Here is a 144,179-nt window from a genome sequence, read left to right on the forward strand (position 1 = left end):
TTTTCTACAAAGCCGCACTGTTGTAACACACAAAGAATGTGTCTTGGCATTGTCTTGCTGAAATATGCAGGGACGCCTCTAAGAAAGACATCCTCTGGATGGCAGCATATGTCGCTCCAAAACCTGTATGTACCATTCCAGCATTAATGTGGAGTTCACAGGTGTGACACTTACCCATGATGCCATGAGCACTAACACACCTCCATACCATCACAGATCCTGGTTTTTGAAGTTAGCGCTGGAAACAATCTGGATGGTTCTTCTCCTCTTAAGCCCGGAGGTCACAACGTCTGTGTTTTTTCACGTTTTCATCTGAAATGTGGACTCAACAGACTACAGCACACTTCTCAACTTCGTGTCAGTCCATCTCCACTGAGCTTTACGTGGCTTTTGCTTTGCATTGTAGAGTATGAACTTGCATTTGTAGATGTAGCAACAAACTGACAATGTTTTTCCAACATGTAGTACATTTTATACAGTCATGTGGGTTTTTAATGCAGTACTGCCCGAGGCATTAAAATCAAAATGACTGTTTTAGTTACAAAAAACAATAAAGTTTATTAGTTTGATTAAATATTTTGTCTTTATTGTATTCATTTGAATTCAAGTCAGAAAGTTTTTGCAAATCATCGCATTCTGTATTTCTTTACGTTTCTTAATGTCCCAACTGTGTATATATATATATATATATACATATATATATATAATTGCAAAACTACATAAGTGCATCCAGACTGTGTGGATTTATATTAGTGTATAAAACAGGACTGTGTCTGATGAGCACCTGTACATTTTTGCACTCACACAGATGTTCACATACACAGACACACAAACACACACACACACACACACACACACATACATACACCAAGTGAGGATTTGAAATCTTTGCAGGCTGGAAGCTGATACCCTCGCTTTGTTCTCTTAATGGTCCTGTTCCGTTTTTATTATTCTGAATACCTGACCCACCTGTACAGCCAGAGGAGACTTTATCCTGCCCATCGTCTCCCATGAAATGCCACTAGATACAGTTTCCCTTTCTCTCCCCATTCTTCCCCGTCTATCGTCTTCAGCTACAGTTTCAAATTGCTTCCTCCTCTCTCGTGTTTTTTCTTTTTTTTCACCTTCCCTTCTCAGTCTTTCACGCTTTCTTCTGTGGTCCATTTTCCTACAGCAGACAAATGATCGGCATTGATGAACACAAGGCGGCATTCAGAGGTCTCACACCCAGCAGAAAAGGGAAAAAAACACAATAAAGATGTTTCTTTTTGTAAGAATCTTTTTTAATGAAACACAAAAAGGCAATAAAATTAAGATAAATAATTTTTTCCTTTTGTACATGAGGAAATATTTAAGTCATATTTCCAAAGAATGACTGAAATTACATAATATATTTTAGTAGGCTATCTCGACCGTACAAAGCAGGTTCCAGTGGGTCTAAAAAAAACACAATGATGTCGCTTCTGTCGTGATGGTTAGAACTGAATCCAGTGTTTCTTAAAGAAAATACAGCTTTAAAAAAAAGAAAATTCAATTAAAGACCCATAAAAGTAATATTTTAAAATTGAGTTTCACATTAGATTCCTTTTAAAGCTTTTGCTTTGCAGTGTAACAGCAACATTGTTGTTAAAAGTCAGTCAATGTCCTAAAAAAAGAAAAAAGGCATTCATGTTCTGTTCTTCCCCCTGTACATCTTATCCACTGACAACATACAGTCATCACAGGCTTGCATAAACAGTAAGACAATGGTAAACGAGGAAAACAAGCAAACATAAAGACACATACACACACACACACACACACACACACACACACACACACACACACACACACACACACACAGACGTTTTTGGCAAAGCAGGAATAAAAGTGACAAGAAGGATAATTTGTGATTTGATCCTTATCTTGTTTTTTTTTTTTTCTTTTTGTCTCTCAACATCGTCCCATTGATTGGCTCTGATTGTCCTTCACAGTCACGTGATGCCGTTCTGGTTGCCATAGAGACCTCAAGTGCATCAGCTGGGCAGTGCGCAGACAATGTTGCTGCAATGTTTCTCAGAGGCTGTCATAGCAACGCTGGATGAACATGAGCAGACAACACAGAGAGGAACTCTACTTAAAATACCTCGGTGATTGCAGGGGTCCCGGATTCAGATTTGATTGAACGTCTTTTTTTGTCTTTTTCATTAAAATCGTTTTTCTTCTAATGCGGTGAAGCGTAAACTCACAGGTGCTTTGGTATGTTTCTTTTTGATGCCAGATAAATATCTACATTTTATATAGGAATACAGGCTAAAATAGATAAAGAAGATTCTTTTAGGATCAGAGAACAGCAGAAACTCAGTTTCTTTTCCAGTATTTGTTTAAAAAAAAAAAAAAAGCTCCCAGCAAGGAAATGCACGTTCTAAACCCAACATAAGGAGTAAAATAAAGAGAAAAATTTGGACACATTTATAAAGAGCCTTTTTCTGATTTTCCTTATAAAAAAACAACATTTCCCCAACACCCTTTCAACATAGTCACCCTTTGCCTAGAGCAGGGCTTGCAACCACAAAGTCTTCACATCAGTTGTACAGTTTGACCCCAAATCCAAACCTCTGATCCTGTTCAGTGCATTGAGAGAGAAGGAAACTAACCCCACCTCCTCCCTCTGTCAGAAACCCACCCACACACACCTTAAAAAAATCTAAATAAAATAATCTTCTCTGTAAAAGAAAACAACAAAAAACAAGAACAAATATAGATGTATACTATTTACAACATGTTATATTATACATAATGCTGTACAAAGCGCACACACACGCCCACACACACTCACCAACATGCACGCACCGTTCAAATCAACAATCCAACAACCTGTACATGTGTCTTCGCACCTGAATAGGAGGATGCGAGAGAGAGGTATTGACGTGTATGGCTTGACAGGAGAAGATTCGTGTTTCTGCACGTTAAGTACTGGACAAACTAATATTTAGAGTGTTAGAGACATACTGACGGCGTGTCATGACGCCATCTTTGCTTGATGAGCACAGGTGTAGACGTGCATGACCACACACACACACGCACGCTAAAGCACTATTTACTTAGAGCTCGTTAAATGCCACACAGGCTCATCATCGCGACCACTCTGCAAACACACACACACGCATTTACACACGAAGTCCGAACTACAGTGTTTTTTGGTCCTGTCGGGGATCTCCCAATCACGTTGTCGTCGTCAAATACCAGTATAAGACCATTAAAACCCTCCAAACCAGTGTGGTTTACAGTAAGTCTCTCCTTCTCATACAGTCTCTCCTGCTCTCTGAGTTAGTCTTTGTTTCAGAAGAGTTCGCCACCCTTCCTCCGTAGCATATCGAAGCTACTGTACTCCAAAGTGCTCATGTCCTTGGTTTCTGTTCTTTTGTTGCAGTAATCTTGTCGCAGTGACAAGATCCTCTGTTATTTCAGCCACAGGGAAGGCTGTCGACTCTCGCTGCAACAAGGAGCCTCAATCCACATCTGATAAAGAGGTTAAATCTGACATGGATCAGACTTTTTCCCCGAGAACAAACCAGACTCTTCTAAGTGCCAGTACTGTCGGGCTTTATCCAGTGGGCTAGCTCCTTCTCTTACAAGGGACAGATCAATACGCAGAGCCACAGCTCTTTGTCTTGGTTTCCCTCCGTCCCCTGCGCTCTGTTCTGAAGGACCATCCTGGAAGCAGTCAACTCCAGACTTCAGGTTAATATTTGAATTTCTCTCTAGCTGCTGGTGCTGCTAGGACACGATGGCCATGCCGTCCGCGCTGATCAGCTGGCCCGTAGTCGGTTCATAGGTTCCGGCCAGGTAGAAGAGATCATTCACTGTGTTGCCGGGCTTACGTTCACGCATCAAGTGATCGTACTCGGCCTTGCTGACCACCTGGCAGCGGTGGGAGATGGTCTGCACGTCATTCTCGTCCTCGTGGCTCGACTGATACAAGGCGTTCTAGGAGAGAGAAGCGGGAAGAACGGTTCATAAATAAAGATAATATATCTGACAATCAAACTGTTGCAATTACAACTGACTCTTCTTAAGCCCCACCCCTTTCGGGACCTGTGGATTTTGTCAGCTAAAATTATGATTCTCGCCAGCAGATTTAGTAAGTGTAGCTAGCTAATGTAAACTAAGGAGTCCTTCCACAGCTGACTTTTTAGTACTTCCATCTGACACATTTTTAATAAGAATCCTGTAAATCAGTATGAAGTATTACTAAGATTAGGTACTAGGATATGGTAGCATAATGTTACTGCATGTCGTAAGCTAGTTTGCTGGACATACATGCATTTGCAGCATGCATTAGAGCAGATAAAGGAAGTTTAGACCATTCCTCACACATTTGCTCTTGTGTTTTACATTTTTGAAAGACTACAAAAACGATTCCACCCTCCAAACTCGACACACTGAGTATCACCCTTCTTAGAGGCTTGTGCAGACAGTCTTTTATTGTGAGTTTTCTCATGATGGAGCTTGAGTTTCTGCAAGTGATGATCTTTTGTGTTTGCTCAGCCATGGCTGATGGTAACTACCTTGCTCTTTTTCTTTTTATTCCAAACAAACCACCGTTGTTGTTGCCAGAAATGCAAACTGCATGACTTCCTGTGCAGTAGAGATTTTTCCAGGGAAAGACCCACCTCACACTCAGTATTCAGAACTGCAAACGGTAACAGTTTCATGAACTAAATGGAGGTTCAACCATTCATATCAGATGGGAATAGGGAATAAAAGGAGGCAAAGTGGTAATATATTTATATGAAAATGTCACGGACTGTTACTTTGACCATTCCCGTTTTAGAAATTCTGCTTGCACTCCCTGGTCTTTACCTTGCCATCGCGGTGTCGCTTCCCCAGTCGAGTCTCCTCTGGGTGGTAGAACCACTTGACCCTGACCACCATGCTGGAGCTCCACGACTCCCAGAGGCTCTCCACTCTGCCCACGTAGGGCAGCTGGGGCCGGCCAGGTGACAGGAACACAGCACAGTCCCCGACACGCACCGTCTCCTTGCCCCGCACAATGGCCTTGTAGAAAAGCTTGCGGGCTTTACCCTTCAGACCTCTCCTCTGTCGGGGAAAAGAGAATAAAAATATCTTCGTCAGTTTATTCAGTGTGGAGGCTTCATTTCACCAGTAGCCTCATTTCAAAAATGAATTAGGATTTTTGTTTGTTTTGTTTAACCTAATATACCAAAGTATGGTACGATCTAATGTGGCTTTCAAAGCCAAAAAATAGCTAATAGAAAAATAAGTGTATGGAGGGCTCAGTGACGGACCCCAGTCATAAGAGTTACTGGGCCATTCTCACTCCCAGAGCATCAAAAATGGCAGCTTGGTCAGTGTAAGTTTTAATGTGCCGTCAAAGTCAGGTGACAAACTATAGAGCGAGACAATCAGAGTACGGAGGAGGTGAGGTGGATGGTTTTTCGAAGGTTCTTCTTTAATGCTTGCGGTGATTGACTGTGAGCAAAACCAAATAGTCATTTTTTCTAGATATGGGTGAATGCAGGTATCGTTTGACTGAAGAAGCTTTGATACTACTTGGTACTGGGTTATTTCAATCGATACTGTAAGGGTAGTGAGTACCAATACCCATCCCTAAATATAATGTAGTGTAGCATAACATAATGCAATGGAACATAAGTGAACTTACAGGTAACACACCTATATAAGTAACATACTTATCTTTTCCTAAACCTACTCAAGTAGTTTTGTTTTCTAAACAAATCTAAATAGTTTTGTGGCTTTAGTTTGAATCTCTAGCTGGATTTTGCATATGATTGCTAACTTGACTGCAGAGTCCTGCACATGTAAAATTGATGTTAAAGGGGTTACAGGAGATACAGGAGTATGTTTGCTGGAATCCCAATATTCAGTCTTAACCAGATAAAGGCAATGCTACTTAAACTTATTAAATTATGAGCAGAGTAACCATAACCTTGGTAACACACTGATATTTCTGATCCACCTTTTGATTTGTTGGGGCATGTACACACCAAAGGGTCAGTGTCTTTTTAAGCTGCACATCTCAGTCGACAGATGAAGTTATGTTTACAAAGCAAACAACATGGCAGAATGGAAGCTGAGAGTGGTAGCGGTTGCTCAAACTGTTTTTGTTCCCTTATCTAAGGATCATGACTTAATAATCAGGATAACAAATTCAGAGATTAGCCACACCAAATAAGCCTTACGGTGTTACCAATGTGTACAAAGTCTGAAGCAAAATAAGCAATGCCAAGAGGGGTCACATTTGATCATCACATTTACTGTATGTAATCAAGGTATGACACAGCAGAAACTGCAACCACAATCAGTAACCTACTTAAGTTGTGGGGTTAAGTAGGTGACCGATACCCAAGACAACAATTTTGCAGCCATATAACCAAGATAAGAAAGTTTGATTATGAGAAAAAGCTCTGCCGTACAGTGATGAAATGCAGAAAGGTTACAAAAACAAAGATATGCTGGAAAAACAACAAAAAAAAACAACAAACTCAAATTATTCACTTCAGCTCTCTTTAACTAGAGGTGTTCAAATACCATTTTTCCCACCCAATACTCGAACATTGCATGGTATCAAATGGGTTCACAGACCTCTATACTTGCTGATAACTGACCCAGCATTTTGTCCATATCGGAGGCATTTCCAATAGTGGTAATCGAACAACCCAATCTACTACAACAACAACAACAACAACAACAACAACAACAACAGCAACAACCCTGTCTTTCATATCCAACCCTAAGTGGCTTGAATATGAAAAAAGAATTGATAAAAATACATCCCACAGTGTCCTACCTGTGTGGGGTTGCCAGACCATTTCCAAAGATGCCTTCCAGACAGAAGAGGAGCCATGTTAGGCAGAGGCTCCGGTGATGACATCCTCTGCCTCTTAGCCGTTGCCGGGTCCTTGGAGGAAGGTTTTGGCTGCTGGCTAACAGGACTGCTTTGGCTCTGATGGTGGCTGTTAGGAATTCCCTCTTTTCTCTTCAGCTGGGTCTTAGCTGTATTACTGTTAGCCCCAATGTTTCCTTTTGACATGAACTCCTTCCTGTCCTCTGCTCTGTCTGCTCTCACCTTTGACCCCGAAATGGCCATGCTGGCTTTAGCCACAAAGCCATGAGCCGGGGCTGAGGCAGAGGGAGAGGAATTGGAGGTGGTAGGATCAGGGCTCAGGAGGTCGGAGGTCATGTTGTGCCTGTGCTTGTGTTTGTCCTGCTGGAGCAGTGCGCGGCGCAGCAGCACAGAGGACTCTTCATCAGAAGAGTAAGAGGAGTCGTTGTCTGAGGAGCAGAGGGATGAGGAGGAGATGGAGCCGGAGGAGGAAGAAGAGGAGGAAGATGAGGAGAAGCAGACAGAAAGACGAGACAGAAAACGACCACCACGGTGGGACGCAACCGCCGCACTTCTTCGACGTGCTTCAGCATCTTGACCATCATCCTCATCATCCTCATCCAGCTCAGAGTAAGAGCTGGGGCAGTCACTTGGGTAGTCCAAACTGTAATCCCCACCTTGGACTCCAAGACCTGCTGACAGAAGATCCTTTCTCAGAGGTGGAGCACCCTTAAGAATCGCCCCAGTACTGTCTCTTTCCCCTCCCCCCTTCTTGCCGTCCTTCACCAGAAGGGCAGGGTGGATGTATCGCAGCGGTGCTCCTGCAGAGACAAGATTCTTTCCTCCTCTCCCTCCACTCCCCCCAAGACGAAGCAGGGCCTTGCCGTTCTTTGTTTTCGGAGATGTCACCCCTTCATGGTCAAGCTTCACCAGGAACTGCTTCCTGTCGCGTTCATTCACCTGCTTCCTGTTTCCAGCTGCCATTGCGGTGGTGACAGCTGAGGAGCAAGCAGAGGACGAGGAGTCCCGGAGCCCCATGGAAGCTACTGTGGTAACCGGTCGTCCGGCGGCAGAACTTCCAAAGGTGGAGTAGCCATTGGCGATGCTGCTGAATGAGTCACCTTCAAAAGGGGAGCCAAAGATGCCTTTGATAGGCATCGGGGGTACAACAGGGTGGGAGGCAGGCCGATGAAAGAATCCCAAATCTCGCTCTCGTATCCTCCTCTGGGTCTTCCGGGACGTCCCATTGAAGAGGAAGAAGTCAACTGGCGGTCTCTTCCTGGGTGCGGACCAGTTCAACAAGGAAGCATTGCCTTTGGTTACAGTGTCTGTTACTGGTGTTGGCGTGCTGGCAGTCTTAGGCACTGAGTGGATTTTCTTAGGTCTGCCAACTGAAAAAGGAGATGGCGACAGAGAGGAGTAATGATCAATAAGAACTGACAGGTCTTCAGAGCAGACTGAGATTAATTGTTCAACAAGGAGCTGTGGAGAAACTTAATATCTTTATCTCTTTGATCTCCACCTGGCCAGGTAAGTTTCGACATATTCATTAATTAAACCACAACAAACCTAGTAAGCCCGTTTCTCCCTTCAGCTTTACTGTCATCCTGACTTTATGATGACTTACATGCATGTTGTATAATTACACAAAGAACACTCATGACACTTCATAAAGTTATGATTAATGTGATCATATAGAGGGTAAATGATAGGCATCAAACAAGGAATTTCAATTTATGAGTTTTTCCGTTTATGTACCTCCACTCAGTGCTCTCCTTTGACTGGGAGGCATCTGATAATTGGTTGACAGTTGGAACTGTAAATGAGGCCTTGTTTGGGGGATTTTAGTACAGCCTGAAGGGCTGTGTGTGAGTGCATTTACTAGTTAGACCAGTACTTCAAAGATGGCATATAATAAAGTTTTTGTGTCTGAGTGATGTTCAGTCCCCAAGTGGATTCCTCAGACTGCCTTATCAAATAGATAGCTGGTCTTTCTTACGCATTACAAACTAAAGACTGTGTAATAGTTGATTACAATGACCTTCCAAAAGGGCATAATAATTACAAAATGTCATGTGTTTGTTAGAGAAGTGACCAAAAAAAATGGAATAAAAGGCGTAGAGAATGCCACACCTGGTCTTTTCTCTTGGGGCCTTCCTGCTGAGTCCTCATTGGCTGGTTTCTCTGTGGGTGTGTCTTTCTTCTCCTGGGTGGAGATTCGTCTGCCGCGGCGACCAGGTGAGATCAGAAGTGCTGGAGATGGTTCCGCACCTGACAGAGAAGAGAGGTTAAATGGTGGAATATTTCTGTCTTTCTTTCTTACATTAAGCAAGTAAGTAGTAATTAACTAGGCAAGTAAGTGAGTTAGCAAATAGTAAGTAATATAATAGTATATAAGTAAGTATTAAGTAAATATATAAGTAAATAAGTATGTTAGTAAGTAGTAAGTAGGAAAATAAGTAAGTTAAGTCACTAAGTAAGTAATAAGTAAGTTAGTAGTTAAGTAGGTAAGTAAATAAGAGAGTGAGTGAGTATGTAAGTTGGCAAATAAGTAGGTAAATAAGCAAGTGAGTTAGTGAGTTAGTTAGTTTGTATCCAAGTAAAAAGTAAGTAAGTATGTAGTAGGTAAGGATAGAAGTAAGCAAGTCAGTCAGTAAGTAAGTAGCTAATTAAGTTAATAAGGAGGTCAGTAAGTTAGTATGTTATGTAAATAAGTATGTGAGTAGGTAAATCAGTCAGTCAGCAGTCTGTCTGTCTGTCTTTCTGTCTTCCTTTCTTTTCATTCTTCTTTTTAAAGCCATACTCACAGTGGATTTGGTATCCTGGAGGCAGAAGCCTGATGTTTGCGAGGGAGATCCTTCCTCTGTCTCCATCATCAAACTCTACCATCACACTGCCCTCCTTCTCTTCCTCACCTGGACCTCCTGAAACACAACACACAGGACCAAGGACATGAGACGCTGGTAATGTACAGACGTATGTGTGCCGAGCGAGTCTGTCGGTGCATTTCACTCACCTCGATGAACGTATCCAGGGTAAAGACAGCGAGAGCGCTCACTCCAGTAGGCACACACTCGCGTCCCCGCAGTCAGGATGGCCTCGGTCTGCGGCCGCACGTCTAACACCTGGAAAAATCACAAAGTTTTCTGTATAATGCATGTAGAGTTTCATGTCAAAACTCCTCAGCATCCACAAAACCGCAAACCGAAACTCACAGCTTCCTGAAGTAGTTGTTCTAATGAGTAGATCCGGGGGCGATTCCCTCGTTCCCCTTCGATTACAACACTGAATCTGAGAGAGAAAGAAAGGAAGTGGTAATAAATGACAAATACAATGCCTCAAAACCAAACTGATATTTAATTTTGACGTTATAATTTTAGTAGAATTTTCACTGTTAGATTTCAAGGTAGTCTTTTGAAAATGTGTTCATTTTTTTCACTGGCGGTGGTGTTGGCTGCCACTGCTGTGTGTCTTGGCTTTGTAGTCGTCTAGACTTCTTGTTTGTCAAGATTCTCACAGCTGCCAGGCATTTAACTAACACTAAGCTAAGTTTTCAGCTCTTTTGTAAATCAGATCTGACTCTTGTTGCAATGTCTTTTTAGTGCTTAACTCCAGGGTTTCCCCCAGGAAGGCGTTCAGCCAGGCTGGTTATCCACCCAGATTTTGATGCTTCCCGTCTTGGGATCAATAGAAGATGGGCTAAACATGGACATGTATGGCAGTTGCTGTGTGAAATAATCACTCTATTCCTTTTCTTGGAGGTTTCATATTGTATTTCATAAACGAGTGTTCAGTTTTTAGCTAACTTGTCATGTTTTGGGGGTTTTAGTTTAGTTGTTTCTTGTTTTATTTTGAAGTTCTTGCCAGTCCTCTTGTTTCTAATGAATTACTTATATATTATATTATAATATTATTTATTACTTATTAATTACTTATTGTCTCTGTCTTTTTCCTGTCTTTTTTGACTGTTGCCTTCTCCTAGTGCGTCCTAGTGTTTTTTGGATCTTTGCTGTGTTTTTTGAGTCTGTGCCTGTTTTCTGGATTTTAGACCGCACCCGTTGGACTTGTTTGCCTTCTTTAAACTCTTTATTCTGTTCTGACCTGTGCAAGCCTGGCAAATCTAGACTTTTCCTAATTGACTTTGCTGATAAATTCTCATTACTGTGACAGATCTGCCTTAAACATCATGTTTCCCCTCAAAGTACCTGGAACTCTAGTCCAAGGAACTATTTTTAATGGAACTAAAAAGTTTCTTCGGCGTATTTTTGTCTACTTTTCCCACCACAGTCCAACGATCTGCAAAGATTAAGAACATTAGGCATAGTAAAAAGCAACAGTATTTTTACATGTAATTTTTGCGTGCGACTATACAACAGTGGTGAAATAAACCAACCAACTAGGAATGTTCAGCACTGCAAGCCCCACCCCTGAAGTTCCAGTACTTTTGGAAAGAACTAGCCCTCGATCAGGGACTTTTGGGGGTAAAATAATGTCCTCTGAACTTAATTCAGATCCTGGTCCCTAAAGTGGAAACACTCCATAGGTTCCTAATCCCTGGATAAAGTTGCTGCGGTGGAAACGTGGCTATAGTAGTCTGTATTTGTGTCCGTCCTCTTGTGTTTCAGCTACAATGCTTGACAATTTATAATTTCTGTTATAAAACACTGTGTGTTTGCATTGTGTATTGTGTTTGTGTCTTTGGTGACACAGCTGTGTGACAGGGCCTTACATGTCAGGCAGGTCCAGAGTTTGGACACAGGCAGCGTACAACAGCTCGTCCTCCTTGGAGATCAGGATCTTCAGCCCGTCCACCAACATCTCTTTACTCAATACACAGTTTGGCAGGGCTGCGGCAGGAGGGCGGGGCAGGAAGATGGATAGATGGAGAAGAAAAAGGGGGAGATATACATAATTTGTGAGTGTGCTGAATAATTGCTATGTGAAGTGAAAAGGAGGGACAAAAAGGCAGCGGAGGAGGTGTGTATGCATGTGTGAAAAGGATCTGACATGCTTTTAAAACCTGCATGTGTGTGTGTAATTATAAATGATGTGTCACTGTTTATGCCTACCGGGTATTCTGCAAGGCATGTTGGGAGGGAGGTGGATCGACATTTTCTCCTTCACCTGCTCCTCCTCTTCCTCTTCCTCCTCCTCACCCTCAGAGAAGCTGCTTTCCTCATCCAGCCGAAAGCCATCATCAGCCGCAAAGCTCTGCAAGAGCCGACTTACTGCATGACCCTTGGCCTGGACAAGAAGCAGGATATGACATCAGTGGGTAGAAAGCAGGAAATGGAATGATTTCATTATACGTATGCACAAATTAATCAGCAGTAAACAGGAGCTGCAGGTGACTGAGTCACATTTTTTTCCCAGCTGATGTAACTGATGTGGTGAATTCATTAGTGAAAGCAACCACAGGCACCAACGCCTCTTGTAATGTGATACATCAATTAAAGAGATAGTTCAGCTTATTTGATGTGGAGAAGTATGACGTACTTATCAATAGTCAGTGTATTAGCCCTAGATTCCCTCAGCTGAAGAAACAAGAGAGGAGCATGGATGAAATGCAATACACTGCTGTGGACTGGGTCAGCTACAAAATGTATTTTAGCCAAAAAGCTCCACCTAAACAGGTTAATATCAGTGTAAGTCTATGCTATATTTATAATATTTTTACCTCTTTAATTTGCCATCAGACAGCCTTATCTGAGGGAAAACAACCACTATATGAGCCAAATATCGCTCTCTCCAGACCTGCCAAACTCCATAGGCAAAATCAGTCATTTTATTATGCAAAGCATGGCATTTGCTGGTCTACCGCTTCCTAGACCCATTTGTTTATGTTACAGTGTGACTTCAGTGAATCCGAACTACCAACCTTTTTAAAACGCAGATGTCACACAATAACACAAACAGATCAAGGCAAAAATAGACCAACAACTCCCATGTTCTGTGAGCCAAAATCATTGATTTCTCCTGTGGAGCTTGGTTCGTTTGGAGAGATATTTGGCTTATATAGGTTTTCCATCACAAAAGGCTGTCTAACAGCAAGGTAAAGCAGTGAAAATATTCTAAATATAGCATATATTTAAACTGATATTGATAATTTGGATGTGGACCTTTTTTAAGAAGCTATTGTGGGTTTTGTTGCTGACTCTGTCACAGCAGTACATTGCTTAGCCTCCCTGCTGGTACTCCTCTCTGCTTCCCCAAACTGGGGATGTGTCAACAATCATATATTGTAGCTAATACACTGACTATAAGTACCTCATACAACCCTATATTAAATAATCTGAACTATCACTTTTAGCCTGCAGGATTTTTTTTCCCACTTGCCACTGTTCAGTCAAAGGTCAGTTGCAGGTCACAGTCAGTGATAAGTGCAGCTCTTGAATTGGTATTACTTTAGTGTCTTGCCCAAGGATACTTCAACAGGTCGGGTGCCTGCTAATATAGGAGCTTGAACTCTAATTTGCATTCTCACCTACAGATACACACATAAGAACACACACAAACACACACACAGACACACATGTCAGATACTATCCATCTCCAGACCGGTTTAGGCTAGTCTATCCAAAGATGACTGATGATGGAAAGTCAGCTCACCCAACAGGTTTCTGCTTGCATTTAGGCTTTCCAAAGAAAAGACTATAACATTCAATGCATGAGGGATTGTGTGTGTGTGTGTGTGTGTGTGTGTGTGTGTGTGTGTGTGTGTGTGTGTGTGTGTGTGTGTGTGGACTTGCATGTGCTGTCTCTTTGAGTTTTCCACATCAGGAGACCATATATTTTAGTGACAGAAGTTTCGTCACCAGAGGGCATGGGTGATTATTTCCCTTTAGTGCTGGTGGTGTGTGTGTATGTGTGTGTGTAGGCATGCATGGGTGTGTGTAGGGTTATGGCCAATGATTATCTTTATACTTCTCTATTTGATTTGGAGTTATGTGTTTTTGGACATTCCCTCACAATGACTCAAAGACTAAAGCAACCTCGGGGCATTTCTCATTAAAATGAATGCCAGTGTCTCGTCAACGGCTGTCTGCACAAATACAATGGGGCCAGTGGTGTGGTAGCGTAGCATGCAGGCATGCAAACACACACCTATAGCAAGGCCAGATGTTATATTTAAAAAAAAAGTGACCGATTTACAGCTGATGCTAAGCACCTCCCTGCAAGAGAATCAAAGTTATTGGTAGGTAGATGTGTTTGTCGTAATCTGCAGGATTTTCAAACTTCCTGGCAGGGTGTGGCTCGCTCAACAAGGAAGAAGCGAACTTGAGGCGAGGGCTTTTCCAAATTCCTCCTTGCTTCTGTCTTTCTCAGTCTTTATTTGCATGCAGAAGAAGGCCAAAGGGAGTGACCCTTTCTGAGTCACCTTTCCTCTTTTACTCACATTCTCACTCAGCCACAGTTTGAACCTAACCCCTGTCCTGACTGCTGTTAGGTTCTTTACGTGAAAAACCAGCAAGGCCCTTTATGTTCTTTAACTCATTCACTCACTCACATTTAAAGTAATGTAATTACATTCCTCGCTACTCCGTGTGACAGGTGTAATTTATTGTAAGGCACATTATATAACCTTTCTGTCATGCCTCTAAAATTGGCAAATGCATCTCACCTTTCCCTTCTCAATTCCCTGTCCCTTGCACTCCTGTCTGAATAGTTGCAAAGCATACAGATTCTGTTTAAAAGGTTTTTAAAGGTCCAGTGTGTTAGATTTACGAGGATCTATTGGCAGAATATGGCAGAGATGGAATATAACATTCATAAGTATGTTTTATTAGCATATTATCACCTGAAAATAAGAGTTGCTTTGCTTTTGTTACCTTAGATTTAACTGTTTATATTGATGGAGAACGTGGATCTTCTTCCATGGATGCTGCCATGCTGGCAGTAGCCCAGAACAGACAAACCAAACACTGACTCTAGATACAGCCTTTTGCACATTTTGGACTTTTCATGGCCACTATACTTTCACGTTTGGAAGGGGAGGGTAAGAGGAGGTGTTTGCAATCTGCAAGCTCATCTTTAGACGCCACTAAATCCTACACACTGGTCCTTTAAATGGATGTTGAATTTTTGGAGGAACATGTAGTCGGGCAGCTTCCGGCCCATGACATTAAATCCAAATTTTGCCAGTTTCAGCAATTATATTAATTAATTATGATAAACATGATCAACAGGTATCATCCTGAAGAAGTTTTCAAAAGATCAAGATGTCCAGGGAGACAGAAACACAATTTCAACGCTCTCTAGTTTCCCTGATCATTTACACAGAAGTGCAAAGTAATGCAGCTGAGGAGTGCGATGCAAAATGCAAATGGCAGTTTTGAGGGTGTAACATAACAGTGATGGAGTAGTGCCATCAATCACTGCTGTCAGGGATTAATTTACTTGGTTGTCAGTTGCAAAAGTAAAATACTGCTCTGACACTGAAAGGTTCGAAAGTCACCACCCAACACTGTGTCCTCGCTGGACCCTATAATGTCTCACCTTTCCCAGAACACCCTGTCCGGCTGAGCTCCTCCGCATGGCTTCTTTGCTGGCCCTGTTTACTTCTGTCAGAGCTCCATGGTTCCCCCGTCCGTCCCCAAAGCTGCAGCCCACTGACGACACGCCCCAGCTGGGCAGATATGCTTTTTTAGTCCCCTGGTGGTCTGGACGTCCCCTTTCTGTGTTGGAGAGGCTTGGCCTTCTGGGCGCTTTCCTCTGATCTGTACTGGACATGCTCCCTGTGCCTGAGGGTGGAGAGGAAATCATGGAAATAAGAGCTGGCAGATAAATCACAAAAATGTCAATATCTGATATTAGATTAGATGGTCAGAGATGTTGTTGAATATGAGATAAGAAATCTAGAACTTTGTCTTTTCCTGGTCTTGGAGGCCACATGAAAGTTATCTGACATACTTTTCTGAGCTTATTTATTTGTTCTAGGTGAGATAAAATTGTTTTTGGCTATCACATCAACATCACTAACATAACCATTTTTCTTAAGGAATACAGCAGCAAGACTGTAAGAGAACACCAACAGTCATACACAAGCCACCCATAATATCCCCCAAAATAGTTATGCTATACTGTAACTAGTTGGTGACCATCTCGTTCTTGTAAGGGTAAGGGGACTTTATTTAATGTACTTAGGGAACATTCGGGACCATCTGGGAACATTTAGGGGACCATCCCAGCTAGAAATTATATGTTACCAGAACGTTCTGAGAACGTCCCCACCAGTGTAAAGTACATTGACTTGTAATGTTCCCAGAACATTCATGATGTGAAGTTCTTGCAAGGGTAGGGGGATGTTTTTTGTTGTAGTTTCAGGGAACATTCAGGACTTACTGTACATTCCCAGAATGTCCCCACTGGTCTAAAAGATGTTGACTTGCAACAGTCTCACACTGTCACAATGTAGAGTTCTTTCAAAGGCACAGAGCTGTTATTCTGCGAACGTTTGGGCAACATCTAGGATGTTCTGGGACCCCAGAATTGGGGGTAGATGAAATCAGACTTTATCTATCCAAACATTTCCAGCTGTATCCTTCTAGATTTTGAAATTTTGCTCTAAACCCCATGCACATCACGTTATCCTTCACTTTAAGTCAAAAACTGAAAATCAAAAAGTAACACAGTTTTTATTATGGCACCAGCAGCATTTTTAAAGATCTTACCGGGAGGCCCTGGTCTCTTACTCCGGGCTTTCTGGTTTGCTTGGAGCTTAGAGGCCTGTGATGAAAAAGGCATGGTCCCGGCAGGGTTTGCAAGAGCTTCTTTAGAGGATGAGCTAATCTTGGTGTCACCAGCGGCTCCATCTTCACTGTCGTAGCTGCCATCCTCCTCCTCCTCTGTGGAATCACAACATCAATATGATCAGTCAGAAAGCTTTGAGTGAGCTAAATGTAAACACTGTTAACTAAAGCCAGGGACTAACTTGATGAGATGTATTGACAGCAAGCTTTCAATATTCCTCTAGAGCCTACAGTTCTGTTTACTAGCAAGTGGGCAAACGTATGTCATCATGAGTGCAAAAGTTAGATGAGCAAACAGAAACTTGTCTTAATAGCTACACAATCACGCATGGCTTCTTCCTCAACTGCGGTGACGGGAAGCAAATGTTGACACACATGCAGACACACACGGATTGTTATTGGCAGCTGTGTGTCGCTGACTGCGGGGGTCGTGTCGGGTGTCGACACATCTCTGACACACTTGTCACTTACATGGCGTTCTCGTCAACACTTTGCCTCAGTCACACACAAACACTGTCACACTAACACACACAGTCAGCCACTACTTTTCCCTGCCATTAAGGCCACATCGGTCAGACAGATTCAAGCATTTTCCTGAAGTTTCAGTAGTTTCATCCCAGACAGTCGTCTCCTGTGAGGCATTAATTTAAAAGTGAGGATGAGTGTCATTGTTTTCTCCTCAACTCAAGCCTCTGAGGAGGGCATTTTCACGAGGTTGGGGAGGTGAAGAAGAGAGGGGAGGACCCGGGGTGTGACATTCTGAACGGGGCCAGTGGGCTCACGTTACCGTATGGCGGTGAGGGTAGGGGTGGCCGTGTTGCATGCCTGTGGCAAGTCGTTAACGGTTTTAACGGTTTGACAGACGAGCTGGGAAGTGAGAGGAGGCCCCCCGATGACGGCAGACATCTCACTCTCAGATGCTTCATGTGCACACACACACACACACACACATACACAAACACAGACACACTCTCATAGTGAAATCTCACAATGTCTGGTTGATGTTCTTTGAGCCATCAGCCAAATCAGCTTGACTCATATGTGTAAGAGCCAATGAACTCACATAGGAGCTTTGTAGCTGCATAACAAATCTGTTACCAGCACTGATGGTCCTTTTTCTCATAAAATGTTAAATAAAAGGCCATAGAATTTCATTCTTTATGGCCAAGTCATCATTTGCCGGGTCTTTGTTTGGCTGGTTGACGGGAGGACACACTGAACTGTAACTAACCATGCTCCGAGCTCTCACTGTCACTCTTCTCTTCCCGAACTTCCTGTTTCTCAGAGGCCCGGCCGTCCTTGTGCTGAGGTCTGTTTGGGTTGACGCCCATCAGCGCTTTGGGCTTTCGACCCCTCTTCCTTTTTACAGTCTGACCAGCTGCCCAGTCCTGCTGCAGGTCTGATGGATCAACAACAGGGAGGAGGGTTTAGTTTTAGTCAGCGTCTTACTTACAGTAGATGGCAGTCAGCACACCCCCAGCAGGAGGCTGCTGCAATGTACTGCTGTGGACAACGTCAGCAGCAAAATGTATTTTCGCGACCTAAGAAAGTCCCATCTAAAAAAATCTATATAATTTTAGTGTAAACTATATTTGGAATATTCACACCAGTTTACCTTACTGTTAGATGGCCTTGTCTGAGGGGAAACCACCATTATATAAGCCAAATATCAATCTCTCCAAAGCATCCAAACTCCATTGGGAGGAATTTTCCCTCACAGAACATGAGAGTTGATAGCCTAGTGCTGCATTGATTGATTAGTTTGTATTATAGTGGGTGTTTTAAAGGGTTAGTTCAGTTTTACTGAAGACACAGAGTGGCATAAACAAACTAATTGTTTGAGGTAATGGTAGAACAGCAACTGTTGTGTTCTGTAAGGTCTGGTTGGTTTAGACAGAGAGGGCGTATGAAATAGCAGTTTCCTGTCAGAAGAGGCTGTCTGACAACAAGGTAAAGCAGTAAAAACATTCTGCAACTGATATTATTTTTTTTAGGTTGCTAAAATACATTTTGCTGCTGACCCTGTCCATAACACTGCATTACGTAGCTTCCTAGATCGCTACTCCTGCTGGTTCTCCAAACTGAGGGTGTGCTGACCACTATCTGCTGTAGCTAATACACTGAATATGGAAATGTACATCATAACCCCACTTCAAAAAATTTGAACTCTCTCTTTAACGGACAACAAGTGTGTGTACATGCTCCCTCTGTACCCACCTTTTCTTCCTTGTCTGCAGTGATTCTTGGAGGCATCCTCCTCACCAGGGCTCCCTCTGCAGTGCAGCATGCCCGCTGACGGTGCACCACGCTGGGCTGCAGCCTTCTGCTTGAGCTGGGTCACCCGCCTGGCCAGCCTGGAGCTCAGGGCACTGGGTCGACCTCTGTGCTTACAGCGAGCTTTCATCTGTAGACGGGGAGCGGAACAGCTAATTATTGACTAATTTCTTTCCACTAATTGAAGTATCCAGCAAAGAAAAAACAACATTAGCAGCAGGAAGAGGCTGTCAGTGCATGTGGATGAACCAGGAGAGACCGCAGGACAGACCTGTGCAGCACTGAGGCTGTTGAAGCCATGATTGGACATTTTCTTCCTGGCTTTCTCCTCCAGTAAATTCAGGCCGGCCCTGGAAAAAATAAACACAAAAATACATAATTGAGGATTTATCATTAATCAGCAGATCACAGAATTAATCTGATCACACACTTCCTTCCTTTTAAGGTTGATTTTCTCTGTGACAACTACATCTCTGCTCTCCTTTTTCTACACTCTTAGACATAAGGGTTCCAAAAGGTTTTTTTTCTGAAGGACTGAGGTTTGCCCAGAACCAAGTGTTTCTGAAGAACCCTTCTTTGAAGACAGGGTTTGTCTTTCTAAGACTAAAGGTTCCATTAAGAACCCTTTTCATCCAAAGAACCCGTTTTAAAAGAAATAGTTCATCAAGAATTTTTGAAATCCCTCCTAACTTAACTCAAGGGTTCTTATACCATAATGTAAAAGGTTCTCAGAAAAACGCCCTTGGTGGATTTTAGATAAAACCCTTGGAACATAAACGGGTTTGGAAACTAAAAAGAGTCTTGGTAGAAGCTCATTGGTGAGTTCTTGTTAGCACCCTTAGAAGGTGTAAAAGCTCTGGATCGAACCCCCAAAAGGAGTTCTGGGTGGAACCATTAAACCATCTAGGGTTTTCTGTAGAACCTCTCATAGGGGGTTCTCAGTGGAACCTTTCACAGATGGTTTTAGGTATAACCCTTAATGTATGGTCCTTGTCAGAACTCTGAAAGGGTTCTAAATAGAACCTTTATAACAGTCTCTACCAGGAACCAAAAAGTGTTCTCCTATGGGGACAAGCTGAAGAACCTTTTACGGTTCTAGTTAGCACCTTTATTTCCGAGAGTATAGTCCCACCATTCTCTGCCAGGTTCACTCATTGTCTCACTGTCTTCCCACTCTTCATCTTCTCTGTCTCATAACTTTGATGAGGTAAGAGACGACAACTGGCCCTGACGACCGTCTGCACAGTTTGACGGCAAACACAGAAATATTCAGCGGCCGTGCGAAAATGAAGCTCACCACATGAAAGGATAAGAATTATCTGGTGGGAAGGAGAGTGGAGAAGAGACAGAGAGAGGGGGGGAGGAGAAGAGTTGAGGGGGAAGGGAAAGAGACAGAGGGAGAGATGAAGCAGTCTCGGGGGAGTCTGTCCGTTGACCGGAGCTTCAGGGCTCGATCGATAAACACTAACCTCTATTGAACACTACTCCTCCCTACCTCTCTCCCTCTCTTTCCTCCTCTCTCTCTGTCATTCCTTCATTGTATGCGTGCTCTCTCACACCACAGGCAGCCAGCACACACACTCACACACACTCATACTGCACGCACACACACACACACACACACTCTGATAGCAGCTGGTGTCTGAGGCAGGTGAATCCTATATTCCCACAGAGGGGAGGTTTGGCTCTCAGCATCTCCGCTCCCAGGAGAAGAGAAGAGGAGAGGAGAAGAGAGAAGAGGAGAGGAGCCTCGAAGTTTACCTCATGTCACGTCCTTATCAACACTACGGTGAGTGTGTGCGCACATTCTGTACATTTGAGTATACGTATATGTGTTCAAATACTTGCATACTTGTGGTCTGACAGCAGTTTGGTAAAAGCCTGTTCCTGTTTCAATATTGCAACGCCCCTATGCACAAAGTCCAGGTACATAAAGAGATAATTATGAATGGTGATGATGAATTGGAATTCCGACTGTCAGTCAGGCCTTAAAGCTGGGATAGGTCATCTATTTCTGAAGCATTTTTTTTATTATATTTGCTGAAATTCTCTGCACATTCCAACAGCAATCAATAAATCAAATGCTCTGACAAAAAAAAAGAAATCCAGTATTTGTGGCTGTCATTTGGGTGAAATGAAATGATATATCGTTCAAGCTATAGCGAGCTATTGGCACAGGAATGACAGAGAACGTGCAGCCAAAATTTCCCAATGCTTACATGTTAGTTTGACAGCTGTGAGTACTAACAATGGCCATATTTCTTGTTCACCTTTATTATGATAATGATAGATATTTTCTTTCATGTGAATGAGACATGAGGTCGTTGGAAATGTTCGGCTCGACCTCAAGCAGTCAGGCAGTGCGCATTCATGCATTTTGGGGGAGGGGCTATGGAAGGAAAATCTAGCTTACTTTTGCTGATTTCCCCAACATTACCAACCCTCGCTTTAAGGCGTCAGTATGATTGCAATGAAGCGCTTTTTGGAAAGTCATACAGCAGTTGAGACCAACTTGTCTCCATACCTTTTAGATGCTGGAATTGAAAGTGCTGCACGCAAAAAAAATTGTAATTTTCTGAAGCCAACAAATTGACAATCAGCAGAACCTACTGGTTCTGTGTTTGGTTTGTGCATTCTGGGCTACTGTGCAAAAATGGTGGACTCCATGGAAGAGGACCTATGGGTCTATGTATATAAAACTCATTCTAAAGGAACAAAACACAATTCTTTCATTTTCATATTTAACCATTAACAGCAATCGCTCAGCAGATTCGCAATAAATAATTAATGCCTGAAAAAGAGTAGAAGGAAATGTACACTCATCCCCCTTTTTTAAATGTGTTTAACATGAATATTCCAACTTTTTGCCCCATTGTTCACTACACACAACTCAATAAAAAACAATCAAATCAAGCAAAAGTGAACATTTAAAACACATCTAGAGCAAATAATCAAAATAAACCGAACGAACTTATGTCATTTTTCATACTTACATCACTTTTGTGTGTGTAACCAAGTGCATCACCACGAATGCCTTCAAGAGGAAGATTATCCCAACCTCATCTTCAAATATAGAATGGCTATATGACAGATAAAAACACAGTAGTCCCCAAACCCGGGGGTGAAGAGCCACTGCAGGGAGGGGGATGAGGATGCTCATTCCATCCTGCTAACCTTTATGTCACCAAAATTCAATGTTTGTTAACAACTCATTGAAATTGTGGGGTTGCAAACTTTTTTTTGGCTTCAGAAAAATATTAATGGCCACTGTTTGAAATGCCATCTTCAATATGCACTTAGAGATGCTCAGGTGTCCACATACTTTTGGCCATATAGTGTTCATGTGTATCAAGAGGAAATGTCTGTTGAGTTTGCTTTCTGTTTCTCTCTACCTCTCCTCCTCTCGCTGTTTCATTTCAATCCACAACTCTCACGAGAAGATGAAAGCATAAACAAACGATACAACGCTTATTAATAACAACAGAAATGCTGCTCAGGCACGTAGCGACCGGCGGTACTAATTAAACAAGTTCTGTGTGAGTGTGTGTGTGTGTGTGTGTGTGTGTGTGTGTGTGTGTGTGTGTGTGTGTGTGTGTGGTGCACCGGCATGTATGACTAAAGCCCTTTATTGTCATTTTCATTAGCGCTTTCTAATCATGGTAACCGTGACAAACCTTGAGTTTCTCTAATCATTTTATCAAGGCGAGGGGTGCACATGCTAACAGAGGTGGGGCAGCATGAGAAAACACATTTATCATTATGAGTGTTGAATACTGGCTGTGTGCATGTGTGTGAGTGTGTGTTGTGCAGGAATGTGTGTCCGTATGAAAGTGTGCTCGTCGGAGGTGTTAAAGAATGTGTGGTTGTGTGTTGCAGTGGTGGGTGGAGGTGGCGTTGAATCGTTTATCACTGTAATAACTGTACATCAGGACTTTGTCCAGCTGTATTAATATATGCTCGATGTTCGCGAGGAATCAGGACATAATCAATGCAAGTGATAAATATGATTAAAAGTGATTAATGATGATTAATGAAGGCCTCATCTCCATTACCTTCTCTCATTTAAAATCACACCCAGCTCGCAGCTCCCATCACATAACCCATTGTGTGTGTGTGTGCGTGTGTGTGCAAGTGTGCGAGCAGCTCCTTCCAGTGCCCAATCAAGCAAATCATCAGCTATAGAGCATTTGAATCAATTCAGCTGAAGAAGAACTTCTTGAAAATCAACCGTGCCTTTCACTAAAAACACAAACAGAAATCAGGATGAATGAGCGGGGCTTGCCAATCACACTGATTATACTGACGCAGTATCAGGGGACTGACCTGAGTCTCTTGGAGTTCTCCGCAGCAGCTGGGCCGGGGGTGGACTTGCGCTTGCGGGGGCGGCCGGGCCCCCGGCGGGCAGGGCTGCGGGACGTCTCCTCTTTCCTGCAGAGAGGAAGACAAGAAGGAGGAGGAGGAGGACGGAGAGATCAAAGATGGAGTCCGGACAGCAGGAGAAATCAGGGGGAAACTTGTATCGGCTGCAGGTCAAACTGCATTAGGTATGAGCAGCCAGCAAGTCCTGATAAATCAGGAGGATGCAGCATGACAGCAGAATTGTGAATGTTGGAATGCACGACTCAATCAGACAAAAAGAAGTGTGTGTGTTTGTGTGTGTGTGTGTGTGTGTGTGTTGTGTCTGCTCACTGGTGGTCGTGTTTCCTCTGTAGCTTGGCCAGTTCCCTCTGTTTCTCTTTGTAGCGGCGCTGTAGCTCAGCCAGCTGGACACGCATGGCCAGCTCCTCCCCTCCCATCGTCTCCATGGAGCCCTTCACTGGGCACACCTGACATACACACACACACACATACACGTACATGCACATGCACACACACACACACACACACAGAGAAAGCAGGGGTATTTCAATGCCGAACACAAACTGAATTCAACAGTCATGTGACGCTTGTTGTTTGGGCAGCTTGATGATTAGATGGATTTTCTTGTGATCAAAACCTCTGAAGTTTGGTCACTAGAGCGGTTTATAAACCAGCTGCATTTATGCCTCAACAGCAGGGATTTCTGGGAGCTCAACCTGGTACTGCATGTAAAATATTTGTGGTAACTGGCATTAAAATGTATGTCCAAAGCCATTTTTCAGAAAATGTAAAATACCCCGTGTTTTTAAACTAATTCAACACAGTGCTGTCACAGTTGGTAGCAATTTTTAAGGTTAATAGCAATTGGTATATAATGTATTGTAGAAATATATTTTTTAAATTAAATTTGAAAATGTAAAAATGAAATTACATCAAATTCGTAATATAATATAATCGTAATATATTTGCTGTAGCCAGTTTTATTTCTGGGACTATTCAAAGGAAGAGAAAAATGCTTATCCATCATCACCTTCACTTTTTATGGAATTAACAAAAGTATTTCTTGCTAGTTAAAATGACATTTTGTGAAAATGTTCCCCTTTTAATTTTTTTGCACAAAACTACTGATTCAAGCATGATTTCACTTAAAAGCTATTAGGGCCACATTGAAGGAAAAAAATAGAGGAGGAAGTTATTTTTGTAATTTGCATTTCGAGAATGAAGTTGAACTTTCAATGCCAAGCACCGGAAAAAATGAAACAAAGAAGGAAAGCTTTTTTCTCTTTGCAAATATGATAAAACTGAAATATTGAGATGAAATCAAAATGTTGAGAATAAATAAATATCAGGTTAAAAAAAAAAAGTCTAAATGTTGGAAATGCTGAGAAAAAGGTCAAATGAAGTCACAATGTCAACAGTAAAGTTGGATATAGTCGAAATGTAGACAGCGAAGTCAAATAACGTCTAAATGTCGAGAATAACAACATAAAGTCAGAAAGTTGAAAATGAAGTACAATATAATCACAATGTTGAGAATAAAGTCGACATGTCAATTTAGTGGCACTGTAATTATTCTTGATTTCAACTTAATTCTCAACATTTTGACTTTATTCTGAAAATGCACATTAAAAAAAACCCTTTGTTCTCTTTTCCTTTATGCCTGGCCCTGTACTTCTATACATGCCATTACCTTCGAGGAAATTATATTATATCATGTTATTATTACTCAGCACACAGTAGCTTGGATAAAAGTATCAGATAAAATCAGAAAATCTAAAAATTGACCTACTAACTGTATCTTGTTTTGGTTTTAACTGTTGTTTAAAGCTTGGTACAAACAAATGAGGTGTGTGTCAATTGTTCAACTGTTCCCCACATTTTCAGCATGAATGATTCATGTTTGCATGCATAAACACGAAACACACATCATCACATAAAGCCTCACCGGCTCATGGCGAGGTGTCCAGCTGCACTTCCTGCGCAGGTTTAGCCTCCTCCTGATTGGACACTGCTGGCCCGCTCCCGCCCCCGCGACCCCTCCCCCCATCTCCAGGGCACGGGCGGCCGCCAGGGTCGCCAGACTGTGGAGGTCGAAGGTCAGCATGTCTTCACCTGCGGGGAGACGGATTGTTTGGGTTTAGATTGGTGCGTCACACGGTAGCTGACACGCCGTTATAAAACATGTTGTGTGCGCGGAATGGATTTATTTCCGGAGCGGTGAAACCATGTCTTGAAAAGTGGTGATATTTATGATATTAGCTGTGTAGTTTATTTGATGTATACTGGTGTTCCTGCTTAATCGTACACACAAACAACACACACACACACACTCACACATAGAAGGGGGAGCGGCGGAGAACGATCTCTACATCTGTCACTGTCATTAACTCTGTCATTGTCACAGCACCAGCAGATGAAACAGAATATTCATGAGATGCTCACACACACACACACATGTAAACACACACACAAACCTATGCAAATAAAACATTCTGAATACACGCATGCACCTACAACATTTTCGCTGAGCTGCGCAGACATGCTCAAACTGCATGAGTGTGTGAGGGAGAATTGGAGAGAAGGAGAACGACGGGCAGCAGGGAGGAGGAGGAGGAGGAGGAGGAGGAGGAGGAGGAGTGCAACGCGGTGAGAAGAAGGGAGGGAGGGAGGGGATGGGGAGTAAAGGGGAGGAGAGGCAATAAGAGGCAAAGTGTTTATTGAGCTATCTATTTATTCTCCTACATCTCCTCATTATGGACATGGACAGAATCCAATTTCCCCTTCCAGGAGAGGAGAGGAGAGGAGAGGAGAGGTGAGGAGAGAAAAGGAAAGATGAAGAGGAGAGAAAGGAAAGGAAAACAAGGGAAAGGAAAGCAAAGGAAAGAGGAAGTGGAAGAGAAGAGGGAAAGGAAAGAAGAGTGAAGGAAAGAGGAAATGAAATAAAAGGAAAGGAAAGAGGAGGAGAAGAGGGAAAGGGAAGGAAAGGAAAGAGGAAGCGAGACAAGATTTGACTGGATCACTCACAGCCTGTGCACTGGAGCTGTGAGGCCTACTCACTGACATCTGACATTATTAAAACCTGTGTGTGTGAGTGGGAGATGGAGACAGAAATGTGGTAAACAGACGAGAGAGAAGAGGGCAGGAAGGATGGAGTTTTCATCTCTGAAGCGTGATTTATAAAAAAAAAAAAAAAAAAAACAGAGAACAAACAGATGTGAGAACGGCAGGTAACTCCTCGCAGAGAGCGAGGGAGCCGAGAGGAGTGCAGGAGCCGAGAGAGCGATGCAGCTTTGTCCTCCTGTCCCAGCTCGCAGAGGTCAATGCCATCTCATCTGTCAGACCTCCGAGCCAATGGCACGCTCCGATTACCCTGACAGGATGACATCACCGCTGACATCACCACGCCTAGTTTAGTATCCTGGAGGATGGCCACAATCGATAGGTGCCTTCCGCCCACAGTATACCACACACTCACACACACACACACGCACACACACACGTGCATGCATCTTTGCACAGTAATAACACCATACTGTGTCCCTAAAGGGGGTTGAGGGGTGTAATAAGAGGCGGCGCAGGGGATTTCAAGGGGAAAAACAAAAACAGTGGAGGAAAATTAAAAACCATTACAGCTGATATGGGCCTAGTCATCATTAGAGGCCATTAAGGAAGTTTATTGAGCTGAAATTTCAATTTAAAGGAAACGTGAAGGAATAAAGTAAAGCATGACACTAACAGGTCCTCTGTCTATGTGTAAATAGAAGTAATGGTGCTGGAAAAGGAAAGGAGAGGAAAGGAAAGGAAAATTAAAGACCTAGTCATCATTAGATGCCGTTAAAGAAGTTTATTGAGCTGAAATCTGAATATAAAGGAAACTTGAGAGAATAAAGCAAAGTATGACACAAACAGCTCCTCTGTCTATGTGTAAATAGAAGTAATGGTGCTAATTTATACTGGAGGGGAAAGTCTCTCTTGATTCCTTAATCTGTAATTGCGATCTCCAGGGAACGGCTGAGATATCCTTCTGCGTCAAGGAGCGGCATAAATGCATCTGTCTGGGATCGGTTTCATCTCCCAAACACATTCAGGATGACAAAAACGCCATCAGCGGTATTAATAACATTCCATGCAGCGAGGCCGGAGCGGGTTTTTAAATAAATGTGTTGCAATTTGGAGAACGTTTTCCACGCCACGACAGGACTTATTGATTTCACACCTATTACGCATGCTAACCACGTGCACGCACATGTAAACAAATGCACACTCACACACTCTGTATCGCACACACACACACATGCACAGGCAGCTGCAGAGCGACTTATGATTTTTACACTTATTAATTCCGTCAACAAGGCTTGCAGAGGCAGGATTTACACACCAGATTACATTGGTTTAATAAAAAAGGAAAAAAGAAAAAGGAGAAGCAGGTGAGGGGAAAAAAATAACAAAGAGGGAGGAGGAGGAGGAGGAGGAGGAGAGGCGGGAGGAGGCGCAGGCAGGGAGCAGGCAGCCTGGTGGAGAGACACATAGACTCTGATGGAGGAGAGCAGGGATTCATCTGGGATTACTTAACAGCTTACACACACACTCGCCACCACGCACGTGCACGTGCACGTGCACGCACACACAAACGCAGACAAGTGTACACACACAGATGCTGGCATAAATAAAAACACTTTCTCTCAGAGGGACGAGAGGAAAATAGGAGCGCTTACAGGAGAAGTGTTTTAAAGGAAAGGGTCTAATTAGCAAAGCAAGACGCCAGAGCCTGGGGGACACACTGGGCAGAATGTGTGTGTGCGTGTGCGTGTGTGTGTGTGTGTGGGTGTGTGTGTGTGCGTGTGTGTGTGTCCTGGCTTGTGTCTGTGGCTCAGCTTGTTTGTCCATCTCTGTGTCCTCCCCAAACACACACACCCCTCCCAGAGAGAAAAACTTGCTCTAAGGGCAAGAACAGAGAGTCCAACCTGAGGAAGGAAGCAGGACAGTTAGAGGTGTGTGTGTGTGTGTGTGTGTGTGTGTGTGTGTGTGTGGTTAGTGTGTGAGTTGATAGTCTCTACATCTGGGTTGCACACATTTCCCAGACCCCTTTTTTTGGTTCACTGTAAGTGTGTGTGTTTGTGTAGACAAGACTGAAGTAGGGTAGCTTGTTTTTTTCTTTTTCCTTGATTTGATTTTCATGAGCATTTTGGTCTGTTTTACTGTGACAAGGCACTGAAAATTGTCCACAGGTTGTATTTGAAAGAACAGAATACACATAATTATTGGGGGCATTTCTAAATTTTTGGTTTAATTTCACAGGCATTTTCTAAACTTTTGAAGATTTCTAAGGTTTTTATAGTGCCCAAAAATACCACACGCATACAGTAAGAAAGGATGGAAATAGACCTGCAAGAACTAGTTGACTGTAAAATTGATAAGTCAACAGAAAAATAATTGCAGACTATTTCGATAATCAATTAATCGTTAAACTAGTTTTTTGTGCAATAATGGTAGACAATGCTGTTTACAGTCTCTCCTTTTTATATCACTAAAGGAGCAATATGTAGCATTTGTGCACTCATAAATGAGACCAATTAGTGAACTGGAGCTATAGATGGTATATCAAATAATAAAATTAAATTAAATTAAAGTAAATCAAATTGAATGTACTCCTAAGCCCATTATCCCGAAAACAAAAGTCTACTGCTCTGAAAATACACACTGGAGTTACTGCCTGCCTTACTGCCTGCCAGACCCCATTAACATACTGCTCAATTTAACTGTTATAAACATCTGCTCCTTTTAAAACATTATTAATGATTTTTTATGACATTTACTCATTTGGCGAGCATTCAGCATTAATTTGAACTCTAATTAATGTGAAATGGGCAAACAACAACACAAGTTACTGACCGGAATAGAAATTTCAATGCGCGGCTGTAGCGTTGTTATCAAAGAAGTATTATTTAACATGTTTTCTTAATCTCTCATGCCATATTGTGGTAGTTTAATGATTTATTACAGGACATATATTACAGATTTCTCCTTTAAATTGAATATCATTGGGTTTTGGACTTACAAACCAGGACATTTAAAGACGTCGCCTTAGACTTTGAGAAACTGGGATGGACTTTTTTTTTTTTAACATCGACACTGACCTCATATAAACCAAACAATTTATCCAGAAAACGACCTGCATACTAATCAATAATGAAATGTATCATTAGTTGCAGCCATAGGAGAGGAAAAAACTTTTTTTAAATGAACTTACCTTCAGCGTCTTTCTCTTTGCTTTCCCTGCTCCTCTGCTCAATCTCCAGCTCGGCCAGTTCTCCCAGTATCTCCATACCATGGTGTGGTGGAGGGCTCGGGGCCCGGACAGCAGGTGCTGGTGGGTACAAGGCATCTCTGGTGGCGCACAGAGCTGCAGCGATCAGGAGCTCTAAGCTCCACATGTAGGCCCCCTGGAGCTGAGCTGCTGTGCTCGCCGTGGGAGGGAGGGCAGGGTCAGAGGACAGAGGTGAAGGAGCAGGAGAGATACTCATTGGACTCATCCCACTCCCCTCCTCTTCCTCCTCATCCTCAACCACCTCTACATTCTCTCCATCTTTGTCCCCCTCCTCTTCCACCTCCTCCTTCTCCTCCTCCTCATCTCCAGGCTCTCCAGGCACAGAGACAGTACATTCTGTTGGTTCAGGCCTCATTTTCTCTCCCTCTTCCTCCTCCGTGTCCTCTTTTCCATCTTCCCTATCATCCTCCTGCTCTTTGGATAGTTGAGGCTCCTCCAGGCTGGCCTTCTGGCCTGGGCAACCCAGAGAGAGCTCTACTTTTAGGGCTTTGCCTGCGGCTGTGGCCGGGCAGGCTGAATCTGGGACCGGCGCGGGGGAAGGGCATGGCAGCAATCCAGAAATCTTGCTCTCGGGCTCGGAGATGGAGCATCCCTTTGCTTCCACCCTCCGTTCTTCCTTCTCTTCCTCTGCAGCTCCACTCTGAGATGCCACCACTTCACAGTCTTTCTCATTCTCATCCTCCCTCCTCTCTTCTTCTTCTGTGATGTGGCATGGATGAGGGAGGGACTTGGAGTCGGGCTGTGCTGGCTCCGCCTCCACCGTGGCTTGTTCAGCTAATCGGGCTTCAGGAGGCGAGGGCCCGGCTTTATAACCCATGGTGATGGAAGGGTAGGTGTAAACAGGTGGTAGGTCTGGAGGGAAGAGGAGAAAACACAAGTTTGATGAACCTTGAAATAAAACCCTTTTCACAAACTGTACTTCAGATTTACACTCAGTATTATATAAATGCAAAAAATTTATTTTTGCTCCTATTTTTCATAAGTGGAAATGAAAAATGACTTTGTGTGCTCAGAAATTAAATATTTCTCCCAAATTTTGCTCATAAAATTTTCAAAAGTGAGCATTTCTTATATATACACATATACTACAGATACCAATTTTTTTCACAGGAGGGCAAAGTCATGACATGCTCTACTTGGCTGTAATTGGCTTGTACTCATTGCCTTTGTTGGTTGGGTTTAGCCATGAGCATGGATTTGATAGGGTAAAGGCCCAGTCACACATGTGCAAATTTACAGATGTGGCCCCAAATTTGCATCTGTTATTTGCGTGGAAAACAACTTTGGGGCACATACGGGAGGCGGAGTCACAGACTCAACCAATAGCAAAGATGTTTGCCTTGGCAATCGATGGCCACTCCAACCGTATTGCATGTGTGACCAGACCCTCGGGGTAAGACTATCAGAGGCAGAGTAGGGCGGGTCATGACTTTACCCACCAGGTTAAAAAAAAAAAAAAGTTTAATCAGCAGGTGGATGGATTATTTTTGTGAAGGAGAAATGGTCACTAACATGGGGTTTAACAAATCTGTAAACAAAATGTGAGTGATAAACCTTTTGCGTGCACAGAAGAAGTCTTAGATCTTTTACTTCAACTCATTAAAAATGGGAGGAAAAACAAAAATGTTGAGTTTAGGTTTTTGTTGAGTGTATTTACAAGCATCTACAGAAAATGTAAAAACTCCATTGTCTTTAAGTCAGGCCCTTCTCCTTTTAAATTCATTGCCACTCTGTTCAGAGAGACAGGATGAAGCACGTGATTACAGTTGGCATAATACACTGACAGCAGGGTGCACAAAAGTGTGTGTGTGTGTGTGTGTGTGTGTGTGTGTGTGTGTGTGTGTGTGTGTGTGTGTGTGTGTGTGTGTGTGTGTATACAGTAGTGTATATTATATATACAGTATGTGTTTGAGTGTGCAGCAGCATGAGTGAGTGTATAGATCTATGTGGGATATTGATGACACCCTGCCGTTTTCCTGTGATTGCAGCGCCGGTCCTGTCACCCCTGCGCTCTTATTATTGATGGTATCCCTCCGCCCCCCTGACAACACAGCCAGATGAATGCGTATCCTTCCGCCTTTACTTCTCAAGGGCCCCTGAAGGATAAGGAGAGCCTGTCTGAAGATTTCGCTGACCTTCCTCTTGTGACACACATGCGGAGCTCGGACACACACGCGCACGCTGGCAGGTCACACATACACACACTGAGTGCCCATATGCTTTCTCTGACCTTAATGGCTGACCTGCCCGCTGTCCCTCTTTAGCTCCCGCAGAAGAAAAAAAAATGCACACACACACTCAAGGACACACAGAGTAAGGGATCAGCCATGCTTCAAACAATTTCTGCAAAATCAAAAGAATAGCACGCTTCAAAGGCCACTGCTACATTTCTGCACCCTCCGTCTCCTTTTTTTTGTCACTCTCACTCTTTCCTGTTTGCTGTCTGTATTTTTGTTATCTGATTGTAAAGTTCTTCTCACCTGGTTCTAGGGATTGTGGGTAATCCTGAGGTGGCTGTCCCTCTCCTCTGTCGCTGCCCCGCTCCAGCCCCTTAGAGAGGTGTGAAGGAGCGGGGCTGAGTGCCGGGGAGCGGGGCGCCGCTGCTGCTGGGCTCGGCGCAGGGGTCAGAGGGTTTGGCGGGTGAGGTCGCCTGGATGGGGAGTGGTAGCAGGGTGATTGACGGCTGCTGGGACACACGCCCGGAGACGGCGTGGGTGTCTTGGGTGGAGGAGGGGTGTGAGAGAAGGGTTTGGCTACATGGGAGGAGGTGGTGGATGTAGAAGAGGAAGAAGAAGAAGAGGAGGGAGTTCTGGGCGCAGAAGATTCGTGAGGAGTGTCCTCGATAGTGATGGCATGCTCCTCATGTTTTCTCTGTGAAATGGGTAGAGAGCAGTATTTTAAGGAATAATACTCAAACTTGCTGTATAAATTTAAAAATTTAATAAGCTTCAGCTTAATCAAATGTAAAGTTTCTAGTATTTAGTTTCATTACTTATAAACAACTTTACTTTTACGTCTTTTGCCTTTAAAAGAGATAAATTAATGTACTGTGCAGGGTTCAATCAACTCATCAAATTATGTTTCTAAAGAATATGGAAAGAGCAGATTTAGACCTTCCATTTTTATAATTTGTGAATCTAATATGCCATAAAATAAGTAAACTAAATTAATTGTAAGTGTATTTGACCAAAAAATGTTTAATTTTTGATCAAAAACTACCTCAACTTGTTTTTTCAAATTCAGTCAATTTAAAATTTTAGGGCAGCCCAGACAATTACTGGTTAAAGTTAAAACATTCTTTTACAGCTTTAATCTAGAAATGATCAAAAAACTTGCTTTGCCTTAAACAAATAATACCAGGAGGTTATTAGTTGTAAACACACATGAGCACAATTAACAACAACAACAACAACAAAAACAAACTCTAACAGAAAGGCTATGAAAACGAAATCAGTGTCACACTGCTCGATTGCCAAACGATCTGGCAATGTGAGAGTGCAAAAGCACCACACCAACGTCTCAATGAAACTTTCTGTCAACAAAGAGGAAGTCATCGGCTCAAATAATTATTGCTGAGTGTGATTTTTCATATACTTTTCTTTTAGTGTTGAGAAATCAGGATGTCTGTGCTGAGACTAGTGGTGCTATATACCAGTCGTGACTACTCAAAGGAGGAAGATGAAGTTCACAATATTTCCACACTTCCTAATTCTCATTTGCCAACACTTTCACCATAAAATCTTAACAGAATTTGACAGGTTTAGACTAAAATATAACCTCTCTCCGACCTTTTATATTATTGTTAGTTCTACCTGTCCTAAGGATTGGCGCTGCATGTGCTCCATGGCTCGCTGCTGTTGCTGCTGGTGCTGATGCTGCAGGGCGTACAGGTCCTGTTGCCGTAGGAATGAGGATCTTGAGTAGACGGGGTGATGCTGCAGGTGAGAAGGAGGGCCTCTGCCTCCGTACACAGGAGGCCACAGACCTGACTGCTCCAGAACATCTAGAGTAGGAAACAGAGAGAAAGAGACAAAGAAAAATAATAGACTTTCAGTATTTTGTTTGATTTGAATAGAAGAAAATTGGTACAAAAAAGAAGAAAATAAGATATTCCTGATCACTACTGTATGGTGTGATGTATATCCCTTTTACAAGCTGCATGTCTGTTTACATCCTGTCAGTGCTAAAGTAACGTTACCTTTGCCAACAAACTAAGTTAGTGACTTCATTTTTCACAGTTAGCTTGGCACAGATTGTTAATACCATTACCATTTGTTTTGCATATAGTGCTTTTGAGCATTCTGATAATCACCTCAGTGTCTTAGATATCAAGTCATGATGTTTTTGGTGAGTTTTAGTTTGTTTTTGTCAAGTTTGAATGAAGATGACAATGTTAATGGTTATTTAATCCACTGAGGTGATTATAAAAAATGTTCAGAAACACTATAAACAAAATGAATGGTAAATACATTCAACAATGTATACCAAGCTAACTGTGAAAAGTGAAGTAACTAACTTAAAAATAAACTGATAAAATAAATAAGCAGCAAATAGTCAGTACAGAAATATTTTCATGGCTGCAATGTCTCAGGAAAGTAATAAAGAGAAACTGTGTCAATGGACTCTTGAACTTCCCTTTTGAGTATGTGAGATTGCAGAGGAGCTCGGCCATCTTAACTAAAGATGTAACAACTGTGAGCTGTATGAGCTGTATATGTTGGCCTCAGACACAATCGATGAACCCTGAATGCATGCTCCACATCCTCCATTCACCTCCTTTTACTCTTTCTATTCTCTATATTTTATTTTCCTATGAAAGGAAACACACATTTTCTTTAAAGCCCCACCCTGGCCACATATGAATTCAGATACACACATGTGTCCATACACACACACCCACACACATGCACACATCCCTCCTTGGCTGCCTTGTCGCTGGGAACCTTTGTTCTGTGAGATTAGCCTGAGTGGGCTAATGTTTCCCAGGGGAAGGGTTCAGTGGATGCACTTCCCCTCTCTGCAGGAACTCCCACGGAGCGAGGCAAGGGAGGCGGGAGATAATTAAATTTCACAGCCTGTTTGCAAAGCAGCGTTGACACACACACACACACACACACACACAAAAGCACACACACTCTTTTCTCTCTCTAGCAATGGCTGATATGTACAACACAACCCTTAACACTGAGCAATGTCTCATGTTGTTCCAGACAACTAACTTGAGACGTCCCCATACGTGCACACAAAGACACGCACCTACACACGCGCAGTCTAGTCCAAGCACACCAGTGCTCAGCCACAAAAGAGATGAACACCATTTAAAATGGTTTGCATAACGCTGGGCACATGCAGAGGGGGGGCAATGGAATAGCTGCTCCCATTAACGAAGCTATAAAACACGGTCCCACTGACAGAGGGACTTAGTTGAGCATTATATTATGATTAGCCAATGATACTAAAACTCTGGGAGAGAAATGGTAGCAGCTCTGATGGTACAAATGGAGGGAAGGAGGGAGGTAGGGGGCAGTAAGTATGGGTAGACAGCAATGAATATGTGCTCTGGGGGTTTTGTGTGTGTGTGTGCTGCTTTTGTGAAAGGATGCCTAGCGTACCGAGGTGATGATGAGGCCCGGGTTCTGTGGGAAGAACTACCAGGGGGGAGTTAGGGTCTTGGGTGAGCGAACCCAAGACGGGCTGTAGAGGGCTGGGCAAACCTGGTGGGAAGCCCGGGCTCATTCCCACGTGGCTCAGACCTGGAGTAAAGATAACACAGTCAAATGAGAACAACATTTAAATACTCATTTTACTACTCCAGAGAGATAGTGGTGTGCTTAGTGGATAAATCTTGTGATGTATTCTATAAAGACATGTTAGTCTTCTTCAGAAATGTACAAAAGAGTTGATGCCTTTGTTGAGGAGCAGGAGCAATGTGGAGTTTCAGTTACATGCCTCAATTCTGTACTTGCATAATGTGACATGTTTTACAAGCTACACCTTTGTTTACTTCAGACATTATAGGAATGTTACCTTGGCCTACAAACTGACTTTTTATGCTTAATTTAGTTAGTTCACTTTTCACAGTTAACTTGGTACATATTGTTAGTAGTATTTACAGTTCATTTTGTATAGTGTTTTTGACCATTTTGATAATCACCTCAGTATGTCAGATAACTGATAGCAGTGTTAGCTAGCTATCTAGCTATCTTCATTCAAACTTGGCAGAAACAATAAAAAAAAATCCCCCAAACTGTCTTGTTCATCTTTCCACTGCTCCAACGATCATCAACTCTGGTTTGGTTCAAATAAACCCTAGTTTAACGCATTATATGTGAAAATATCACCAGGACCAGACATCAGAAAACAGAAGGGGAAAACAGCATGTAGAGCAAGTAGAGTAACCAGAATTGGTGATTTCTTGGAGCATTCTTGGAAAGAGAAGCAAAGACGATTATGGTTATGGTTATCTACGGCACTGAGGTGATTATTAAAATGCTCAAAAACTCTATATAGATAATGAACAGTAAATACTATCAACAATATATACCAAGTTAACTGTGAAAAGTGACATAACTAACTTAAGGATGAAAAATCGCTAAGTATGTAGGCAAAGGGCATGTTACCATAGCATTGACAGAAAACAGACGTGCAGCTTGTAAAATAGATATGAGTCACACTACATTGTGCAAGCAGAGAACTGTATCACTAACTTGTTTATGAAACAATTAAAAAAGGCAGATGCAAGTCTTTATCAGGTTTTGAACCCTCTGTGCAGAGGTTCTATAAATTTGTTCTTTTCTACGTGTTCAATTTTGCCTCTGTGGCTCATTTCTATGATGCAATCGACCTTATTTATTACAGCCACATTGATATGAAATAGTAGGGTAAATACAGGTGTTACCAATGATTCTAGTTAAGGTCTTGTTATATTTAGTGTAGCACAACAGCAGCACTGTTGACCTGAACAGAACCTTGCTGGAACGACTGCTTTGAAAAAGATCTATTGTCATTCAAACTATAGTCCATCAATAAAAGTTTACATGTATTGCAGTTTTCTCAGGGAAATATGTCCAAGAAATAAATAAAAGACCACTGTATTCAGCTTTATTAACAATGGCACCATGGCTGAACAAAAGAAAGACAAAAAAAACCCAACAAAAATAAAAACATTCATCAAAAATCCAAGATACCTCCCACACATTGTACCACCCACACTGACTGACACTAGATGCCAACAAAACAATAAAAAACATATTAATCTTGGTATATTAAAAAAGTGCAGACAATGTTGCACTCTACTCACTGTACGAATGCCCCATCCAGAGGGAGGGACTTCCTGTCCTTTGCATCCAGTGGTGGTGAGCCGGGTGAGCATGTGCAGCAGCGTCCGCCCCTAACTGACTGGCTCCTCCGGGAACCAAAAGGTGAGAGGTCAGGTCACCATGGCAACTACTTGAAGGATGTATCCTGGCGAACTCCACGCGATCCTTGTTTTCCCTGTCGTGACGGTAGGCGGGGTGAACTTTTGTCATTATCTTGATTATCCCGCGTATTGTCATCATCATCATCACCATCATTATGATCATTATCTTCATCCTTGTCATCTTCATTACCACTACTACCATTATAATCATCAAGAAAAGGAAATGTGACGGCAACAGGAACAGCCATCATCTTGTGCCTGCTCTATGAGTTCTCATTATATGTTTTCTTCCCTTAATATGACTACATAATAAGAGCCTGATACTTCAGAGACATCTGTATTAGTCCCCATAACATTAATGCACCACATCTCATCTTGGAGAGAAAGAGGGAGGGGGGAGGACAGAGAGTGAGGGGATACAGAAATACCACATCAAAGGGTGAGAAGAGTAAATGGAGTGAGGGGATGAGAGAAAGGAGAAGCAGAGCCTGAGACTGGGAGAGAGAGGCCCAGAGAATAAAAGAAGTGCAGTTTATCAGATGAGAGGAGAAATGAAAAGATGCTACCCTGTGCATGTGTGAGTGTGTGTCTGTGACTTTATGTTCATGTGTGTTGGTGTTTGTGAATTTACCTGATGATCATTTCTCTGTCTCTGTCCAGGTGATGAAGGCTGATCTGTTCCTCTGTCATCCTCTTCCTCTCCTCTGCTTCGCGACCAAGAGGATACACAGGGCGTGATACACCTGGGATTGTAAACGTCAGAAATATCATACGATGACAATACTACAACCACTTCAGAAAACACAAAGTGCTGAGGACATTCATGCTGTCATATCTTGATGCCCATTGCATTCAGGAAAATGTACCTTTCTTGCATAGCTCAACATGCCTCATATATTTACTTAAAGTATCAAATACCTCTTTCTAATGGGAAACTGTTTTTATATAAGTATCGCTCTCTCTATACCAACAAAACTCCATAGGCAAAATCATTAATTGTACCTCGCAGAACATGGGAGTTGCCGGCCCACCGCTGCCTTGATTGATTTGTTCATTTGTGCTGTTGTGTGATGTCAGTGTTTTAAAAGCATAGTTTGGACTCACTGTAGACATACGGTTACATAAACAAACTAACAGATGGAAGCAGTGGTAGACCAGCGTCTCCAATGCTCTGCAAGGTAAAATTAATGATTTTGCCAAAGGAGCCTGGTTGCTTTGGAGAGAGTGATATTTGGCCTATATAATGGAGGTTTCCCTTTGGAAAAAGCTGTCCGACAGCAACGTAAATCAGAAAAGATGTTCTAAATAGAGTGTACACTTAAACTAATATTATGTTTTTTGTTGCATTCTATTTTAGGTGGCTGAAATGAAGCACTATATCCCTTAGCTTCCATGTTTGCGCTCCCGCTACTTCTTCAAACTGGGGGTGTATTGAGTGCCCTGACTACACTGTCTATGGATCTCATGCAAACCCACTTTGAATAATCTGATTATCCCTTTAAAGTGATGTTCTGTTTTTTCCTAGGAAGCCTTTGATAACCACTGTCCATGCAGAAAAAGTGTCTCTGCCTCTTTGTAATGAATGTTGGGTCTGACGTGTTAAAAGCTGCTCTGGGAGGTTGTCTTCGTTTGGCCAGTTAAATCACAGATATGAGTCCTCAGCAAATGTCAAAAAAAAAAAGTGAGATACTGCACAATGTCAAAGCTGTTCTCCAGTGTTTAATCGTTGATTTTTCTCTTGATGCAGTCTGGAGCACAGAAATAGTATTAATTGGTTTTCAGTGCAAGGAGTATAAATGATGTCTGACCTTTCATGCTGGGCAGCACCCTGCCCTGTCTGCTGTGTCCAGGGGTGTTGTCTGGGGAACGATGGGGGGGCCTGGCTACTGCGACCGCAATACCCACCGGAGGCTGTCGCACCTCCCCCTCACCTGACTCCCCTGCATCCTTCCCACTTCTGTCGCCCCTCTCTCCCTCGTTAGCAGAGCCTCGGCGAGGAGGAAGCGGCTGTTTGGGAGGGTCCTGCATGGAAGTGTTGCTTTTAGCTCCTCCTCTCTGCCCCTCCTTCTCTGATCTCTCTCCACCCTGCTTGAGGCAGCCCAGACCTCCAAAGGGGCCCCGCTGTGGCAGCAGTAAGGGTTGCTGGGAGCTGTAGTTCATTAGGTTCTTCATGGCACTCCCCTCGCCCTCAGTGGTATGTGATGAGGAGCGTGATAGAGGTGGAGGTGGTTGAGAATGGGGCTGGTTGTGGTCACTGTTTGGAGCTCTGTTGCTGAGTCCTCTTACTTCACTGTTACCAACTGATGGATGATGGGTGCCTTTTCTCTGCTCCTCTTGGTAGCTCCCTCGAGCTCCCCAGGAAGGTGCCCTCTGAACTCCATCTCTCCCCCTCTCTTCTGTACTTGCTCCATGGCTGCTGTGCTGTTGGTGGCGTATCCTTGCAACCTTTTGTCCCTCCCTGTGAGCCCCTGACCCCACCCTCCCATCAGGAGGAGAACCTGAGAGGGAACAGTCCCTGAAGGGAGGAGTGCTGGTGTCCAGGCCATTCTTGGCTGTGCCCTGTCCAGCACCAGGGTGTGTTGCCTGGGCATCTAGGGGGAGCGAGGGACGGTAAACATCCTCCACAACCTCTACGTCTCTGAAGGATGCAGATGTTTCCAAGCTGCAGGACCGCAGCTCAGGCTGGGAGCTCACGTTGGAGCTCGGTTTGTGGAAGTGCTGCGTCTGGTGGCTCCAGTCAGGAGGTTTGTCAGCCTTGCCGTATCCCAGCTGTTGCTGGTGTGGCTGGGATTTGTCCTTCTTCTGGCAACTACTAAGTCGGCTTAGGTGATGAGAGGAACTTTCATAAGATCCTTCCCCACTCTTGTCCTCTCCCTTTCTCCCGCCTCCTCCTGCTCCACGACAATCAGTGGCTGCCAGGTCTCCCAGTGGCCCGACTGAGGGCACGTAAGTCGGGCCAGTGACTTTCGCCTCCCTGCCGGACCCTCCAGGGGTGGATGCCGGATCTTTGGAAGGCGTCAGTGTAAGAGGGGCTGGGGGACAGTAAAACTCCAGATGAGGGTGGTGATGTGCATGGTGTTGCCACCCTCCTGCCACTGTGGAGCCCATGTGCAAGGCATGAGGAGGAGGTGGTGGAGGTGGAGGAGGAGGCATGGAGTAGGAGGCCACAGAGTGCGGGGTTGGAGGTGCTAAGATGGCTGTCACTGCAGCTGCACCTCTTCTCATACATTCATTAGAGGAAGCCGAGGATTCGCTGATCCTCATCTCCCCATTTACGGGTCCATCCTTGGAGCACCGCCGGCCGCCTCCAGATGGAGGTCTACCCACCCCACCACCACCACTGCAGCTGCTCAGAGTTCCCCCTTTCCCTCCAGAGCCGGTCTCTGCTACCGAACCACTCAACAGTTTACAGGCACTCATATGTTTTGTCTCCTGACTGCCTGAGTCACCGTCTCTGTACTCCTTGTGTCGTTCCAGAGAGTGTCTGTGGTCCTCCTCCCTGCCCTGTGGTGCGAGGTGAGAAAGAAGAGGATGGTGAGGGTGGGGGTAGGCTTGGTGGCTGGATGGAGCGGTGGCAGGGTTCGTCTGCTGATGAAGCTGATGTTGTTTGTCTTTGTTCTCCTGGTGCCGCTCCTTGCTGCTCGATCGCTCCTTCATTTTTGACGCAGATGAAACCCCTTTCTCACCCCCATCCTTGGTGCTCTTCCCGCCTCCTCCCCCATTGTCTGTCTCTCGGCTGCAGGAGCCAAGTGGGTGGCCCGGTGCAGTCCTGGACAGCGGAGGAAGGCTGTGAGAGGTGGAGAGCAGAGGGGGCTGGGGAGGAAGGCCTCTCAGGTAGAAGTGATCTGGGAAGAGAGGAAAGACTTAAAATGGATCTCTAAAGTTGAAAGGTTCTAGAAAGTTAGCTGCAAAGTACTAAAAATCTTGATTCTGAAACCATATTTATTAAACTTTCAATGTTAAAGGGATAGTTATTTGAAATGAGACTGTATGAGGTATAAACTACAATAGATGCTGACAGGCACGGCCCCAGTTTGGAGAAAAACAGAATAAAGGCAATGTATTGATGTGATTTGGGTGAACAACAAAAGGTATTTTAGTCACTTAAAAAACTCCATCTAAATAAAATTATATCAGTTTAAGAGTATTTTATATTTTGAATGCTGTCAGTGCTTTACCCTGCTGTCAAGGTAAACACCAGTAATACAATAACACAACCAAACTAACAGATCGAGGTAGCAGGAAATCAGCAATTCCTTTGTTCTGCAGGACAACATGACTGATTTCACAAATGGAGTCTGGTTGAGTGAGGGAGAGCTATATTCAACTTATAAAACTGTGGTTTCCCATCAGAAAAGGCTGTCTGACAGCAAGGTAACGTGGTTACACTTAAACTGATGTTGATTTTTCGGTGGATTTTTTCAAAGGGTTAAATACCTTCTAGCCACTTAACTGGGGGCCTAAGAGGGGGCGTGCCGACCGGCATCTGCTATAGGTAATGCACTGACATCAATAAGAACCTCATACGACCCAACATGAAAAATAATCTGAACTATGTGTTACTGTGATGTGGAGGAAAGGGAATGAGAAGTTGCCAAGTGAAAAAAGCTAGACCCAGAGTTGCCAGCTGTTCTTACTCCTGTGGTGAGTGCTGATTAAGCAGTTTGGGCAAAAGCGATTTTTTACATTCGCACACACACCAACACCTACCTTTCTGAGTTTCATAGAAGCGGTGCTGTCCATAGAGACCGTTGCTATGGTGATCCAGGGGACTCATGGGGAGAAAAGGAGAAGCAAGACTTCCTGAATAGCTGGGGTACCCTGTCAGAGGGAGGGAGAGCGAGAAAGAATTGATGTTTCTCCACAGCGTTGACATTCAGCAGCCCTCTAAACAAACAGTTTATCTCTACAATCTATCATGAAATGGGGCCATTTTGGAAAACACAGAAAAAATATGGGCCAGTTAGCGCTTACTCTCACCATAAATGCACTTTTGCACAAACACGCCACATGAGTTGACATTATTTACAGTGGACAAAGTGGTGACAAAAACCACAGCCGACAGCTACTGCCAAGCGTTCGCAGCATTTAGCTGGATGGAATTTGCTCTTCTACAAAACACATCTTTCCCAAACCCAAGACAAACAGTATGAAGCATCGCAAACCCCCTCTCCTTAAAACACACACACACACACAGTCCTCCCAGGAGGTCACAGGGAGGTGAATGGTCGTTTCACTCTGTTCCTCGTCTTCAAGGACATTGAACTGCATCAGAACATAGAGGAGGTCTTGGTGTTTGTGCTGATGGGGGTGGGTGGTTGTACAGATCAGTGAGGGTGTGTGGAGTTGTCGTGGTGTTTAGGTAGGGGGTGTTACTGGGGGGAAAATGGGGGGGAAACAAAATCACCACATGCCCACACTCATACGCAAGTACACAAATACTGATATATGCACAGTAGGAGCACACAACTCCACATTATGAGGCCAAAAGGCTTGGATTGTGTGTGTGTGTTTGTGTGAGTGTGTGTGTTCTCCAGCAGCTGGTTTCATGCCCCACAGAGTGTCCTTGCCGGCCCGTTAATTGGCAGCCGTTAAAAGTTTAACGGTGGTGGCCAAAGTAAACAGCACTCCATAAAAACTCATCCTACGCATTCCACAGTCGCACTGCAAAACCACCAACACCCCCTCACTGCTCCCAGCGTGTGTGTGTGTGTGTGTGTGTCTGTGTTCATGCTGCAATGTAAATGCATGAATGTGTACACTGTGTGTGTATGTAAGTGAGTGTGTGTGATTACTCTGACTGGTTAACAACCAGTGAATCTAAATGGCGACAATTAGCCAAAAGGCTCTATCAGCCATCTAAAGCCAATCCCCCGGGTAATGATGAGTGATAAAACTCAGGAGGGAGGGAGGGGAGATGAAAAAGAAGAAGAAGAAGAGGGGAACAAAGACTGAAAAGGAAAGGAGGAAATGAAGGGAAGAAGGGATTGAACAAACGATGTAAAGACGGTAAAAGTAAAGGAGACACCAGAAGAACAGGGCTGTCAATATGAAAAGCCCCCAATCTGGTGCTGCTGTGAGGCGTACGGAGAGGGGAGTGTGTGTGTGTGTGTGTGTGTGTGTCATGGAGGGTGTGTGTGTGTGTGTGTGTGAGCGAGGGGGGGCTGGAAGATGAAGGAGGAAGTGAAAGGGAGGTGGAGAGCTTTGAGATGGATGAGATGAGAGGATAGAGGAAAGGGAGGTAAGGAGAGGAGCGAGAGGGGACAAAAAACAAGGACAGGTGTGTGTGAGGGAATATGTGCTGTTTTTCAAACAACTGTGCATTTCTTCGTGAATATGTCTCATCTGTGACAATGTATGTGTGTCTTCAGTGTGTGTGTCTGCTGTAGTGTGTGTGGGTGTGTGTGTGCAGTGTGTGTATCGGCCAGGTTTCTCCTCTCCGCGCTGGCTACGCTCCACTCTCTGGACCGTGGCCAGCTGGCAGACCGCCTACCGGAGCTCCCTGGCTTGAATTCTTAAAAACAATCATTTGTAGTGTGTGTGCGCGTGTCCGTGCATGTGAGTGTGTGTGCGTGTGTTCAGACATCAAAGCCGAGCCACACAGACACAAAATCTGTCTGATAGGCACACACACACACACACACAGGCACACACACACACACTCTTGCTCTCTTTTCACCGCCGCTGCTCTCTCTTGCGTTCAAGTCCTGCCTCCGACTCTTTCTATGAATCTGATTTAAGACAGTCACTCCGGGCGACATTAGCGCTCATTTTCGGGGCTTAACTGTTGCTATTTATCGCTCGATGAGCTGCAAATGAGGCAGTTGTACAAACAAAACTCTTGTCTCCTCTCAAGCTTTAAAGCTGCATCAGGAGAGATTTCTATGTAAGAACACAAGCTCTTATGAGTTCGTCTTACGAGCTTAAAATCACAAATTTCGGCTGTAGTGGAGAAGTGTCCCGTCTCCACGAGTGAGAAGCAGCACGTTCGACTTATTTGCCCAAATTAAATTCTGGTGTGTGTACACTTCTTCATCAACAGGATGTGACAAATTAAAACTTAGAGGAGGGGAATAAAAACTGTCTCATAAACACCAGATTCCTTCAGAGAAAGTTGGACTTTCTTGCTCCTCTAGTACAAATCAATTAAAGTTTGATGACAAGTAGAAATTCCCACTGAATGAGGGGGATTTTTCTTGGTTGTGTCAAAGATTATGCAACTCCAAACTGTGGTAACTGGTGGAAAAGTGATAAATGTGCAGGTTTGCTATTGTTTGGCTGAACAGTTTGAGGGAACACGGGCCAATTTCTGTAAAATAAGTCAGAAGAAGGGCTGCCTGAGACGGGGACGGAGGAAGACAAGTCTTACCCAGTTAGCCTCTAAGATAATGTTATCCTTTGACATCTGCCAAGACGTGGTGAATTTGCAGCTCACAGCAACTTAACATGATATAGTCTCCAGCTTTTGCTTGATATCTAGTGTCAGCAAAAAATGTTGCACATTTCCTGATCTTTCACTACATTAGCTAAAGGGAGTAACTTGGCTTGTTTGCTATATTACGTAAACGTCACTGTCAACCTGAACATCCCTCAGTCAAAAACCTTGCAGTTACACTAAGACTATTTTCTGGTTCACTTCGATCTATAGGCACAATCGGCACACATTCCACAGTACCATCATTAACCTGTTTTTTCTGCAGACATATTTACTGGCCTGGTACTACAGCGCTCAGTTTCACTAAATGAAAGTGACTTATGTGATTCATACCACTTAGCAGGATAAATGGGGAGTGAGCATAAACAAAACCTTCAAAAAAGTTGTGGGAATTATTTAAAAAGTGGCGTCAGCTCCTATTAAAACATGTATTTTCAATTACATAATTTACTGGGGTGGGCAGCTTTGTGTTTCTTTAGAAGCTGGGGTGGACACGTCCCCTCTGTCACCCCCGGGATCTGCCCCCAAGGCTCTGGTCCTTTTCCACTGCAGACATTTTAACAAACCAAAGCAGGAGATGAACAGGTGTAACCAATAACCTTAACGATGGCTCCATCATCCCAGTAAGTCCTGCACAATGTCGGACGGTGACACTGGCTCACCTGAATCAAATTATTGTTATTGATCACACCTGTGCTTTTCCTGCTGTGAGCATCACTCCGTATGATATCTAAGATAAGAAACAAAGTTACCGTCTGCACTGAAACCTGACTGGTTTCCATTTAATTCCTCAGCAACAATGTTTGGGGGCGTCAAAAACCTTCCCAAGGCGACATGACCACGTCTTATCATTTATTCTTTCACATTTTGTGAAAAACTGGCGAAACGTGAAATTCTGATTCTGACCGTTTTCTGTTAGTTGAGAAATACAGCCTGTGGCGGAAGCTGTTTCTCTGTCAAAGTCTTTTTGGAGGTTATCTCTTTAGACCCATCTTGCTGTCAAAAGAGAAAGCCTCTTACACACACACACACACATACACAGAAACACATGCACACACATACCTGAAAGGGACAGATAACTAAGTCGAGCTCACCCTGACCACAAACGGTTAACAGACGAAAGAGGACATGATGCATGTGGATGCGCACATTTTTTTTGTGTGCGTGTGTGTGTCTGATCAGGAAGGGGGCCGTTGGAGGTCGGTTAGCACAGAAGGGGCCCTGAGGGTGGGGCTGCGGTCGGAGGGGGAGGGTGCTGTGAGGAGGGAGAGGATGGTGGAAATGGGGGTAAGTTTCAGTCCGTGTGTGTGTGGGGGGGGGGGGGATGGAGGAGCTCATGAAACTTAAAACTCACCCCTAAAGGAAAGTGGGGGGCTAAGAGATGATTGAGTGAAAGACGGGGAGCCTGAAGCTGAGTTACTGCTGATTATGATGTTACTGCATGAAGGTGTGTGTATGTGAGTGGTTGTTTGTGTGTTTATGGGTTGGTACAAGAGGAAGAGGAAGGTTTTGGTTGTGCACCAGTTTTAGAAGCGTCTCGGTGCTCGAGCTCTGAACTAGAAAACAGCCACAAACACAAAAGCCACATGCCTACTGACATACAGAGCCAGGAGTGTGTGTGTGTGTGTGTGCGTGTGTGTGTGTGTGTGTGTGTGTGTGTGTGTGTGTGTGTGTGTGTGTGTTTTTATAAGTAGCATCATCTGAGGCGTCACTGCTGCGCGTGTTTGGCCTCAGCTCAGTGTTGGTTAAACCACTTAATGGCTCCATCTCGATCTAATCCCAAACCAAGACCCTGGATTAACCAGAGACCCGAGCACTCTGTGCTGCCGCCTCCTGCATGTGTGTGTGTGTGTGTGTGTGTGCGTGTGTGTGTGTCTCTTACCTTCATGTGAATGTGGGAACCAGATAGGGGAAGCCCTCGAATGGGGTCCAGCCCTGTAGGAGGGGGAAGAGGGGGAGGCAGCAGGTCCCGAGGGGTGAGGCGGGTGGGAGGGCGGGGACCCCAGATTGCTGGCCAGGAAGGAACCCATGAAGGAAGCACCTGAGAGACACAAAAGGTCGAGGTTAGAGGGGTGCTTGCTGACAAAAATTTGGTGGCTAGGGGCTAACAAGAAATGTGGGGGGCACTGTAAAAAAAACATACAGAAATTTAGTGGAATCAACTAATCTTAGTCTTTTAAAATCAACTTAACATTAATATATAAGTTTTATTCATTCAAGTTAATCTATTTACTTGAGTTGCATGAATGAAAAACATCCTGAGACCCCTCTTTTTTTTTTATCATTTGAAGAAACGTTACATGATAGATAGATTTTTAAGATAAAACAAATTGTTCATTTTTCACAAAGAGGTGCAAGCAACACCACAGAAGAAGTGAACAGCTCTTCAGTGTGGCTGTTAAACTGAGAAAGAGCAGATGTGCAGTCAAACTTCCTCAGAAGTTAAAAAAGGAAAATGGCTAAATGACAAATGTTTCATGCTTTCCGTACTTCTACACGCCTCAGTTTTTCACACTTAATTGGAAAGTGCATGTCTGCTTTTAAATCTTTTGACGATGACTGTGATTTCCATTTATGCTCAGACGTATTTGTCACTTGTTGCTTGCAAACACACCATTGCCATTGAAAAATAAAACTAAGCACTAGACGTTGTAATCTTCATTTTTAAAATATAACATATATAGCAGTAGTAAAACACAGTTTTTCACAAAATTATGACAAGAGTCAGTGTTTTAATATCACTTAAATAAAAAAATTTCACAGTCAAGCACCCAGCAGGTGTTTGGGGCTGGATTTTTCTCCAGCTGGAAGGTAGAAAAGTCAGACACGGCAGATCTGGATGGCATTAATAATACTGAGTAGTGCTGTAAAAAATGAAATTTCGTGACCTGCCCCAGAGAAATTAATCCCTTCAAGCTACATTCACACTGCAGCTGAAGTGTCCCAATTCTGATCATTCTTTTCTCCTCACATGTGACACACATTTCTGATTTTTTTTTCTCTCTTAAGATTATGATCAGAAAAAAAAAAGCTTCAAGGTGACAGTTTTTTCCTCAATTCTTATCTGTACAGATATAAACTGGGGCCTCAGGTATGCAACTGACATGCAACTTGTATTTGAATGCTCTCGTAAGAATTTAGCATTATTTTGGTTCAAAACTTAGTCAGCATTTGCATCGACTGATAACCATGGTGGCTGAATGTCGTGGTTCACATGAAGGCAGTATAATCTTAATTCTACTGGAGCTCTGAGCAACAGAGGAAACAAAATGTTGCAAAACAAATTTCTTTTACATCAAGAATATTTTAGAGCGTAATAGGTAGTGCACCAAGTCCTATATTTGGAGTATGTCATAATGTAATATGAGTTTCCAGCCTCACTGGTTTACAAAGTTACTTAGCCGTTAAGCTAATATTAGGTATGTATTAGCTTACTAAGTTAATAAGCAACTTTAGTTGACCAATTAAATTGGAAGTTGTTCCTTCTCTGACTGTAATTTTTGACTCACACATTTTGCATATTACAATTTGTGTTGTGTTGACCACCTTATTATTTTTATACAAACTTATAAGGTCATGATCATTGGAGATAAAGTCTTAGTCAAGTTGAAAGTGTTTGATTTTGTCAAGTGGAGTCTAAAGTCATCAAATTTGGGACTTGAGTCTGACTTAAGTCCAAGTTATGTGACTCAAATCTACACCCCTGCTTTTTGGTTATACTTAGCATTGGTGAGCTGGAATTACACTTCTACAGAAAATACACGTCACTGTTCCAGTGAACGTACACAGCAAATGGCATTATAGGCAATGATAGTTTGCAGAGGCAGGCAAAAGTCAACAACACGTACTGCAGACCTGCAGGTCAAGCAGGTTGACTGGTAGATTATCTCTGGTTGGGTGACAGGTTTGAAATGAAGACAAAAAAGTAAACACCATACAAGTATAAAGGAGACAGCCACAAATATCTCTTCGCAACTCGCCTACATGCAGCCCATAGAAGCATACTAATTTTACTTTTCCTGCTTCAGCTCCTCGCAGCACATTACCCAAAATCAGACTTTCTGGTTTGAATATTACCGACAAAGATCTTGAAACCCAACACCAGGCTCCCCAACACAGGCTGCATCCAGGTTTTCTATAGCCTATGATCAGTGCCAATGGCAATTAGACAATGGAAAGAGAGAAAATTCATGTGTTGTCTTTGCAACATGTCTCTTCGCTTATATTTAAATCTGCACCCTGGTAAAGAGCAATCATATTCAGGGAATGCAGTTTGTAACTAGGAGTAAAAACCTACTTCCACGTCTTAGCGAACCCACGTGTTCACAGTCATCCTGTTACAGTTTCAACAAACTGAGCAAAGAGGCTCCGTTCAGTTTGGCTCTGTTTGAATGTATCTCCAGTTATCAGCATGCTCTCATTTAGTGGAACAACCTGAACAGTTGTAGGGGAAGGAGGAAACAAATCCATGGGGAATCAGGTAATTAGTCACTGGATAGAGAGAGACAGAGAGAGGTAGTGGGTTGGGTCGTTACCCATAAATACTGCCTCGCATCAGAGACAATTACCACAACCACAACAGTCCGTGTTTGAGTCACACACACACACACACACACACACACACACACACACACACACACACACAAATACACACACATGTACTGTACCCTCACCTCAACCACGACCCGACGCCCTAACAACCACAACCACAAGTGCCTTCAACTGTCTGCCAATCTGTCTCACACACACACACACAGACACACTAAAAAGAGGGCATGGGATAAATCAAGAGGGAGAGGGAGCAGCGGTGTGTATTAAGAGACAAATCAGAAAGAGGTGTGTGTGCGCGTCTATTTATACAGCTGGATCTGAAGCATCAACACACACACACAGTACTCAATTTAAAAGTAGAAATCCCTCCATCTTCTTCTCTTGATATTTTCATTCTCTGCTGTCATAATAAATTTGGAGGAAGGAGGGAAAAAAAAGTCTTGTCCAAAACTTTCCCTTCTAGACATTTATTTTCTCTCCTTCTGTCTCTCTCTCGCAGACAGGATATTTTTACAGTGTTTTTTTCTTCTTTTTTCTCTTTTTTTCCCTCCTCCAAATCCTCCTCTCGTGTACAACTGTAGATCAGTGGCCTTTCAGCCAGTCATAATAAAACACAGCTCATATAAGACTCAGGCTGGTTTCACAAGGCCCCCTGGCAGCGCAGACTCTCAGACACACACACACATACAGACACGCACACGTCAAATAGAGACTGATACACACACACACACACACACACACACACACACACACACACACACACACACACACACACTGCTCACTGCACCTCATCTAGACTACTACAACAGACATTCGAAAAGAAAGCCAGTTTTCAGCTGAGCAGCCATGCATTTTTGAAATTACATGAGGCATCTTGACATGTCTCAGAGGGCCGTAAAACTTACAGGGATAGTTCAGATTATTTGAGGCGGGGTTCTAAAAGGTACATATCGATAGTCAATGTGTATTACAGTATATTAGCTACAGCTGATGCCGGTCAGTACGCCTTTAGTTTGGAGAAGCAGAGAGGGGCACTAGGATGGAGGCTGTGTGGAAAGGGTCAGCAGGAAAAGGTATTTTAGCAACCTAAAAAAAAAGATCAATCTAAAATATCAATATCAGTTTAAGTGTATGCTATATTTAGAATAATCTCACTGCTTTACTTTGCCGTCAGGCTTTTCCATTATAAGCCAAATATTGCTCTGTCCAATCTAGCAAAACTCCATAGGTGAAAGCATAGTTTTACCTCGCAGAATGTGGGAGTTGCTTGTCTGCTGCTGCCTCGATCTGTTCATTTGTTCGTGTTATTGTGTGACTTTTTTTTTTTTTTAAAAGGATCATTCGGATTCACTGAGGTCACACAATAACGCAAACATACAAACAGATGGAGGCAGTGGTAGACCAGCAGCTCCTATGTTGGTCCTGTCCTCTATGAGGTAAAATTACTGATTGCGCCTTTGGAGTTTGGTTGGTTTGGAGAAAGCGATATTTGTCATATATAAAGACAGTTTTCCTGGCAGCAAGATAAAGTGGTCAAAATATTCTAAGTATAGTATACTGAACTGACACTTACACGTGATACATTTTGTTGCTGACCTGGTCTCACAGCACTACATTGCTTAGTTTCTGTGCCGGTAGTCCTCTGTGCTTCTCCAACCTGGGGCTGTCGACCGCCATCTACTGTAGCTAATACACTGACTATCTGCAGGTACATCATACAACCCCACTTCAAATGATCAGAACAATGCCTTTAACTCCTATTCAAGCACACATTTTAAAAACAAGTTACACCGCTTTCAAACAGTAGTGATATTGATTAGTAAGTTTAGTGGTATTCCTTGTTGACTTTCTTCCCACTCTTTCATCTCTCCACCCTTCCCCCATTTCCCCATCTTTTTCCATTTACTCATTCCTTTCCTTTTCTCCTCTTTTTCCCCCATCCCCTCTCTTTCCTGTCACCTCCCTCCCTTCCCCCTCTCTGTCTGTTTTCTGTTGGCGAGTTGGGGAGAAAATCATATTTGCCCGCTCCCTCTGGCCTGCTGATATGGAAAATCATCTCGGAGGCCAGCCACTAACGTAAACCTTATTTCTGTTCCTGTGTTTTTTTTTTCTTCTTCTTCTTCTTCTTCTCCCCTTCTTCTTCTATTCCTGCCCCCCGTTTCCGCCTTTGTTTTATCCTGATCCACACATTCCCTTTCCATCTGTCACCGCTGCATCCTCTCGTATGTTTCCCGTTGCTCTGAGCAGAAAATGATGAATGCAAACACACCGAATTACCCACAACTGATGAGATATATCAGAGGAAAGAGTCAGTGGAAGAAAACCATCCCTGTCTCCTAGAAATTACGTTTGTATATTATTAAATTGTTTTCATGATTATGTTGTGGTGACAGCATAATTCCTGCCTGGATTATGTTCACAAACAACGTTTCTTTGAAACAGTGCATTTGTATAAAATGCTGGATTTGCAAGGAGGCTGTTAGGGTAGATGGTGGACGAATGAAGTGCAGAACTTTAACACCAGAGTCCAGGGTTCGTGACCAGACTCCTGCAACAAAAGCTCTTTGGTTGAGGTTAAGAAATATGGTGATTTTGAGTAGGTTTAGGTAAAAAAAAGCACTTAAGTTAAGGTTAGAGAATATTTTCATTTTGGGTAGGTTTGGGTAACAAAACTACTTTAGTTATAGTAAGGAAATATCATGATTTAGGGTTGGTTTAGGCAACAAAAAAAATTTGGTCTAAAGTTTTTTGGGGGCTGGGGGTGTCCTTTCTCTTTTGAGGGTCTACAGGACAGGACACTGTACAGACTCTAAGGCTCCCTGAGGCAAATAGTGATTTGTGATATTGGGCTAAAAACTGACGTCACTCGACTTAAGGTGAGGACATATCGTGATTTTGGGTAGGTTTAGGCAACAAAAGCACTTTGGTTAAGGTTAGAGAAATTATCAAATAAATATATCCCACGCCTCGACTCACTGCTGACTTTTGAATGAAGCTGTAGTCACTACAACTGGATTGTGTCTTGCAAGTTTGCCTACTTTGGTGAAACGTAAATAAAATATGTTGTCGGTGAACATTCATGGATACATTCAGTGTCGACAGTTTTGTGACTTGCCTGATATTGATGCCCCTATAAAAAAAACTGATTTTTTGACAGAACATAATTCAGGTTGTCTTTATTTTTAGAATTTTTAGTTTTAAAGGCGGCATTTTATTTCAATTTCATCCTTTGTCTTAATTTTAAAAAATCCAGTATCAGTTGATCTCTAATGTTAACTAGTGACATTTCCTAATTGCAGCAGAAAACAAATTGTTTCCCTCAAAGTGCATTTTCTGTTGTGAATTAGTTGTATATAAACATAATTTCTAGAAGACAGGGCTCAAGAAAACACAATGATAAAAAAAACATTACACTTGATTTTCTGATCTGATAACCGTCTATGTCAAAAATCCAACTCTGACCCAAGTGACATCACGATTATGCGCAGCTTATTACTATATGCATATGTTATTTACCATAAATACAAGCTGCTGACTGAGAAAACAGCTCCATTCAGTCTCTGTAGTGGCAATTAAAGTAGAAAATGTGCTCGTATGCCTCCCATTTTTCCCAGTTGGCATCATGACTTGGAAAAGTGTGTCAACACACAGGCAGCGAATCCTCCAATGTTGACAATCCAAGGTAATAAAAATCCAAGTTTCTATTCATACTAATACAGTCAGCTGTACTTACAGTGAGCGAAATCTGCTTTAGTTTATTCATGATTGACTGTAATGTGATTTGCTGAGGGGAAAATCCACTCAAAAACACTTAAACACTGTTTTATAAAAAACAAGAGCTGGAAACGTGCCTTGCTTTTCTGGGCAGGTTTTTGCTGCTTGGCATATTTTTGGTATTCTCATGGATAACAGGGCCAAACATAAATTTTGGGATGTCGTTATATTTCCAGTGCAGCCACAATGGAGTTTGATAGCAGCAAATCTGGAGACTCAACAGTATAAACGTCAGGATTTGGTGTCAGCACTTCAGAATTTAACAGCCAGAAGCTTCAGAGACGCCATTTTACACTGATGTTTAACAGTCATACAGAGAGGAAATCTAGCTACAAAAGGCAAAAAAGACACTAAACTCTCCACAGAAAGTCGCTTTTTAACTGGGAAAACTGTCACACTATTGAAATAACACCTTGGATAGTGTGTGACTATTTTATTTAACCCCAGTGGATAAAAGTTTCTAAAGAAGAAAAAGTTGGCTCCAATTGTGCAAAAATACTGTATTTTCTATGAGTGCACTCACAGATTCACACCTTTAAGGCACACTATGACAGTTTTAATTAAGGATGGATCAATCAGGTTGGCACAGGTTGTTTAGAAACAGTACCATTGTAAATGCTTTTATGCCAAATCCAAAGTATCTGTTAAAGAAAAAGCACCCAAAAAACGTCAAGGTTATTTTCTCATTTTTGAATTATAACAGATCTGTTCTTGCATTTATAAGCCAATTGATATACAGTACGTGTGGTATGTTGCACGAGTGGAAAAAGAAAATCAGCGCAGAAAAAAAAAAATAACCCTGCAACCTCTTTTGTGTGTTCATCTCAGCAGCTGCTGAAGAGTGCTTGAATCTACGGTGAAACAAAACAGCGAGACAACAGATATGAGGCCAGACCGTCCCAAGGTTTCTCGCTATTCTAAAGAGAGAAAGGGAGGAGGAGGAAGAGGAGGAGGAGGAGGAGGAGGAGGAAGAAGAAGCAAACAGGAGAGAGGAAAAGGAAGACACCAAAGGGAGGAGGCGATGGTGGTGATATAACGAATGTCACAAAGAGAAAGAAGCAGATAAAGCCACGGAGTGATATTCTTTGCTGTACACTCTTAGAAATAAAGGTGGTAACTACAACCATAGAAGGTAAAATGTTTTATAAAGGTTCCCCTGGAATCCTTTCAGACAGTTCAACCGAGAAGCCAACATATAACAACAGTTACACCTAGAACCCTCTCTGGGGGTTCTACAGAGAACCTTTCCACCCATGAGAGAATTATTCTATATTATGATAAGATCTGTTGATAAAGAGTTTTACAAGAATTTCAGAAATCCTCTTTTTTCCACCTTTTTTCTACTCTGATGAACTGTTTCTTCTTTTGCGATTAACAATTTTTATTGATTATTTTCACCATTATACAAAACAAGAAACATTTTTTTAAAAAAAGGGATTCTTCAGAAGCAAATGGTTCTAGGTAGAACCTCAGCCCTTCAGGAAGAACACTTATGGAACCCTTATTTCTAAGAGTGTATCTCTCTGAATGGACCTCTGTGGATCAATACAGCCACACACACATTCACACATACACACGCACACACACACCTGAAAGGATGACGAGTTCAATCGATCAGCATCCGATTGAAGATCAATATCCTCTCGTGTTCCATTGTCACATTTGCCAATTAACAAAAGCCTCTGTCCACACACTGATATACTGAACTCTCCCTCTCACACACACACTCACACAAATTTTCTGGTTGCCACTGGTGGCCACTACTGAGAGAGCTCGAGAGCCTGACAGTACAGTTTCACTGTGTGTATGTGTGTGTGTGTGTGTGTGTGTGTGCGTGTCTGCGTGTGTGTCAGAGGTTCTGACTCTCGTTAGCTTGGCTGTTACGCTTATTGCCGTACACTTGGCAACCTCTCGTCAGTCCGACCCTTTCATAAGCCTCCAACCACCAAGGGCCCTGGCACTGAGCCTTCAATCTGTGTGTGTGTGAGAGAGTGTGTGTGTGTGTATGTCTGTATGTGAGAGTGTGTGTGTGTGTACACCAGTGTGTGTGTGTGTGTGTGTGTGTGTGTGTGTGAGGGCAGGAGTCAAGCCAGACCTTTCTGATCTGTTTTGACACCACGGGATTGCACAAGTGACAGGGCTACTCAAACAAGGCGGTTGTGGAAGGCGCTTACACACACACACACACACACACACACACACACACACACACACACACACACACACAAAGGTCTGTAAAAGCATTATGGCACTGGGGACACAAACACATTCAATGTGTGAGTAAGCGCCCGAGCGGTGCTTACAAAGAAAACGTTCAGGGGAGAAAAGGAGTTCTTTTGCTCGACTAGATCCAGATAGCATTTTCCTTCTGCTCTATCTTATTATTCATCAATTGACTCATTCATGTTAGAGAGAGCAGGGTGTGCAAGCAAAGCATGGCATGTCGCCTGGGATGAGCGGCTGTACTGAATCACATTACGGCGGGAAGAAGAGAGAGGACAGTGAAAGAGAAAGGCAGAGGGAGAGAAAGAGTGGAGGGGAAAAATGAGATGAAAGAGCTACAAATGAGAGATTTCCCTGTGAGGCGCATAAATCAGCAGACTATGAACAGCACAGCTCAAAGCCTGACTCCCAGGCTGTGGACCAGAGCCCTCCATCCACACACACTCTCAGACACACACATTCTTTCTACTACCATTTCTCGGCATGCACGAGACTACTGTAGCTACATCCCAATCTCACCCATGGATCCACTACTGCAGCTATAATCAATATTTTTATATTAAAGCTACTACAAGGAATCTCAATTTATTACTGTTGCCTCTATATGACCTACATAGGCAAACAAGACCATTTACGAGAAGATCAGCTATTTTGACATAGTTTTTCTTAAGGCCTACCGCCAGGTCAGATTCACCTTGAAATCAGATGAAATGAGCCTGTGTTTACATTTTCCCAGCCAAAGTTACAGTGAGCTGTGCATTAGCCAGTTAAAAAGAAGCAAGAGGAGGGGAAGAAGAAACACTTTGTCCAGAGGGACCTCGAAAATCAACACAATATATTAAAGTTTCTTGTAGTAGCTTTAACAATGGCTAACTACAAGGTGTATGCTCATAGTGATGAACCTGCTGAAAACGTAGCTGACCTTCACTTTTGTGAGATTTTTGAGCATCTTCCAGCTCATTCTTTGGGTTTTCTGGCCCACAAGTCAACTGTTTTGCCTCCATCTCACTGCTTCCATAGCAGCATGCAGCTGTTTTTAGTTAAAAAGCTCTAAAAACCCACTTTGCCCTTCCACAGGTAAGTTAGTGACTAACTGGGAAAGACAGTGGAGCATTTAGCAGTTAAAGAGATAAACTGAATATTACACTGACATTCATCAAGTGACACAAGCATGACTCAAATGAAACTGTAACTGCTGGTAGATAAGCAACTGTTTGCTAGCAGGTTCAACAAAGTAAGTTACTATAGCTACAGCAAATGAAACAACTTTGATTGTCTATAATTACTCAAAATGTAGTATGAATGAATTAAGAGACTTAAGACAAATAAAGCTTTCTTACATTTACATTATCAATCTCACTGCACCTACATGTGTGCCATCAAAAAGCCATGAGGATGCTAAAAGGCATGTCATCTGCTCCATGACTCCATGAAAATCACAGGAAAATAAAAGCAGGAGGAATTAAAAGAACAGCGAAGGAAAACGTGCAACGTTGCACCTTGTGTCAACCCAGCCCGAAAAATCACAAAAAAAAGCACTCCACTGTTGTTTTCCATCGGCGACTGTGGCCCAGTAAACTGTGAGTGAGAAGGAAAATGTTCCTGCGTTTGACCACAGACTTTTTGGACGCCACACACCCACCCACCCAAGCCAGGAGGAAGGACCATATATGGTCGGAGAAAGCAGGAACTCACAACACATGAGAGATTCTTAGGAAGCAGGAAGGAGGGAGGAGGGGGCTGTCAGGGTAAGTTTTTCCATGTTTTACCAAAGAAAACAGGGGAATTTGGGGAACAGGGGTCATACGAGACTGGTTCTGCTGCATGGGTCAAAATGAGACACAAATGGTACGTGCGGGCACAGACACACACACACACACACACACACTCCATACACACTAATTAAAAGCATAAGGTTGCTGATATTTCAGGAAAGCCTGCGGTGAGACTCAATAATGCAATTCCGTCTAACTTGTGTGTGTGTATAGATGTGTGTGAGTGTGTGTGTGTTGGCAACCCCCCCCCCCCCAGCCACCCCCCACCCCACCCCACCCCACCGTTGCTTTGCAGCTCTGGTTAACAGTGAGGAAGCCTGTTCTGGGAGTTCTGGTCGTCCAACATGCCTGTGCCACGCCCCTGTGGTCCATTCAGTGTGCAACCACAGCAAACACACACACTCACTCACTGACACACACTCACACACACAGACTATAATGATTTGTAGACGCATGTGGCTGCTGCTGGATGAAATACACCAGGGGGTCAAGACACCAGGAGGAGCACAAAGTGAGTTTCACAGAAAACACGTCACTGTGAGCTGAGACAGAGATGAACAGGTACACATGTTCCTTCATGAATCATACTGTATGATCTACTGAAGTTCAAACACAATACAAGTTCACCACTTATCAACATTTACTACTTTCTGGTTACGTATTACAATCTATGGTATATTGGCACACAATCCCCATTAAACACATGTTCTTATTGCTGCATTATGTGGCCCTGTTACTTATTAACTGACTATTACTGATGATAATTATGGGTCATAACTATGACAGTAGACGTTAACAATATGTCAAGTCTGTGTGGTGCAATGGTTCAATATTTGGCCTAATTACTCACATGAGCCAAGAGAAGATTGTAGGCCGATGAGGCCTGTTTCCACAAATTAAGTTTAAATTAAATTTAACTTTAATTAAAATTAGCTCTTCACCAGCTATGCACCGGAAAAACAAGTTTCTTTTTTTTCACTAACTTTTTGAATTAGGTAAATTTCTACCAGAGGGATGAACTGACATAAAACAGTGTGAGCCAAAAGTGAAGTATAAGTTACTTTTTCTTTTTCTGTAATCTATTTTTTAATGATTAATAAGCTAGTTAAATTTACAATGTGTGTGGGGGCTACAGACATATTTCTTTTGTTGATTTTTAAATTTAAAGTGGAAATAGACAACTTTTCAATTCCCCTTCCCCAGCGCTTTGAAAATGGTATTATTGTTTGTGCTGCTGTCACAGACAGACAACCTGACTTTTTTCGATTTCTTTGGTGCCTGGCTCTGTGAAGGAGTGATCAACACCACTTTGGAAATAAGAGAGACAAAAGAGGCATGTTTACGGTAGAGGTCAATTGAAATTCTCACAATATTGAATCTGTGAAGACAAAAGCTATTGAAATGATGTGCATTGAAGATGAATAACTTAGCTTGGGTAACATTATTGGTTCACATAAACAAGTAACTACAGCAGGGGTTGGCAGGGGATGGGGGAGTAATGTTAGAAGAAAACATTGGGGAAAAAAGCGAGAATTTGCTCATTCTTGTACTTTTGTTATTTGATTTAACTCACACTTCTTCCACAGCGTCATTTCCAGCCACAGTAACAGTTTTCAACAAAAAGGCTCTAAAAACCCTGCTTGTGTGCTACGCTACCAGCCTAGCACCAAACAGTAGACAGCCACTGCTAGCAACTAGCTGATAGACAGAGCATATAGAAGACAAGGCGACAATTTGTTCTGAAAGGGGGTGGAGACCAAAACAGAGTTACAAAGGACGTTACCTTCATCAGGTGGACACAAACATGACTTGAAATGAAGCTAATTTTGCTCTGTATTTTGCTGAATGTGTAGATAAGCACCTGTTTGCTCATAACTTGAACAATTCCACAAAGTGCCATAGCTGTGGCAAATATGGACTATAATTGTTGTTGATTTAGATTAAATCTGGCTTCCAAGAGTCACTATTTATTTGTAGAATTTGTAGAGAGAAATGTAAGATAAGCCTTGCACCAACTGAAGCATTTTGGTGGGTCTTGACTAAACTTCCCAAAACCTAAACACTTCAAGCTATTTTTTCCATGAAGGTTTGTGACTGCGGGCCCCAGATCTGCAGCAGCAGCGGTGCAGCTTCAGCTAAAGTTAGCTCCAACTCCAGTGGAAACAAACACACCTACGCAGCAGAAGCGCAGCGGCAGGGCGGTTGCAGCGTGGAAGAGGACGACATCCTTTAACCAGCAGACCCAGATTCACCCGTATCCATGTCAGCGGGCAGCATCCACCCTGCTGAAGTGTCCTTGAGCAAGACACTGTATCCCTAACAGCTCTGCCACCGCTGTAACTGACCCTGCAGTCTGATTTGCCAGCAGCCAAGAAAAGGTGAGTTTCCCAATGGGGATCAAATAACACATTATTATTATTACAGTATGCTGCTTACAAGCCATCTACAGTGCTTCCTTAAATCCCACACCACAGAGAGCCATATCTCTGTATCACTGGAGCAGGATGTGTGTGTGTCTATGAATAACTGTGCATGTGTGTTCAACCACGCCGCACCGTATCACCCTCCATCATCGTGAGTTGAGGGGTTGTGGTTCCTAGAGAAGCACTTTACTTAAATTAGACCCTCAACGGCTCGACATGCAGGTGTCAGCGTGAGTGTGTGTGTGTGTGTGTGTGTGTGTCTGCATGTGTAGTTACTGTACTGTATGTGTGCGCGTGTGTGGGCGTCAGACAGTCAGTGTGTGCCAGTGTGTGTGAGGGGGAAGAACAAGAGAGAAGAGCGGGATCAGCAGACAGCGAACACGAGAGAGAGGCAACAAGGGAGCGGGCGGAGGAGGAGAGAAGGAAGGAATGAGCGACGGAGGGAGGGTGGGAGGATGGGAGCCTGTGACGAAGCGAGAGAGAGTGAGAAAGCAGGTGAGAATAACCTAGTCTGACCTTATTTCAGCGTGGCTTTTCCATTCTTTATATTCCCTCATTGCTGTCATATTTACACAGGAATAAAAGATTATTGGAGGGATCCACGGCGAGGAAATAAAGAGGGAGAAAAGGAAAACAAATAAAAGAATGAATGAAGAAAAAGAGGCTGGTGGAGTGCAAGAAAAAAGATTCCAGGGCTGCAGCTAACAATTATATTCATTGTCTATCACTCTGCCAATTATTTTCTTGATTATTCAATAAATCATCTATGAAATTCCACTAAATCGCGAAATTCTCAGAGCCACGTGCGTTCTTCAAATGCCTTGCTTTGTCACCCAAAACAGATATTCAATTGACAATGATATAAAACAGGAGGGGAAAAAATGGAACTAAATCTTGAGCGATATGGACAAAATCAAGTATCACAATATTTTTAAACAAATACCTTGATATCAATATTTCATATATATTTCATATATTGAATATACATTATTCAATATATTGTCAGGATGACTACTGGCGCTTTCACAAAATATTAACACAATGAGATTTTTGATAAATAATCATCAGTCACGTGGATATAATGGCCAAGTGTGTGGAGGCAAGTAACGGAACAGCTAGAACAGTGTAGTAAGTTCAGAAAATGACATAACTTTACTGTAATGCTGCCTTTAAAACCAGGAAAAGACAAAATTCATTCCATATCACGATGTAACAATATTCAAAATCAAAGACAATATCTACATCATGGTATTGACATAATATTTATATGTTGCCCAGCCCTAACTCAAACTGAAAGAAAAATCCTGACCTATTGGAAAGAAATTGGAAGTCACACAAGTTATTTCACCCTAAAACACACCTTTATAATAGCACTGTATCTCTCTATAACACAGCACAGCCATTAAGACAGGCAGATGCAGGCTGGGCAATAAGTGTTATGTTAATATCTGCTGTATTATGATACGTATATCCAAGCAAAGATAAAGTGTGTTTTACACTGCAAGCCATAGAGACCGAGCATCATTTCCTAACGGATGCAACAATTATACAGACTTAACAGAGCAATTTTTAGACAAAGAACAGGGTTCAACATTAATGTTTTTTTTTTTCATTTGCCCGGTGAGGCAAGTGTGTCTGAAATCTACTTGGCCAACGTCAACTTTTACTTGTTCTTCTACAAATTGTTTTATTTATTAGCAGTTATCAAATAACAACAAGGACTAAAGTTAATTGTCATATTTAATCTGGAGCTGCGTCATCTAGGTCTACGTCTATTAAGTGTCAGAAAATTACTTCAGTCTAAAACCCAAAGATGTTCGGTTCTATATAACAATATAAAGGAAATATACATGTTTGAGAGGAAACAGCATATTCTGTCATTTGCATGAAAAATTACTTTAATCAATTATCAAAATAGTTTAATAGTTTAATTCTTTGGATAGATTCACTAGCCCAACATTGTACTTCAATCCTAATTGTTGAGCCCTGAAGCCAGCATCATACTTAGTGTCCAGAAATTAGCAAAATTAGGATGAACATGCTGATATGTTAGGGCAGATGAGCAAATTATTTATCTGCGTGCCATTTTATATATCTATGTGATTGTATTGTTTAAGATACTTGTCTTCTTGTGATTATTTATCTGTTTATTGTCATGATAATGTTTTGTATTCAATGATAATTAAGCTTTGGTAAAAACATTAACACCCATGCCACTGAAGCTTATTTGATTTAAGAAAAAGACAAAGCTGAAACAAATGCGAGAACCGATAAAACACAGACCAACACTGAGAGGTTCTGATGAAGCAAGATGTACAAACACACACACACACACACACACACACACACACAGGCAGGAGTAAGCACACACATGCAAAAGCAGAGATAAGTGTGCACTCACACACAAAAGACGTCCCTATATTATGCATGCACACATGCTTCCAAACATTACAAAAACACACATCAAAACGACCGGAAAAGACAGTAGGCGGTTATTAAAGAGACAAAAGAGAAAAATAGAGAGAAAGAGAAGAGACACTTTACCAGCAATCAAAGACGTAGAGGAGAAGAGACAGAGAGAAAAAGAGAGAGAAGTAGAAGTAGAGAGAGACATGCATAAAGAGAGAGTTTGCTTCTAATCAGCCTGGATCCAAAATTTAGACAGGCACACACAGAGGCACAGGCAGTCCCAGTAGGATTAGGACCTCAGCACTGTGTGACTGAGAGTGTGTGTGAGTGTGTATGTGTGTGTGCACGTCCCACGAGACTGATTAGCCATGAATGACTGATGACGGATCTTTGTTGTTTTTTTTTGTTTTTTTTCCCTCTTTCTCTCTCTCGCGCTCTTTTTCCTTGTTTTCTTTCTCACTACTCTCAGCTCGGGCAAGAGCATGGGAGGGGATTCACACACACACACACACACACACACACACACACACACACAGTCACAAACACACACACATGCATTGACACACACACATACATACAAAGCTGCACACAGCTCCATGTATATTCAACGAAGGCTCCTGAATATACTTAATGCTTTCATGTGTGTCACTGTGTAACGATCCATGCTGTTCCACACAGCTGCTTCTCCCTTTTTCTTACTCTCTTTCCCCCCGTCACACACACAAACATGCAAACACACACACACACAGATATGAACCTATTTCCTATTTAAGAGCACATTAGCTGTCTTTCACACCAAACACAGCAGCAGCGTGACTCAGAAAAAAACCTTGAAGGGTCCAGGATTCAGGGGGCAGTCCGACCACTCTGCCTTCTTTAACCTCACCTCCAGATGAACCTACGGCCCCCTCCATCCATCTGAGCCCCTGACAGCAAAACAAACTGGACATAGACCCGCCTGAATGGAGGCCATTACAATATGAATGAGCCAAACAGAGCTGAAATGAATCGAATAGAGGGCCAAAACACAACAGCCGAGGAAAAGGGCCCCGGCTGAGTCAAACGAGTCAGCTCGAGTGACGATGAGTCAGGCATAAATGTGACCCTGGAACGAATAAAAGCCGCTCCGTCTCAGGTGTCGGTTGCCGCCGCGATAAGGGTTGCTGTGGCTGCACTGCCTTGCTCTTATACGCATTTTCAGGGGGTGCAGTCGACCTGTGGATGTGCGAGACTGTGACATCATGTCTGTGCCCCCCCTTGCTAAGTGATGTCACCTCTCTGTCACGTCGCGTAAACAGGGGATTGCCTTGACCCCTCTGAAGAAGTGGAAAGCCATAAAATAGCAGGGAATTATAGTGTCTGCAAACACACACACACACACACACACACACAGTTTTCTGTATACTAAAAGACACTGCTGCTGCCTAAACAAGTTTTTTTTTTTGTTTTTTTTTTGCTGCATCAAAGTGACACCTCTGTCCTGCTAATCCAAAATGTCCTCATTGCGTTGGTGTGTTTTCATGTCAAATGTCCACTTAAACCACAAAAACCAATGCACACATTATAGCGCAAACATGAATGTCCACTTTCTTTTCACACACCGTGTGACTTTTTTATGCATTCATATGATGATTACCAGAAACAGCAGTCACTTATTCACATAAAACATCATATATTGTAGTTTTACATGAACACACACACAGACCCCCCCCCCCTTCCTGTACAGAGTAAGAAGCTGTTTTAGCCTTGTGTTTTGCGGGCTGTTTAAAATGTCATTTTTCTCTCGTTTCTCTGACTTACAAAGGCGCCGCGCTGAGCTCTCACTCCCTCTTGCCAAATCCTCCAATCGTTTCTGATTTAGTGAGTTGGCCATGGGCCGAGTAGCACCGGGACGGGCCCGTTAACAACCGGCCGAATGGTGGGGAGAGGGGGGAGGCAAGAAGAGGGGGGAGAAACAAATGAGGCAATGTGGAAAAAGGAGAGGAAGCAGGCTGAAATTGAGACAGAAATAGGAGGAGTGCTGAGAGAAGCTGGTTCCCTAACAATGCGAGGAGGCGATGGGTGTGTGGGGAGTTAGACAGAGATGGGAGCTGGATATAAGAGGTGGGGGGATCGATTGAGAAGAGAGGAGAGAGTGAAGGGGGGAGAGAGAAAGAGAAGGGAGTGGGGAGGTACACGTCTGTGAGGAGGAGGAGGGCTGGAGGACCACTCGAGAAAGCCGAGAGGAGCGAGCACAGAGTGAAGGGGAAGTGAAAGAGGAAAGCAGAAGGAGAGGAGGAAGAGGGAGGGCGAGCATGTGGTTAAAGGGGAGCGGGGAAGACGGACGGAGGGGAGGTCTGGCCAGTGAGGGACAGAAGAAGAAGAAGACGAGAAGGAGGAAGAGGAGAGGGAGAGAGAAAGCGAGAGAGAAAAGAGCACATGGACACAGGAAGTCTGGCGCTCTCCATTCACATGCCAAGTCATCAGATGGTGGTGTGTGTTCACACCCCGGAGATGTCGCAACCAAACGCACCCCGCTCCCTTCAAATCACTGCTACCGACAATAAGCAGCTGTTCACATGTTGGATGAGAGTTGGAGATGAGACAAAAGTCTTCTGTCAGTGCAGCAAATGTGCTTCAGAACAAACGCACGCTTCACTCAAAACTCCAACATCAAAAAGAGCTTCAGTTAATACATTCAGTTTTTTTTATCTCTCCATTTGATGTGACCTTTCAGAACGACTCAAATCTCGGTCACAGTTACTCCATGAGGTCAATTTGATTAGATGCAGTGAAACGTTCAGGAATATATTTAAATGATGTGCCATAGTTTTGCTTGAAATATCAAAGCATACACAAGAGTCTAATTTGTAATGGAAATGACTTTAATGACTTTACTTAATGACTTAATGACTTAATGCCGTTAATGCGTCAACAAATTTCAAACAGTCAGACTCATTTAACTGATTTCTTTGGCCTTGCTGCATATTTTACTTTAACTTTAGATAAGTGCAGTTCTGATGTGGGTGTAAAATCAGGTTTCCAATATTTAGAGGCTGACAGAAAAAAAACTGTGTGTAGGCAAAATGATTTTTATGAAAATTGGTATGGGATATGTGCGATTAATGGATGTCTTTAGATCGAAAATCCTAATTCAAACCAAAAATCATTGTCCAATATACTTTAATGTGTTACTAGGTCAACTTAACCTGCAAGCAATGAGCTGTTTTGACTTAGTGTTATTTTAATATGAATATTGTATTAATTAAAATATGGTTATTTTGACAAGTTTTAAAAAGGCTGTTCACAGCTAGAACTAAAAGATATGTTTAAAATATATAGATATATAGATATATTGCAATTAGGGTTATCAGATTTTCACAACACAGTTACCATGGCTAAACGATATATTTAATTTATTAGCACATCTATAGATTTTTAAAAAAAAAGTCAAATTAAGTTTTTACTTTGTTTGTTGTGCATTTTATCTCTTTTTTTGGCAAATGAATGACACTCAAAATACAAGTGTAGGGAGGTGGAGAGAGAGTCTTTAACCATAACTGCACAAAAATGTGGGAAGCGGGACAAAGTAAGAACAGAAAAAAAATGGAAATGATTTAAAAGCCTACAGTAAAACACACTATTATTTACACAACATTATCATATGTGTATTATTAACATGATATCAGTATTTATTTTTTTAAATTTCACGGTTATTGTCAGTACTGGCATATCGTGACACGTTGAACCAATAGGTTGAATAAACTGTTCGTGTTATTTGTTGGGTATGATTTTGACCTATGCGATGCACACATGATGACATGACATGCAAAACTGAGAAACGATAATGGTTACAACTAACAGTTACTCAATTAATTGGTTAGTTGTCAACTATTAAATTAATTGCGTTTTGATGACTGGTTTATAGTCTTGAGTCATTCTTTGAAAAAAAAAAAAAAAGTCAAAATTCTCTTATTTCAGTTTCCCAAATGTGAATATCTTGTTTCTTTAGTCATCTGTGACAATAAACTTAATATCTTTCGGGTTGTGGACAAAACAAGACGTCACCTTTTGAGAAACCGATCAACATTTGCATTCTCTTTGCATTTTAAGGACCAAACAACTATTTGATTAATTGAAAAAACGAGTGACATATTAATCTGTAGCTGTATTAACAACCATACCATATTTTAGTTTGGGTAAATAATTCAACAGTAATGTAAAAATTCACACTGGGTCAAAACAGCACATTGTCTTGGCTGGTTTTCTACCCATGGGTAGAAGGTCAACTTAACCCTATTAGGATTTTTGATGTGTATGTTTTATTTTATTTATTTATTTATTTATTTTTTACTTGAATTGAATTGACAGTTTACGCTTTGCTCCTTCATCCCTGCGTCCAATCGCAGCTCGGCTGGCTGCAGCCTCCACCAGCTGTCTCCTCCACACAGGGGGTCGTCTTGCACGCTGCACCCGGGATGTGCCCCTTGTACCCTGGGTAGCACTGGTGAGGTGAGGGGGGCTGGGTCTGTCTGAGGCTCATCCACTGCTGACTCATCTCACACACACACACACACACACACACACACACACACACACACACACACACACAGAGGCAAGCGTCTCCTCTGTCTCTCTCGCTTTCACTCTCTCGCACTCTTGAGAGGCAGCGGAGACGGCAGGCTGAGGAGTCGGGGATGGCGGCCAGTGGGTGCCGTCAGGCGGTGGTAATCTGACTGGATTACCAACCAGGTGGAAACATTCAGCCTCTCTACTCCCTCTACTCCTCCTTCTCCTCCTCCTCCCTCTCTTCCCCTGCCCCATCCATCTATCATTTACATGCTTGTATTCTCTTTTCACCCTGTTTTTTCTCTTTTATCTTTCACATGCAGGGCCTTCCTTCACCTTTGCCTTTTAACATAATCAATGCACTGCACTGATTCACAAATGGACATCTCTACTACCTACAGGCCTCTGTATCTCTAATTGTACAAGCCCATGCACACACAGAAACTTTTAGTACACACACAAGCACATGCACATAATCTTTTCTCTACACGTCATTGCAAGTTGTTTGTGTGTGAAGGTGTGTGCGCAGGTAGGAGGGTGAAGGGGCGTATCTCGTCTGTGCTGCCATGACGATCAAAGCCAAAGCCGAGAAACTTACAAGAGAGGAGAGACATTACTGACAGCATCATGATGAATGGACAGGGTGGCTGCATGCAACTCAGAAACACACACACACACACACACACATACACAAGCAGCTACACACACATTTATTGCAAAGACATGCAGACTCTAACTGGGCTTCACTAACAAGACTTGAGACTAGAGCTGCAATAATTAGTCAATTTATCGATTAGTCACTGAAAAGAAAATAAGTTGCCAAGTGTTTTGATGAATGCTTAATCGTTTCAGTCATTTTTCAAGCAAAAATGCAAAACATGTTCTGTTTTCCTTTGTCATTTACAAAAGTGCTTTTGGGTTTTGGACTGTTAGTTGGACAAAAGAAGTCAGTTTGGGCTCTGGGAAATTGCAAAGGGTATTTTTTACAATTCTACAAAATTCCATAGGATTAGTTGTGAAAATAATGTGCTGAGTAATCGATGATGAAAACAATCATGAGTTGCAAACCGAGGTTAAACATGGGTAAAGGGGGGGAATGATGGGGAGAGAGAAAAGGACAAGAAAAGGGTCAGGGGGTTGAGAGAAAAGACAGAGAGAAGAGGCAGAGAGGTTATCTAGTCCAACCAAAACATTCTGATTATGGTTTATTACTCTTTCAAAGCACAAAACACAAGCAGCTTAAGGGAGAAACCCTTTAAGGCCTGTGTGTGTGCGTGCATGTGTGTGTACAGCTGTGCATGTATGCACACATGTAACATGAATGTAGGCTCTTTCAGTCTGTATTACTAGGTCACACACGCACACCCTCTCACACATACACAGCCATGTAAACAAAAACCGTCTGCTGTCTGGGAAGTAACACACCTGTTCAATGACAAGCTCTGCCACGCCCTCTATAATACTGCACACCTGTGCTACTGCAGGCTAAACCTAACCTTAATCACACACACACATGTGTACACACACACACACACACACACTTGCACAACTACTGCCCAGGGGGCTAACATCACAGAAAAAGGGGAAGAAAGAGAGGGAGACTGTAATAAAAGCAAAGCAGTGAAACAGGGAGGGGAACGAGAGCAAGACAGACAGACAGAGAGAGACAAAGGCTTTCCCACTGCTCCTATCAGTAATCTAAACGCCTGTGTAATATCATTGTGGGGTTTTATCAAATGGGGGCTGCGTCTTATGGCGTTGGTATGCGGCTGTCATTCCATCACCTTGTCAAGCGCGACCATATTCAAGCAGACACCATGCTGATCTAAATAAGAGGCTTCGGCAAATTGATGGATTGCAGGTTTTCCGGGATATGAAGAAACAGGAGGAATGAGAGGATTTTTTTTTTCCTTCTTTGAATTTCTGTAAGTGATACACCCGGATTGGTCTTGTGAGAAGGTGAAAAAAAAAAAATGTGTGTGTGTCTCCTTCCAAAGATCTGAAACAAACCCCCCGTCGTAACCCCCCTCCTGCCCTGGTATGGCCAACCCCACATCATATCTACCCCCTGTGCCGAGGCCTAGGGCCAGGCATACAGCTTTCTGAATCTCTAAGGGGGGCAAGCACAAAGGTAACCCCCATCCTAACCTCCCAGCAAACACACACACACACACACACACACACACACACACACACACACACACACACACACACACACACACTCGTACCCCAACCCCCTTCCCAAAACAACAATCCTCTATGCCCATCATGTCAGTCAAAACCCCATCAGGGACATGCATGGAGAGTCTGGATATCTGGAATCTCAATACAGTGTCATGCACCTTGAGACCCAGTGAGAGGCCCTCTTGAATATATTTCAATAGCATTATCACCCTGCATTACTACGCTTTTTCCCCCTTTCAGCGTTACAGAATCATTTTTAAATTGGACCATAATACATGTCAGCGAGTAGCAATATCAGTCAAAGTGGAGGATAATCTGTTTAAATCGTTATGCAAGTCAGACGTGTGTTTGTTAAAGCGATCTCAGCATCAGTGGTGGGTTTAAAAAATGACATGGCCATATTTTTGGTCAAATCACTTCAGTCAGATTTAAAGGACACATGCAGCTAAATGTCTCATCAAATATACAAAATGTTTTATAAAAATAGAATAAATTATGAGGTACGAATTTTTATATAATATGTTTAAATATAGTATAATATAGAGCTATAATTATGTTAATTATTTAATATGTGTCATACCATAATACACGTTTGTTTTGTAGTATTACATTGTACAATATATTTTGCACACATTACATTTACAATAGCACATATGTTAAACATATAGGGAATAAATATGTTAAAGTTTAGAATATATTACTAAAATTAATTAATTATAGAAAATTATAAATATAAATCTTGTACTATAAAGCATACAAATATAATTTAAATTGATTATTTAAACTACAAGCATATATAATTCAGTTATGGTTAAAAAAAAAAAAAGACAGATTTGAAACTTTCCAACTAAACGTGTGCTCTTTAGAGTCATGAACATCAAGACACAACAGGAAGATAATAAAAATAATAGCTGAAACAATTAGTCAATTAATCAATTAGTCATTTCAAAGAACATTGGTAGCCAAATATTTTGATGATTGATTTATCATTTAAGTAATTTTTCAAGCAAAAGTGTCAAACATTTGTTGGTTCCAGCTTCTTAAAAGTAAGGATTTGCAGCTTTTCTTTGTCATTTGTGACACTAACTGAGGAGTCTTTTGGGTTTGGACTTTTGCTTGAACAAAAGATGCAATTTGAAGACGTCACTTTGGTGCTCTGAGGAGCATTTTTTTCACAGTTCTTTTTAAACATTTTATTGATTAAACGATTAATTGTGGAAATAACTGTTAGATTAATCTATAATGAAGGTAATCTTTAATTGCAGGTCCAATAAAAATTATGTTTTTAATCGCATTCCCTCCATGTGAGGCAGCCACGACCAGAACCAGGACCTCAAACACACCAAAAGTCAAACTGGTTCAGCTTTTATTTCCACAAACACTGCGCAAAGTTTAATGTGGTCACAGAAAATGTGAAAGTGATGTATTTTGTCACAAAATCTAGGAGTTAAAATGCCGGACTGGACGTCTGCGTCGGTTTTGCTGTTGTGTAAAACTAATGAATATGCAAATAAGTGGAGACAGGGGATGTGTGGATCCTACACAAAACAGACGATATCATTCATAGGCCCGAAGTCCCAGCGTCTATTTAAAGAACCCGCTGCATTTGCAAATGATAATTAATGAGATTTCTCATCGGGCACGTTTACATTCATCCAGTTAGTCCAGCATATAGACACACTGTATGATTCCGAGCAGAGGCTTTCATTCTCTCTCCCTCTCTCTCTCTCTCTACACACACACTCACACACATACACACACCTCTCTACCCCCCACCCCCTCCTATTGAGACAGGATACCAAAGCTACTTGTTAAATCTAATGCATGCACTGTCAACCCATTCGCACCCCGTCACGTCCCCGCTCAATATAGAAACCGGATTTTCTGGTATTACCCCGCACCTCTATTAGCCAGAGCTCCCCTCCACTCCCCACCACTTCTTCTTCGACCCCCAGTTTGTGACCAGCACAAACCAGCATGTGCCCCCCGAACCCAGCAGCACCAACACCACCACACATCCGTGCACCTTCATGAGCCACAACAGCAGAAACAAGGGACGTGCTCAGCTAATAGCTTTAATTTATTGTTTAATGGGAAATATAAGCAGTGGAATTACCCAATTCTAATTAATTACATCAAATGACAATGATTAGCACTTTACTAATTGATGAAACCATATAAATCTATGACAAGATTATGCTTCTAGAATAATCCCTGTGTGATAAAGGCGAATAATCCCAGAATATGTCTAAAATCATGAGAGGTTTAAAACAAAAAAGGAGGGATGCATGCCGTAAATTTAAAAGTTAATCTAATTTGCCAAAGAAGCCAAGTTTCTTTAAGAGGGAAATTCCCACCATTTTCCATATTTTGCTCTTACGCGAGGCAGAAACTGATAAATTAAATTTATTTTCATATATTACACGCAAAAAGCAGCCATGTCATAAACAGCTCATTAAATTTAAGTAAAACATAAAACTCTTTACCATGCCTGTGCATTTTTTGCTAATTTTTAAATGCCCACAAAATCTAAGCAATTTCCTTCCACAGTAAATTCCAGTTCGTCCCAAAGAGCTTCCCAAGTTTGGAATATGGAGAACATATGCTTCAGACAAAAGAGCGTAGCTGACTTTTTTTTTTAAACACACACTTGTCATTTATACATATGAAAAGAGCTGCTTTCGTTACTAACCTGAGTGCGGACCCATGGAGAGGTGGGATGAGTAGTATTTCCCCGGCTGGAAGTGAGCGGGGTGCTGCACGGAGCCGTGGCCGCCTGGCGCCATCCGAGACGCGGCGCTGTGAACCAACGCGCTCCGCTCCGTCAGGAGGTGGTGCGGAGGAGCGAAATCTCGGCTTTCCATCCCGGTGAGAACCCGATAAATCCCAAATCCAAAGTAAAATCCGGAGGCACCGAAGGTTCTCAGGCACCCAGATGCAAATAATCCCTTTTATGAACTTCGGGCTCCCCTCGCATTGAGCGGAGTTTTGGCTTTGCAGGGTAGAAACTGAGTCCCCGTCATGTCCTACAAAAGAGAGAGCAGGAGACACGTCAAAGCGCTGACAATAATGAGCCAACCAGGGATGTAGTGCTGAAGAAAAGGCTGAACTGAGAGACAGTCGCTGTTCATGTTTAGACAAACAACCAGTATTTACAAAAGCAATTCAAATTTCACAAAAAACGTTTGAAAAGACCACATTTACATATTATTCTCACTGCTTTGTCTCAGCGTTTCATTTAAGGACGATTTACGCCAGCCCGGGAAGGTGAGTAAAGTCTGTCCTGCAGATAAAAAAGGTGGCTGAACTGAGTTTATGTGGATTTACCCTGCACTACATCGTTGGCCCCAACAGAGGAGTCTTTGCCCCCCTCCTCCTCCTCCTCTTCCTCCTCATCCTGTGACCAAACACGATGCAAATAACGCACACGGGAGCTTTTCTTTATCAGCGAAAAGAATGGAAAAGGAAAGGGGGAGATTTGGCTCAGGTACAGACGAATGGTGCATATACAGTACAAGAGTTCACAGCGGTAAAGAGCCTTTCTCGATGAAGGACGAGCTGTTAAGTCTTTAGACTGTACAAGGACTGGTCATAAACAAGCTGGACCTCGCGGGCTCTTGCGCTAAAATATGAAGAAAATGCACAAAAGCAGTTTTTACCCTAGATTATGGCGTCTTGAGTCTATTCTCCAACATTGGAGTCTTCATCATAAAAAGAAACACACGTTCCTGCTTCGATTAACGATTGTTGTTTATGTAAATTAAGTTTGATTTCCTCTGTCATTCAGTTGTCATAAAACCTGATCCACTGTACTCACCTATAACACGTGGCCCTGTTACTTTAGTGGATATTCTTATAGGCATTATATGAAATATTTTCCTTAGAAATATATGGGCTCATACAAACACAATCCGCTTCAATCAACACTTAGAAGTGTGTGGTGGTCTCTGAATCTGCAGAGACCCAGCCCTCTGCCTGTATTTTCTTATTTTCTCATTATTTTGCAGTGCTCAGGACGCTTTACCAACCCAAAACGTAAGTATTTGACGTCCTGGTAATGAGACTCAACAATCAACTATCTTTCTGGTGCGTTTACGAACACCTGGGACAAATACACTGATTCTGCGTTTAATTTCATTTTTTTTTTAGAGAGAGTGAAACATGAGGTTGATATAAGATCCAGCAGCCATACACACACATTTCTGCCTTGGATCAATAGTGCTTGATGTATAGCTTTTATAAATGAAATCTGACTTGACTGGTTGCTGTTTTTTTTATGTATTTACGCAACTTGTTTCACCTTTAATGTTTGTTTTTTTATAGGTAACACCCAGGATTCTTATTTGTGGGATTCCTTATTAATAAAGGCGGCGATGAAACAGCTATTTCGGAGTCAGCAGCAGTGGCCCTCGCCTCCTGGCAAACACCATGCATCTCCGCTACACATACAGTATATGTAGGCTACACTGTAATCACAAACACAAATCAAATCACCTTTATGCTCCAGTGCGAAAGAGCGGGGCAATAAACAGTGAAATAGACTAGGAAATCATCGACTTTATATGTATGCCTTATAGCCGAGGTCATTTACTTAAATAGGGCTCCATGTGACGCTCAGATAGGGAGAGCTGGGTGCCTGCGTTCGCCAAACACACCTCAGCAGTCCATCTATTAGGCCTTTCAATGCATGGCACGTCCATCTAGCGCTCTGTAGATGCTGATAGCACCTCCCAGGAATCAACGATAAAGGAACAAAGAAAATATCAAATGCTCTGGTGGACCAGGGGCTTTATGAAGTGCATAAGAATATAGGGCTGCTGCATGAGCTCGGGATATTCAAGTCTCCTTTACGCACACACACACACACAAGCTGCTCAAGGACTCCCAACTTTCAGGAATTGTGTTTGAGGGGGTGAAAAAAAAAATTCTCCAAAGTTCAGCAGCTCTGACAGAGCCTGTGAACGTGTTTGTGAGGGGGTCCAAATGCAAAAAAATATCCAATGCAAATGCTTCCCATAAGAATATTCGCCCTAAAGTGCGAGTACGTTTAAATAATTTAATTCCCAGTTTGTTTGTGAGAACCACGTTATCATTTTTGCCTACATCTACTGACAAAATGAGGGTAAAAAAAAGGAGAGAAACGCAGGCTACTGCAAAGCGCACTGGGAAGGCAAAATGGACTCTCTGTCCCCTAGGCTGTGAGAAACAATGGCCCTTCTCTACGGGACATCAATCATAAACCACTCTCGTCTGACATTTGTCTATACATTTTTAAATTTTCAGGCCGTAAACACACGTCCTCCGTGTTTACATTCCATGTCAACAGAGAGCCACTCAGACTACATTTAACAACCTGAATCTAAATCCCGTGTTATCGCCACGCCACGCAAACACAACGACGTACGTGAACAGATCGCGCGTAACAGTTTGGGAAAAATGATCATTTGGATCTGCTGTGGTGCTCTAGTGTGCGTGTGTGTGTGTGTGTGTGTGTGTGTGTGTGTGTGTACATGGAAGGCGTTCAGACTTCCTTCCACTTCACCCAGACTCCCCCAAACCCCATACACACACACACACACACACACACACACACACACACCTCCCAAACACGCGCATACAGAGACACACACATCCCAAACACGCACACACCTCCACCATCAGCGCCCTGCAAAGGGTCAAACTATCGTCACACGAAAATCCCCATACAAAAGTAACAAATTCTGGTCAAAACGACAGTACATGAACTCAGCACAAAAAACAGAAAATCCGTAAAGAATTATGTTTTTCAGATCTCAAACAATAACAAAAAAAAATGCGCGTTTGTTCTATTTGAAAATAATTCTATTAAATCACAAATGTGTGCACCTTTGGACAAAACATAAAAAAAAAGAATTAAAAGACATCCACTTTTGAAGTGTCTCCTTGCTCATTTCCTTCAGCAATTTTGCAGTCAAGTAAAGTCACAAAGCATAAACCCGGATATTGAGGGGCCGACAGAGCAGGAGAGACAAGCCCGGCCGAGCCGAAGGCAGCCCGGCGTCTGCACAGCCTTCATACCGAGGGGGGGATGCAGAGCAGCACTGCAGTTTGCAATAAACTGCCCCTCTCTCCCTCCTTCTCAAACACACACACACAAACACGCACACAATAGGAAACTAACAAAGAATAATCTACAATTCATCATCTATAAAACTACAGGCGTGTGGAGGCGCGCTGAAAAGCGAGTGCTTTTGAATAGTCCTCTGAATGAATTAGAAACACACAAGTAATTTGGCTGTGAAGAGAGGTCAGATCAGAAAGTGACACACATACCGCACACAGCTCAGACCTTCACACTGGACAGCAGAGAAAACACATAACCGAAATAAATACTGTCAAAGCGTGAAATATGTTGTGTTAATGCTCATATTATAATGACTGAATTATCATTATTATTATTATGTACGGTTTAACTGAGTCATATCAGCTTGCATTTTACTGTACTTCTCTAAAGGTATGACAGTGAATAACAGCAGAGTATTTTGGAGGAAAACAGAAGCGTCTCAATTTAAATAAAACGGTGAATTTAGCTCATCTTCTCCTGCATGCAGCACTTGAACTAAAATCGACATCCAGCTCAACCACTATAAGATTCTAAAACACAAATATAAATTAATTTCCTACTTACTGGTAAGTTATATCCACTGTATGGCGAGTAGGATGAAATGAAAGAAAAAGTAGAAAAATATTCAAAGTGAAAATTCCCGAGTCGCAGAGGTGAAACATGTGGGATTGATTACATCCTATGTTGCTGCTGCTGCTGCTGCAGACTGTGCTGTGCAGTCAGTTGAGGTATGGGAGAGACGCATCGTAGAAGTTCAGGCTTGTAGTGAATCGAGGCTCGTTCATGCAGCCGGAGACTCAGACACGCCGGGAGGAGGAGGAGGAGGAGGAGGGAGGGAGGAGGGAGGAGGAGGAGGAGAAGGAGGATGGAGGGGTGTGTGTGCGCGGGGAGGGGTGAACGCGCAGGCCTATTGGTTTGAGAACGACAATGTGAAAGCGTGCCCGTGAGGCGCCCCCCTCACCCCCGCCCCCGCCCTACCCTACCCTCTCCTACAACCCCCCCGCCCCCCATCTCCTCCTCTACCCCCCCCCACCCCCACCCCCCCGCCGACGGTAAACACACGCTGCTATTGGCTGCTGCTCCGAGCCAATGAGGAGGCCGTCGGAGTCGCGGAGCGAAACGGCGGGCGTTTGATTTGCAGCCCTCGGCGCACTGCGTGCACAAGCAAATGCGAGGAGACAGGCGGCACAGCTCGGAGAGGAGCCGGAGCCGTGCAGCGCTGCTGCCTGCACTTTCTGATCACTGGTGGAGAGCAAACAGCATCTAGCCTATTCTGTGTGATCCCACTGCAGCTCAGTTCAAATGCTGCATGTGCTCTGAGTGTTGCGTTATTTTGCTCTGTGACAGCGATGATGTGATAGTTTTATTGATGCTCCTTTAGGGAAATCCGCTTTTTTTCACTCGCCCCACTGCATGTGTTTTGCTAAATAAATCCTTATTTGCAGAATCTGTGTCTGATTTATTGGTCATGTAGGCTGTGTTTGCAGCGCAAGACGTTTTGCACACATATGCACAACCACATAAGAGGAGTTTTTGAAGTATAATTAATAGGCGTAAAGTTAAGTGTGAGTTTGATATAGAAAATGTGTCCACTGGGATACTGGGAGTACAGGCCTAAATCTGAAGGAGGATTTTATCAAATCTGATTCTTCCTCTGCTCCGTCCTTAAAGGGACAGTTCACCTGAAAATCAAAATACACATTTTTCTCTGGTCCGTAATGCTATTTATCTGACGGTGTGAGTTTTAGGGATATCGGCTGTAGAGATGTCTGCCAACTCTTGACTATAATGTGGCTAAATGGCATTTTGCCTGTGGTGCCCCAAACTTAAAAAAATAAAATGGAAATCTCCTACTCTACACATCAGATTTGATTTTTTAATTAAGGGCATTTTCACTGTTAACAAATAGTGCAATAAATATTATATTGTGGACTTTGATATTGTAGTATTATTATATCTTGAGTTTTTGGTATGGTACATCCCTTATTGCCTTCTTTTGAATATAATGTAATACAATGGATGGCACTCAGGTTGTGGTGCTCCAAATGCCCCAAAACTACATTTGATAAATCTCAATAGCAATGTCTCTTTCCAGAAATTATGACTTAGTTACTCAAGATAAACCACAAACTTTGTTGTGAGCAGAGTCATATACTGTCTTATTATGGTAGAATCTACTGTAATTACTTTCTTTCATGAAGAAAATAGTTCCTAAATGAAAATGCTCACAAGAGGTCTGTGAATTATGTTGAGTAACTGGATCATGATTTCTGTAAAGAGACATTTCTGTTGAGATTTTAAGATTCTCCAAAACTCTGCAACCCACACCAAAACAGTCTAGCTGAATAAATAGCACTATGGGCCAAAATATGTATTTTGATTATAGGGTGAGTGGTCCCTTTAAAGTCAAACCCTGATAGTGCAGGTTATGTGCTTTGAACATGAACATGCCTTTCTTCTGTATCAGCTCATATAGTGTAATTCATCAGTATACCGTATAAAATCTGTCATTTAACAACATTAGACAGGACACTTGAAAACAGGTGGTCTATTATAGAGAAAGGGTTAATAAAGTTTCTTTATTTTTATGTGCATTTAGGGAGAGATTTAGAAGGGTTAGGCAACAGTATATTCAATATTTTCTATTTTATAGCTGTATGTCTGTTTACCTGTCTCTGTCTCTCTCTCAAACACACACACACACACACACACACGTTCACACACACGGGCAAATTGAATCACTGCGTAATTTGAAAGCATTACTGTCCCCGGGGTTAGCCTTGCGCACGGTTCACTAATTTAGCCAATTAAAAGTGGAAGGATATGGGCTTGTGTGTTTCCATGTCGAAATATATGAGCTGCTATAGGCTAATATTCCCGTCCAGGTTTGTTTATACGTGGAGGCAAAGGGTTAAAACTCGGGGCTTCAGCCGTGCAAGGCTCCTGATTGGCTGGCACGCTGCCAGAGTGCTGTCAATCACCGAGTGTAAACAAGGCTCTGATTGGCTGCTGGCCAGTCCGCACTGGGCTGCCTGAAAAAAGCAATTACTGCCCCTGCGGTTTCAAGGCGGCCCCGCGCTGAACGATGAAAGGAGATAAGGAGGGGCGGTTTCAAGGCGCCCCCCACGGCGAACCCCGTTGGCCCCAGAGCAAAAGGAGAGTCAAGAGTGACTAAATCAAAGGGAATACGGTAAAAGGGGGGAAATTACACGTTGTATTAAATGTAGAGGCTAGATTCGCGGAATGGTGCAATAACAACTTTGTGTTTAGAAAATGGAGGAGAGAAACGGCAACTAGAACCGGAAAACAGCAACTGCGCTGCTGCGAGGGAGCTCCTTCTTTTTACAAACACGAAGGGAGAAAAGTTTCTGCCCATAAAGGAGACGATGGAAAGAGAGCCATAGGTCTGTTAACAAACAAAATTATAAGTTTTCTCTCCTAAATGTTGAAACAGTGACCGTCAGGACTCGCCTCTTATTGTGCTGCTGCGCCTAAAATGTCGACTAAAACTTTTTATTGCCAACTGTTCAATAATTAAGTGGACATTTCCGCTTTGCATGCAGCAGCATAAACGGTAGGTCAGTTATAATAATAAATTAGGTTATTAATTGTTTTTGAAAGTGTGTGTGGGGGGGCAGAAGAAGAAGCCATAGATATAAGTCATTTGTATTTTTTCAGTAGGCTATAATAAAAAAAAATCTCAAAATGAAAAAAACATGAAAAATTAAAATTAAATTGAATGAATTCTTAAAATATTAAAATAACCAAATAATAAATAAATATGTTTCCTTGACGATGAAACGTTTGTTTAATGTTACATAAAGTGTACAAATAAACAATACCAATAACTTAATGTCTCATTACTTTTTGCATTATATATAGACAGACAAGCTATACATATATACAAAAATAGACAAGCAAATGCTTATAGGCTTATTTAATATACATAATAATAATATATATATATATATATATATATATATATATATATATATATATATATATATATATATATATATATGTATATATATATATATTGCCTATAAGCATTAGTTTGTCTGTTTTGGGGAATCATTGTGATTGTTTATTTGAGTGCCTTTCTTCAAACCAACAACGCAGCAAAAATTCCATCATGTGGCTACGTGAAAGCAAAACCTTCCAGCCTGTACGTCTTTCAGCTGAGTTTGTCCAGAGCTGACAACAGTGAACATGCACCTCATAAAGTATATGAAGACTGTTCCAACGGATGTCCCTTTACATTAAAACAGAGACTCGCTGCTCCCTTGCTTTGGTCCAGCCCCCAACAAAACACACTGGACAAAGGAGACCCGAGCTGGTCTGCTGCAGCTGGCAGATAGCTTGGAAAAGGAGACTTTCATCTATACGGTAGAATTAATTGATACATATATAATTCAAATCAAATAACGCCAAAGCGAGCAGATTTATCACGTCTGTAATTAGATAATCGTTACCCTCTTTTCCTATTTACATAGCAGCCTGCATTCCAAAGCCCTGCGCTGCTCTCCAATGGGCTTCAGCCACCACGTGTCCGCGCACACACACACACACACACACACACACACACACACACACACACACACACACACACACAATATGTATATATAAAACAAGCTGAAATCCAGAAATATTCTGCAAGCTTCCTCAGTTGTTCAAAATCGATATTTTAATAGTCCGAATGTGTTCTATTACCAGCAAGACAATCGTAAATGCCTTAGAGCATTAATACGACAAAAATAAACCTTTGTGGAGTTGTGAAACTCATAAGAAGCTGGTGCTCGACCTCCATCAGAATGTATAGACTATATACTGATTTGTGCAGCCTAAGTGAGAAAAAAAAATTATGATCCTTTTAAAGGTAGGCTGGGACAACCAAACAATTTAGATCCAAATATGACTATTATTTTATCCTAACCAACAAGTTTGCAGTGATGTTACCAATTTTCAATTCACTGACTAGCAATATTGTAGAAAATATTGATTTTAATATATACATATGTTTCCAGGATTTTGTATCAGCCATTACAATAACTTAGGAGAATTATTTCTGTCACCTTCCCTGATCCCAACTAGGACATATTAGAAAACAAATGCCAGGATATGTCGATATCCTATAGAGTAGCCTAACTGCATAAATATTTATTTTGAAATGACTTCGTTTCCCTGTTCTCTCGCCCAGCAGTGTTGCCCTCAGCACTAATGACAGAGGGACAATAAAGAATCCTGTTCCGCAGCTCACAAAAGGGGTCCGGCACTTAAAACAGAAATCTGCATTTAATTTATTTAGTGACAAGGAAAAGCCTTTTATAGCTTGATTTTTATTGGTTCTTTTTCACTTAAAAGGTGGGGGTTGGGTGAGTGTGTGTGTGTGTGTGTGTGTGTGTGTGCGTGCGTGTGTGTTATGCTTTCTCTCTCTCACCAACACTCACGCTCATCCACACACACACACACACACACACACACACACACACACACACACACACACACACAAGCAGCCTCCTCTGGTCCGCGTGCCAGCAGCGCGAGCTACCCTATACGGTGGGGGGGCGCGCGGATAATTAATGCGGATTGACTGATTGCTCTTGAAACAGACCGGTCCTGCGCGCGGATTGTCCTCGAGCAACGAAGCGTTCCTGACTGACACTTTCCACCTTCCCTTCTTCGCTTCCGTCTTCGTCTCTTCCCCTTTTTTTTCTCCCCCCTTTTCTTCCTCTCACACTAGACCGGTGTGTGAGACTCTTCCTCCGCAGCGAGGAGCCACACATCCCAGCTTTTCTGCTCGTCCAGCCCGGCCAGCCAAGGCAGTTTCTCCCAGGCTCTGGAGACATGTGCACGGTGTGTGTCACAACCGAATGAATAGAAAATGAAATAAATCAACAAATAAATTAAGCATGAACGTGTTATTTGTACGTTATTTTAGGATTTTGATGCTTTTATTTCCACCTACACAACTACGTAAAACCATATTTTTGTGCAACCTGACATGAGTCAGTTCAGTGTTGCATTTGTAAATAAACTGTCAAAAAATTTTTGTTTTATCTTTTTTTTTTTTTAAGAGTCAGTGTCTGGGTTGACTTAAAATTTTAAGTTGACTGAATTTGGAAAGACAAGTTGTTGTAATTTTGTATCAAGTCAAAAAAAAAAAAACTTTTCTAGTCAATTAAACTTGGTATTATTTCAGTTGTACTTGAGACAACATGTTAAATAAACTTAAGATATTAAGTTGAACCAACAACTCTGTAGTCACACCGACTAACCTTACAAGCAAAAGTGTTTTCATCATATATGTTTTCTTCTAACTATTAAAAGGGGGGTCTCAGGAAAGTTTTAACTCTCAAACAGTGCATGTTGGGAAGTCTGCTAATATGTTGATCGTGTTTCTTTGGAAAAAGACTTCAATTTAGAAGAACTTGTTTATAAGTTCTGAAGTGTTATGAAAATAAATACTAGAAAATTTAAGTTTAATTAACCTGAATCAATAAAATGTGTATATTTACGTTAAGTTAATGACAAAAGATTAGTTGAGTCGACTTAATTTCTCTATGATTTTCACTGTGTATGAACCCCACTGCAACTTCACCTCATGAGGAGTTACACCTCCGTAAAAAAAAAGGTGAATAAGCTATTTTCCGCACATTAAAAAGCGGATGAAGTGCATTTAAAGTGGGTGCTACACCCTCCACTGCTGCCCCAGCATTAATTGAATAAACTTTTGGACGTCTAAATAGGACCACATGAAAAAAAAAGCATAATTCACAGTCAACGGGAAACACATTGGCGAGGCTGGTTTTTAAATGAGGTCCAAATGGAGAGCTGTCTCCACGGGAGGCCCCTCCATACAGGGCAACCATCTTATTCTCAGCAGATATTTCTGATAGCCCTTTAATGATGCGAATTTCCAAAACAGGACGGTCCACCAGGGAGACGCCCCGGCCATCTAAAGGTGGTGCAACCCCATGAGACAATAGAGCCATATTAGAGCAGAAAAGCATGCGAAATGTAGCGCTGCATGCCAAGCTTTATGAAAAACAAGGCTGCTCTGTGCGCTCTGGGCGTGTAACAGCAGTTATGTGGGTACCTTTTTTCCCACAACACCCTTTATATATCAGTCTCAAGAAGAAGAAGGAGAGGACGTGATGGAGTCGGGAGTTGACTGGACACAAACAACGTGACCTTTTCTTCTCTGTGTGCGCAGGACAAATGCTGTTATTCCTGATCATCCTGACAGATAGTCTGGCCTCACATAGGGCCACGCTATGCGCAATGCTTGGCATGAAAGATAAAAACGACAACAAATGTTCTATACTTCTCGATCCAAACGCTTTAAACGACTTGAATTACGAGGCTTATGTCTTCAGACACCTTCAGATCAAGAGCATGATGGTGCAGTCAGAACAAGAAGAAGATGATGGCGATGATGATGGTGATGGAAGCACCAAATTAGTAGCTGTCACAGACCCATATATCCGGCTGTAACCACTACCAGGCCTGTATGGATGAGATGAAAGCACCACCAGCATCTATTTATAGGCCATCAAAAACATGCAGGTGGAGGCTTTAATTATCATTACCATTTGAACATAAACAGCCATATCGTGCCGTCACTGTAAGCTTTATGTGTAGTTTATATTCAGACAGGGAGGAGAATTGAATCTTAACAGCCAGCGAAATGTTGATATTACGCACGGAAATATATGGGATTGAACATATCGTGTCAGTGCCACCTCATTTTGTGTATTTGTCATCCGAAATTTCCTTTTTTTTTTTTCTTTTTTTTTGTGGCAGGAAAAAAAAAGAAACACGCACATGCACACTGTCATGAAAATAAAAGACTTTGTTTTTCTGGTTGTTCCAAGCACCAAGATCATAAAACACGTATTGTTGAATTGGAACATCTCAAAGCAAATGTTAAAAGCGTAATATACTGAGCATCTCCAGCATGGGCCATGAGGTCAGGAGGTCAGCTGACCATCTGCAATTCATCACTCAAAATTTCAAGGGAGCCAATTGATTCTTTCAGCAAAAACAAAGACTTATTTTGCAACAAACGCCTTTGCATGACTCATAATTTAAAGAGTAACTCATAAAGGGAACCAGAAATCGACTTTCTGAGAATTTTTAATATTTAGTCATCGCCGTCCTCTTGCAGACTTGTTTTTGACCGTATTATTGGTTAAGATGCACTCAAAGCACCTAGTCAGAACACATCTCTGTGCCTGGATCTTCTCTCAGAAAGAAAACCCACCCAAAAACGATTTCATTTTGGATTTAACGCTGCGCGTCAGAGGCACCAGTGGTTTGCTGTTTTTACTGGTTGATCATCTGAACCAGAAACATTTGGAAATGAATAAACAGACAGAGTTAAACTCTCACGAGAAAAAAAAATCCAACTGCAGTTATGACTGAACTATAAACCAGTCATGTGTCCAATAATAACCACTGTATAATCAAGGATTATACAATTTTGTTTTATCTGCACACAGTAAAACTACTGTATATTATAATACAGTTAAATATTCTGATATTTAACGATGTTTTTACTGATTGTATCTCCCACTTGCTTGGTTTTGTACACCATCAGACTACACCAATAAAATTTACTATAGCTTTTTAGCTGATTCTTAGTGTGTGTTGTCCCTAAAATAAGATAAAATAAAATAAAATAAAATAAAATAGACCGAAACTCACAAAAAGTGTGATTGAGCAATGACACTAAGAGGTAAAGCAGACTACACTGTAACGTAACAGTAACACAAAGAAGTTAATTTTCTTTTCTGCAGCTAAAGTACTTGTGTGTGAGATTCAGATGCACAAATCACTAAACTTTGTATTGGTGTGAGCATTATATCTGACTTGACAACAGTTATTCATAAATCAGAGAAATGCGATAAACTTTAAATAAGTAAAGATTTTGACCTGTTTCTGTAAAAGCAATATGATAAATAATCGATCTGTTGTACGTTGGGGATGCTGTAACATACTCCTTCAAACCATATCTATCAACTACATTATATTTATGTGTCACTTTTTCAAACTGAGACAGAAATCAGAATCAGCTACATGGCCAGCGGTGTTGTTATGTGTGTGTGTGTCAACAGCAACTCAGTATCCTTATACAACGTTACCGTGTAACTTAAGTAAGCCTGGCAAACTGTAACACCCAACTGCGGAGCCGATCAACTAAAGGGAACTTCACTTTACATGGTTCATACACCGCGTGTGTGTGTGTGTGTGTGTGTGTGTGTGTGTGTGTGTGTGTGTGTGTGTTTGCGTGCACGCCATATTGGCACATGCCCCCCGAGAGGCCCCGACTGATAAACCTTCTTACATGAACTGCACACTCAGTGTTCGAGAAAGATAATTGAGATTTTTCGCTCAAAAACATGGTTTTGGTTTATCTGCTGCATGTGTACTGTATATTGTCCGTACAAATTTTAGATTTAAATACAAAAATCTACGCGATTAAATGTTTTAAAGTTGTTGGAGGCGTAAAAAAACGGATTACGCAAACTTTTTCGCGTGTTTTGGACGTAAAATACAAGTGTCCCAAGCCGCTCGATCACGCATGTGTAAATTTAAAAATAAATAAATAAACAAACAAACACATTTTTCTTGGGAATATATTGGAGCCAGCACTTAAAATACTGTACGTCTGGCATTAAAACTCTTCAGGGCTTTTTAGCCATTTCCCAAAATCCAGATATAGTAAACCACAACAGTCAAAACTCCGTGAAAATACAACGAATGATTATTTCTAAGTTCTTGCTGGATAAATTATACAGACAGTGATACACATAATACAAAATACAGCACCTACCTATAAAACGCCCGTCTCCATATAGCGCATAATTGTATTTATGGATATAAACTGAAAAATCAACAACAAAAACGAGTCTTTCTTCTTTCCAAAAACTTGTCAACTCGGAAGAAAAAATGATTCCTGCTCCTACACGCTTTATCCAAACCAGAGCGCATTCAAATGACTTAAATAGCGCTCCTACCGCTTCCTTACACGTTAGCTCTCTGCTGAATTTATCCACCGAGGGGGTTTTCCCGACTACAAGCACCGGATCCTGTAGATGTGCGTCTCCATGAGGCTGTATAACAGCAAATTTATGTGTGGATGACGCGTCCTCTCTCTCCCACAATGGAGCCGGAGCGCTGACATTAAACAGAAAATTGATGGAGAAACTCTCTCTCCTTCTCTTTTCCCATGCACTCACTCTGTGTGTGTCGTCTTGTCTAGGAGAGTAGAAGGAAGCTTTCTTGCATTTTCTGTTTTTTTAATCAGGGGAGGGGGCAAAGGGACATCATGAAGCATGCTTGTGAGTTACACATCAGGAATACACCCACTTCCATCCCCACCAACAAAGATATGGACCAGAAGTAGGCTGAATTCAGACACATTTACGCACCAGGACACCCACACCCACACCTTTTTTTTTCTGACCAGTGTTGTTTTGTTTGCATTTGTGATTGTGTTGATGGAGGTGGAGGAGGAGGAACGGAGGCCTATCACTCCTTCCACATGCATCTTTCTGATGAGATTTGCACCAAAAGTTGTGACAAAGTGAATGGTTCCTCTGTCTATGCAGCGGGGGCAGGCAGGCCACACCAAACTGCCTTTTATTTTATTTGGAATACTTCGCAATCACTCTTCTCTGGAAATCCAGTTGATATGTGTTTGTTGTGGCGGTTGTTGCCGAATGATAATCCTAATTACCGCCTTGAGGTCACAGTTTACCCACCTTTTTAAAACTGCACCTACATCAGTGCCAGCTATAGCTGCTCTCCCGAGTTTCTGGCATATAGTTCTGAAGATGACCGGCCGGGCAAACACGGCCATGCACGCACACACGGGTTTAATTCTAAGAGCGCTATAAACATTAAGCAGGCGTTAAAAAGAGTCCACGGAATTTCTGTGCGTTTTCTGCCCCGCAGCCTCTGATCAAGTCCAAACAGTCCGGACGAGTTTGTGCATAAAAGTGAATTTATCTCCCGGTCGAGCTCAGACTTCTTCGGCGTGTCGCTAAAAAAGACAAAGACATGATTGCAAACAATCGTGCACTAAAAACACACAGACATACACACAAACACAGTTTCCAGTCGCGTTTTACTGAAAATGCGTAAAAACAAACGAGCCGCCGGTTGGAGATGAACGCGGAAGAAGCTGCAATTTGGAGATAATTGCAGAAATGCGGCGATTGTTGGGAGTCTTCTTCCCTTCTTCTTTCCCAAACGGGACCTCATCAGCCTCGGCTTTCTCCTCTATCTTCTCCCCCTGCAGCCCCCACCGGCTGCCCCCGTGGGTCACCGCTTCAGGAGCACCACGTCACCACGTTAACCCCTGCATCACCGCGTCCAGGACAGAAGCGGGGCCGAGAGCCTTGGGGGTTCTGCAGAGAGAAAGGGGGAGGAGGGGGATACCCAAATTGGGGTGCGGGGACCTCCAGGCGCCCCGAAGGGCGGGTCCAGGGGGTCTCTTGCAAAATGAGGAACAGGTTTCTTTCAATTTATTTCAATTCGGTGGAAATTCAGCCTACAGCAGCTTATATTAGAATAACTGCTGTAATTAGTCTGCACGGGTTTACTCGTTTTCTCTCTACACTGTAAAAAACATACAGGAATTCAGTGGCATCACCTAATATTTTCTCATTAACAACTTAAATGTGCAAGTTTTATTTATTCAAGTTAATTAAACTTAAAACTTGTAGCATTATTTTCAGATTACCTCAAGTTCTTCTCACTTGAAGGCTTATGACTTGAATGATGAGTTGAATCAATGTTCCATACTGAGTTCAGTCAATTCGTTTTCAAAGAAATATGATCAGACCACTAGCAGACTTCCCAGCATGCAGTGTTTGGGAGTTAAAACCCTCCTGAGACCCTTATTATGAAATAGAAAACATTAATGATGAAACTTGCTGTGTCTCTACTACACTTTAGTCAAGGTTGCTTGTTTTCACAATTGTGAAAACACTGCGCACCATGAGGAATTCAGTCCCTATCCTCTTATACTTAAAATGTAATAAATTAATTAGGTGCAGTTTTACATGTTGTTTTTGTGCCAATGCTCGAACCACCATAGTTCCAACAGGAGCAGCTGCAGCTGTGAGTTCTTTGTGCAAAATGATGAACTGACTCTTCAAACTGAGAAAACGTAAAAGGAAATCAAATTTATTTGTTGTGTTTTAAAGTGTGACTGAAGAGTTGTTAGTTCAACTTAATATCTTAAGATTAATGAACATGTTATATCAGTCACCTAAACTCTTTTCAAATTCAGTCAACTTAAAATTTGAAGGGGGGCCTAACTTCACCAACACTAACTTCTTTTAGTTGAAACAATTTATTTTTACAGTGTATAAAGACAAGACTGGAAAAACAACATGTTTCAAATGAATGCCATTTAAAATCTTAATGAAGTCAGAAACAACATAGTGGAAATGTCAAAACTTTCTTATGGTAAATACAGTTTTTCTCATTTGTATTATATTTTCAGTATATAATTGTTAAATCAAGCAAATCCACAACAGCCCTCTCCAGATGCAATGTTTCATGTTCCTGATTTGATTTTTCAACAAAACATCATGTGAATTATTGCTGACAAACACAGACCAAAAACACCCTAATAACCAAAATGCCCTGATGGCACAACAGGCTCACAACAAAAATCTAACTTCTTCCCGAGTATATACAACATATTTTGGAGGTCAGTGGCCCATGACATCAGACGTTTCCATCTAACAACAAGAAATATGCATTACCGGCCCCAACAGGCAAATCCACTTAAACAAACTCACCAAAGCTCAAGCTAAGTAATTCTATTACGACTTTTCCAAACCATCGCTGCCCTCATCACAGTGTTGAAAAATAGAAACTATTCTCAAGACCAAAAGCAACAATACAAACATAAATCCTTCCAGTTTGGTTTTGGCTTCGCCTTTGAAAGGATTTATGGGAAAGGGAAGTGGGAGGGTTACGGCAGACCCCACCCACTCAGGAACGTGACCTTTATTTGTCTCTATAATGGTCTACTGTTGCATTGTGGGTTTTGCAGTTAGTCTATATATTCAAACCTTGTTTTACATTTTTATCTGAGGCTCAAAGACAAAGGATTTGTTTCATCTCATTGCACCAAATTTTATTCATATTTATCTTGTTATATGTATGTTATATTCTCATTTAAACTACCACCTATTATTATACAACCACCTTTTATTTTAAATTTCAAAACATATACATGCACTGTTTTCTTCTTTTTTTTTTTTTTTTTTTTTTTTTTTTTACAAAATTACATAACTGTTTTGTGAAATTTTATTTCACAATCCTATTTCTGTAACTTCAAGGAAAATCAAGTGCTTGTTTTTTTTTTTTTTTTCAACCAATAATATCGTCACAACCTTTTGAACAATTCGAGGCCTTTTGTCCCATCTTATAAAACAGCCCCTGACTTTTTCAGCCTGTTTTTCTCTGCACACATTTTTGTTCCTGTAGTTGGAATTTTTTTGTTTGTTTGTTTGTTTGTTTTTGTTTTTTAGAAGAAGGAATACGTAACATGCAGTAGCTTATGCAACACATTTTTGTCACTTTAAAACAGATTTAAAAAGCTCCTTTCTGCTTTTTATCCAAGAGAATAACTTCTTTAAAGGAATAGTTCACACCAAAATCCAACAACACATATTTTCAATATATATTATATATATTTAGATGATTTTGCAGAGATGTCTGCCTTTTCTAGAATATAATGGCACTGAGTTTGTGGTGCTCAAAGCACCAAAAACAAAAAAAAAAAAAAAACATCTGAAAAACTCAAGACAAAATCCACAGACCTTTTTCAGTCAGTTTCATGTAGAAACTGTTTTCTTTCTGCATCTGCCAACAGTATCGCCATTCTAGTTAGCTCAGGGGTGCTAATGTCACAGCTTGTCCAAGAAGGACACCATTAATGTGTTCATACCATGCTGTTACAAGCCTCTCATCCATGAGTAGATGCTCGCTTCCTTCTGCATGGTGACAGTTGGTGGTTGTAGTTGCGCATGGGTAAAGTTAATATTCAGGGCTTTGTGGCAAAAATCTTGCTGTTTAAATCCAAAGCATGATTTTTTCCCCTCCAAAGAAGGGATTTCTGGTAGAACATCTCCCAAAAGCAATGAGACGGTTCATAACAAGGTCTGTGGATTATCTTGAGTAACTGCATCATGATTTCTAGAATGAGACATCACTGTTGAGTTTTTTCAAATGTTTTTTTGTTGTTGTTGTTGTTTTGTTTTTTGTTTTTTTGTTTTTTTTTGTGTGTGTGTTTTGAGCACCACAAGCTGGGTGCCATCTAGTGTCATTATTAAATTACTTTTGATTTTAAAAAAGTCCATGATATGATGTGTATTATAAAATTAAAAAAACACAGTTACAACTTGAGTCCTTTATTATATATATATATATACATATATGTCATTTATTAAATAATAAATCTGATATATATATTATATATATATGTGTGTGTGTGTGTGTGTGTGTGTGTGTATTACAACAGTTTGTTTTATTAATTTTTCCTTTTAACTTATAGTGCTTTTGCTTTTTTCTTTGATAAAATAAAATAAAAGTAGCCAGCCATGACCAAAACGTGTTAAAATGAATGCTTAAATTACATGCAACTGCAAAACAAAAACAATGCAGCAGTATAGAGCAGTCCTATTATAAAGTTAAAAGAAATAATAAAATAATTAACCATGTAATATCTGAGTAAATACAGTCACAATCCAGTATGGTATTGAGACATTTAAAATTAATTAAATTAAATTAATTAAATCAATATATTGTTACATCCCTCCACATATCTCCAAAACTTGGCAAGACCAGGGGCCTCATTACAGAAAAAAAGACATACTAAGTGTTTGTCCTATCTTAAAAGGAAAATTCCTATTTTTCTATTAAAGAAGCAATTCCTGGACTCATGACTGTGTCCTATCTCGGACTTCAAATCTTAACTTAGAAAATCCTAACTAGAAATGCAAACTTGATTCTTCAATCGATACTCATCCTGTCGTGCCTCTATCTGTGTTTAAAATGTACACAAGACTGCCTGTATCCATGACAACATGTCACTTGTCACTGGGTAGCTTACGAATGGCCAAGACAGTTCTAGCTTTGGTGAGATTCAGATGGATAAATAGGCTCTGCAGGTAAGAGGAAAAATGTGTAGTTTTGATTTTGGGGGTGAACTGTCCCTTTAAGTTGGAAACGTGTCTAAATTCTTCAGAGAGACCTCATGGAAACTCTGTGGTTTACTTCCTGTCATAGTTGTGATGCCCCTGGTCCTCGTCTGTCAACCAAAGTTTCAGCTGCACATACAAACTGCTCCAACAGTTAAATAGTTGCCGTCCATACACTCACTCATCCATCTACTTCAGCTCTGATGAAGGACAATTCTGCTCAAACCATCGCCTGCAGCCTGAAATGCGACCCTTCCCTCCTCATTAGAACGATCCTAAACAAGGCCAGTTTACAGCTCAACCCCTGGCCGGCCCGGACCCCCTCTGCTCCACACTCTGCTTGTGTTGGATAAACACACCTCGATGAGATACTATCAGAGGTGTCAGGTGATTTTCACTCCTGGATTCCTTCACATAGTGTGGCTTATATACATAAGTAGCACCTGTTGGAACACAGTTAAGTCTCACGGGATTAAAACGTACTTGTTTCTTGAGCAGAACACATTCTTTGTATTTGGGAGTGTAAAAGTATTGAAATAATATCATCTTCTAAGCTGTTTGCAGAAATGTCATTATGCAGTAAACTCATTTACGCAGGAAACATCTGTAATATTCATTACAAAAACACAGCAGCTGCAGAAAAGACAATACTTGTCCTTTAGAGCATTTGGCATGCGTGTTTCCAACAAGCTTTTAAGCCCGTCATGATGTCGAACACATATGGCGGTATTGATAAACGTGGACAAATGTTTGAGATTTACTCTGTAGATGTGATGCTTCTCATTTGCTGTGGTGTAATACAGTTGCTCACTCTTAACCCTGCTGCATGTGTGTGTATGTGGACCCCTGATATTTGTGTGTGTATGTGTGTGTGTGTGTGTGACACAGCTGCGATAGGTTAAGAATCAGACGCTAAACCTGTTTCTGGTTCCAATTTGAGGCCAGCTCCTCTTTGGCAAATGGAAAACACTTCAAGGTGCCACTGCACCTAAAGATGGTGCCGCTTTCTGCAAGTTTACATGGTCATGTGATTTTTGGAGAACGGACGTTGTTTGCCCCAGAGGCAAGTACACCGCACGCACACACACACACACACACACACACACACACACACACACACACACACACACACACACACACACACACACACACAGGAGCCTGCACAGAAACACACACCATTGCACTTCTTCAGGTTTATAGAGGCCCAGTGGCCCCATAGGTGAGCATAGCTGCATAACTGAGACAGCCACAAAAGGGTGAGCTAAGACAGCAAAGAATCCTGGGATGTGACTTCTTGCCAAGGCACTAAATTCTTTCATCTTTCCTCTCATATTGTAATGCATATCAGTCATAAAAGAGTGTTACATCACTCGACGCACAGTGGTGCCTTTATCTTGAGTCTGCCATGTAGGTCTTCATGTCTGTCTATGAGTTATGGCGTGTATGCATATTCTATGAAGCAGCATTAAACCACAGTGTACTGAAGTGACAAACAGAGACATCTCTTAAACGTCATGCCAGGCCATTCACCCCTCCATGCCATCGTCCATCCATCCTCTTCTCTCTGAGCTTTTTTCTTTATTGCAGCTGCTAATGCAGCAGCCAGAGCCGAAACAAAGCTAGCTTTGTGACCCCCCTCCCCTCCTCACTGTCTGCTGACGCGTTCGCTTGTTCTCCATGTCACCCCCTAGCCCTTGTTCCCCTTCCAATCTTTCACTAAAAACTTCTTTTCTTCCTTTTATAATTTTTTTTTCTCCCCACATCTGCAGCAGCATCACGCGGCCTGGCAATGGCCGGCCCGGAGAGTCATGTGATCTCCACAGTGGCTGTTGCCTGGGAGAAGAAAAGGGAAGTGTGTGTCAGAGGACCCGTTTTCTGGTCCAGCTGGGAGGTCAGGGGTCAACTCAACGCTGATCCAATCAGTTCGAGCCACAGAAGGGCCGACTCACTTCCACTCCGGCCTTCCCATCTATTTGCCGTTACTAACACTATCTTTCCTTTCTTTTTGCTTTTTGGCCTCCAGTCTGATCCAAAAATCTCTCTTCAAAGCTTGAGGTTGACTGCGATTAAACGTACGCAGATGTGGTCCGTAAATCTAAACATCACCAGAATATCAGGCGCTTCACCACAACAAGGCCCAGACATCAACTGTTTGAGGCGTTCTGTCCCTTCACTCTTGTGAATCATGTGAAAAAGAGTGAAAGTGTCATGCCTTGTAAGTGTGAAATTTGCAAAGGATGAAGCTGCTGAGCTTTAAGGCACCCAGACAACACAGGATTTTATTATCCCTGTGATTTTTAGATGAACAGACTTATACAATCAACCTGCAACAAGATCCTCAGGGACTTGGAATCAACTCACTTGCTTTCAGGGTTCAATATTACTATCTGTTTTTCAAGGGTGTCAGAGACCAACTTGCCCAAAGTCAATTCTTACTACTTCCTTTACTTGTTTATTACAAACCATTTAATCAATAAATCCATCACTGCAAACTGCAGGGCAAATACAAACCTATTTATGTGCAAGCGTCCAGGAAGCGTATTGTTGAGGGTGTGCTACCTCAAATTTCCCTTATTTGAATACCTACCCATCAAAATGATATATCTTCCATGACACATACACGTAATATTTTCATTTGAAATGATTCAGTTTTTACACGGTCCCAGAATTGTCCCAAACACTGTATCTTTGTGTCACAGGTGCTCTTATTATTGTCTCTGGAAGAATGAGACAAACCTTAATTTCGAGTGCTAGTTACAGCTAGTTAGTCCTTACTTGCCCCTACACAAATTGTTTTATTTATTAGCATTTATCAAATATCAACAAAAAACAAAGTTGATTGTCATGTTTAATCTTAGCTGCCATGCAAGTGAAGTGCAGCTCTTGTCATGGCACTCAGAAATGTTTTACAGAAACGTGAAATGTTTTTGAAAAGCAACCCTGTTTTACTTGCATTGCTTTCAAACCGTCCACATCCTCTGATACCACTTTACTATTCTTGTTTTTCTGTATAATTGAAATGGTCGTTTGCACTTAAGCTCATAAACTTTGTCTTTACCCACGGCTATATTCTCACGAGTGCCTGATCGGTACTGCACATGCGCAACACTCAACAGAAATGGGGAGGAAGCAAAATGGCCCACTCAGCTCTGGAAAATAAAAAGTGTTTTATTCTTTTTTATCACTTGCCTTATCACCTGGGCAAGTAAGTTGTTAGATTTACTAAGCCAATGTGGCATTTAAATTGCCCCATGCAGTCACGCAATCCTTATTGTTGAGCCCTGTCTTTAAAAAATACTATTTTAAAAATAGTTACAAATACAGAAGGTCTAATGGTTGAATTTCCAGATTGAGATCACCATAAAAATCAATCAGCTAGAGAAAGTCAAAAGCTTTGCAAGCTTAATGCTGAAGAGGGAAAACCCTCAGACATTTAGCTCACTATCAGTATCATAGAGGTCAGTACGGGTGCAGTTGCAGTAATGCAACTGTAAACTGATGCTGCTGCAGGTGTAGTACCAGGAAGTATGGGTGCATTGTAGTCCGCTGACAAAGCTCCTTCATCGACTAGGCCGTCTTCCCCAACAACAACAATAGCTTGTGTATGCACCCTCTGTTGATCATGGGACTGAGTGAATGTGGCAATACCAGTGGCTGAGGGATGAGTGGAAAAGTTCAGAGGATGTACTGAGCTGATGAAAGGGAAGTGAGTCACATTTGGGGGGAAATGGGATAGTTTATGGGTTCATAGTTACTATAATCATGATTGCTCTGTGTTTGGATTTATTTTGACCAAATGTGGTTCGAAGAAAACCCCTTAATTGCGGTTTGGTTTCATCAGCCCAGAGCTAATCCATCTACCAGTTAAAATTGAAATCATTTTGATGGTTTTTGAATATACTGAGAAGCAGAAAAGGTACAAATAACTGACTTATGACAGGAGTTTTGATGAGTGAGTGCCAATTTAGGGAGTCAGCATATGATTGAGGGCTGCGAAGGAAAACCTATGAACCTGTCATAGGATTTGCGGTCTCATAATGGCGTTAACATTAAATTCTTTGAGCACCAAATTCACATGCTTGCACATAAGGCAGATCACTTTATCTGTACCCTGAGGTCTGACGACGTCAGAGTCAATACATTTTTCCTGAAACCTCCTTTTGTCCTCAACGATACAGCATTTTTATTCGCTTTGGCTTTTCCATGTCACTTCCACATTAAACTGCTAAGTTGTCCACCAAAAACGCTGACTTACGTCTAACTTTGCAGACACTTGTTAGGGAGTCACTAGACTCACAAGTTAGTCTCAAAACACTTTGTGTGAAAACGATTACGCTGTGTTTCCACTGCAGGGACTAGAACCTTTGGAGGACACCCCCCCAAAAAAGTCCCTGCTCGAGGGGTAGTACTATCCAAACATATAAGAACTTGGGGGTTGAAGCTTGCATCGTTGAACATTTCTGATTGGTCAAGTACTTGCACCATTTTATTTCAGCCAGCATTTTAAAAAATCTGCAGCTGCAAACCCATTAGTTTTTTGTTCATTGTGCTTGAACACATTAACACAAAGAAAGCATACAACAGGTAGTCTGACAACGTCCAACATTATCACTGTATAGCAGACGTCGTTTTTTCAAACGTCAGTGGACAAAAACAACGGATCTTTAAGCTGGGGTAGAAATGCAGACAAGAGTGGCCTGGAGGAACCTTTTAGTTTATTGAAAAGCAGTTTCTGGGACTAAAAGCTTTTGGTTCTTTAGAGAGTTTAAAACAACACCTGTACTGCATAACCAACCCAAAGTCCTGAGGATGACTCTCACAGTTTGATGCAGTGTATTAGGCTACTGAAAGTGAAAGAACTGAAATGGACCACACATGATTAGCACATAACGCATGTACTTCATGTGGTGATGCTCCACATCCTGAGGACCAGTCTGCACTGCCAGGTGTCGGTACCCTGCCCTTGCCTGAGGTCCCAGGATCACAGGGATACACAAACGCCTCCACTGTGTTAAGGTGGTGATTATTTGTTTCCAGTTGGTGTTGGACTCTGCTACATTTGTCCCTTGTCCTCGATCCTGTTTCTGATATTCATGAAGAGAGCTCTACGTGCAGCCAGGGAAAAGATAGTGTCCAGTTTAGGAACCACAAAATTGTCTGCTTTGTACAGATGACATAGTTCTACTTGTTTCTTAGGACCTTCAGCATGTACTGGGGTGGTTTGTAGTTGAGACTGAAGAGGCTGCAGTGAGGGACACCACCTCCAAGTCTGAGACCATGGTTCTCTGCTGGAAAAATGGTGGATTTCTCCCCCTGGGTGGGGAGTAAGTTGCTGCCTCAAGTCCAAGCAAAGGAGTTCAAGTATCTCAGAGTTTTGCTCATGAGTGACTAGAGGATGACGAGCGTGAGTTCGACAGGTAGCTTGGTGTGGCATCAACAGTAATGTGGATGTTGCGCTGGACTGTTGTGGTGAAGAGGGAGCTGAGTTGATCTACTTTCCAACCCTTACCTATGGTCATGAGCTTTGGGTAATGACAAAAAGAATGAGACTGCAAATATTAGCGGCCGAAACGAATTACCTCTAGGTGGCTAGGTTCCGCCTTAGGGATAGGGTGAGGAGCTCAGACATCCGGAAGGAGTTATAAGTGGAGTCTCCGTTCCTTCATGTTGAAAGGAGCCACCTGAGGTGGATGCTTTCCAGACAGATCAAACTGGGAGGAAACCCCGAGGTAGATCCACAACTTGCCGGAGGGATAACATTTCCCATCTGGCCTGGGAACATGTTGGGATGCCCCAGGAGGATCTGGAAAAGATTGCTGGGGAGAAGGACGTCTGGAATATGCCACTCAACCTGCTGCCACCATGACACAATCATGGATAAGAAGAGGAAAGTGGACGGAGTCTTCTGTCGATGCTCTACAATTATTTTGTCATTTTTTGTCCATGTTTTCTGAAAGCTTGCAGACATGGACGAAGTGAAGCAGTACCTCTAGTTGTCATGGGGGCATTCTAGCAGTGTGTCCAATTGTTCAAGTGAGATAAGATCATAGAACATGACAAAGAAGTTTTAATCCTAAACTATTTGTCATTAATTAGTTAGTAAACAGAATTCTACATGCACGTCTCAGCATATTTAATGGCTGCAATAATGGTTGCTGTCTGCAACACTGCCTCCACTTTTGCTTCTTTTTAAAGAGGTACATTATTACAGCCTCCACCTCAGCAGCACCACCATGTTTGTTGCTGTCAGAGAATTTTGACTTTTCCCCTGCTTCTTTTTTGGCATATCTTTTGACCCTGAATGGTGCCCTCTAGTGGACGTATTACTTAACATCCATGCTAACATAAAGAAAACATGGAAGTATGTGGTCAGTGATGATTACATTGTTTGAAAAGGATATATCTATTTTTGTGCATAAAGGGGACATAAATGAGCCTTCACACAGGCTCCCTACACACACACACACACACACACACACACACACACACACTGCCTCCCTGCCTCCCCCTACACAACTGACAACTCCTCACCTCCTCTCTCCTCCAATATCATCCCGGCGGGCACGTCTATAAAGACAGATATGTTTATGTGGCATGTTGTGGAGGACTTTACACAAAGCAGATGCATTAAAACATCCATCTTACTTGGATGAAATTATTCCAGCTCTCCTACCCTCCTCCCCCCTCTGTCTCTCTTCCCCTTCTCCACTGTGCACCAGCCGGCTATCGTCATCTCCAGCAACAAGTGGCCTCTTCCCCAGATGAATTTTTACATCCGTGGTAATGCAGTCTGCTCCTGACACGCAGCAAATGGGGGTGTTTCAGTGATTGTGCTCAGGGGTGACAGGTATACATGGAGGAAGTGGGTTTATTGTTCACAAAAATATAACAAGTGCATGCACACACACTTGCACCTAAACACACTCACTCTGAGGCTTTCCATCCCGCTTTCTCCCCCCCTCCTCCTTCTCCTCTTGATCAACCTGAGTGAGCGGGCTGCTCAAATAAAATTTTAGTGCCGTGGTAATGTTGCGGAGCAGCATGGCGCCACAGCTAATGGGGGATCGTATCTACATCCCCATTCCTGCACCCAGCAGCTCCATGTTAAACCCCAGCGTCTGTCATCATCTTGTGAGCTCGGCGCGGGATACAACAGGCCCTGAAAGTTCAAACGTCCACACATAAAAATGAAAATAGAAATTACAACAATGTGATATTTCTGTGTTATAGAGGTTGTAAAGGGAGGTGGGAGAACAGGCAGTGGAGGATTTCTTCTACTGTTGTGGAGCGGAGGTTGGTCACAGTGGTTGTGTGGTTTGTGAGATCTCAGAGCAGGGCTTGATTTAATTTAGGAAGCACTCCATCAGGAGGTGAGCAAATACAAAAAAACAAACAAATAAAAGCACTAATGTTAATTAATATACAGCTGCAGCGAGTTATATTTTCTGCGCTGTGTTTCTGCTTGGATAAACATGATGCATGTATAGTGCAAATGCTCTGCAGACAAACATGTCTAATGTTTTATCAAATCACGGGCCTGCTGGTTAAAGTATCTATGTGCAATGTAAAAAATCATACTGGAATTTAGTGGAATCAACCAATCTTTTCTTATTAATTTGACATAAATATTTTATGTATTATTAATTACTTTAGGTTAATTAAACTTAAATTAAAATGTCCAGTATTCACTTTCAAAACTTATTAAAAAAAGAGTACTTCTGACTTTAAGTCTTTTAACTTGAAATGATGAGTTGAATGATTGAACTGGACAGAGTTCAATCAACTCATTAAATTGAGTTTCTAATGAAACATAATCAGCATATGAATAGACTTCCCTGCATTCATTAAGAGTTAAAACTCTCCCTTGAGTGCTCTTTTTTATGGTTTGTTGTTGTTTAATTTTATAGTTGTCTGTCTTATAGTTGTTGGTTCAACTTAATATCTTAATTTTACTGAACATGTGTACTGAACATTTTTTCACAAGTTTAACTAAATTTGTATCAGGTTTATCTGACTAAAAAAGTTTACTTGTTGTGAATCATCACAAAATTTCCTCAACTTGTCTTTTCAAATTCAGTCTTTAAATTTTTAAGGCAGCTCAGACTTAGAAGTTAAAACACAATTTATTTTTACAGTGTATGTGTGTGTGTGTGTGTGTACATCATGTGAGCGGAGCATTATTAGGCCTTTCTGGGGAGTTATCCATTAATTCGGGGTTAAAGTCCATTTGCATCTAGACAAAAGGGACATGGGCCATCCATCTCCACGCTGAGGGGAAGGGGGTAACGGAGGGAGGGGAAGGGGGAGGTGTGTGTGCACGGTTGTGTGTGTGTGTGTGTGTGTGTGTGTGTGTGTGTTTGAAGGAGGTGAACCGTCCTCTTGCAGATAAATCTGTTGCCCTCAGGGGTGCGTTTACATAGGTGAGGACTGACTGTTCTGCAAGCCGAGAGTGATTTATCTGAAAATACCACCAACCTCACACACACACACACACACACACACACACACACATACACACACACACAAAGGATCTCAACATGGTGAACGTGGCTCGCCAGTGATCGATTTTTTGGTTTATTGGTTTGCATTTGTGAGCCTTGAATGCACCACTGCGTGTTTCTGACAGATTTCAAAACAAACAACAGACAAAACATCCAGAAAAGTTCTAATATTTTTAAATAAATGTTAATGTAAAAATGTAAAATATAAACAATCATCTAATCAACTAATCTTTTTTTTCATTAACTTAACAAATTTATTCAAGTTAAACAAACTTGAAGTTACTAGTATTTACTTTCAGAACACTTCAGAACTTATAACCATGAGTTCTTTTAACTTGATGTCTTTTGACTTGAAATAATGAGCTGACTGAATGTACTGTACAGAGTTCAATTAACTCATTAATTTGTTTCTAAAAACATAACATGGTCAGCATAACTGCAGACTTCCCAGCATGCATTGTTTTAAACTTAAAATTGTACTGAGAACCTTCTGTTTTATAATTTGAAGAAAACATTTCTGATGTCACAGTTGTTAGTTACAACAATAATGAAAATACAGAAAATTTAAGTTTTTTTGTGTGAAATGATGAACTGATTCTTCAAACTGAGTGTAAAAGGAAATCAAATTTGTTTGTAAGAGTTGTTGGTTCAACTTAATTTCTTAAGTTTATAAATATGTTTTCTCAAGTACAACGGAAATATCTTTTTTTTAACTAGAATTTTAAAAATTTTGTTTTGAATCATTACAAAATTACCTCAAATTACCTTTCAAAATCAGTCAAATAAATGATTTATGGCTGCCCTAAACTAAAAAGTTCAAATAGTTAAATTTTACAGTGTATTCACATGCACACACGGCCACAGCACTACTCTGAATCAATCCCTGAACGACGGATGAAGCGCACTTGTTCATATGCATGCAGCGCAACACACACCTACACACTGCTCAGTAAAAATCCATAATTTCTTATACTACCATACGTTAAAAAAGAAGAGGAAAAAAAGGACAAAATCTATATTTGAAAAAGGATAAAAGTTTATTTCGTTTTGCAGAGTTTTTTTTTTCTACTGCAGCTGCGATTTCATCCTGCTTGTAGATCCTCCCTCACACAACCACAGAAAGGATTTCCTAGCAACGATTATAATGCGCGCGCGCACACACACACACACACACACACACACACACACACACACACACACACACACACACACACACACGCACACACAAGCTCAGCGCGCTGGGGCTCCCTCCAGCTATCAGCGTGGGCTTCCCCCTCCTTCTCCCTCCCTCCTCCTCCTCCTCCTCCTCTTCTTCTCCCTCGCTGCCGCTCCGCCGTGGAGGGAAGGAGGAAGAGAAAGAGAGAGCGAGCGAGAGGGAGAAGAGAGAGAGAGAGATCCCCTCTTCACAACTCTCCCCTGGAAGCTCCAGCTGCTGGCTACATTGCGCGGTTACACGGGCTGACTGCCTGCTTGTGCACCGGAGTGGCGGTGTGTGTGGACGTGAAGACGGTCCTTTCTGCGCCAAAGCGGCCACAGGAGCGAAGGACTGGATCGACACGGAAAAACAGAGGGAAAGAGAGCGTGTGTGCGCGCGAAAGTGGCGGAAGAAACGAGAAACAGCTCAGTGTTTTCGACGGTGAGAGGGAGAGGGGGATGGGGAAGCTTGGAGAGCCACGGAAGCCCAAGAAGTGCGCTTTTTATTCGGTGCGTAATGACACGACGCGTCTCTCTGATGGTTGTACCGACGTGCTGTTGACGAGAGGGGGGGAGGGGAGGAGAAGGGGGGAGTCCGACGTGTGAGGCTACACCGGCGAATACCGGGGACGGTTTTTATATCCACATACTACAACCGACACGGGAGCAAGAGGCTACAGCCCCATTGCGCGTAACACGACGCACATGGCACGCCCCCCTCTGCTCCCTCCTCCGCTCCCTTCACCTCCTCCCCCTCCACGCTGACAGGGAGGCGTTTGCTGCAGGGCGCCATTTTCAAAAGCCTTCTTTGCATATGAGATTTATTTTGCTGCAGGAGGGCTGCAGCCGTCCTGCCGTCTCATGTTACACATTTATCTGCCCGAGAAGAAGAAGAATACGGACCGAACAGGAAGAAAACAAGAAAAACTGGACCAAACTTTGACGTGTCATCTATTTTTTCTAATTAAGATTGTTTTTTGTTGCAAAGGTGAGAGATTTTATGATTTTTTTTTTTTTTTTTTTTTTTTGGTTATTTATAACAACAAGCGCATGCAGCTCTGGGTTAGTAGGGCAGCGACTCTGATATATTGTTTGTTCTTCAAAGATTTTCATAGAATTTACATTTTATTTTGAGTAGAAAAATAACAAAGCGCATTTATTATTTAAATAACACAAAGACTTGTTACAATTATTAATAGATCTATAATTATGCAAAGTTATGAGAAAAAGTTAAAACTCAGTCAACCAACACATTAAATCAAATTGGTTCATAACAATATACATCTCAACACTTGAGGTTGCATGGAAAGTCATTTTATTTTATTTTAAAATAAAATTTAAATTATATGTAATATGCAATTTGATTAATTTAAATATCGGAACTTTTCTGTATGTTTTATTTATAGTAGGCAATGGTAAAAACACGGCGTGGTGCGTACAAACCCAAAACTAATAAAAAACTTAAAAATCGATCATTGGCGGGGTGGGCGAGCCACAATTCGCCATGTTGAGATCCTTTGTGTGTGTGTGTGTGTGTGTGTGTGTGTGTGTGTGTGTGTGTGTGTGTGTCCACAGAGCCTACTGGCCTTTATCATTATTATTTATTAAAAAAATATAAAATAAGGTATGCGTTAATACGTTTCTTTCTTTAAATATAAAATTATATTAATTTGATTAAATTATCCCGATTTTAGTTGCAAGAAACAAATCAGATTAAATATAAAAAGTCTCAGCTAATCTGACACCAGTGTGAGAACACTTAAAAAAAAGAAAAAAGATTTCGAGTGATTTCGTCGTATTTTTTCACGCTCAAATATTTAATTTTAGGGACTTCGCCTCTTGTTTCTTGCAGTGTGATGTGATGTTGTATCTTCTTTTAAAGTCGATAGGCTTCAGAAAAGTGTAAAATTACAGGCTGGCTGCAGGAACAGACCTACTTTACATAATTACACACGGTGGACTAGTCTGCTCACTTTGAAGAACACGCTTTTAGTTCTACTAATCATCACAGCGTGTACAACAGCGGCTCATTAAAATGCAAACATATTATCCTTATTATCTTATTCGCAGTTTTCGTTATTCGGTTTGAACATTTTTGACAAAAGGCAGCATTCTGTTTTCTGCTGTCCGGCCATTTGTTTCACCATCAACACACACACACACACACACACACGCACACACACTGCCTCAACACAGTCTGCTCGAATGATTTCTCATAATTGAAAACATCTATAAACACGTGTTTGTGTTTAGGTGTGTTTGGCTAAAATTCAAGACACACTGTAACGTGTGTGTCTCAGTGCGTGTGTGTGTGTGTCTGTGTGTGTGTGTTTTGGGCTGCTGGAGTCAGTGAGGAGTTTCCGTGTTGTTGGTGAAGTTAATTCAAAGTGACTGCAGCAGGACGGCCAGCTTCTCCGTGGCAGCAAGATGAGGCGATAATGGCAATAATAACAATAACAAGACACAGACTCACCGCTGCAAAACAGCCCAATATTAACAACATTATACAGCAGCAGAGAGGCGGAGAGCGACAAGAGCCCCAACCGTGACTTCTAGTTTTTATATTCATGTGTTTCACTTACTTAAAGCTGAGAGAAGATGTAACTACGACTACACCTATAATAATAAATAATAATAGTAATAATAATAATAATAATGATAATAATAATAATAATAATAATAATAATAATAATGAACTTGTAATTAATCAAATTTACCATACGTTATTCTCAAAACTACCTAAACCATGAGTGTCATTTGTGTTTATGAACTGAAAACTAACGTTTTTTATTTTTAAAGAAAGTAATAAATCATAAAATACTGTAAAACAAACAAACAAAAAATGATACAACAAAAATAATAATAATAATTATTTTTTAATTTTTAATAAACGTATCAATTTATTTAGGAACAAACAGTTCCAGAGACACTTGGAACGTTCAAATAAATAAATAAATAAATACACAATCAATTAAAGAAACAGTAAATAAATAAACAAATAAACAAATAAATAAATAAGAATAATAGCCTATAAGTAATTTGGATGGGTTTATTCATTTATTATCCTATTTCCTTTTTTTCAGTCGTGCCGTTTTAATGGTTCATGGGTTTTTAAAAACCTAAATATTGACCAGAACATTCAGTTTTGACAGTTGTAGGCTGTGTATAGTTCAAGACTCAAAATCTAGTTTGTTGTCATTTTCATGTGCACTTGCATACGAAATGCTGTTCCACCCAGCCCGTAGCAGTCTAACACAAGAGATAAAAATATCTAAATTTCCCTAAAAAAGTTACAACAACAATAGTACAACTAAAACATATACAAATAAGCAGTGCGGTGCGATAAAGTGCATTTTGAGGGGGCGTAAGTGCATGTTCATGTCTCAGTTTCAAAGACGTACGTGTTTAATTTGTGTGCTTTTTGTCCTCATTATAAAGGCCTAGATATTTGTCTGACAAAATGTTTATAAAACTCATGGACATTTTAAACCTTTATTCTCTCAAAACGTATCTTTAGTTTTCTACTGTCTGTATAAAACACGCTACGTTAGACGTGTAAGTGTTTTTGCCATCTTGTTCGTGTCTTATTAATTATTCATTAGTAAGTAAAACAACAACTGAAGATTTAATACTTTCAGTTGTAGCTTATTTGCCTATAAAACGATTCTTGTGTGTGTGTCTATGTGTGTCTGTTGTGCGTGTGTAATTGTTAAAGGTCTGCCTGAATTATTTAAAAATTTGCAAGACAAACAAGCTTCTTGTGCGTGTGTGCGCGCGCGTGTTCACGTGTGTAATCTATGCAAACCTGAAAGAAGGCTGCTGCTGATAACTTCTATTGCATATAGCCTAAAGTGCAAATAGATTTAATTTTAAAAAACGCACTCAGACTTCTCTGTCAGTAGAGTAGAAAGGGGCTGTGATGGGCCACAGCAGCGGAGCATGCTGGGATGCGCCCGTGTGCTGAGCTGCGTGGCGCTCGGGGGTGATTTTAGCAGCCAAAAAAAGCAAGTTTAGTTGCCTCAAACCGGAGACTCGGGGTGTCAGGAGTTGATTTAGCGGCCTGCACACTGTCCTCCTGCAGCACTGATGGGCGTCATGCAGACCATCTATATCTCCATAATTGCATCGCAGACAATTAAGACGCAAATTAACAAAGTGGTGGGACCATGAAGTGGAATATAACAGAGTGCAGCCGAGCAACGTGTCCGCGATAATTCAAAGTATATTATCAGGAATTCACCATTCAGGCTGGCAATAACATAAAGTTGTACTTACATTAATCAAACTCGCATGCAGGTAAACCGTGTTTCTTCAACTATTTAATTCATTTGTAAAGGGACAGTTCACCCCAAAATCAAAAATGCACATTTTTCTTCAAACACTAAAAGAAAGAGAATTGCTGGACCAACTTTAAAAAACAACACACAACAAAATTTGTAACACAAAAATTGATTAAGTGTTTCAAAAAGGTTAGTCGGAAAGTTAGATGAACACAATTGATTGAAGTCAGATGTATTTAATAATCTGACTGCTTTCAAATCAACAGTTTGCATTAATGCAAATTAAATTTGAGAGGCCACCTAAAAAGTTTACAATTTTCCAACTCAATTTTTTTTTTCCAAAAGTAAATTCTGCTCCTTAACAACCTAAAAGTATGGTTTCAGGAAAAGTGTGTATATATTTTAATATAGTGACCTCTGTGTTTTATTTTAGTTTTTTAAATACTAATATACTACTGACTTAACGGTAGCAGGTATGGTTCAGTTAGTTTATGAAAAGTTTATGCAAGTCAGGTGGCTCATTTTATAATTAATATAACCTATTATTTAATAAAAAAATATATAATTTTGTAATAGGCTTACCTTCTCTCTGACTCACAAAGAGAAAATTTGTGGACGTCATGATGTCAGATTCATGATACTAAGAGAAACAACAGTGACACGCTTTTACTGAAAGAAGAAAAGCAGATTAAGGGAACGGGGTGTTATTTCACGTTTTTACAATCCACAAAATTGGACTGCTATAACTAAAGCAGAAATCTGAATGAAACCCATTCAAAACATTACATTGCATCAACTAACACTGAAAATACACTTTTTACAGTTTTTCTGCAGCGCTGTTTATCCATCTAGATAGTTTTGGTGTGAGTTTTGGAGATAAAACGATTAACTGATTATTAAAATAGTTGGTGTTTAATTTATTAGTTGCAGCTTTAGTATGAAGAAACTCACATCAAAACCATCTAGACAGATAAACAGCGCTGTAGCCAAGAGGAAAAATGTGGATTTTTGATTGTCCCTTTAACTCACAAAATCAGGCTGATTAAACAAGGATATGAACTTCACTGCTTTTCTGAAGATATAATTAACTTCTAACAGCCACTCATGGTGTTTGTTTACACTAGAATTGTTTGCCTGTTTTTTATTTACCCATCACCATCATCAACGGACCAGTAAATGCTTTCCTATTTTTTTTTACAATACAATAAGTGAATCTGCAGCCTACTTTACGTGAAAGATGCCCACTTTCGCTACCAGTTGATTGTTTGGTAAGACAGAGGCGGAGCTGAGAGGAGGAGGGGTGAGGCGGGTTGGTGGAGGTGGAGGTGGTGGAGGGGACCCCCTCTCCTCTCCTCTCACCCGCCTCCACCTCCCCTCCTCAGCCCCTGCTGCACTGGGATGGCCTGAGAGAGAATCCCCCACCCTATAGCGGAGAAGGCACCCAGCTACGAAATACAATACAAACTCAATTAAATGCAGTCTCCGCTGCGATTTACCGCAATGAATGATAAATTGGTCGTCGTTCTCACACTGTAGGATCTCTGAAATTGCAATAATAGGCAGAATCGTTATGTAAAATATGCATAGGGCCCACATTTACCAAATTTAGTCCAGGAGGGGCCAACTGTCTGTCCGTGCCTTTGTTAGGAAATTTCTGCTCAAATAACCAGGTTTGTCTCTAAAAGCGTGTGTTTAAGGTCAAACTGCTACATGGGCTAAATTGCCACATTGTTACCCCGCGAGACAGGACGGCCGCTGCAAAATAAAAATGAATCTACGACTTTCACATATTGCGAGAATGCTGAATAATTTTGTGGCTGTCTAGCGTGAAATTAGTACATGGCAAAAGATGGTTTAGCAGTAAACAGTGTAAACAATAATTACAAAGAGACAGAGAGAGGCCAGAGAGAGGAGGGAGGAAGGGAAGGAGGGTCGGTACCTGCAGCCTCTGGAGCAGCGAGGATAACAAAACCACACAAACTCATTCTAAACATTTTTCTATCAACATATTCATATGGATTTGCTTTAAAACAGAGAGTTGTGCGCGAGATTGCAAACAACTCAGTGAGCATTAACCATCAAACCAGTTTTACATTTTTTGTTACATTCAAATATCGCAGGAGATACAAAGATTTAAAGATTAAGCCGAAGTTAAGGAGAGGAATGTTAATTTCTTAGTGTTATTTTGTTTAGCTGCTTCACGAGTCTATTTATATATTTCAAGGAAGTCCATATAGTGGAGAATAAAGCTAAACTCATTTGTTTAGACAAATATATGTGGAGGACATTACGGGTGGGAATCACCAGAGGCTCCATGATTCAATATCAAACACTTACACTGTATTACAAACATTTTAAGATATGTTGAGTATTGTGTTTTATTGTGATTTGTCTCTTTTCAGCTGCAACTGAATTTCAAATCTTCCCCAAAATAAAACTTTGTCAACATTTGTCAACCAAAACATCTGATTTTATTATTCTAGTACCAAAAGTTTAATTCACATTTGCAATATTAATCATTTACATAATAAAATATGGATACTTTAAGTCCATGTATCAACACAATATTACTACGCAAGATATGGCAAAATGAGGCTATCAATGTTTTTCCTCCCACACAGGACAAGAGACTATTTTCTAATTTTATAGTAAAGATGGATTTTAACATAAACTTTTTTTGTTGTTGTTACAAACACAGAAAATCCCTGGGTAAAATTATTGTATTATGGGTCAACATAGCGTCCAAGATGTGGGCTTATTTTTATCCAGTAGCCTAACAGTTATGTAAAAACAGTGGATGAAAATAACCCATTGTTAAAGTTAACCCAGTACTGAATCAGAATCACAGGAATTGGTCGTGGTGATGCAGCTCTGTGTATCAAGAAATGTTAAAAGATTAAACACAATAGTTATATACAAATTCATATTAGTATACAAAGTAAGAGTAATAGTAAGAATAACAAAGCAAAGTAAAAATTGAATTAAGTAAATAAAGTATGCTGCCATGTGTTACACATTATGTTGTCATTGCAGTATCCAGGTAAGAATAATATGAGAAAATAAATATGCTTCATTATGTAACAGTTGCACATATATTACACAGTCCTGGTGGGACAGATGAAATCCAGTGTGGTGGGTCCCCATACGGGGTCAATATTCAGCCCAGTGCCTTAAATGGGCAGGACTAGATTTATTGGATTTATACCAAATATCATGCTTTTATTCAACCACAAACATGTTTCAGATTTCTGTAACTAACCAAATATATCAATAAAATTACTGGTATCAATGAATTCCACTTCAGTCTTACTTCACTTGCCGTCTTGATCCGATTAGGGCTGCAACTAATAATTATTTTCATTATCAATTAATTTGTCAATCATTTTTCTCAATTAATCAATTAGATGTTTGGTCCAGAAACATAACGGATATCAGAGAATGGTGAAAAATGTTGATCACTGGTTTCTAGAGCCTGAGGTGACGTCCTCACATGTCTTAGATGTTCACCTTACTATCAGAGAGGAGTAAAGAAACCTGAGAAAGCTGAGAATCAGAGAATTTTTTTCACTAAAAAATGACACAAAATGATCAGATTGTTATCAAAATAGCTGGCGATTAATTTAACAGTTGATTAATTGACAGCTCTAGATTGGATAAAAGACCAAATTAAAATTTCAGTCCTCATTTACAACCTAAATGTGACGCAGAACAAAGCCTCCAGAGGGTTTCATATGAAAAGAAAAAAAAAACAACAGTAATTCATTTATTATGTCATGTTAAAAAATATAAATAATTACAGGTTGTACATGACTCAGCACCACTGCTTGTAAACTATCTACATTCATTTAAAATTATAGATTTTCAACTGGAGTCACCTGGTGAGTGTGTAAATACGTGGAGGGTCAAACCACTGAAACTCTTTTTATGAGTCACACTCATAGCAAATATCACAGTAAGTGGTATCACACTGGTGTCAGTTATATGAGCCTGTAAGGGCCCAGAAGGAGAAGTGAAAACCATGCAGAAATGTAAAAATATGGAGTTATTTTTGGTTATATTAACAGCAATTTTTAAAGCCATCTCGCAGCTTTGGAGTCAAACGTGTAGATTTGAAAGCTGCATCTGGTGCGTTCCTGTTACCCCTCCCATCAGGCTCTATTCCCTTTTGAGACATTCAACGCTTAGTTCAATTCTCTCCTCACTAAGGGCATAAAACAACAAGCCCACTATTCATTTGTGAACATATCTGCACATTCCTTTTTTTCTTCTCTCCGTCTTGCTACTCTCTACAATTACCCGCCGTGCTGAAACACACTAATTTAATAGAACAGAGAAATCGAAGCAGTGTTATGCTCCTTGGGCTCCTTTTTAAATGTTTCTTGAACAGACACCAGCATGTTGATATGATGGGACCAAACATGTTGGAACTGGGTGCAAAACATCATCTGCAAAGTGAGGAATGGCACTTGCACATTGCGGGAGTGGGTAGAAAAGCAGAGAGACAACGTCAGCTCGGTTTTATCGTAAAAATGGAAAACCTCAGAAGGAGATTCATAAACAAATCAAATACTACAATTTCAAACAGACGTGTCTAATTAAGTCAGACGTCAGATTGCAACTCAGGACAGCTAATATTTAGGTTTTGATGGGGATATCTGTGCGTATAATACGGCCAGCAGCGAGAGGAGCCGTGTATCATGGAAAAATATTGATTTTGCAGTGGCCTGAGAAAGAAAGACAGACACACACTCACTCTTTCTCCCCCCCAACCACCTCCTCCTCCTCTCCCTCCCCCTCTCTCCTCTTTATTCCATTAATCTCTTGGAGCAGTGTAAGATACTGGAGGGTTAGTGTAACATCGTGCAGCTCTAATATATTCCAGCCCTCACTTTGCCTGTGGCATCCATATGTTTAATTCCACTACAAATGTTTTGACAGCAAATGAAACTCGTTTCTTTCTCCTTTTTCAACATTGCGGAAAAAACAGTTCGTTTTTTTTTTACCCTCCTTTTCTCTCTCTGCATCTAGAGGGCTTCTCTCTCGAGTGTGTGTGTGCGTGTTTCAAAAAGAAGCACAGTGATGCTTTATTTAATTGGTTGTGGACCACCTGGAGTTTTAACATTTCCCCTGGCTGATTTCAGACTCCCTCAGGTCAACTATACATGTGATGTCTATAGCTGAAGAGGAGACGGATGAAATATGTCATTTGCAATGCTAAACTGGCGCAATGTTGAATGGATTATGTTTTAAATTCTGTGTTTTTTTATCAAAAAGCTGTTAAGAAAAATTTAATAAAGAATTTAAAAAGGAAATCTTTGAATTTTTGGCTTTTATTCGTGGAATGCATAATAATCCTATAGCGTACACACACACACACACACACACAGTGTACTTAAATGCACCTACTCAGACAAAGCACGCAGTAAACACAAGCACGTGACCTGCAGGTGTGTGTACGACAATGGACACCATCAACAAGACACTACACTCCCTGTATTCACACACACCGCATCATGATCCTGTGTGTGTGTCGGGGGGGTCGATGTGGCGACCAGGAAGGAAGGAGGCTTATGAGGTCACCAGGAGAGAAAGAAGAGGATAGTGGACGATAGAGAGGGTTGAGAAAAAGCGAGTGAGTGCGTGTGCGTGGTGCGTGTGTGTGTGTGTGTGTGAAGCAGGCCGGGGTGGCAGGGGGTTTCTAACGTGTGCTTCCGGTGCAGGATAGCCCATTCATCATTCTCACATGGTGGGTTTACTTTGCCAGTGATAGAGACAGGGGTGAGGAGCAGCACTACGGGGAGAATTAATGTGTGTGTGTGTGTGTGTGTGTGTGTGTGTGTGTGTGTGTGTGTGTTGGAGGAGGGGCATGTCAGTTTGAGAATGGGACCGATGGCCAAACCAGATGTGAAGGTGTGCACGTTTCCCCCTGAGTGTGTGTGTGTGCGAGAGAGTGTCTGAGTGTGTAGGTTTGTTTAACTACATTTGCGGGGCCCCAAAAGCTGAGAATCCACCATACTTGTGGGGACCAACCAGTTTTGTGGGGACTGAAATGCTGAATCCCATAATGTTAGTAATAACAATAATAGATTACATTTATATTGCACTTCGTCATGAATACTCAATCTCATCTCAACCACCACTACTGCTTTAAAGTGCTATTTAAGGATTAAGACTTACTTTTAGGGTTAGAGTTCAGTTTAGGTTAGTTAGGGTTAGACTCTTATTTGTTACACGTAGGGTTGGAGCAGTGGCTCTCAAACTGTGGGGCAGGCCCCACTGGTGGGAAATAGACCCACTGCAGGTGGGGTAGGTCCATTCTCATTCCCAAGTTGTCAGATACCGACGTTTTGTCATGCCCCTCTACAACGCATACAGACACACAACATACTCCTTAGCGGCTTTCAACATAGTATAAAGAGCAAAAAAAATCCACATCTGGAGGAGGTGGCGAGGATGGATGTGTCATGGATGTGTCAAACAAACACAGGACTTTTTCCCAGGAGGTTGGGGTTCGTGTAACATGTGAAACCAAAATGTTATAAATCTGTGTAAAGAAGTCTATACAAAGGAAATTCAAACATTTTCCTCTAAACACATTACACACGTTAGAAAACTGTACTAAAACATATTAAAAGATTGAGAACTATGTTGTCCTGAATTGTGGCAATAGTAAACTGTTTCTCTGAAATCATGATGCACTAGAGCAATACATCCCCTAACACTATATAAGCTAGTGCACATTAGCATTTAGCTTTACAAGTGCAAATGATGAAAAGACCAGTTCTTTTAAGTAAGTACCAGAGAAAGTTTGAGAAGCACTAGGTTAGGTGACTAGGGCAGTGATTTCCAAAGTGTGGGCTGTGGTCCCCTGGTGGTCTGTGAGAGGTCATTGATAATAAATAAATAAAACATTTTTAAGTTCAAGTTTTCTAGTTTGAAATGACCATAAATATTAATGGTTAATCAAAAAAAAAAAAAAAACACAATCAGACCTAATATGGGATTTAAATGATGCTATTCTTCATTTATCTGACATAGTTTAACTGGTGTTACACCATATTTGTATCATATTTCATATTTCATCACTGGTAGGATTAGTCTCATGTACTGATCAGAGTTGCGGGTAGAGGTTTGGGTCGGCTGCAGAAGATTTTCAGATTTTAAACAGGGCTGTGGCATTTTTAAATTTGGGAATGGCTGGGCGAAGGAATACATTATATCAATGACGTGTCCCCACGAATATACTAATAGTCTGTGTGTGTGTGTGTGTGTGTGTGTGTGTGTGTGTGTGTGAACATGGAGGGGTGTGTCACAGGGTCAGATTTACTCCCTCCATTCCTCCCTCGTAGCTGACATACATGTCTTATACCACCTCTCCCTCCCTCCTTTTCTCCCCTGTCCTCGCCTACATAAAAACTTCCATACATTCCTCTATACACACACAAATTCAGGTGTCTATGCTCCACACACACACATTCAACACAGACGAAGATGGAGCTTCACTTTAAGTTAAAGGTGTCTTGTTTGGGATGACATCACACTACAATTGTGGGTGCGTGGGTTCAGAGTGAGGTCAGGTGACATAACAAATGATCCCGTCATGGTCTCAAACAAACAGCTGCTGCCATGACAACAACTAAATATGCAACGGGCCGTCCTGAGAAACAGAAAAAAAGGAGGCGGAGGAGGTGGAGGTGGAGGTCAAAGGCTGGAGGAGGAGGACGGATGAGGAGTCACATCTTCCGTCAGGCTAAACTTCAACCACTCTAGCGACATCACACCTCCTCCAGGTTTTTTTATCTGTTAAATCCCGAATCGGCTCAACTGGAACGCCTTTTCTTGAGGTTTTGTCTGTTGACCTCTGACCAGCAGGATCAGCTGGTTTTGTGTTATCGGAAGCGACGGGAGGAGTCTCAAAGGACGAGCCACAGCCCCCCCTACTGGTCACATACCAAACTACACTCTGCTGCTGCTCAAAAAAGTCCTGAATCATCTGAATCTGATTAACTAAACCAATTAAAGGATCCATGTGATTAAAAGTCAGCAAAGGAGGTGAGATCTGATGGCGAGTTTGTGGTTTTCTTTTTTTTCTTCAAGGGGGAAATGGTGAAGGGTGAGATAGGGGACACCGAGGTGAGGTCGCCGCGGTAACTGGGAATTGGGAACACCTGTGGGATTCTGGGATTCGTCATATCATAGACATGCATGAATAATACACTGATGCAGTGAAAGCGTGCACGCCTTCATGTTCTCTCTTCCTTTTTCCTGCAAACACACACACACACACACACACACACACACACACTCGAAGCACACACACTTTCCTCTGACCTTGTTTGGGGTCACACAGAGGGGGACTGAAATGAGTTTCAAATGTTCACATTATTTATTATTGCGTATCATCTCACTGTACAAATCCCTAACAGATGTTAGCCTCTGGTGCATGTGTGTGTGTTGCTTGTTGTGCACGGTTGGGAAATGTTACGTAGTAAAAGGAGGTTGGTATGTTAGTGATTGGTGAGGTATGGAGGTCAGTTGTACGTTTAGTGACGGTGCATCGTTGTGTGTGTGTGTGTCAGTAGGGGGTGAGCTGTGTCTGAGTGACTGAGGAAGAAATGAAGGATGATCTTTATGTGGCAGCTTATTTGTTTTTAAATGCAGGAGGCTCAGAGGCCCCTAACGAAAGGCATCAAGCACAGGGCAAGCGGGATGTCTGTCACTGTGCTGTCAGCAGACATACACACACACACACACACACACACACAGAGCAAAGCAACGAGAAGGAGGATGAGAGAGAGCGACAAACAAGCTGCCCCGTCTTGTGACTAGCTCCCCTTGTGAGTTTCGTTCTGTAAAGAGGAAACAAGCGCAGTATAAACAATCAGATGAGTCTATGAGAAGTGAGAAATTGCACAATGATGATGTGATCCATGGTTTCACAAAAGTTGAAGATAAAAGTGTGAAGCAGATAAGAAAACTAAAAGGGAGTTTCACCAGTTGATTTTGTTCTTGGTTGTACTTGTAAGACAGCTGTTTCAGGCTTTTCTGAATATGAGCCATCACTGTGAGTAGTTTAAACATTTTGAAAATAAAATTCAGAACGAGTAAATGAGGTCGTACAGTAATATAACACCAATTAAGGCAATATCGTGTGGATAATGAGCTAATGTAGCTTTTTAGTGCCCTGCCAGTAGTGAAAACTAAAATGTTTATGTAAACTTAAAAATGTTAGTGTCCAGGCAGCCTTAAGATTTTACGTCGACTGAATTTGAAAAGAAATGTCGAGGTAATTTTGTAAGTATTCAAACTTTCAATTTTTTTAGTCAAATAAACTTGATATTAATTCAGTTGTACTTGAGGAAACATGTTCAATAAGCTTAAGATATTTAGCTCAGTCACACTGAAGAACTTTACAAACACATTTGATTTCTTTTTACATTTTCTCAGTTTGAAGGGTCAGTTGCTCGTCTGATCATCTTTCTCTATAAACTTAGTTGAATGTGTTGACTCCACCCTGTACAGTACATTCATTTAACTCAAAAGACTTCAAGCTAGAAGAACTGTTTTTGAGTTTTGAACTATTCTGAAATACTAGAAAATTTAAGTTTAAATAACTGGAATAAATATAACTTGTATATTTATGTTAATGAGAAAATATTAGTTGATTCCACTGAATTCCTGTAGGTTTTTTATAGTGTGAGTTAGTATTTCTAAAATATTTAAATTTGACTATCTTAAATATTTCAGTATTTTCCCATGAGAATTTTATGTGGACCATCAAGCTATATTTCAGATTTTTCTTTTTCTTTTCAGAAAATACAACTCAACAAAGAAATAAAATATGAAAAAACAAATGATTATAATCATGTACAGGTTTTGGTGTGAGGACAAAATTTTGTGAGAGAGGTTATGGTTGCAATGGGGGATTTTTCTCTCATGACCTTAGTATTTCTAACATCCTGGCTACAGCCCTGATAACGTCAGCATGCAGTGAAGTTTCCAGGCACACTGAAGGATTAAAGGGTTGAGAAAATATTCTCACTTCTTTGGCCAATAACGCCCATAAAAGTCCTCTGGATTTTCTCAAAAAGGCTTCGTCACAACAATGGAAATAAGGCATTTTTCTTAGTTAATGACTAACTTTCGTTTGATATTTAGGACAGCGACACAAAACTTAAATCAGAATGCAAATATCAACATTTTAAGTACACTTACACTTTAGTAGAATCAACTAAACTTTTCTCATTAACTAATGTAAATATACATGTTTTATTTATTCAGGTTAATCTAACGCAACATTTCTAGTATTTACTTTCAGAACTTATAAGCATGAGTTCTTCTAACTTGAAGTCTTGACATGAAATTATGAATTAAATGAATGTACTGTACAGAATTCCATCAACTCATTAAATTAAGTTTCTCAACAAACATGATTGGAGAGTTAAAACTCTCCTGAGACCCTTCTATTTTCATAATCTGAAGAAAAATATATGATGATGATTGCCTGTCTTCACAATAATAAAAACATGTTTTCTCAAGTACAACTGAATTAATGTGAAATTTATTTGACTAGAAAAGTTTATTTTTTTTAATCATTACAAAATATCCTGACCAACTTAAAATTTTAAAGCAGCCCATACACTAACTTTTTTTTTTTTAAAGTTAAAACAAATATTACAGTGTACTATTGGTTTTATTAGAATTATTAGCATTTAAAATGTGGATTTTCTCAAATTTGGTCCATGAAATTGGTGAAATTCAGAAAACCCTTCTTCAAATAAGGTTTTGTAGCTTTTAGGATTAGTTGGACATAGAGGAATAATTGAGAAAGCTCTGAATAAACAAATAAGAACACATTTGATAATTCTTGGAAGAAACAGCAGATGAGTTGCCTGATGAGCTGCAGTCTGTCGGAGGTCTGGTAGCAATGAAGTTCCCTGTAAAGGTCAGCGGTGAACTCGGAGGGGAGGAGGAGCGGCGTCAAGGACTGCCTTGGTCACCCAGGCTCGCCTCAGGACAGAGGGGTCAGCTTCGTCGCAGCCTGGACGGGACTGCTGACCTTTCTGATGCCAGAGCAGGGGTTCGTGTGTGTGTGTGTGTGTGTGTGTGAGAGTGTGTGTGTGAGTGTGTCCTGGCCTGGGGGAGGTTTGAAGGCAGGTCATATATAAATGTGCCCACATGTTTTCGAAAGGGATACATATCTCCTCTGTGTTGGGATTTTTTGTTTTGTGGGTCGTTTGGAGTTAGATATCAGCAAATAAATAAAGAAGACACACACGTAGAGGAGGGGGAGGGGGCCCTGGTACTTTGTAAAACACCTCGGGTTTCTGTTTTTGGCCCACACACTAGAGAGTCCTTGGCAGAAGCTAAATGGACGAAAGTAAATAAAAGTGGCCATTATGTGTGGGCTCCAGTAAATAGCTGCTCTCTTGTCTCTCTGTGCTTCAAAAAGAGGGGCGGAAGATGCGATCACGAGGAAAGCCCGTGTCTTTTCTTCTCCAGCCACTATAGAGGGGGTCTGGCTCTCCTCCCCTGCCTCCCCCCGCCACCCACCTTTTTTTTCTCTTCTCGCCCCTTTTCAGCTTTCTCTCTTTCTGCTTCCTGTTTCTCCCTCCAGTTCACTTCTGTCATCCCTTTCCTCTTCGTCCTTCTCCTCTCCGCTGTCTCGCTCTGCCCGCCCAGTGTTCCTCAAACATGCAGGAAGGGAGAGATCAATGGTGTCCTCGGAGAGAGGGAATTACACAGCTGAATTTCGATGAGAACAGAAGAAAGGAAGAGGAAGGGAGAACAAGTAGAGGCGGGGAAGGCATGTGAAAAGGGAGAGAGAGGGAAGGAGGATAGTATATCCTTCAAGAAAGAAAAAAAAGAAGAAATGGGAGGAATGTGGAAAAGTATGTAGAAGACTGGACGGGTGTGAGTGAGACTTGCAACACTTGATGCTAAAATCAGGCAAAAAAAATGAAATGAATCTTCACGAGTATAGTGTGAGGTGTGTGTGTTTGCATATGTGTTGCTGGACTGAGATAACATCCATAACTGTGAGCATCGGCCCATAATTTGTGCTGACAAGTGAATGCCTGTGCCTGTGTCTTATTTGCAGGGATTGAAGAGATATTTCCTGTTTATTAGGAGGAATCTGCTGTGTTTGCATCAAAACACACACACACACACACACACACACACACACACACACACACACACACACACACACACACACACACACATCAGACTCAAGTGAGAGCGATGAGAAAATAGCAAGAGACACGGGAGGAGAAAAACAGCAGCTGTATGTTGAGATTTATCTCATCAGTCAACTTTTTTTCCTACCCTGGTGTGATGTTATGAGATGAGATGTTAAGATGTATTCAAAGTTATGGGCTCAGATGTGACCCTATGACCTTTGCTTGATTTTATCTTTTTAGCCTGAACATCCTAAAGGTGTAACTGCACGTCATTTACTTTTAAAAAACAGTCAAAATTAAGAAAAAAAACAAACATTTTCTCCTTCACCTCTGGTGGTATCTCATGCTGATATTTTGGGTTTCATTTACTCCAGTTTTTCAGATATCTGTCTCGGAGATTTCTGCCTCCATCACAATGAATTTGGAGGTAAGTGGATTTTTTTTATGGTGTGCACAACATTCAAAATACATATTAAAATTTCAAGAAAAGAATGTCCTTGTTATTTCAGTTATTACATTTTTCATAGGGACTTTTTTGGTTTGAAAGTATTTGAAAAGAACTCTGTTTACTGATGCCCCATTGGAATGTAAAAAGTAAGAGTGCTGCGACATTTATCAATTTAAAAAAATACTGACTGAATTTATTAGCACAATTTTGAACATTTCAGAAACCTACAAATTCATGTAATTTGCTGATCCCTCCATCTGGCAAGACTCACAAGAGTTTAACAAAAGGCTTGGGAACATTTTAGTTCCACTTACAAAAAAAAAAAAAAAATGCCTTTGCAGGATTTGGAATTGGATTTGGATTTGGTCAGAGAGTTGAAACAAATGTGTCAAACTGTCCACCCCAGACCCCAGACACTGTTTCACTACTACTTAAATGTCTCACCGCTGTCTGTCTCTACTCATGTCTCTTCTATGTGGTTGGGAAAATTCTTCTCACATTAAAGCTATAGTATGTGACATTTCTGCATTGCTTAAAAATGCTACATATATGTAACATGTTTTTTAATTACGTACTCATATTATCCGTAATGTTTCCAAAAATGTGCAAATCCAGAGAAATTTGTAATTTATTCAAGGCGACAGTGCGTTTCCTGCCAGCTAGTTGCTATAACTTTTGCAAAAACAAATACTGGATATATCAGTTATGTCAGAAAGTGAAGGAAGAAGTCGGCGAGTGTAACTAAATGAAACATGAATAAAACTTTAATATTATCTCATCCATGAACATGATTTCTGTCTGAGTCTTATCTGATCGATTTTTATCAGCTATGGTGGTTGTTTAAAAGTGAAGACAGCAACTCCCATGGTCCTATGCCACTTGAGAATGTAAAATACACCTTTTGTTATTGTTTTAATGTGAGAGAGACCCATAGCAGCAGAATTTACATATTGTATGTGTAAGTGCGTTTCACATACAGGGCTCTGCGGGTTTCAACAAGTTAAATTTAAGTTTTTAAGACCATTATGAATGCATTACAAAACCCATTTTACATCCATACTGGCAAAAAAAGTACCTACACAGTTTGCATTAATGGTCAGTGGTTCAACGTTGGTTTCATTTTTTAGTTGTTACTGTGTGATAAATACATTTTCCCCAAAAACATGTTTAAAAGCAAGACTGAAGCTGATGCAACTTTATAAAAGTAATGTTGACTTCATAATTAAACAAATTTTTAAGACCTGTCAAAATCATATTTTTTTGGTTTGGACTGTTAAAACCTGTATCATACAAAGCTGTTTTCTGCGTGTGTTGAGGGCATTTAGGCTGCTGCATATTCTGTCTCTGTCTGTAATAAATCAGCGAAGCAATAAAAAAAGCAGGAATAAACCTAATATTGGTTGGGTAAGGACTTGGCTGTTCATGTGATAAGTGCCACTCCTAAAATCCTAATGATGCCGCTGGCACCAGAGAGCCACATAAAGCGGCGTTTCAAATGAAAGGCCTGTTTTCTGGCCGAGCAACCACAGACAGCCCAGAAAAGAGAAAGGAGCTAGTGGAGGAGCCTGAGGAAAACCTGGGATAACACCATCTCTCCTGGCTCTGAACTCCGCACGGGTCTCCACCGCCGTCAATTACTGCGAGATATACGGGCCGGCCCGTTTCCACCACTTTCCTGAGTCCCCTTCAGTTGCAGCCCACTCGGACTGTAAATTATCACTCCCCCGTCCAGCAGTTTGGAGTCACCAGTGAGACCCTCCTCTGTCTCGGCCCGAATCTGAAGGAATTCCCTCCCTCTGTGTGCCAAAACCCCAAAACCATTGCAAACCAAGCTGTGGAGCATGCAGCTGCACGCCCATGTGGACACGCTCACTCGCAAACATTGATTTAAACACACACAAATGCACACAAATGTTCGTATATGGTATATAAAATCCCCTGGAGCTATAGATCATTGGGAACAGGTAGAGAGTTGAGCATGCACACACACAGACACACAGACACACACACACAGACACACAGACACACACACACACACACACACACACACACACACACACACACACACACACACAGAGGCTGTATATCACTGAGGTGGGCAGGGACGTCAGCACTCCCATACACAGTGAGCCTTATTGCAGAGTTTAATAGAGGAAAGCCAGCATGAATCCCCACAGTCATTCTGTTCCAGTCAAATACACCATTCACTACACACTGCTCCTGTGTGTGTGTGTTCATACACACACATGCTGGGCCCTACATACTGTACATCATGTGCTTCAGTATTAGATATGTATACAGTATGCATATATGAATGTGATTGAGTGTGTTCTCATGCAAATGTAACATACTGCGTGTGTGTGCCATATGTGTGGTTATACCTGTGAGCGCATTTGCGTGTGCTGTATCTGTGGGAGACTGAGACTGAGAGTGAGAGTTTGTGTGTGTGTGTGTGTGTGTGTGTGTGTGTGTGTGTGTGTGTGTGTAGGATGAAGGCCACATTGACCCATCAGTGCTGCTCTGTCACCTCTTCTCTTTATGAGTCTGGCCTTTTAAAAACACTTTGGATTTATGGTCAGTTTGGGCGCTATCTCAGACACGGTGTGTGTGTGTGTGTGTGTGTGTGTGAGAGAGAGAGAGAGAGAGAGAGAGAGAGAGAGAGAGAGAGAGAGAGAGAGAGAGAGAGAGAGAGAGAGAGAGAGAGAGAGAGAGTCAAGATTTTTTTTCCCTAAACACCGACACTAATGTAGAAAATGAGTCTCGTTTGCTGTCAAAAGAGGAATTGAACACATAAACAGTCAAAGTGATGAGAGGGTTAATAGCAGCTACAGTACAGTACACTGAGAAAGATTATGAGTTAAGAGATTTTTAGAAAGGAGATGCTTCTGTAGGCTGAGTGACAGTATTTCTGACCACCTCAGGTATAACAAATAAAAAATAAAACAGCATAAAAATCTTATGAAGATGCAGTTATCTGGTCCAACTGAACTCTCGTTTAAGTCACAAAATTGGAAAACTTACATCTTAGTAGCAGCGGTGGAGGAAATATTCAGATCTTTTAATTAAGTAAAAAGAAAGAAAGAAAGAATACGATACAGTAATGTAAGATACTCCGTTGCAAGTAAAAGTCCTGCGTGAAAAATACTACTTCAGTTAAGGTACAGAGGTATTAGTAGAAATATGCAGTTTAAGTATTAAAGTACTGATTTGATCCCACTGACTGATATATGATTCTATATGACATCATTAGATTGTTAATAGTGAAGGATCAATGTGTGAGCAGCATGTTACTGTTTCAGCTGCTGGAGGCGGTGGTGGCTACTTTGAGCTACTTTACACACAGTGTGGACATCAGAGAAATCTGAGGTGTTGTGATAGAAGAAAGAAGAAAAAACAGCTACACAAATCTGTTTTTGGACTTCTTGATCAATCTTTGATTTCTACTGAGATGTTGGATCATTTCAACATTTACTGACATGAAACCATGTGAGAACTTTGGATGGAAAGAAAAACCCTACTTCTTTGAGCTGCATGTTAACAACTCATTGAAAACTCAAGTGTGTGTGTGTGTGTGTGTGTGTGTGTGTGTGTGTGTGTGTGTGTGTGATCTCAGAGGGTTGGAAACCACTGGTTTATTCTTTAACAATGTGTTATATTTTAGAAGCTTGTTATATTGTCCATTGTGTGAAATATTTATCTTAAAAGTAACTAGCAACTAAAGCTGTCAAATAAATTTAGTTGAGCAGAAACTATTTCCTTCAAAAATGTTGTGGAGTAGAAGTATAAAGTAGCAGAAAACAGAAATACTCAAGCAGAGTATGAGTACCTCAATCAACACATCAGTCGGCCGATATAATCAGCCTGATATTTGTAAACTTTATACGTAGGATTTTATGTATATTTATCCTTTTTCTTAAGTCAGGTTTATGCATATTTTGCCTATTTGTTTTTTATTTATTTATTTTTTTTGTTATTCATAGGTATTTATAATTTTAAATACTACTGGTGAAGGTTGTATTTCAGTGCCCTGATATAATTTTGGACAAAAAAATAGTCCTTCACTACGTATCTTTGTCACAAGTGTTTCATAAGCACATTTGAGGGCTCATTGTAAAACGTGTGTGTTTGTATACAGACTATATTCTATATTCTGTAGATTACATTCTGTATTAAAGAATATTGGCTGATATATCGGTGTCACAATATTTTTTACTCGATTATATTGGCATTGGCCCAAAAATTCCAGTATCAGTCATGTCCTATTAAGTACAGTATGTGAGTAAATGTACTCCACTAGTGCTCAGTAGTCATATAATGTAACACATACCACAAAAAAGGACCCAAAAAAAAAAGTGCCTATAATGCTTTGAGACAGGCACATTTAATGGTAAACTATCCGAGTTGTGATGTTTACATGTGCCGACCCAAAACCAGGTTATGTGAGTAAGAACAGAATTCTTCCTGCATGTAAACAGGGTGATTAATGTCCAGATTAACACTTAAACACACACACACACACACACACACACACACACACACACACACACACACACGTTGCACATGCATGCATACAGAACTGAGCTGTGCAGATGGCGACTTGACATCTCTCTCTGTCTCTCTCACACTCAATGCGACGCAGAATCCCACGTCATCTTAAAAACCGCTCCTGCCTTCAAATTGATTTCACAGTGCAAGAGCCCCCCTGGAGATTAACAAAGTAAATTCCACTTCTTCTCTCCAAAAGAAACACCCACAAATTTTTGCTTAAACCTCAGATAAGCAGACGTGGAGGATTTTCTTGAGACTATACATCTTTTATCTGTGATTCTAGGTGCTATGTAATTGTGGATGGAGCCTAATGTGTGGTCCATTTGCTTCATTAATGGGGCAGACGCAAGCCGTTCAGCCAAGAAAACGCCTATTGTTCCCTTTACCTTCCCGTTTTTAATGTGTAGCATTAGTCCAGTAGTTGTTAGTGCTAGACCATAGTGCTTTGCTGATGGTCAAATGACAAAGTCTTAATAGAATATAGTGGGACCGGCAGGACAAAGGTGGGCAATGTTCAGCTGGATGCAGCCAATTTCTGTGTGAGAGGCCTGCCTAAAAACCCTATTCATAGGCCGTCTAATGCTGGTGCGTAATTAAATGTGATTACTGGAGCAGAGGGCTCCTCTCTGCCTCTCTGAGGGCCACACACAGGACTGCAGGCAGCGTGCATGCGCTCATTAAGGAGGCGCTAACAGATGTACACAAGCAACGACCACAGGCATACCTAAAAATCCAAGCCGTATCTCTCTCCCTGACACACACACACACACACGCACACACACACACACACACACATAAACACGTGTATAAAATCAGCTATCTCCAATATGTCAACTTTTCAGGCGCTAAGAAAAGCAGGATTGGATTTGAAAGGGAATAAGCCCAGGGGTGGTAGAATTTTTTTAACCAAGGAGTATGTAATCCTTCAAGAGAAGTTATAACATAAACTGGACTTGTAGCCTTCAACACTGTAAAAATAAGCCATTTGATTTAACCTACAAAAAAAAAAAAAAAAAGCTAGTGTTTGTGCAGCCTTAAAATTTTCAGCTGACTGAATTTGAAAAGACAAGTTCAAGTAATTTTGGAATGATTCAAGAAAAATAAAATTTCCTAGTCATATAATCATCTATTAAGTTGATCCAACAACTCTTAAATCACACCGATGAACATGACAAACAAATTAATTTCACAGGAAGAACTTTCAGCTGCAGCGGTTACTGTTGGAGCTACTTTGTGCTGTTAAAAAAAAAAAAAAAAGCTGAGGAAATGCACAATTTTATGGTAACCTACTTCTTCAGATTTTGAATTCCGAGCCCAACGCAAACTCTTAGGTTGTTAAAAAAAAAAAAGTTTTACCAACCAATACTGTTTTGTTGATATAATTTATTTTTCTCCTTTGGATAAAGCTGAATCATTGAGTTTTAGAAACCCAAACAAATTTGTATTTCATAAATTGTTGAGTAACCTCATTGAATTTTAAGTGAATAATGATTAATAATGTTTTTACTCATTTAATGACAAATGAACACATAAACAGTCAATTTAATTACAAATCAGGTTTGTAGCTCTTTGTGAATATTTTTCAAAATACAATTTGTTTGGCTCTCTAAAACTCAAAAAGGAAAGTAAATTGTGTCAACAAAAGATTATATGTTCCCAATACTTTGTTTAGTTTATTTCAAAACTTAAGTTTCAGTTTGATTCAAAATTCAAAAATCTAGTAAAGCCAGTTTTTTATTTATCTTTTTATTTTACAGTGTTTTCTAGGACAATGTGTAAAGCTGCTCCCAGTGAATTTATTAAGTTTTAAGAGAATGGACTGAACTCATTATTAACTTTCATTACGGTTCAGTGTTTTCATTGTTGTGAAAACAAACATACAAACATAACTTATCTAAAAGTGTGTCAGAGACAAAAGGCAAGGTCTCATCATATGTTTTCTTCAAACTTTAGAAAAAAAAAACTATCTCGGGAGAGTTTTTAAACTCTCCAACAAGGCATGATGGGAAGTCTGCTAATATGCTGATCATTTTTCTTCAGAAACTTAATTTAATAAGTTGACTGAACTCTTTACAGTACATTCAATCAACTCACCATTTCAAGTCAAAAGACTTCAAGTTAAGAGTCTGAAAATAAAATATGAGAATTTTTAAGCTCAGTGAACTCAAAGAAATAAAACCTGCATTAACATTAATTTAATTAGAAAAGATTACTTGATTCCACTAAATACCTATATGATTTTTTTTTACAGTGCAAAGTCTCTCCAAAAAGCACAAAAACAAACAAACACATACCAAGTAACTTTGCAGTAAATAAAAATCAGGCTAAACTATGACCTTCAGTCAGTGATAATCATAAAGCAAACAAGCAGAAATATAAACAAAAATCAATTATGGTTTCCATCCACACACGCACACGCACACAAACACACACACACACACACACACACACACCTTGTCTGGCCCACTCTCCGGTCCAGTTTCCTGGGCAGACACAGTCCCCTGGTGCTCATGGGAAATAGTGAGCATGCCAGGCCCCACAAAGGCGTCCTTTCAGCCGCCCGCATGCTTGACCTGTGAAGGGTCAGCGCTCTGCTTTGTGCCCCGTGACCCCTGAGTGACCCAGGGTCACGGCGAGGGCCCGAGGTCAAATCCAGATGCCTGCGTCTAATTTCGCCCCAACTGGGTTATCCGTCCAAATCTGCCCTAAAATTTGCCCCCCCCCCTTTACTCCACCCTAAAACCCACTACTACCTCCACACATGACTGAGTCCCATAGAAATACATAGGTACTCTGCAGTCTAATTGGACTACTGTGGAGTAGTGTTCATACTCAAGCTCAACACACACACACACACACACACACACACACACACACACACACACACACACACACACACACACACACACACACGCACACTAGCTTGACCCCCTGTAACTGCACTAATACCCCATCCCATGGCCTTTGGTCTATCTTGAGGGATTAGGTGCAGAAAGACACACATACAAGTACAGATACACACACACACACACACACACTTGTGGGCGCAACAGGCCTGGCTGAGGGTCTACCTTGAGGGATTAGGTGCAGAGAGACAGGACCCTCCAGCCAATCAACCGGTCTGTCACATTGATTTTGAGGGGTCACTGGTGCACAATGGCCAGGGTTTTCCTGTCTTAACCTCTCTGATCACACACATATGCACACACACACTCATACACATGCACACAAAATGACAATAAACTTTATTTATACAATTTAGGTAAAAGTCAGAGTTAAAAAAGTGCTTCATGGGAGGGTAAAATACCAGAATGAAGAACACGGGAATATAAAAACAGACTGCACAGAAAGAAATGAGCGTGTACAAATGCATACACTCATAGAAATAAGGGTTCTTCCTGCTGGGGTTCTACCCACCAGTCATTTGCTTCTGAAGAACACAATTTTGAAGTCAGGGTTTGTCAAGGCTAATGGTTCCATTAAGAACCCTTGTCATACAAAAAAAAAATTTTTTTGAAAGAAGGAGTTTCTCAAGGATTGCTGAAATTCTTGGTTCTCGATAGAACCCAGTGGGTGAGTTCTAATAAAAGCATGGGAAATAAAAGGGTTCTTAGTGGAACCCCCAGGGTATGTTCTGAGTAAAACCCTTTGAGTATAAAAGAGTTCTCTTTAAAACCCCATGGGTGGGCTCTAGGTATAACCCTTTGCATAGTAAGTAGAATCCAGTAGAACCCCCTGCATGATAAGAACTCGTATGTATGTATGTGAAACCCTTGGAATATAAAAGGGTTCTAGGCAAAACACCTTGGATGGGTTCTAGATACAGCCCTTGGAATATAAAAAGGTTTTCTGCGGAACTTCCAGAATGGGTTCTAAGTAAAACCCTCATATAAAAGGGTTCTTGTTGGAACCGGCTTAGTGGTTCTATGTAAAACCCTTGGAATATAATATATATATGCAAAACTCACCCTTGGAATCTCAAAAGCTTCTTGGTATAAACCCAAGGTGGAAAGGCTCTGGATACGTCGCAGAGAGAGGGTTCTGGGGAGGGTTCTCCTGTGGGGACAAGCCGAAGAAGTCTTTATGGTTCTAGTTATCACTTTTATTTCTAACAGTATAAGAATATAGCAATTGCTTATTCAGATGTATCTAAGTGTGTTTTCAGAGACGATATTGAAGGAATGTACAAATTCCTCAGACAGGACTTTTCCTCAGTCTTGCCACGAAGACACACACACACGTGCACAAAAACACACACATACACACATCTTTACAATCCAAAATTCCCCCCGTCTGCCCCTCAAAGCTTCATCACATCCCTGCTTCTGAAAATCCTCCGTCCCCAGGGGAAAGCACACCCGGCTGGGGGAAAGGCTCCCAGGCCAAACCCCCCCTCCCTCCCCCCTAGTCCCTCGCTCCTTCTTCTCTTTCCTGGTCAAACAACACAATAGTCACCTATCAGAGAGGGCAGCGGGCAGGCGCTCTGGCTGACAGAAATAAACCCAGCCATACTGCCAGCAACATTTCAGGTGCTCGGGCGGACTGTTTTTTTTCTCTGACGTCATCACCGATTGGCCTGTTCTGTTTTAGTCTTTTTTTTGTTCCCCCCCTCACACCTTTCGCCCTCGCATCCCTCTGTTGCCTGTTTCCCTTTCCTGGAGGGAATCTCTGAGGCATCTGGAAAAACAGGATTCATGCATGTCTGTTGGTATTGTTATGAGTATAGACCTCGTCAGTGGTGGAACAGCCAGTCCGGTCCTTTAGTGGGAATAAAACAATGTAAAAATATGCAATTATAAGTAAAAGTCCTTAATTTAAATTCTACATGAGTAAAAGTAGTATCAGGAAAATCCTGAGAAAGTATCAAAAGTAAAAGTGACTCCCTCCAAAGGGTCACAAGATAAATTTGCGGGGTCAAGAGATGAATATTTATGTAGGAATGCACAAAAAAAAACACAAATGCTACATAAATCTGTATCCCTTTATCCCTCGAATCTTTGTTTTTTGTGAAATATGCAATGAGTTGACCACTCTGAGCCTTGAACTGTTACTTGTAAACCATCTGAAAAGTTTAGAGGAACACACAGCATCGACACAGCACTGAAACTGATACTAAGTTCTGAACGGCCATTTATATTGAATTTATATTCACTGTATGTGAACGCCAAAGAAGTCAAGCTGTTCTGGAAAGACAGTCGGCCTGATCTCGCTTATAATGGCAACAGAGATCCCTCTTGAGGCAAAGCTGTGTATTAGGTATATATTCTGATCACTTTGCACCAGACCGCAAGGCAGCGCCCTCGATCAATATGAGAAGGCTTCAGGCTAGAAGAGTGGCTATGTTGAGGTGGAAAAGTGTGGATAGCCCTACACTTGCAATGTTGTTACGGGAAATGGTGTCCTGCCTTGTTTTGGAGAAATTAACTTATACAGAAATCAAATAAATTTTGAGAAATTGGAAATAAAATCTACTATAACTACTAATAAGGTTATGATAATATATAAATTCTATTTTAAATAAAAAAGTGCATATATTTATTAGTTTTTACTATTTTGCATTTAGTTTTCTTCTCTCATTCTTTTCCCTTTCCTCTAAATATTTGACGTGTGAGGGTGAAAGGTGTCGAGGGCTTATAAATGTAAATGCATGTATGCCAAAAACCAATAAATATAATGCAAAAAGAGAAAGGAAATCACTTTTTGGCAACAGCTAATGAAAACAACAACTCAGACATCTTAAACATGACAAAGGGCTCTGAGTATACACTGTTTTTTGTAAGAGCTCAAAAGCTTGAGAGCCACTGATATAACATTTAACAACTGTATTTCACAAGGTTATCACCTGCTTTCATGTAAAAGCTCCTGTAAAGTAACCATGGCTGTTAGATTAACATATTTTGGCCCAGCGTGCGACCCAGACCACAGGGACCAACTGAAAACTTTTACATGGTTGCACATGTGCACTTTATGTAGTTGTTGTAGGTGCATGTATGTTTTTGTAGTCTGTTGTGTTATTCTGTGCACCATGGCCCTGAAGCAACACTGTTTTGTGTCACTGTGTACTAGCAGCAGTTGTAATGACACACAGCAGCCATTTTGACATGAAACGGTAGAGTGAACACGGGTGTTACCATTCATACTAATGAAGGTTTTCTTCATCCAACACGATTCTGCTACACTAAACGGAGCGGGGCCTTAATTAGTATCAGTGGTAACACCTGTGTTTAAACTGTTTCATGTCAGTATGGCTGCTGTGAAAAAGGTCTACAGTCAGACAGAGTGTTGTAGCGTTGAAAAGTGCAGTATTTCTTTCTGAAATGTAAGGACTAGGGGAGTAGAAAAGCAGCATTTAAAGGAAAGACTTAGCTAAGTCACCATAGATATGCTAGAAGAAAGTAAATAAGCGTACCTTTGTCTCCCGAGTTTGTCCATTGCCGCCAAATTCAGGACTACAGCGTGACCACTAGTGGGCGCCAGAGTATTTCCACAGAAATTAAACCACTAGGTTGTGTTGTCTTCTGCCACCTCCTCGACTGCAGCCCCCACTTCCTGGATACGCGTTCAGAAAAACAGTCGGGCTGTGTGGTTTTGCCGTTATCATCTTAGTTTCCGTTAACCTGTCGCTCTTACACGCACTTTTTTCCAACGACGAATGACCGTTTAACGTCACGCAGTCACCGATGATAACGTAAACAGGGCGGCGAGGCGGTGGGCGCAGAGAAAGGTGAGTTGATCAAACTACTGTCGGTTGATTTTGGGGTTAGCTTGCGAGGTAGAATATACAATCTTTACAATACGTTGGTCTTCATTTTAATGCATTTGCTAGTTATGTTTCAGCTTAGTTGGTGTGTATTTTACAGAAAGAGCACAGGTTCAAATGTGTTAAACTCAGCTCTGTGTGCGTGTGTGTGTGTTTTCTCTCAGAGCGCCACGTCATTGATCTGCGGAGGGATAAAGAAAACACACCCCGGAATCTAGTCCCCGCTTCGGATCAGATATCGGACCGCTATACGTCACCTTCAGCCTTCAATGAACTGCTGTTGTGTCCGTTTTGTTTGACGTTTTCTTACCGAAGGAGGACCCGCTGTCAGTAAGCGGTTCAAAATGACGGCGTCCAACTGGGGTCTCATCATGAACGTGGTGAACAGCATCGTGGGCGTCAGTGTGCTCACCATGCCCTTCTGCTTCAAACAGGTGGGTCACCTGCGGCTGCACAAGTGCCTGCGGAAGTGCAGCTTCTGCGAAAAAAATCATTCCCAGAAATAAGCTCACTTATATAATGGTGGAAGAAGTAGCTATTTAGATTACATGCCTAACTCACCTTAGTTAAAATAGTAGTACAAGTCCTATATTTACTACAGTAGAAGCCACTATTATTGAGGCATTAACATCTCAGTACCTAAATGTTGTAGTAGGTGGTACTGATTTTAACTGCAGTATATACTATTTGGTTTAATCTTTCATAATGCATCATGTTTTCTAAACGCATTATATGTTTTGTATGTAAAATCTTAATCTGAAAAGTTATAAGTAAATAACTATGAGAAATACAAAGTAATAAGATGGAAATATTCAAGTAAATTACATATGTACAGTATTCAGTCATTACTTCCCATTATTCACTACATACAAGTTTTGCACAAATGCAAAGATAGTCATGTAGTATAGGTGTGAGAGCTGCTATGATTAGTTGATCAATCATTAGTCAATCAAAAGAAAATTAAATGCCACTTACTTGACGAATTGATTAATAAGTTCACTCATTTTCAAGCAAAAATGTCAAACGTGTTATTGTTGTACCATGAGTTTTTGGTGTCATATCCCTATATAGAAGTGTATCTGTATATTTGAAAGCCTTAGCATTATTAATACATCATCATTAAATTTAACATTATATGCAATCAATTGTTGTCTCAGGTGTTGATGAATTTTACAAAGCCATGTTTCTATTTATCTATGCATGTATGTTAAAAAAAATTTAAAAACATTTCTTAGTATAAGAAAATATAATTCCACTGCACAACTACAGCCCTCAAAATGACCTTGAATTGCTAAATCCAGACTTGTTTGAAATGTTCTGTGTTTGCAAAAGCTCCTCTGAAGTACCCTTTGGCAAAATAATGTAGGCCACGATGTAAATCTTCAATCTGTCTGTGGAAAAGCATAAAAAGGAAGAAGAATTAGTATATCCATTTATGAATTCATTGAGATCACAGTATGATCTCAGGAAACCATTTGCTGTCAGTGTTTTGGCCTATATCCTGCCTCACTTCCTCCACCTTAGTATACACAACCAAAGTGGGGGATTATTCCTGCTAAATATGGGAATTGACTTACTCTGTGCTACAAAAAAATTGTATGAAGACAAAGTTTTGATCTGACTTGGATCTTCATCAGGTCAGAATGCTTGAACAATGAAACCACACCCTTATTTATACATCATGCACCTCCATAGGCCAACAAGTTGTGTGACAGCAGGTGTGGTTAAGCATTCAAACTGCACAGGATGATAGGTGTATGTACATATATGATATGGCATATATGAAAACACTGAATTCATCATCTCTTGTATGAAACCCCTCAAATTGTAATGTGATATTTTCACACAGGTCTCTGTTAGTGTTTTATTGCATGCTCTCTGGAAGTTAATTCTTCTGTTGCTGTCATAGATTAAACTGATTTATAAAACTCATAATGGTGGATAAACATGGTGTTTCTAAATATTTTATATTGTGGATAACTTCTATATGGTCAAGTGATCCATTCTTTTGTTATCATATCATGAATGGATCTTAAATGTTGTAAAGATAGTTTAGTATAATGCCAATTTAAATCCCAGCCAGGGCATTAAGACTTAAGCAAGGTCACTTTGAACACAGATGCTTGTATGATTTTATGACATTATTTTCTATTTCAGTAATATAATCAGATCACAGGGCAACTTTATGGATGGATGTTGTGTGTTGAAGTGTGTCTCTGTCGTCTTTCAGTGTGGCATTGTACTGGGAACTCTCCTGTTGTTCTTCTGTTCATGGATGACCCACAAGTCTTGTATGTTCCTGGTCCACACAGCAAGCAACACCAAAAGACGAACATATGCAGGATTGGGTGAGTTTAGATACTTAAAGGTGTCATTTTTATGTAAATGAAAATTAAATTTGCTGCCCTGTGTTAATAGTTTCATAGGTAAATCATCTGTTCGGTTAATGATTTGTGTTACATTTTATGGCAGCAACAACCACTGCCTTTTTTAAAAAAGAGGAAGAAGTAGATCATTAGCAGTAGAAACAATAGCCATCATGACAAACAAACAGATAAACTTGTGTCACAACAGAAATATAATTTACAAATAATCAAAACATACCCACAGTGATGATAAACAAGGATCTCACAGATTGTAGCTTTAAGCTACTTTACTGCTACTGTACTGTAAACACTGTGTTTGAAAACATATTTAGAGTGGTTTAAAAGGTATCGATTGGTATTCTAAAAACAAACTATTTTTAGGACACTGCCATCTGTTAGTCCACATGTTGTTCACACTGACGTCATTGTCTTCTCTGCAGCCTTTCATGCTTATGGGAAACCCGGAAAAACACTGGTGGAGACCAGGCAAGTCTCATTATTAATTTACTACATACATTATGCTGTCTGTATTATGATTTGATTTTCTATGAATAATTATCATAGATTTATAAAAAAAAAAAATAGAATGAAATTTTTTACAAAACCATAGACACTAACAATGGCTGTCTTTTCACCTGTCTCCTCTCTCCCCCCGCAGTATGATCGGTTTGATGTTGGGGACCTGTATTGCCTTCTACGTTGTGATAGCTGATCTGGGCTCTAATTTCTTCGCTCAGCTGTTAGGTTTAGAGGTTTGAGATCAGTATTTGCTACATTTATCAAAATGAGTAGAGAGCGATGAATTGTTTCCTCTCTGGTGTGGGTGGGACTTCATTGCACTGTTGTTTCTATTACTGCTCTCTTTTGCATTTCCCTTACTTAATTCTTAAGCAACAGTTAATAACTGTAGTTCATGGTGGTGTGATACCATTGAGATGCATCATTAAACTTACAATATGCTGAATCAAGTCTGCAAGTTAGTTTTTAAGAAACAGTGTTGTATCTTGTTACTCTGTCCTCTAAAGGTGACCTTCAGTTTTCGCGTGCTGCTGCTGATCGCTGTGTCTCTATTCATCGTCCTCCCTCTGAGTCTGCAGAGGAACATGATGTCCTCCATCCAGTCCTTCTCTGCCATGGCTCTCATGTTCTATACGCTCTTCATGTTCACGGTGAGCCCACAAACACACAGATGGCTTCACTCCATGCGATGCATCTGAATAGAAAGACGCTCTATTTTTACATAAGACACTTAAACAAAATGCATGAAGAGGCTTTTTATGCAGTCATATGAAGTTTATCATAAAGTGCAGAGAAAATCTGCAGTACAGAAAGATGCTGTTTATTTAAATGATTCCTGCTACCATTCAAAATCCTCAAGGTGAACATATAAAGTATCAGATGAAGAACTGTGCCACACATACTGTTAATAATAGACACACATTTATAACCTGTAGCATAGTTTATTGGCACCACTATCTATTTTAGCTTCAAACCTTGATATTCAGAATATCGTTTGGATGAATTTTATTTTGTTGTATTCTGTGTTAATACTTCCTTATTTGCTCCATTGTACAGAACTATGTCTTCCTTAACAGCACAGTATTGTCTTGCTCGTCTTTTTTTTTTTAAAGAGCAAATTCACACTAAATCACATCAGGCAGAAAACAATTGCTGCACTGCTCTTTAGAGGCTGAAACAAAGCCTCTCCCCTGGGAAGGAAACACCACTTGGAAGTGGCCACTAGAGACATTTTAAGCACTGTAAGTGCAAAGTAAATGGAGGTCAGATAGTCAACTCCACTAAATCACAAACTGTTGCAACTTCAGGGATTTGTAGTTCTATATTTGTTCGTTTATTGCCAGAGATAAATGTCAAGTGAATTTTCTGTGTTTCAGACTTACTCCAGGTTCATTTTCCTAGCCAATTCATTGCTGTTTGTACAGCATGTCAGATGTATTTGACATATTTATCATAGTTTTTAGAAACACATATTTATCCTTTGGTTCTCAATACAACACTCCTATTTGTACATACTTTCCTATGGCTGCTGGCAAGCTAAATGGATGTAATTCCTTCAACAACCTGAAAAAAATAAGAAGACTCAAGGTTGAGGAGTCACAAAAGCCACATTTTTAGCCATGTAGTCATGCCTCAGTCCTTTGATGTTGAGGTTGCATCTTTCTTTGAAACATTTGAGTCATGCTGCACTTCTGGCTACATTCCAACCAGTGGGACTGTTTTATATTTTGTACTCGTTTACAATGTTTTTTCTTGCTTCTAGTTGAAAGATGCATTTTATTTCCACCATCCAGATTGTTTTGCTGTAGCCTTTAGGATGTTTTTGCAAGGTGAAAACAACACATCAACAGTGCAAGCCATGGCTGCAACTCACTATTCAATAAATTAATATCCTAACATCTCTTTTATTAATAGGATAAACTAGTGAAACATGTTGATCATAATTTGGTAGATACCTCAGTGACAGCTTTAAATAACCGTTTTTGTCCAACAGACGGTCCCAAACCTAAATATATTTAAATTATACTGGTTTAAAATACTATAAAATATAAAAATATTGTAAAAACAGCAAATTCTGACATGCACAAAGTTGGAACTGGCATTCTTGTGAATGTGATGCCTTGGGAACACCTGAAGGCAATTTCTTAAAATTTGGTACAAATGTCCTCTTGGACTTAAGGATGAAGTAGTTAGAACTTGGAGTTCAAAGGTCAAGGTCACTGTGAGCTCACAAAAAATGTTTTTGGCCATAACTCAAGAATTCATGTGGTAGTCATTGTAGGATAAAATGATGAGGTGATGACATTTTATATTTAAAAAAAATACACTTGGGCCTTTCACTTTTATTAAATCCCTCCACCACATAGATTATGTGAGTCTGGACTTCTGGCCATGCATGGATCTAAATAGAAACTTGACTGGTTGATGGAGGCATACAACCACAAGGTGGTAGTTTATCATAGGCTGAAGTGTGGTCAGGGGTGCAACATACAGTACTAAAAAGTTCGACTTCACTGACAGTCCAGCAGCAGTTTTCTGCCTCATGTGATTCTGCTCATTTACTCTTTAAATGCACACACGCAGTTTGTTTGTGTGTGTGGTTCTGTTTTACTGACCCGTAGTGCTGCTTCCACAGACTCCTCACTGCCGTTATCAGGCTCTTTGTGTGATGTTCTGTAGCATGGCGATAACTTGGAGCATTGGTGTGGTGTGTGTCTGGCTTCAGATCCAGGCCCGGCCCAGTCCAGACCCCTAACCCTCTAACAGTGATGTATCTTCCCTCCTTCCCTCTCTCCTTTCATCCTCTTCCTCTCTTTTCATTGCACCACTTCACTTCTTTCCCTTCCTCTTCTTTCCTTGTGTCCTTCTGCTCTCCCTCACTCTCCTTGACCACCTCCTCTCCTCCTCTGCACCTTTTATTTGCTCCCCACTGTTCCACTGCTGTTTCTGTTGCCGGTGATGTAGATAGTGTTGTCGTCTCTGCGCTACGGCATAATCTCGGGCTCCTGGGTGGAGCGGGTTCACCTGTGGCGCTTGAAGGGCGTCATTCAGTGCCTGCCCATTATCGCCACAACCTTCTGCTGTCACCCGTAAGTAAACCATGGAAACCACCCCCAAAATAACACCACCGTAAGGGCAGTGGCGGGGGGTGGAGAGTGAAGGAAGCCCGATGTTTCGCCTGCAACTTTATGCTCCTTAAACCCCCCTCCCTCCGCCTAGCTGAACCTTCCGCCCTCTCCTCTGAGTCATCCCCATTTTTCACCTTTGTAATTCGGGTTTTGGTCTGAGCCATTTGAGCTCTATGAGTGTGTGTGTGTGTGTGTGTGTGTGTATGTGTGTGTTGGTGGCAGTAGTATTAAGGCAGAGGAGTGCAACATACTGAGGTGAAAGTTTCATCTTTGCTGCCCTCACACCACTGCCCCACACCCAGGATGAGCAGCCTAGGTGTGGGTGTGGGCGGAAGGAGGTTTATGGAGTATTCTACTGTCCTTTGGGACTTAATCGGGTAATTAAAGGAGAAAGACATAGGAAACGCATGCTGATCGAAAACCTGTGAAGTAGTTCTTGTATAGATTGCTTGTTCATTAGCCTCTTTTTTTTTGCTGTGTTTTTTAAAATCAATTTTACAAACCCCAATTCCAAAAATGTTGGGACACTGTGTAAAATATAAATAAAAACAATGCAATTATTTGGAAAAAGTTTTCCACCTATATTCAATATTGAATAAAGAGCAAAAACAAGATATCCAGCGTTCAAACTGATAATTTTTTTTTGTAAATATACACTCATTCTGAATTTGATGGCTGCAGCACATTCCAAAAAAGTTGGAGTAGGGTCATATATCACTGTGGTCACCTTTTTTAACAACAAACACTGAGTGTTTGAACCTGAACCTGAACCGAGGACACTAATTTTTGAAGTTTTATGTGAAAATCTTTTACCATTCTTGCTTAAAATATGACTTCAGGTGCTCAACAGTCCATGGGCTCCTTTAATGTATTTTTTGCTTCATAATGCGCCACACATTGTCAGTGGGAGACAGGTCAGGCCAGTCTAGTAACCCACTCTTTTACTACAAATGCTTTTGTAACATTTGCAGAATGCGTCTATCCATTGTCTCGTTGGAATAAGCAGGGGTGTCCCTGAAAAAGAGTCAAAAGTCATCTGTATGGCAGCATATGTCACTCCAAAATCTAAGTACAAATGAGTGTACATTTATAAAAAAAAAGCAATAAAGTTTATCGTCTTTCAACTGTATTCAACTGGATATAGGTCAAAAAGGATGTGCAAATCATTGCGTTCTGTTTTTATTTGTTCCACAAAGTGGCCAACGATTTTGTAATCAGGTTTGTGGGATTTCACTTTTCTTGATTACATAACACCTTCATTAATCAATTTTTGTCCACTATGACAGGTTTTTAGTTCAGTGTGGGGTTTCTTGTTATGTCTCTAAGTTGTTGTTCCCTTTCTTCATTTTCTCTGGTTTTTCTCTCCTCATTCATTACTTTCATTATCTGTCTATGAGCCGTCAGCATGGGTGCAGCCCCTCCTCCCCTCCTCTTCTTCGTGCTCTTCCCCCACTTGTCTTCATTTGGTTCGGGCCGTAACCCCCCTCCATCCCCCCCTCCTTCCCCTCAGATGGTGCTGTCCTCGTTCAAACACGGGCTGCTCAGCGGCTGGTGGCTAGAGCAGGTCAATGTGGTGCGCTGGGAGGGTGTGTTTCGCTGTCTCCCCATCTGTGGCATGGCCTTCGCCTGTCAGTCGTAAGTACTCCTCCCGCCCCTCCACCCGCAAATGAAACTAATAAAGAAAAATGAAACTAATGTCAAACAAGATTCAAAACAAGATTCAGAATATGGAAAATCTGACAGTAGTCCTCAAATCATATGGTGGGTTGACACTCAAATCGTCTTCACTCCTGCAGCGACGCAGTGAATCGAATCTTTGATTGCTGCATGTGGAAATTGAGCAAATGTCACAATTAGTGCATGTGTACTTGCATCATTCCTCGAAGCCACAGTGGAGGGTTTGGGGTGAGTTCGTCATGTAATGAGACACACAAACTTGTGGTGGGGATGAGGTCGTTGTTGACGGATTTGTAGCTGCAAAGGGAGGCTGCTTATTTTTGCTAATGGCCTTTTCACAGTCAGCTCATCTGTTTCTGCTCCACTGCTAGGTCTGCTTTCTCTGGAATTAACATGAGAGTTGTATAAAAATAACTTATTGTCATATTTGTCACAAAAAAAACAACCAATCAGAGCCAGCTTCCAAACCAAAGCATCAGTATTTTACAACCTGGGAATGAGTCTCCTAGGTCATTAGATTGGTGCTAACCCATACACTGAGTTAAATGACACCTGTCACCAGTTTGTCTTCTGCTCCGTGTGTGTTTGAAGCTCATGGATGTAAGTACACAGAACTCCAGACTGCAGGGAGTCCCATTGGGAGATGTTTTGTGTTAGAGGCTGGCTCTGATTGGTTGCAAGAATCCACTATGCCTAAAAGAAAACAAATGTCATTAGGAGTACTAAGAGGAGCCAGATGAACCTTTTTCGTGTATTTTTCTATGTCTCACGTGCTACTGTCTGGATATAGTGATTAGAAAAAAATATATATATAGTATGTATAAGCTATAGACTTGGTTCAGCAAATATGACAAAGCTTTGTTGTTGTTTTTTTTAAAGAAGTTACCAACTGCAGCTTTAAACTGCTTTTTGTCCAGACTTTGTCCAGACTTTTTTGTACTTCTTCTTTCACTGTAAGAAGCTAACAGCTAACATCTAGATAAGTTCTTCAGTATTAGTTAACAAAAAAGAAGCATAAAACCTTGTGGTGAACTTGCTCAACAATGAACTCTTTTACCAACCTATTACTGGCCTAAGTAAAAGGCAAGATTTTCTATAGCCTGAAAAGGGAGCCAAGACGTGAAGCATGAGTCTAATTTTTTTCTCAGACCACTTGAATTACTTAATGCTTAAAGGTTATAATAGAACTTTAGCCAAGTTATGCAAAAAATAAACCACCTACCCCAGCTTTAAAATTAGCACAGTGTACATGGATGCAGACCTAGCTAGTGTGACAAATACTGTACATTTAGATTATTTTTTCCCCAGAAAGTAAAAGGTTTTCACACTAATCTCGGCATTCCATCAACTGTCCCCACAGTGACTGAGAAAGTCACACTACTACATGCCACTTCTCACAACTTAATTGGAGCGAGTCACCATAATCATGCATCTCCTCATTTTCATCCATCTGCATGGTCTGTCTCTGTCTTTTTATTTTGTCCTGTCCTCTACGCTTTACTGCTTGCTCTTGGTTTGCGGTGACTTGGGCGGATGAAGGGGAACGCGTGGAGGACTAGCGGCATCTGGGTGTGCAAAGTCTTATCTTTGATTTGAACGCAGCACTGGGGAGGAAGGATGCAGGGAGTGTTGTGGTGAGGTCATTAGCAGCCAGATGTTTGGGTGGTGGTACTGTATGGGTTTGTTTGTGTGGGAGAGAGTGAGGTAAGTGGCAGGAGTGGGTGACTGCAGCCTTGAGACTGAAACGAGACTTTAATTAATGTAATTGCACAAAGCCAACAGAACATTATGGTATGTCAGGCGCGTTCATTAGCGAGTGAGGTGTGCACATGCTAGAGGAAGAAGAAAGTGTGTATTTATGCTCGTGTGTGTTTTGTGCGTCGGTTCCCACTAGTGGCGCTGAGTGATATTTGGCAGGGCGATTTCTTGGCCTGTGGTCAGGCCGAGCGAGGCGAGCGCTCCGTTAGGCGGCAGGCAGCTTAAGCCAAACCACTAATCAACACATTGGAACGCCGCCATCTTACAGACACACACTGATGTATTCACAGGCTGATTAAACAGCTCTCAGCACATTGGATTTTTATTACATTCATGAAATGTGTTTACTTTCAGTTAAAACATTACTTAACATCACCATTATGGCGGGATGGGGGCTGGCCCCGTTGTTTTTTGGCCGCACGTTTGAATAGCGAGGAGCAGTTAGCTCATAATAGAGGGACATAAGAAAAACATGTGCAGCGAAAAATGTCCCTCTGTGATGCTACCGTCAGCATGCTTTCAACTCCAAGTTAATGATATTATCTACAGCGCACACTCAAGCCCTCCCTTCACACACACACACACACACACACACACACACACACACACACACACACACTCCCCCAATGTTGGCTTTGAAGACCTTCCCCGTCATATTTCCTCCATTTAAGGGCAGCGTTAAAGCAAAAACACATTAGCCTCTGAGTCAGGACTATTGAGTGACCATTAGATGCTTTAGCTCCCCACTTACAATATGCCGTTTTATTTAACCTTGGCCACGAGATTTACTGGTTTGCGGATTAAACAAGCGTCAAGAAAAAGCACCACGGGACAGTGCTCGCTCATAAAACCAGAGTGTGTGAAAGAGAGACAGGCAAAGAGAGAAAGAGAGTCAGAGAAAGTTATGGTTTCTTTCTCTCATTTCTTCTCTCGGTTTCTTCTTTTCACATATATATATGAGAGAGGGAGAGAGAAAGAGAGGAGGCGAACACAAAGAGTCTGCCAGGAAAGTTTATAATGCTCTAAAACCTGCCAGGCACTCGCTGTTATATATAAAGCCTGTAAATTCACGGGGTAATGTGCTGATAGTCCTCTCCACACACCGCCACGCTTTCTCATAGCACAGGACGTAACAGAAAATGACAAAGACAGATACCCGGGCTTACAGACAGACAGGTTCAACTTCAGCCAGCCTTGACTACTGTCACCCATTCTGTGTCACACACATACACGCACACACTCATATATAAACACTTTCTACACACTTTACCCCCACTGCCATGACATTGCTTCCATCTACAGCTGTTTTAAAAATCGACTGCAATTAAAACGTAAAATCAGTTGTTAAAGGAGAACTATGTAAGACTTGAGTATTCCAAAATGAGAACTGCAGCCCAAGTAGCTATTTTGAGCCATAGATCTATATTAAATAGGTTGAATGCCTATTTAATAGCCTGTACAGTCTATGGTTGAAGCGAGTTGTATGGTTGACTTTATCCTGAAAACAAAAGCCCACTGCTCCGAAAATACAGACTGTGGAGTTTGAAAAGCAGTAAAGCAGACAGTCACCGACTCCATTAACATATTGCTCAGTTTAACCTTTATAAACATCTACTCCTCCTAAAAGATTATTAATGACTTTTTTCCAACTCATTACCCCACATTTACTCATTCGGCGAATATTCAGCATTAATATTTGCTCTAATGGATGTGAAACGGGCAAAAAAAAACAGACGTTCCAGACTGGAATTAAAATTTCAAAGGAGGACATGCTGGCTGTACTGTTGTTGAAGAAGCCAGTATTACAACTTAGCATGTTTTGCTGAATCTCTGACATATAATGGTCATTTTATGATTCAGTACAGTAAATGTATTACATATTTCTCCTTTAATTAACATTATATTCATAATATGAAGAAAATCCACATGTTGAAAAACATGTTGCATTCATATGCATGTCAGGTATCCTTACAGACACACAACTTGTATCAATGAAAGTACTTAATGTATGATTTACTGGATGAGTGGGAATAAAGGAACTGATACAGGAAAGAAAACAAGTACTCAAGCAAGAGCACAACAAATTATTCGTAATAAATAATTATATATAATATAATTTAAGTTCATCTTTTCCCATTAGGTTGGGAGGTGGCAAACTGCGGTTCATTTTAAATAATTTCTCAGCAGGTGAAAACTGTCCACTTTGTTTCTTATCACCAATAAGTTAATGCAGCTTGAAATTAATAGTTTGGATTATTTAAAGTGTGGTTGTTTGAGTTACTTATTGACAGTCAGTGTATCACTTACAGTAGATGGTGGTCGGCACGCAACCAGGTTGGAGAAGCAGCAGGAGTACTGCAAGGTAAAATGACTGATTTTGTCAGATGAGTGGTTGTGCAGGAGATATCAATACTTGGTTTCCATTGGAAAAGGCTGTCTGATACAAAGTGTACACTTAAACTGATTATTTTTTTAATAGATGGGCCTTTTTAAAGTGGCTAAAACACATTTTGTTGCTGACCCTGTCCACAGCAGCACATTGCTTTGCTTCTGTGAAGGTTCCCTTCTCAGCTTCTCCAAACTGGGGGCATGAGGTGGGTGGCTGACTATTGACAGGTACCTCATACAACCTCACTTCATATAATCTAACTATGATATTTTAACACAAAACAAAGTAATTTAATCAGTTATACATTTTTTTTTTAATTTGCTTGTGACCTTTAAACAGATTATTTTATTTGTTTTAGATATTCATTAAGAATCCATGCAGACAATCTGCAAATTTACATCAGTGAGGCGTTATGAATGACAAACAAGAAATCTACTATGACTACAGCTTAGTAGATAAAATAAATCTAATTTGATGTGTTAATGGGCTAAACAAACAAATAGAAATCACTTATCTGAGTTGGTTACTGACAAGGACATGAGGAGCAAGATGCATCATTTGATTATTGAGTCACACAAATGGGCCTCCATGTGGCTGCATATTAAAGAAATCTATAGAGCAGTTTCCAGAAAGAACTGCTAGACTTCCCATGGCTGAAGTTGTGTATCTGATAAAATGCAGACAGCACATGAATGCACAGCTGCAGCACTCGTGGTCTTGTGTCATGCAGCATGCAGACTGTGTTGTTGTTGGGCTGCTTGTCTCTCACAGGCAGGTGCTGCCGACCTACGACAGTCTGGACGAGCCGTCCGTCAAACGCATGAGCACCATCTTCACTTCGGCCCTCAACGTAGTCACCATCTTCTACATCACTGTGAGTGGAAAAACACACTTCCACGTCCACCATTCGCCACTATCACTGTTGTCATATGGAAACTTTGTGATACCACAGAGTATCTGTTTGTCCTGATCTTTGTCAGATATGCCCATAAAGTTATTAAATGATGTTCTTTCTTGCAAAAAATATAACAGTGGTAAAATTGTTCTTTTATGCTTTTAAGCTGGCATTAAAAGTCTTTTTGATCAGACAGCCGAGCAAACAATTTCATTTAGCAAACAATGACGAACTTAACTAAACAAAACTCTAAAAAAAAAAAAACCTTTCTCCCCTTCGTCTTTTTCTTTTTGCTTCCCTCCCAACCCTCTATTTACTCTCTCTAAATCAGGTGGGTTTCTTTGGCTACGTCAGTTTCACTGAGAACATTGCAGGCAACGTGCTGATGAACTTCCCGTCCAACCTGGTGACAGAGATGATCCGCGTGGGCTTCATGATGTCCGTGGCCGTCGGATTCCCCATGATGATCCTGCCCTGCCGCCAGGCCATCAACACCATGCTTTTTGAGCAGCAGGTGAGCTGGAATGTGACAAATAAACCATCTGTAATGGGAATGCAAATGGTCTAAATGTTTGGATACAAGTTTAAAAAAAAACTAAGTGTGTGATGTATGAAAAATAACAGATGTGTGCAATAAGAGCTCCCCCCCAAGAAGGAGTTGTTGTCTAACTTATGCATATTTTTTGCTCCTTTTGAATAGATTATTTACAATGTAATGTTCAGGGAAACTTGCTGCTTTATTATTGTGAAATGGGCATTCCATCCTCTCTGTTACACAGTTTGACAATAACAACAGGAACGTGTTGCTCCATGTAAACAGAGCCTCCTGGAAACACCTGCTCTGGTACTTAACTGTGACGTCAATTGAATTTTGATCATATCCAGACGTTGCAGGCACATAAACACATCTGACTTGTAAAAATCCTTGTTCAGGGAATATTTTATTATTTTCTCCTTTTTCAAACCTCACCACAGACGATCATCCACTAGGTCTTCCAGGGAAGAGAAAGTCCTGTGTGCGTGTTTTTGATGAAAACCAGCCCGTGGGCCTATTTCAGAAAGCAAGTTTAACAAACTCTGATCTAATCCTAATCCTGAACTCTGAATTGACTCAGTCTGAGATGGGAAACTCTGTTCCAGAACAGCCGATCGCAATTTTCTCAAACAACTCTAACTATGTTCATTCTGAGTTAAGTGCGTGCATGAAAGCCATCATTAGTGGAGCTCCAATACTATGATTTGCCATGGCAACAGGTAAATAATGAGCAGAGCCTCTATAAATATGAATGTATGCCAGTGCAGACCATGATATTTATCTTAAAAAAAGTGGAGAGAGTCAATAAGGCAACACCAATACATTTTATTTGGTGTAGTTCACTCATTCATAATAAGGATTTTGTAGGTGTCTTGGTTCAAACTGACTGTGATTTTTTTAGACATGTATTTTAGGCCTTTATTTTAACAACAGCATGTGGAAATATGTGAACAAGAAATGTGAAAATTGTTTCAGCTTCACCACAATCATCCTCCCTCAGAAGTATTCACATCCTCTACAAATGATATGATAGGAATGATAATCTGATAGGAATTTTCCATCAGTGCGACCCATCACAATATGACAAATGATTGTTTATTGATCAGAGTCTTATGTGTCTAGAACTTCATACTGATTGGTTTGATTTAAACAGTGCTTGCTATAGTAATGTGTGGTAAATGTTTCGGTGTTGGCTGACAACCTGACAGCTGTGTTCACGTCCACAGAGTCACAGTGTTATAAAGACGGATGATGTATAGATTTTATTCTGAGCAGAAGATGAACCCACAATGTCAGATATTCCTCATGTTGATCACAGATCCATGATGAAAGCGCTCATGTTAAAGACAGTCCTTAGGTTAAGAACTATATATCCAGGGTTTTGATGTTTCTAGAGATGTAAGTTTATCTCTGATTCTGAACAAACTCAGACTTTTCCCTAAACCTGCTCTCTGAAACACGGCCCAGCAGTACTGAATGCTGGCGATTTGATGATGAGAAATATGGCAAATAAGGATCGATGCAGCCGCGACAGTTGAAAGAATGTTGTGGAAACACTGAGTAGCACAGGCTACCCAAGAAACAAAACTCAGATCACATGACAAATCAGCTGAAATTAGAGATGTGTGAGTATTTATTTATTTATTTATTTAAGTCTTTGCTCTCCTCACACTCTCTTTGTCCGTCTTACAGCAGAAAGATGGGACGTTTGCAGCCGGTGGATACATGCCTCCTCTGCGCTTCAAGGCGATCACCCTCTGCATTGTGTTTGGCACCATGCTGGGAGGCATTCTCATCCCCAATGGTATGTCCCGTGTGTGTGTGAGTGTGTGAGAATAATCAGGCATGGATTGAAATTATGTGTGTGTGTGCGTACGTGTACAGCTCGCTGACTGGAGGTCTTTAAGGTGCATGTGTTCCTTTATGTGGGCGGAGTAGCCGGGGAGCTTTACGACGTGTGTGAATGTGACTTTACGAGTCAGTGACTGTCACACTCTAACACAGTCCTTAAATCAGGGCCCTAACTTTTATCTCCTTTTAGACGGGCAGACGGGAAGATAGGGCTATTATTCTCCCAGACTCACTCTCACACACACATACACACACATACACACAGATCCATGTACACAGCAAAATTGGCTCCTGGTCAGGTTCTTTGAGTTCGTCCATCTCTCTCACAACCGGCTCCAAAATGGTAGAGATGTAAAGGTTAGCATGAGTTTATGTTTTATTCATCCTTTTATATGGTAGCTGTTTGTTAAACTTTTGATTGGGTGGACACAGACAGACACACACACACACACACACACACACACACACACACACACACACACACACACACACACACACACACACACACACACACACACACACACACACACACACACACAGAGCGGGTTTGGCTGGCTCTTTGTGTATCTAATCAGACTAATAGACTGAGGAGAAGGGAGGTAAGGACCCTGGGGAGAATGGACACTAAATCTGAGGGAGACAATATGGTGTCCGTCCTCTGGATGAACGATGGGTTTCCAGGCCCGACACCCAGCCGGGCCAGTCCACAGAGACAGGGGTGGGGCCAGAGCCCGCTGCTGCCAGGAGCACGGTGCCATGGACGTTAGCCTGGGGCTGGGCGGGTGCTGCTCATGAATGGAAGAGGGAGATATGAATGGAGTAAGTGATAAAGACCAGATATATGAGGAATTCCTGTGAATTGGAACCAACTTTTCAGGTTCTGAACCAATTTATTTTTGGTGGAAATAATCAGAATGGTGCTTGAACCGGGACAAGGCTGGTTCCATGTTGGTGGCAAAGGCCTGTGTTCATTTCAAGTGATTTTTAATGTGGATGTTGAGTAACATCACAAAAAGTGAATATTTTTAAAATATGTTTTGCATACAATTGGTCAGTGTTTAGATAAGGTTTGGTTAAGTTTCTGTTCATACTATGAAAACACGGAGTTGCAAAAGCTGGATCTTTTTACCATTTATCCATTACATTTGTTTAATTAATTAATACTTTTGGCAATTTTGTCAGCTCTTTATTAGGGATGGGCAGATGAAATCCCCAAAATTGATACTTTGGTATTCACCACCTATTTATTTGACATCAGTATATTTAAATAAATATCAATAATAAAATGATATAAAATGCTCAATCATATTTTGATGGAGTTAGAACTCTTTAGGAAGCTGATTTTGGAGAGGGTATTGAGAATGGTAAGTGTGACAGTATTGTGTCTTCAGGTTGTTTATGTACCAACAAGTACAGTTACACTTTAAGGTTTTATGTAGGCTCCAGATTACCCCAGTGAAATGCAACATGTTTAATCCTTTGCTTTCAAAATACTACAAGTGTAAAATTTCTGAAG

At 41.3% G+C, this 144,179-nt stretch overlaps 2 protein-coding genes across 3 annotated transcripts in view; one reads left to right on the plus strand and one right to left on the minus strand.

Annotated features, from left to right (window-relative positions):
• Positions 1–1,261: 1,261 nt before the first annotated feature.
• bahcc1b (BAH domain and coiled-coil containing 1b) lies at positions 1,262–85,013 on the minus strand. Of its 2 annotated transcripts, none has more exons than XM_084741376.1 (28): positions 84,241–85,013; positions 70,995–71,328; positions 46,298–46,456; positions 41,691–41,801; positions 38,789–40,825; positions 37,612–37,723; positions 36,861–37,054; positions 35,173–35,313; positions 33,373–33,563; positions 32,041–32,431; positions 29,483–30,412; positions 25,178–25,344; positions 23,563–23,699; positions 23,197–23,301; positions 19,145–19,223; positions 18,817–19,003; positions 17,831–17,998; positions 16,522–16,695; positions 15,347–15,591; positions 11,920–12,094; positions 11,580–11,697; positions 10,066–10,141; positions 9,867–9,975; positions 9,658–9,774; positions 8,984–9,121; positions 6,815–8,241; positions 4,846–5,082; positions 1,262–3,969 (listed from the first exon to the last, which is right to left on the minus strand). In XM_084741376.1, the coding sequence occupies exons 2-28, from the start codon at positions 71,164–71,166 to the stop codon at positions 3,760–3,762; spliced, it is 8,307 nt and encodes a 2,768-aa protein (XP_084597502.1). In that variant the 5' UTR covers positions 71,167–71,328; positions 84,241–85,013; the 3' UTR covers positions 1,262–3,759. The 2 variants fall into 2 exon arrangements, with proteins under 2 accessions (XP_084597502.1, XP_084597501.1); XM_084741375.1 differs by lacking the exon at positions 84,241–85,013 and adding an exon at positions 74,970–75,175.
• Positions 85,014–127,406: 42,393 nt separating this feature from the next.
• Positions 127,407–144,179, plus strand: part of slc38a10 (solute carrier family 38 member 10) — a 25,835-nt gene continuing 9,062 nt past the window's right edge. Inside the window, exons 1-10 of the mRNA XM_084740071.1 lie at positions 127,407–127,509; positions 127,710–127,979; positions 129,776–129,893; positions 130,352–130,397; positions 130,570–130,663; positions 130,937–131,080; positions 135,069–135,193; positions 140,154–140,256; positions 140,609–140,791; positions 142,505–142,616. Of these exons, the coding sequence (XP_084596197.1) occupies positions 127,890–127,979; positions 129,776–129,893; positions 130,352–130,397; positions 130,570–130,663; positions 130,937–131,080; positions 135,069–135,193; positions 140,154–140,256; positions 140,609–140,791; positions 142,505–142,616 (1,015 nt within the window). The 5' untranslated portion in view covers positions 127,407–127,509; positions 127,710–127,889. The remainder of the gene's footprint in view (positions 127,510–127,709; positions 127,980–129,775; positions 129,894–130,351; positions 130,398–130,569; positions 130,664–130,936; positions 131,081–135,068; positions 135,194–140,153; positions 140,257–140,608; positions 140,792–142,504; positions 142,617–144,179) is intronic.

Source organism: Lutjanus erythropterus, chromosome 17 (genome assembly GCF_056507025.1).
Source record: "Lutjanus erythropterus isolate fLutEry1 chromosome 17, fLutEry1.hap2, whole genome shotgun sequence".
Lineage (NCBI taxonomy): Eukaryota > Metazoa > Chordata > Actinopteri > Lutjaniformes > Lutjanidae > Lutjanus > Lutjanus erythropterus.

What these genes read in the sequence shown, in the direction of transcription:
- bahcc1b (XM_084741376.1), bottom strand. Translation starts at nt 71,166, where the DNA reads ATGGAAAGCCGAGATTTCGCTCCTCCGCACCACCTCCTGACGGAGCGG. An exon ending in CTCCATGGGTCCGCACTCAG is followed by an intron (nt 46,457 to 70,994) that starts GTTAGTAACGAA and finishes TGTGTCTCTCAG; the next exon opens with GTGCTTCCTTCATGGGTTCC. An exon ending in GGTGCTGCCCAGCATGAAAG is followed by an intron (nt 37,724 to 38,788) that starts GTCAGACATCAT and finishes TTACAATCCCAG; the next exon opens with GTGTATCACGCCCTGTGTAT.